At 36.5% G+C, this 144179-nt stretch overlaps 3 protein-coding genes and 2 non-coding genes across 7 annotated transcripts; 2 read left to right on the forward strand and 3 right to left on the reverse strand.

The window, feature by feature from the left end:
* Window positions 1-5953: 5953 nt before the first annotated feature.
* LOC130974306 (uncharacterized) lies at window positions 5954-18713 on the reverse strand. Of its 3 annotated transcripts, none has more exons than XM_057899118.1 (12): window positions 17723-18713; window positions 17128-17212; window positions 16957-17046; window positions 16493-16566; window positions 16174-16258; window positions 15972-16061; window positions 15552-15682; window positions 13855-13936; window positions 13713-13760; window positions 13346-13418; window positions 13140-13243; window positions 5954-6832 (listed from the first exon to the last, which is right to left on the reverse strand). In XM_057899118.1, the coding sequence occupies exons 1-12, from the start codon at window positions 18577-18579 to the stop codon at window positions 6713-6715; spliced, it is 1839 nt and encodes a 612-aa protein (XP_057755101.1). In that variant the 5' UTR covers window positions 18580-18713; the 3' UTR covers window positions 5954-6712. The 3 variants fall into 3 exon arrangements, with proteins under 3 accessions (XP_057755101.1, XP_057755102.1, XP_057755103.1); XM_057899119.1 differs by lacking the exon at window positions 5954-6832 and adding an exon at window positions 8046-8212; XM_057899120.1 differs by lacking the exon at window positions 5954-6832 and adding an exon at window positions 9702-9916.
* A 12871-nt stretch (window positions 18714-31584) lies between these two features.
* LOC130975111 (plasma membrane ATPase-like) lies at window positions 31585-87711 on the forward strand. Its single transcript, XM_057899943.1, has 6 exons — window positions 31585-31768; window positions 32294-32473; window positions 32711-32778; window positions 87081-87302; window positions 87395-87524; window positions 87602-87711. The coding sequence occupies exons 1-6, from the start codon at window positions 31585-31587 to the stop codon at window positions 87709-87711; spliced, it is 894 nt and encodes a 297-aa protein (XP_057755926.1).
* Window positions 87712-108009: 20298 nt separating this feature from the next.
* LOC130977865 (small nucleolar RNA R71) lies at window positions 108010-108117 on the forward strand. The gene has a single exon (XR_009085538.1). It is a non-coding gene; the product is annotated as a small nucleolar RNA R71 (small nucleolar RNA).
* An 8362-nt stretch (window positions 108118-116479) lies between these two features.
* Window positions 116480-116583, reverse strand: LOC130977506 (small nucleolar RNA R71). Its single transcript, XR_009085195.1, has one exon. It is a non-coding gene; the product is annotated as a small nucleolar RNA R71 (small nucleolar RNA).
* Window positions 116584-131392: 14809 nt separating this feature from the next.
* On the reverse strand, window positions 131393-134616 carry LOC130975112 (galacturonosyltransferase 8). The gene is made up of 3 exons (XM_057899944.1): window positions 134611-134616; window positions 132637-133887; window positions 131393-131668 (listed from the first exon to the last, which is right to left on the reverse strand). The coding sequence occupies exons 1-3, from the start codon at window positions 134614-134616 to the stop codon at window positions 131393-131395; spliced, it is 1533 nt and encodes a 510-aa protein (XP_057755927.1).
* Window positions 134617-144179: the final 9563 nt, after the last annotated feature.

Below are 144179 nucleotides of genomic sequence, written 5' to 3' on the forward strand. Positions count from 1 at the left end.
TTAGCGGTTATTGTTTCCTCCTTGACCAAACTCTTATTTCTTGAAAAGTAAGAAGTAAGCCACAGTCTCAAGATCGTCCACAGAGGCCAAATATCATGCCCTTGCTAATGGCACCTATGAGCTCATTTGTTTACTCAAGCTACTCAAGGAATTCGATATTCAGCCTCCTCTTTCAGTTGATATCTTTTGTGACAACAAATCAGCTATCTATATTGCTTCCAATCATGTCTTTCATGAAGGAACTAAACATGTTAAAGTGGATTGTCATATGGCAAGGAATAAGTTTAAAGAAGAGGTTTCCAACCTTAGGCACATTGCCTCCAGTAAGCAGTCGATTGATCTGTTCACCAAATCCCTTGCTCCAAGATCATTTTCTTACTTGATTTCTAAGCTAGGATTTGCACAAACTATGTGATTCCAGTCTGTGGGGGGATGTAACAAAATACAGCTACATGTATTGTGCTGCTAAATGAAATTCAAATGTAATAGACATGTTGGCCAAATTCAGAAATTAGTTAAAATTTGCTTTGTATAGTAAGCACGTTAGTTAGTTTGTTAGATCTAATCACAACATCACTAGTTAGTTACTTATCCTTTCTTATTATTTCCTCTTTTGTACAATTCATTAATTTTATTCATAATTCATTACATCACTATCATTCTTATTTATAGTAAATTCTACTACTAATGAAAAATACCTAACTGAACTATTTGGTCCACTTTTACTCGTTATAAAGTAACAAATAAATGGCGTCAGACTTTATTTTTATTGGGATCTCTCATAAGAGTGCCTACTTTTGATTTAGAATAATACTAAAGTACTTTTATTTTTATATATAGTTATATATGTATAAATATTGCCTCTGGTTTTAGAATTCCAGCATTATCCTACGAAATATGTACATTTGATCTTTTGATAAATCCAGACAGACATTAAGACCTCCATCACCTGGTGCTGCTGGTAATAGCATGACTAGACCTGGCTTAACAGTAAGTGGTGTTGAACATTTTAGTTTACCCCATGCAAAATATTGGTCCTCAAGCCCCAATCTCAACCCTGAAACCAATGAGAAGCTATCTTCCCTACGAGGCACTCCTTTGTTCAATTCTAACCAATCTATGCTTGACTTAATATACTCGTTATCCAACCTTTCAATTCCTTCTTGTACTTTTTTTATATGATAAGCATCCTCTAATTCTGTGAGCTCCTTCATAGTTGCTCTTGCAAATCCAGGAACCAAAGCATTGCCTGTAATAGAAAAGTACAACAACATTTACAAAATTACACACAGAAGTTAGATTGGGTTATTTACTCTTTATAAATATCTTATTTTTATGTGATGTTTTGAAAATAATTTACATGAAGTGGTGGCAAATTTTATTATGCTGTACTTTTTTTATCTTTTAAATGTTAGAAGTTTCAGTAAAAAATATGAGGAAAAAAAGTAAAGATGTAATTTTTTTGTTAGTTTTTAGGTAGAATAAAAAGCAAAAAGAAAAGATTAAAGGATGGAATATGAGACACTTATTTTTCTTTCAATTGATATTGTCAAGTGTGATCTTCTATGATTAAACATGTTCTCTCACATGTTTTTTTTAGTTTTACTTAAAATGTATATGGTGAGAAATCACAATTTACAACAATTGAGAGAATCTATTTTTGATGAGAGCACCTATATAAATGCTCAAATTTCAAAAATCACATTTTTGTAATAATTAAAAATACAATCATGTTGTGTGTCATTAAAAATTAGCAACCAAATTAGCTATTTAGACTACCAAATTAGCTACTTATATAAAATATGTAATAAAATATAAAATACACATTAAAAATGAGTTAAACATAAATACTTAATGGCTGATTTGGTAAATTTTATATAATGATTATCTTTTATGTACTCATAACATTTTTTTGTTAAAAATATTCTCATATGTATTTCATCCTTGCCTGCAAAGCCGTATGAAAGTTCTGGAGAAACTCTTTTCCTAATATCCACAGGAAACAACATTGTCGACACTTGATCATCTGACATATTCATCGCAATAGTTCTCGCTTTCCATATTTTACCGGCAACAACATGAAAAGTTGTCACATTCTTTAATTTACAATCCTTAATAGCTTTCATTTTAAAGCTGGCAATTTGTTGTGGAGACAAATAAAGAATCTGGATTTGGTTTTGTGCCGCATTTTGTCTTACATTAATGCCACCACTTGTTCCACGAACACTAAACAAGTTTTCAATGTTTGTAACTTTTCCATACTCAAAATGTGGATAACTAATCTTTGGTGGGTTTCTTGCTCTTAGCAATGTCCTATCTGCAAAAGGAACTACGATTAGGGAATCACCACGTGTTAATGCAGCCAAGTTTGCCCCAAAATCTCTTACTGCTAAACCGTCTAGTGTACAGTGATTATAGTGAGCAGTTAGTGCCAAACTCCCGCAAGCAAATTGCGTCAACTGTAAGAAATAATGAAATATTTGTTTATATTATAATAACTAAAACAAATGACATAAACCGAAATTAATTATAATAATATGGGACCATCATGTGTAATTATCACATATATTGACCAAACAGGTCAGTGTTGACAGCTGAAAGAAATAGGACATTCTATTTTAGGAGAAACAAATAATAGACTTCTAATTACGTACACAAATTTCATTCTCTAATTTGTGTTTAAGAAATTTTTTAAAATCACATTTCATAAAATCAGGCCAACCAATTTTGTTTTCACTAAATTTTATATACATAGAATCTAAATCACTCGTACAATTTAGTTTCAATAAAATTAAGAAAAAAAATTCATGCTAAGGAAAAATCTTTAATAAAATAATATAATTAGATTACACAAGGTAATCAATAATAAAAAAATTTTCGAAGATTTCCAAAATATGTGCACAATTCTTATAGCTTAAAATATTATACTGTAATTATGTCCCATGTAGTTGAAAACGTTTGTAATTCAGTTTTCGCGGATTGCTATCTTTCAATTTGTATTTATAGTCAAATTTGCAAGATCTGGCTTGCTAATTAAAATAAAAATTTTAATTACAAGATCTATATTAAGTTACTATGTTTTTCTAAACATTGATACAAATATTCTGTAACTAATATAAAATGAATTGAAATCAAATTTAAGTGTTAATTATGTTGCACTTAAGGAAGTGTTAATTGACCAACCTGTACCTATAAAAGGAGTTTCTCTTTCAAATCGATTTCTTCTTCCTGTTCTTCTTGGAGGAACATAGCCAATTCCTCTAAATCTTGATTAGGTGCAAAAATATCACCAAATTCACTCAACTTTCTATTAGTTCTTGCAGCAATAACCACAATACCAGCATCATTACAGTCTATTTCAAATCGATGACTGTCCTCCAAACTTTGCACAAGTCGACCAGCCATAAAGTCATAATGCATAAGCAATTTACCAAATGCATTACATAATTTATTGAAAATTTCAGAAAAATTCATTTCGCTACTTGGAGAATCAAAGAAGAAGACATTATCTTGGTAAACAACAAGACATAAGTCGATATTGGACAAAAAAATTCGCTTATTAAGAGTGGATTGCTCGGGATAAACAACTACTTTCTCTATCAATTCCATTATTCTCTTAAAAATCGGTATTCCTTCAATATATTAAGTTAATGAAATACCAAAAAATATCAGAAAATGACAAAAATATATAGTGTTTGACAAAAAGGTTAAGCAAATCACTACGTCACTTTATTGCTATTAACACTACTGAGAAGTTAGAATTATGTATGTTATTCTCCATTATTATTGTTTACATATAACGATTTAATTAATAATATGTGGTTAAACATAAATTTTTTTCTTTTCTTGCGTCATAATTTAATACTTGAGACTCTCAATGCTTTTGATTTTTTATTAACACAAGTGGAAAATATTATATCACAGTAACTCATTTTGTAACAAATTTATAGCGTCTTCGTAGACATAAATGTATAATTAATAGGAATTAGTTATACATATTTATATGACCAATAACTAATATTATCTACCTTAAAAACTTATAGTATCTAACTTAATTTGAATCTATTAGCCAATTAACCCAATCAATTATGTAACATACATTTGAAACTTTTAACTTAATCCGGTTTCAATTTAGAGTTTTTATGGCTCAACTCCCAAATTAGGCAGATTGGACTTAAAACTGTGTCATGTGCTTTCTTTTTCTTTTTGCATTTCCTCCCCCTTCTTCTTGTATTACTGTCGCTGTTGCGTTTTTTTTCCTTAAATTCCTTTTTCATCCTCTTGGTGTTCTCATAAATGTTTTATTTCTTTTTCTTTTTCTTTATTTGATTTTTTTTTATTCTTCTTGAGTAGGTGAAGTAAAAAAAAATATGAAGAGAAAAATAAAAAAGAGAAGAAAATGATGAAGTAGCATATTTTTGTTAAAAAATACATAAACTTACTAATATAACACAAAAACTTTTGCAAGTAATACCAAAAATAAAAAACAAGAAAAACTAAATTCTAGTACATCATACTAAATAGAGTGATGAAAAAAAAGATTCAATCCTCGTCTTAAAGAATTCAAAAATTAACAAGCTTAATAGCGATTCACACATAAAAGTTTACAGAAAACAAAATTCTTAAATTGATGTATAAAAGTTTCTATGCTAATCCTCTTAAATTGATGTATAAAAGTTTCTATGCTAATCCTTTTAAATTTTTGTATTGTGTATCAAAATTTTTGTGCTTAGTAATTTTATTGCATTTGATTGGATAAATCAATATTTTAGTTTTGTGATTTTTTAAAAAATTATGCGCTCACCACCACAATTTGTGTTGTATATAAAAAAATTTTGTGCTCAATAATTTAGCTATAACATATATTGGAAAGAAAAAGATGACGGAAATAATAAACGAGGAAAAGGAAAAAAAAAAGAGAAGAATCAAAATAAGAAAAGAAGAAAAAGAAGGAAGAAGAGGAGGTGATGATGAAGAAGAAGAAAGAAGAGGAGATAGAAATCAAACGACAAGAACAAAGATATGCTTGGTTAAAAATATGTTTTGTCACCTAGCATTTTTTAAATAATTCTGACCCCAAAAATAAGTTAAAACAAAATAAAAACTCTTAGTTATTGTTCCAAAAGTTATCTGAAACTGGATTGCTCTTGGGCCGGGACGTGAGGTCCAGACTCCTTCTAAGATAGCGTTCGACTTGTATCGTAGCCGATGTGCCATCGTCCGAGTTCTTCGGGTGGAGGTGGAGAGTGGTACCTATAAGAGACTCCGATGCTTAAGTTAGCAAGGGCTTTAAGCAAATTTTTAGTAGATTGAAACTTAAATATACCTGAGGGTGTCAGTGTATTCAGGCATGGACCCAGGTAGAAGCAAACCACAAAAATTTTGATGAAAAAATATAATTATATAAATGTTAATATTTATTTTTTGTTATATTATGTTTACTCTTAAAATAAATAAATAAATAAATAAAATAAAAAATAGTGATAATTAACTTCATGATACTACCTAATTAGGAGTTATTTGAAATATGTTTTAGAATATCAATAATTCATTTAAGTGTCACAAATTTAAATTTTATTTTGTATATATAATTTATTGGACAATAACAAACTCTTAAATGGAGTTCAGATTCACGACAAATTAATCTTTGATCTGTTATGTTAAAATATACTATGAAAAAAAAAAGATAAAATAAAATATCTATACATAAATTTTACTTTATATATTTTTGTCCCTATTGTTAATTTTTTTTTGGTCCGTCCTGAGTATATTTATAGTAGAATAAATAACCACCTTTAGAAATAGTTCCACCTTTATAAGTGGATAACTATTCTTTTTATCTTAGAGGTTTGTTAAGATCTACCTTCTAAAAGAGATAAATATAATAGCAGATATTTGAAAAGGTATTTACTTATTTGAATAAGCAGGACTAGACCTCCTTATCGCTTATCGTACCCAACCTCATATGAAATTGGACAAGTAGAAGAAGCCGCCCTTTTTTTGGGTGGGTCTTTATCTTCATTGGATCAAGCTTTATGTATTTGGACTAGGGTATGAAAAGGTAATATTGTAGAACTGATTCACCCGTAAATTAGTCCCAGCCAGTTTGCTGACTTATTTGACTTTCCAGGCCTCGATCTAAAAGAGAGCTGCTTGTTACACTCAAATGGGTCAACAAAATTGTTCTCTAAGATCAATGTCCCACAAAGAAAACTGGACAATTAGAAGATGCTACATTGTTCTCTGATAATTTGGCTTACAGTCTGATGAAGGGTACGAAAATGAGAATTACAATGTCTTAAGAACGTCAAAATATATATTAATCAGGTTTATTGACAAGCACAATATAACAAAATCTAGCCAATGGCATCACTTTTTGTTCACAGAATAAAGAAATTGCATGCATACTTGCCCAAATTCACTAACTCATTCTGTGATGCGTATCTTTTTCCCCTTAATTTCTTACCCATGGTACAAGCGTACAATCGCGATCCTCGGACCCTGTGTTCATGTTGCCTTGCCCCAATTACATCAAATAGCTCTCCGATGTCAAGATTATAAATCTTTAGGAAGACAAGAGAAAGGAAGCAGATTTTGGAGGCAGAGAAAGAAGAGTTTTGCTGGGTTGCACTGCTTAATCATATATTGGAGTTCTTAGTACCTTGAAAACTAGCTACATTGCACTGTCGAATGTGATCTCTTGTAATGCGAATTAAGATACAATTCTTTCTTTGGCTTTCCATGCCAAGTACTTCCTATTTTCTTGCTTGTATCTTTTCCATTCTCTCAAAGCAGCTAGGATGACATGCATTGTAACCGGAAGAAAAAATGGCTGCAGCAATAGAAAAAAATATAGACATTAAAGATAAATAAATGTCAACTTGTAGCTTAAAATTATGAATACATCTGAGTTCATTTCCCGGGCTATAGCCTATAAGCATTTCGTTCAAGCTTCCATGTATTGCACTCGAGTCTTGATGAGCACCATGGTTCTTCTAATCCCTTATTATATGTCTCGTTTTATTATAAAAATCTCATCCAGCTAAAGAGGATTCAGTTTTCAGCGTATGTGGGCTTATACATATCTGCATTCCCTCATTATTAATGTCAAAATGAAACAAGCAATGACGGAGCTTCTTTAGGACAATGGGAGCTATGGCCCCCCCAAGACTACTACTTTCATGTGTATAAAAGGTTATGAATTGGCTTTCACTCTTCTTGTAATTCTTCAATAATCTATGGTCCTTGGTTCATCTCTTATTATAAGGAGTAAAGTATGTCTTTTTGTCACAATCATTTGTGATCATTTTCAAAAAAAACACTAACCGTTTAGTTTCATTCAATTTTGTCATTAACGTTTCTGATCTGTTTCCAAATTACCCTTAGACATCAATTACACGTAAAACCTTAGGGACAAAATTAAATGAATTGAAAATGTTAGAAACAAAATTGAATGCAATTAAACGTTATGGATATTTTGAAAAACAAAATCACAAATGTTAGAGACAAAAAGTAAACTTTATCCCTTATTTTAATTTAATATCCATTGGATATATATCGTTTACTTTTTCTTTCTATATCATCAAATCTTTATTTTTCTATTTTTATTTAGAAAAAACAACTATTTATACCCCTAAATTTACAAACTAACAAAATACCCATGAAACTAACATTGTACCCATACAAGATGGGTTCCGTATAACAAAAGTATCAAAACTCTAATTTTTGTTGACTTTTTAATAAAATTTCCAAATTATCCCCACCATTTCTTTCAATCTCTCTGACCAACACCCTTTCCTCCACAACTCGGAGGTTATCGCTGCCATCTCAGCCCTTAAGAAGTTCGAAGCTATTGACCTCATTTTCAGGAGCCTCACCCACAACTTGGCTGCCAAAAACCCTGTTCTTCAATCACTGGAGGACGAAGCTTCTACAACACCAGAAGGAAGGGCTGTGGTGGCTCCCTAACAGAGAGGAAAGCATGGAGCTTCCGCCGTTTTGGAGGAGAGAGAAGGGGGACAGTTCTTCAACCTGGTTAAAGAGCACGTGCGTAGAACTAGAAGTGAGTCGAGCTGAGCCGAGCTAGACCAAGCTCAAGCTCGACTCACGAAAATTAAGCTTTGCTCACGGCTCAACTCACTAACAATCGAGCCTATTTTTTAAGCTCAAACTTGGTCCACCGAAAGCTCACGAACTGGCTCGAGCTCGCGAGCTGGCTCAAATAACAGAAACATAATATATAATTCTATATCAACAAATTATAACATATATTAAAAAATATTTAAAAAAATCAATTTTATATTATCTATCTATCAATTATAAACTTTTTATTTATTTCCTACATCAAAATCATATATAAAAATGATTATAAAATTTTAAATAAGAACATTAATATATAAATGTGTCTTTTATTCTCTTCTATCCTGAACAATTTAACTAGATTTGTCACGTTATACTTCATCATCCATTCAACCAACAATAATATATATATATATATATATATATATATATATATATATATATATATATATATATATATTGAGCCAGTTCACGAGCTAATGAACTGAACTTATCTAAGCTCAAACTCGGCTCATTTAATTTATGAGCTCAATTTCAGGCTCAAGCACAGCTCACCAACCTAACTTATCGAGCTATTAACGAGTCGAGTTCGAGCTAGCTTGACTCACTTCCAGCCCTGAATCGTGTGTAAAGGCAAAGCCTTTGAAGGGAGGGATCCTAGCCGATGAAATGGGGCTCGGAAAGGCTCTCACTCTGCTCTCTGTTATTGCTCTTGATAAAGTTAAGAGCCTTGATGTTGGTGATGGGGAGAGCAATGCAACGCTATTTGTGTGCCTTGTTTCTGTGTTTTCAACATGGATTTCGCAATGGGAGGATTACAAAGAGAGTCAAGGATGAAGATAAATGACGGGGATAATTTGAAAATTTTATTAAAAAGTCAACAAAAAAATAAGATTTTGATACTTTTGTCACACAGAACCTATATTTTATTGGTACGTTAGTTTTTCTATTTAATAGGTACTTTTGTCGGTGTTCATAAAGTTCATAAATACAAATAGTTGTTTTTTCTTTTAATAGGTACTTTTGTCAGTGTTCATATTACTATTATAAGCAATATTTCTTAAGTTTGTAATTAGAAGGATAAGTTAATTATTTCAAATTATAATGATTTTACTAAATGGAATCCAACTATCAAATAATAAATAATTTTTTTGATAAATAATAAAAACAAGTGAGTTCATACTATTTTATTAACTTTACTTTATAATACAAAATTACTTTTCAACTAAACTATAAAATGGATAACTAATGGCACATGATTTTATTAGTGGAAGTGTTTATCAGAATAAGTGTTTATTAAAATAAGTCTAATCTTTTAATTTTCTATGTCGCTGTTAAAGTATGTTATTACATAATAGAATAAGTAGTACGATAAAATCAAATAGAAAAAATCTTATGTTTTAAGTTTATCTTTTTATATTTTTTTATTGATTTAAAAAAAATGATTTGGACAAACAAAAATATCTATTTATTGTAATTTTATATGCTATTATGTTAATTATAATTTTTCAATTTTTTTAGAATTTATTACAATAGTATAATTATGAATTTATAATTATTGAAAAGTTAAAAAATTAACACATTTAATTTGAATATCAATACTTTTACATAATATATACTTAATTATATATTTAACTCCGCCTATCTTATACTTGCGGTACATAGCCAGTCCCAAGTCCGGATAAAGGATGAGAGTTGTGTTAGGTCTTCGACAACCAACATAAAAATATAGCCGAACCCCCATGACATGAATCAAAGACATTATTGCGCTAAAGCTAGGTCGTTACCCGGAAGCAACGCGTCCTATGGCTCGAGTACGGTGTCAAAGCAAGAGCCGCTGCATCAGTGCCCAGATGTAGTGTTAAATGAGCAAGGGTTCTCGCGTTTTCGTGAACAGACGAGGATAAATAAGCTAGTTTACAAAGTAAAAGGTAAAGGTCGAAGCGACAGAAGGTTGAAATTTGGGACATGGAACATAGACACTCTAACAGAAAAGTCCATGGAGGTGGTGGACACCATGACAAGGAAGAAGATTAACATTATGTGCCTACAAGAAACGAAATGGGTTGATGCAAAGGCTAGGGAGTTTGATACTTCTAGTTTCAAACTTTGATATACAGGAAAGGTGAAGAATAGGAATGGGGTTGAAATAATTGTGGATAAGCAGTGGAAGAAAGACGTAGTGGATGTCAAGAGGGTGGGAGATCGGATCATCTCTATCAAACTTGTGGTGGAGGGAGGTGCTTTCCATGTGATTAGCGCCTATGCACCGCAAGTGGGTTCGGACGAACAACACAAGATAAGGTTTTGGAAGGATCTAGAGAGTTTGGTTCAAGGCATACCTTTGGGAGATAAGATTTTCTTAGGAGGAGATTTAAATGGCCATAATGGGAGAGAAGTGACTGGATATGGGAGTATTCACGGAGGCCATGATTTCGGGGTGATCAATGCCGAGGGTAAAACTATTTTGAACTTTTCCTCAACCTTTGATCTTCTCATCGCAAATACATGTTTTAAAAAGAGACGAACATCTTATAACCTATAAGAGTGGCATGACAAGCTCTCAAATCGACTTCTTGTTGAGGAGAGTTGACCGAAAATTTTGCATTAACTGTAAAATTATCCCGAGAGAGAGTTTGACAACACAACATAGGGTGCTCGTCAGGAATTTTCGCGTGGAGCAAAAATTGAAAACATCATACGAAGAACCCAAGGACGAGGTGGTGGCGGATGAAAGGTGAGGAACAAAGAAGCTTCCTAAGACGGGTAGGAGAAGTGGCAAAGTGGGATGGGAATGGAAGCGCGGAAGAGATATGGAGGGAGATGACAGAAGTTATTAGAAGAACAGCAAAAGAAAATTTTGGTGAATCTAAAAGAATAGGACCAAGAGACAAGGAGTCCTGGTGGTGAAATGCGAGTATATAAGAAAAGATAAAGATAAAAAGAAAATGCTTTAAAGAGTGGTCTTTATGCCGCAATGCAGATAATTAGGAAAAATATAAGACGGTTAAGAAAGAGACAAAAGTGGCTGTAAGTGAAGTAAGAACAAGAGCATATGAGGGTCTCTACCAGTCTTTGGGCACGAAAGAAGGAGAAAAATGTATATATAGAATCGCAAAGAACCGGGAAAGAAAAACGAGAGATTTGGATTAGGTTAAGTGCATAAAGGATAAGGATGGAGAGGTGTTAGCTCAAGAGGAGAAGATTAATGAATGGTGAAAGAGCTACTTCTACGAGTTATTTAATGAGAGACAGAAAACTCTTCTGAGTCTTGGTCGATTATACACAAGGAAAGAAAATCAAAACTTTGACTACTATCGAAGGATTCGAGACTTCGAGGTAAAAAAGGCTCTAAAGCAGATGAAAAATGGCAATGCAGTAGGACCTGATAATATCCCGATTGAGATTTGGAAGGGTCTTGGAGAAAAAGGAATCAACTGGTTAACCAAGCTTTTTAATGAGATTTTAAAGTTAAAGAAGATGCTTGATGAGTGGAGAAAGAGCACCTTAGTACCTATCTACAAGAATAAGGGGGATATACAAAGTTGCAAAAACTATAGAGAGATTAAACTTATGAGTCATACTATGAAGTTATGGGAAAGAATGATAGAACGGAGGTTGAGAAAAGAGACACAAGTAACAGAGAACCAATTTGGATTTATGCTAGGCAGATCTACCACTGAAGCGATATACCTATTAAGAAAGATGATGGAGAGGTATCGTAGTAATAAAAGGGATCTACATATGGTGTTTATTGATTTGGAAAAAGCGTATGATAAGGTACCAAAGGAGGTCTTATGGAAGGTTATAAAAAAGAGGAGAGTAAGGATCGCATATATTCGGGCAATTAAAAGACATGTATGATGGGGGCATAACTAGTGTGAAGACTCAATGTGGTGTGACAGAGGAATTCCCTATTGATATAAGATTGCACCAGGGATCATCCTTAAGTCCATACCTTTTCACATTAGTCTTGGAAGTACTCACAGAGCACATCCAAGAGCATGTGCCATGGTGCATGTTTTTTGCCGATGATATCGTCTTTATGGGATAGTCAAGGACCTTTTCACATTAGTCTTAGAAGTACTAACAGAGCACATCCAAAAGCCTATGCCATGGTGCATGCTTTTTGCCGATGATATCATCCTTATGAAAAAGTCAAGAGAAGACCTAAATAAGAAGTTGGAGTTATGGAGAAAAACTTTAGAAGTGTATGGTCTGCACATAAGCCGTAGCAAGACGGAATATATGGAATGTAAGTTCAATATGAGAAGAAAAAACCCCAAAATAGAGGTAAAGATTGGAGAAAACATTCTACGAAAAGTTAAAAGTTTTGAGTATCTTGGGTGCATCATATAGGATAATGGAGAGATTGAACAGGATGTAAATCATAGGATCCAAGCAGGTTGGTCAAAATGGCAGAGTGCAACTGGTTTTATATGCGACAAAAAAGTGCCTCTAAAACTTAAAGGTAAATTCTATCGCACCGCTATGAGACCGGCTATGCTGTATGGTACGGAGTGTTAAGCGGCTAAAGGGAAGCACGAACATAAGCTGAGTGTAGCAAAGATGAAGATGTTGAGATGGATGAGTGGTCATACGCGATTGGATAAAATAAGGAATGAAGATATAAGGGAGTGAATTGGAGTAGCACCCATTGTGAAAAAGATAGTTGAATCGTGTCACAAGTGGTTTGGACATGTGAGAAGAAGATTAATAGAACATCCAGTCAGGAGGGTGGATGAGATGGAAGATGGACAAAGGACGAAAGGCAGAGAAAGACCCAAGAAGACCATCCATGAGGTGGTCAAACGAGATCTACATGTAAACGGTCTCTCTGTAGACATGATACATGACAGAGTACAATAGCGTCGTTTGATTCATGTAGCCGACCCCACTTAGTGGGACAAGGCTTTGTTGTTGTTGTTGTATACCTAATTATATATTTGGACCTCCTAATTTTTTTCCCAAGATCTGCCACCGGAAACAAGTGCATTCAAACGATTGAATGATGCAAACATCAAGTATTGATCTACATATACCAGGCTAAAAGAACTAACCGAATAGATGGCAAAACAATGCTCAAACGAATAGTAGCTGATAGACATAATTGAAGGATGGAAAAAGGCATTCTCCACCAGAGATCTTGCTTGCCTTGATGATACTGACAAGAAAAGAGATTGGTCATATTTTAGTAACAAACAGCAGCCTAAATATCTTCATCAACGCCACTAATAACCTTTTAAAAAGCTTATAGGAAAGATACCAGCAGATGCATTATAAATTCCAGTAGATGCATAACTTTGAGCAAACTTTGCAGCTTCCAGAGAAAACTTCACCTGCTCATCAACACATAACATTCAGGAGGTAAAGAATTTAATATCCATATTTTAAAAATTAAAAGTTAACGTAGAGAGAATATATACAAAAGAAAATATTAGACAGAGTTTCCAGCAAAAATCTGAAATTCAATATTATAAACATAAGATATTTAGATGTGAAATGGGGAAAAATGAATTATGCTATATGCACTAAACACAGGACATTTCAACCAATGGAATGTGGTTGACATCATAGTCCATGTTAAAAACACATAATCCAATCTACAACAACCAAGAAACATTTACAATCACCTGTTTTCCAATTTCATCAATGATAATCATTCTTGGCAATGATTGAACCTGCATAGAAATGGAATTTCAGATTGAAAAGCATTTAGCAAAGAATAGCCATTTTAAAATTTAAAGACACTCAGTTGATAACTGATAAATATACCAATCTGGAAAGAGATCCAAGTGTCGTTGCACATGAATGTAAATTAAAGCATACATGCTTCCCTGACAAAACATCCAACTCCCTACATAAAATCCACTGACAAAAATTATATTCACTGCAGTTTAATTATTAAGGAATATTTTTTTTAAACAAAAGAAATACTAATAATAATAGTAATAAATGCCTTTGATATAAATGAATATATAAATAAATATACAAATTCTACTTATATCATCCAAAGAAGATAAGAGTCAATTTCAGTGAGATAAGAAACAAGGATGAAAATGCATTTAGTTAACTTCAATGGGAACATTTTAAAAGTGTTAGAGAGGTACGGCAGTACCAGTAAATCAGAATGAATAGAAACTATGTATTATCACAGACTGACAACAGTATAGAATGAGTATAGCTGTATTAAAATGCAGGAAAACAAAAACAAATAACGAAAACATCGATGAGGATCGCTTCATACTCCTAAACCTCACCACCAATAACAGCCAAGTGTTTTTTCTTTAAGGTGCAGATGAACACTGATCAAATGATGACATTGCTTCCGATCAAAAGCCACATACATATAAAGACACTACTAGAATTTTTTGATATGTTGAAAATAATATGGAGTTTTAACTAAAAAAAAAATAGAAAAGGAATACAGAAAATAATCTTTAAACCCAAACAAGTTTAGTTTTCCTGGTTTCATATAATCATATATATAGTTCTTGTTGCTCTCCCTCTAAACCTACCTGCTATTCTCTATCGGATGTATTCCATTTAGTGAGGATTCTATGTCTTTTTTACATCGTATGACCAAGCTATCTATGGCAATATTCTTCCTTCCAATAGAGGTTTCTCCAACTTTCTCCCATATCATTCATTCCAAAAGTTATTACATTTAGTGTTCCACTAACGCATAGCAACATTCTCATCTCTAGAGTATATTTAAGTTCTTCTCATGTCGATTTTCACCACCCACCATCCACTGTTGTTTTCCTTGAAAGTTGAAATTGAGAGGTAAATTTACTGCAGCTATTTTATGGAACAAATCAAAGGAGAAAACTATCCTTGTTTTATTGATAATTACTTGACAACAAGTTTATATTGGCAAATGATATAGGTACAAATTTGCCTACAGAAAAATGATTTCATGTAAGCATATTTCCTAAAGTTGTTTTCAGCTGAAAGATTTTTATAGAAATTAGGAGGCAACGCATTTTCTAAATTTTTAAACACCAGCTTGTTAAGAAAAGGAGAAATCGTATTTTCCACACCCAGAGAGAACACTTTCCTTTGACTGTTATATGGCTTATATCAGGTGTAGGAAAGTACATTTCAGAAAATGCTTTTTCCATTAAAAGAAAGAAACAAATTTTAAAATATTTCCAAGAAGATACACCAGAGAATACAGACAATATAACTCGGAAATATTTCCCATAAAACAAAGGAAATGAATTTGTTATGCCTCGAAGAATTGTATTATTAGAGCAGAACCTAAAGGATACATAATGAATTATAAATTTTTTTAATTGAATGAGATTCCCCCTTTTAATATATATGTCCATTTAGGAGCTTGTGACATGCAATTTAGGACACATAGCACTATCAAGCTTCCAAAATAATTTTAACAGGTCAAAGAAATTCCTATTCAAAACATGTAATTAATGTTTTCTAAAGAATACAAAAAGGATTATTACTCTTACCATTCTGTAAAACCTCTTTCACTCCCTAGGAGGATGTATGCCCCTGATTGACCAACATATAGGTTATCAGACTTGAGACCAAGGAGTTGCCGCAACTGCCCCATTAGAACTTCAAAAAGCTTCTGGAGATTCTGTTTCATAATATGCATGTTTCCATGTTTAGAAACTGAACTTATGATATCTATGTATACCAGCATAAACAAATAGCATAATATTCTCTATCTAAACCAGAACATAAATAAAAGTGCTTTAAAATAATTGCTGAATTGTAATGGCTCAGATATATCAATTATTTGTTAATGAGAACTTATTACACTGGGTTGAAAATAAACAGAATAAAATTTTCCAAAAATTGGGTTACTTTCGATGTATATAATTTAAGATTTTGATTAATGAGTGTTAACAAACTAAAAGGAAAACCTGGGGAGAAATCACACGTCTGTCTGGATCTTTACTCTCCAAATCCTTTACACAACTTTCGGGATTCCATACAACAACACCACCCCACATCTGCAATATTCCAAAATAGGCTCTTCATAACAATCACAAATTTGGAATTTTATAAGACATGTAATATTACAAAATGATAAAGTAAGGAAATTTTGAAGGTGAGATGAATAACAGGAGATATAAAGCCATTAGTCTTAGAGAGATCTCCATTTGGAAGCTCCAATTGCAGAGGACATTCCTTTGCAGATGGTATATACCTGCCATTATATACAAGGAAACATTTAATGTAAGCTCTGTCTAAACGCAGATCAGAATCAACAAACTAATCACAATAGAGAATTGTAATAGCAGTAGAGACAATGAGACAGAAGAAATTTCAATTTTTTCCATTTAATGCTAGCACTAGGAAGGCTATCAAAAGTAAAAGAAGAAACGAATTCTTAGATTATGAAAAGAAGTAAATAAATCTAGGATTGAGCTGAAGAGTATACACCACAAGTTGCAATACTTTAGATCTCCCTCCCGCTGCAACTGAAGTATCTAGATGCCACTCATTTGAATTAAGCTGTTCAACATCAAAATATTTACATCAAATACATCACCAAATTTATTATTGTTGTATCTCAGATAGATATTAAGTAAATACTACAAGAAAAATTGCAAGGTTCTGCATATACTTTCTAATGCATTAGCAGTGATAAAGAACTCACGTAAGTTGAACCATCTCTACAAAAGACATATGCATAACTCAATAGACAAAGGAACTTCTAAATGATCAAAGCGCTGTGACTTTATCTGATAATCACTAATTATGCCAACAAATCAAATATTTTTGGGTAGAAAGGCACATCATCTATCCAATGATACAAAAGTAGAAAGGGTCTAAAAGTTAGAACTAAATAATGGTAAATTTGCTACAAACTATAAATAAGTCAAGACCAAAGAGAATGTATACAAAGAAAGGAAGATCCTTGGTACTGAATATGTGGCTTCCATGTATATCATCCCAGCACGAAAAGGAAGACTTTGGCGTGTAGTATAAAACCTGCCAATTAGGAACAATAAAATCATTCAAATCTAAACAATGCCACGACTTTTTAACCATCAAATGTATAAAAGGCTATACCTGGCTTTCAACCGTTATGTTTGCTATAGGTTGCAAAGCTTGGATCACAGGTTGCAACAGAGTCTTGTCAATTTCATGAAAACTCCTATATTAAGATCACCACAGAAACTTCAGGATGAAACTCTTTCAAAGAAAACTAAGCTAATAATATTCATGACAACACATATAAAAGCAAAAGAACAGTTCAACAACGATCTAGAATAACTGTTAAAGCCTCTATGTCACCACTTAAAACATGTGAATTCTGAGTGCCTAACTTATAAATAACATATCTAGATACAACATAACAAAATAAATACTTATCATCCATCTAAGATGAATTTCTATGCTCTGCAATGTAAAAAGTTTTACACTATCCATCAATCAAATTGCAAGTGAGAAATCATGATGGGTACTATTGTAAAGGGTATACTAATCTGACACTTAATTGTATTTTCATTTGCTGACAGTGACACTTTACACTGTCAGTAAATGGAACATTAATTCCTATTTATAAAAAACATCAATAGCTAGTTTTTGAAAGAAAAAAAAAATTGAAATAAAACAACCTCATTAAAACAACACTGAAATGGAGTCTCAATTTCACAATCCATACCAATCATATATCCAATCTTGTGGCTCTGCATTGAGCAAACTGAAGGAAAGAACAATCCTGCCATCAGCACCAACCGGCATGAACTCACTGCGAATCGAATTCCCTTCATTCCCGCCATTCATAAACACCCTGGCAAAGATCTCAGCTGTCCTTGAAACCGCCTCATCCTCCGAAACGTGGCCGAGTACCCACGCATGCCGGTACTTACCCACCACAGCCCTCACTTCCCCTTCCTCCTTGTCCCCATTAAAAACCACAACACTATAGCCCTTCCCTCCACCGCCTACATTCCCCAAACAACGCTTCAGCATCTCATCAAAATCTTCGTCACTCAACTTCCCGCCAAAAACAACTTCACCACACTTCAACGGACACCGAGCTTCCGAACCCTCCGTCTGCGCGCAACTGGAGCCTGAATCGATGACCACAGAGACGTCGTAGTCACCGCCGCCGCAATTGCCGCATCGCAAGGAGTTAGGGTTCAGTTGGGACATCTTGTGGGTAATTGCTGCTGCGACGTCGTTTGGACCAAGGCCACGAGAAGCGGAGAAGTCAAAGCCGACGAATATGGCTTGGAATCGGCAGGGGAAGTGTAAGGGATCGGACTCCAATTGCGAGGAGAAGGACTCGATTCGGTCGAAGGGGAGTGGAGCGCGGTAGATTTCGATGGATTTCCAGAGGAACGGGAAACCTATAATGAATGAGAAGAGCACTGTGAGGCTGAGGATGAGGCGCTTGATGCCGGGTTTGGTTGTTCGCATGGATTTACGGTCGGGAGTAGATTCCTGCATCTGAGACTGCGGGGTTTCTTCTTCTGCGGGCTCTGGGTTTAATGGAAAATTGGATATCTCCTCCATTGTTGCACCAATCGAGGTTGTGAATTCTATCTCTGGTCTCTGAGTTTTGCGAATTCAAACTCTGGCATGAGCTTGAATTGGCTGAGCTAAGCAGTCCATAGTATACAGTAAGAGGTGAAGTTTATGTTTTGCAATTTCATAGGTAAACCACGGCGTAAAATTTAGCAAACCGCTAATTTCAAAGACGCGAAATTAGAGTGCGTTCGATTCTAAAAATAAAAATAAAAAATACTAAAAAATAAAAAACGTAAACCGAACATATTTTTAATGACTCCCACTAGGAATTAATAGAATATTAATATAATATATATAATGGACTATTATTTATTAAATCTAATATAAATTAAAAAAATAAATATTTAAAATAAAATATTATTAATTTTTTAAACATAATACACCTATATTATTTAGAATAATCATCTAAATATTAGGAATAATAAATGTCTGATATTCTACTTAATCGAATATTTCTAAATCTTTATTATATACATTGTATAGATACTCCATTAACTTCTTATACTTCTTCATTTTTAATTTGTCTCATTTTTTAGTAATGGAAGTGATTTTTCTTTAATTGCAAAAAGTCAAACTTATAAAATTTAAAATAAAATAATCTGAGTCAAACTTATAAAATTAAAAAAATTGACCTTTCAATTTCATGTGACCACACACTAAGAATGTGACCTCCGTAAGTAGGTGAAACACGGGAATTGATCCTCTCCAATAGAAAAAAAATGGATGTTGTCCAGTGGTTTTTTCTCTTATTTAATTTTGCTCCCACTTAAAAAATTAAAGGTAAAATATCACACTTTATTATCTCTAAATATTTTTTCCACTTGAGAGAATCCATTTCCGGTGAAACACACTAACTTTAATAATAATACAACATACAACCATTTTTCTAATATTAAAATTAAAAAAGTATCACGAAAAAAAACATACACTTTGATTTAATATTTGACTGAATATAGAATATTATAATCATAATAGTTAGTATAGGTGATGATTCAGTCTGGTTACTGAGTCATTAGTTTAATCGGTAAGTCACTGATTAAATCGATTAAAACAAAAAATATAAAATAATCAAAATTTAAAATACATATTTAATATTTTCATTAAAATTTTAACAAAAATTAAGTCTCAAATTCTAAAAATAACTAATACCAAAATAAACATAAAATTTATTAATACTATTACATTAGTATCTTAATTTGACATAATAAAAATAATAATTCATGGATTATATTTAAGGAGTAATTTCAAAATCTAAGTATCTTTCTTCATTTGACAAATATAGAACTACATCTTGATTGGTTTCATTCTGATTTGCATTTTCTACAAAATTATTATTAGCTTTATCATCATTTCGATCATCTTCTAAATTCAATTGATTTAGAATTTGAATAATTTTTCACAAATCATAATCAATAATAAGATAAGATATTTTATAAACATACCAAAATCATCCTTTAAAAAATATACCTAAATCATCTAAAGCTAATTGAAGAGACGTATTTGTAGGATCATTTCGTAAAGTATTAATTTCTTCGGGAGTTAAAAATGATGATGAATCTTCCAATATCCATTTCGAATGATCCTCAAATACAAAAAAACAAATTGGATCATCACTTTCTTTTTTCATTTGATTTCTATATTATCAATTTACTTTATTATTCTTATGATGACTAAAGAGTTAAAATGCCTTAAAGAAAGAATAATAAAAGAATATTTTTGTTGTAATTTTAAGTTGTAATGAACATAAATAAGATCATTAAATTTTTTATTCTCTAACCGATTTCTATTTTTTGAGTGAATATATTAAAAAAAATACTCCAGTTACGCTCACAACCAGAAGAACTACAAATTTGACTCAAAATACGAACCGCTAAAAAGATTTACAAATTTGGTGCTCCACATCCATAATATTTTCACCATTGATCTTAGCATAAAAAGAAAATAATATATCACAATCATAAAAATCAAATCATAGATATATCACAATCATAAAATACTAATTTTAATAAGAAATTCACCAGTCATCAATGTGCTTCTTTCACGTATTGCAGACTGTCTTTCAAAGTTTTGTTTAACATTTTTAAAGATTCTCATTTCACTTGTTAACTTAGAATTCAAATCAGCATCACCGCAAGCATATCTCTCAATGACATCTAGTAGGCCAAAAGTTGTTTGCTTGTGCTTTTCAAATTCTTCAGCATAAAAAAAATGGATTTAACTAATAACCAGTAGCATGAAGATTTTTTCGAAGTTGTGAATCCCAATGTGTATCTAAAATCTTTAAATAAGGATCAACAACCCTCTTTCTTTTTGAAACCTCTTCACTGTCTCTTTCCTAGCTTTATAAATAGCTTGATAAAGAAAATTCATTACAGTTGTATCTTCACTATCCATAATAAGCAATACACGAACAAGTGGCTCAATAAGATTAACAATTATTAGTGCATTGATTTTAAAATTTAGAATCTAAGACTTGATCTGCAAACTTTTTAGCTTTGACTTCTTTAGAGTAAGCAGAGCTTGTCCATTCTCTAGATGTCACGATAAGTCTCAAAGTATCTTTTTGAGATAAAATACTTTGCAAAATAATAAAATTAGTGACAAACCGAGTTGGAGCTGGACAAAATATTTTCCGCCCGCGTGTAAATTTTCTCATCAAGTACAACGGATGACAATGAATATAGATATATCTTATAATCATTGAAGCTTGTGACACAGTTTCAATCACTTCATTCAAATTTTCAATATCCTGAAACATCAAATTCACACAATGAGCTGCACAAGAAAACCAATACAGTTTAGAAAACAAAGATTTTAACAACCTTTTAGTAGCAAAATAATTTGTAGCATTATTTGTCACTACATGCACAATATTCTCAGGACCAACAAATAATACAACATCCCTAAACAACTTAAACAAAGCATCAGTAGTTTTCGAGTAATGAGAAACATCAACTAACTTTAGAAAAATAGTTCCTTTAGGATAATAAACCAAGAAATTAATTAAAGTACACCTACAACAATTAGTCCATCTATCAGCCATAATAGCACATCCAGTTTGTTTCCAAATCTCACGATAATCTTCAATCATTTTCTTTACATCTTCAACCAAATTACTCAATAAATACCCATGAACTCTTCCATAATTTGGCTCTTTATACCCTGCATTCATGTTTACAATAGAATCAATTATTGGCTGATAATAAGCTGAATTAACCGCATTAAATGGCACAGAAGCATCTATTGTAATACCCTACCACACAGAACTTTACATCTAGGACATAAATCAAAGATGACGAGGTATTACGACCTTTAAAAAGAAACGTACATATATAGATATATTTATGAAGAACAGTTTAACTAAACCATATTGAAAATGTGTCACACTCGAAAGGCGATTGGATAGAAGGCTTATATAGAAAACCATAAAGACAAGTATATAAAAAAAGTTTCAGACGATAGGTATATAAGCAAGCTCTAAACTCTACCTGCAAAGCAAATGCCGACTAGAATATATATATATATATATATATATATATATATATATATATAACTCAAAAATAAACCAAAAGATAAACTTAATTACTGCTTCTCCAAGTCAACTCTAGGAGGGACAAAATATAAAATACAAGGTGGAGAATCTATTTACATATATAAACATAAACCAAATACAACCACCGAGTCCCAAGATAGTTCTTCGCTTTCAAGAGTCTCCGAAATGCTCAGTGCGGTGCTTTGTGTCCTGCATCTGAAAACAGCAACACATGTGTGGAATGAGAATCTAAGATTCTCAGCTTGGTAATGGTGCCCACATAAATAAGATATAAGGTCCCGAAAAAGTCAGAAGCAATCCTAGAACTCTAACATTCAGAATCAAACTTAAAGAATAAGCTAAACTAGATTTTGGGTACATAATTAAGGTTTTTAAGTTTATAACTGAGATCCTAGCTTAATGGTGGACGAAATTGTGATCACATGCTCTTTGTACTGGTATGAAATTTAATAATTGACTTTATTTGAATTCACAACTCCGTTCAACTAACCAGCAAGTGTACTGGTCGTCCAAGTAATAAACCTTACGTGAGTAAGGGTCGATCCCACAGAGATTGTTGGTATGAAGCAAGCTATGGTCACCTTGTAAATCTCAGTTAGGCAGATTAAATTGGTTTATGATGAGTTCGAAAATTAATAATAAATAGAAAATAAAAAGGGATAGAAATACTTATGTGAATCAATAGTGGGAATTTCAGATAGGTGTATGGAGATGCTGTGTTCCTCTTGAAACTCTACTTCACTACTCACTCTTCCTTCAATCCTTCTTACTCCTTTCCATGGCAAGCTGTATGTAGGGCATCACTATCATCAATGGCTACTTTTAATCCTCTCGGGAAAATGGTCCTATGCGCTGTCACTGCACGGCTAATCGTCTGGAGGCATCACCCTTGGTTGATAGCTACATCCCATCCTCTCAGTGAAAATGGTCCAAATGCTCTGTCACAGCACGGCTAATCATCTGTCGGTTCTCAATCAGGTTGGAATAGAATCCATTGATTCTTTTGCGTCTGTCACTAACGCCCAGCCTTCAGGAGTTTGAAGCTCGTCACAGTCATTCAATACCGGAATCCTACTCGGAATACCACAGACAAGGTTAGACTTTCCGGATCCCCATGAATGCCGCCATCCATCTAGCTTATACCACGAAGATTCGGTTGGAGAATCTAAGAGATATGCGCCCGGCCTAAGGTAGAACGGAAGTGGTTGTCAATCACGCGCGTTCATAGGTGAGAATGATGATGAGTGTCACAGATCGTCACATTCATCAAAGTGTTGTGCAACGTATATCTTGGAATAAGAATAAAAGAGAATTGAATAAAAAGTAATAGTAATTGTATTGAAACTTGCGGTATAGCAGAGCTCCACACCCTTAATCTATGGTGTGCAGAAACTCCACCGTTGAAAATACATAAGTAAAAGGTTCAGGCATGGCCGAATCGCCAGCCCCCTAAACGTGCTCAATGGCCTCCTAAGATGAAGAATAAAACAAAACTGAGACCAAATATGAAACGTGGTCAAAAGACGTCTAATACAATAGTTAAATGTTCTATTTATAATAAACTAGCTCCTAGGGTTTACATGAGTAAGTAATTGATGCATAAATCCACTTCTGGGGCCCACTTGGTGTATGCTTGGGCTGAGCTTGATCAATCCACGAGTTGAGGCTTTTCTTGGAGTTGAACTCCAAGTTATGACGTGTTTTGGGCGTTCAACTCCGGATCATGACGTTTTTCTGGCGTTTAACTCCAGACAGCAGCTTGTACTTGGCGTTCAACGCCAAGTTACGTCATCAATTTCCGAATGAAGTATAAACTATTATATATTGCTGAAAAGCTCTGGATGTCTACTTTCCAACGCCGTTGAGAGCGTGCCAATTGGAGTTCTGTAGCTCCAGAAAATCCATTTTGAGTGTAGGGAGGTCAGATTCCAACAGCATCAGCAGTCCTTTTGTCAGCCTTTTTCAGAGTTTTGCTCAAGTCCCTCAATTTCAGCCAGAAATTACCTGAAATCACAGAAAAACACACAAACTCATAGTAAAGTCCAGAAATGTGAATTTAACATAAAAATTAATGAAAACATCCCTAAAAGTAGCTTGAACTTATTAAAAACTACCTAAAAACAATGCCAAAAAGCGTATAAATTATCCGCTCATCACTTAACCCTTCAAATACTACTTCAAAACAAACAATACAAACAAAGAAATCACAGATAGAATACAATTACAGCAGATAGAGGATATAACAATTAAGCAGAGATAATCAAATAGGAAAACCTAAGTAAAGCACATTCAAACAAAACAAATAAATGCGTATGATGTATGTCTATGTCCTATGGCTAATGAGCTCATTTGTTGGTTATACAGCCAACCCGGCATGTCAGGTAGCTATCCCGGGCATTGTCTCTCTGTTGCACACAAATATCTCAGCACATCGGCTGTCCATTAGAGGGAGAATTTCCTGTCACCATTAGAGGGAATATGTCCCTTCTCACCATTAGAGGGAATAGGAGCCTTGTCACCCTTACAACCAGAGAGAAAACACAAATATACTCATCATCAATCATCAATCTTCACAATCATCAATAATCATTCACCAACTCTCATCAACAACATTAATTACCACATTTTTATAGCAAACACAACAACTTGACAAATAGTACTAAGCCTTAACGATCCCATCTAATTCAACTTAACCTACGGTCACCTAACGTAAGTTTTCACACGACATTACATATTATCTATGAGAAAGTAAAACCATACCTTGGCCGATTCCTCCCTAATGCCGAAGCACCTCAAATTGCTTTTCCTCCACAAGCTTCAAGCTTCAAGCCTCTTCTCCTGCTTAATCATATCCATAGCCATTCTTTAAATTTGACAAAGTTGTTTTGAATTTAGCGTGCACTCCTCTAAATGAAATTCTGAAAACTTCCTTATTCAACAAAAATTTGTCTATCTGCAACACACCATTTATATCCTTTATTGACTATGAGAATTTACCTCAGATTTTTTTTCTAAATAGAGTTTGAATTTTTTCTAACTTTACAGCACCTTTTCTACATATTCTATTTGAATATGAACTTTAAGAGTTTATGTCGTTTGAAACTTTGCCCCAGACTTTCCTCTTCCAACAAAATTTGATTTCTTTCCAACCTTACCGTGATTTTAATGTATAACTTTATTTGATTGAGTACATAAATGTCTTTTGAGATTTTTGAGAAATTATTTTGGCCTTAATGGTGCGCGAAAACTGGCTCCGCAGTGTTCAAATAGATAGACCGGCAAGTGCACCAGGTCGTCCAAGTAATACCTAAGGTGAGTGAGGGTCGATCCAACGAAGATTGTTGGTTTAAGCAAGCAATTGTTACCTTGCAGATCTTAGTCAGGCAAATAGAAAATATAGTTGTCACAAGAAAATGCATAAAACAAATAAATAAATGAAATGTTACTAGATAGGTGTGAAATCAATGGTATGAGAACGGTTGAGGTTTCAGAGATGCTTCTTCCCTTTGGATCAACTTTTCTCACCATCTACTCTAATTTCTGATTGATTCATTCCACGGCAGGATGTATATGATTAACGTCGGGTCAGCGGTTATTAATCTCCTCTGCTTCAGATTAAATGTCATGTCAGCGGTCATCCGATCTGAACAGGGGTGAAGTTCTAGCAGTCCATTCCCTTGGTGATCCTACTCAAAACGCCACAGACAAGGTCAGATCTTCTGGATCAGAGAACACTGCTTCTTTGGTTCTAACTTATACCACAAAGGCCCGAATCGCCCCGCACCTCGGCTGTACTGATGTCTCTGATGAGCGGATAATTTATACGCTTTTGGCATTGTTTTTAGGTAGTTTCTAGTAGGATCTAGCTACTTTTAGGGATGTTTTCATTAGCTTTTATGCAAAATTCACATTTCTGAACTTTACTATGAGTTTGTGTGTTTTTCTGTGATTTCAGGTATTTTCTGGATGAAATTGAGGGACCTGAGCAAAAATCTGATTCAGGCTGACAAAGGACTGCTAATGTTATTGGATTCTGACCTCCCTGCACTCGAAATAGATTTTCTGGAGCTACAGAACTCCAAATGGCGCGCTCTCAACTGCGTTGGAAAGTAGACATCCAGGGATTTCCAGCAAAATATAATGATCCATACTTTGTTCGAGCTTAGACGATGCAAACTGGCGTTCAACGCCAGTTCCACGCTGCATTCTGGAGTAAAACGCCAGAAACACATCACAAACCAGAGTTAAATGCCAAAAACACATTACAACTTAGTGTTTAACTCCAAAAGAAGACTCTGCACGTGTAAAGCTCAAGCTCAGCCCAAGCACACACCAAAGTGGGCCCCGGAAGTGGATTTCTACATTTAGACTTATTTCTGTAAATCCTAGTAACTAGTCTAGTATAAATAGGACATTTTACTATTGTATTAGACATCTCTGGATTATCTTTTGATCCTTTGATCACATTTTGGGGCTGGCCTCATGGCCATGCCTAGACCTTGTTCTTATGTATTTTCAACGGTGGAGTTTCTACACACCATAGATTAAGGTGTGGAGCTCTGCTGTACCTCGAGTTTTAATGCAAAGTACTACTGTTTTCTATTCAATTCATGCTTATTCTTATTCTAAGATATTCGCTGCACTTCAACCTGATGGATGTGATGATCCGTGACACTCATCATCATCCGTCCTTATGAACGCGTGCTTGACAACCACTTCCGTTTTACCTTAGACCGAACGTGTATCTCTTGGATTCCTTGATCAGAATCTTCGTGGTATAAGCTAGAACCCTTTGGTGGCCACTCTTGAGAATTCGGAAAGTCTAAACCTTGTCTGTGGTATTCTGAGTAGGATTCAAGGATTGAATGACTGTGACGAGCTTCAAACTCGCGATTGTTGGGCGTAGTGACAGACGCAAAAGAATCAATGGATTCTATTCCGACATGATCGAGAACCGACAGATGATTAGCCGTGCTGTGATAGAGCATTTGGACCATTTTCACTGAGAGGATGGGAAGTAGCCATTGACAACGGTGATGCCCTACATACAGCTTGCCATGGAAAGGAGTATGAAGGATTGAAGGAAGGCAGTAGGAAAGTAGAGATTCAACAGGAACAAAGCATCTCCATACGCTTATATGAAATTTCCACCAATGATTTACATAAGTATCTCTATCTTTATTTCATGCTTTATTTATTATTATTTTCGAAAACCATTATAATCATTTGAATCAGCCTAACTAAGATTTATAAGATGACCATAGCTTGCTTCAAACCAACAATCTCCGTGGGATCGACCCTTACTCACGTAAGGTTTATTACTTGGACAACCCAGTGTACTTGCTGGTTAGTTGTGCAGAGTTGTGAAGAATGTGAGTGAACCATAGTTGTATGCACCAAGTTTTTGGAGCCATTGCTAAGAATTGTTCAAGTTATGAAAATAGTAAATCACAATTTTGCCTATCAGTCTCCAAGTACCCAACGAAGCCGTGGATTAGCCATCTAAGTGATGTATAATCAAGCTTGTGGTTCAATACTATCCTGTCAAGGACTCGCAAGAACCCATGTGAATAGGGATGACGGTCAAGTTACACTCCCAACTCATTAGGATGAAGAACGAAGATACATCTTAGAATAGAATATCAAGCATAGATTGAAATAGTATAGTAATATTATTAATCCATAAGAATCAGCAAAGCTCCTAACCTTAACCTAGGAGGTTAGTGACTCATAGTGTACAATGTGATGTTCGAAAATAAAATGGGGAAAGAAGAAGATCCTAAACAAGGGTGATCTCCTCCTATATATACTAATCTGCTAACTAAGAATTACAGAAATAAGATAAACTAGTCTTGTAGTGCAAAAATATACTTTCCGGGCCCACTTGGTGATTTTTGGGATGAGCTTGAGTGAAGCCACGAGCTAATGCTCCATTTTGGGCGTCTAACGCCAGCTTTGGACTCCTGGATGGGTGTTGGACGCCAGCTGCCTCCTTTTGGGTGTTGGACGCCAGGAATTGGGTTGGTGGCTAGCATTGAACGCCAGGTTTGGGGCTTCTGTAACTCCAGAAATTCTCGTTCAAGTGCCGGGAGGTCAGATCCTGACAGTATCTGCAGTCCTTTCTCTGTCTCTGAATCAGACTTTGCCAAAACTCCTCAATTTCAGCCAGAAAATACCTGAAATCATTATAAAATACACAAACTCAAAGTAGAATAAAAAAATATGAATTTTGTACGAAAACCTATGAAAATATAATAAAACTAAAACAAAACATAATGAAAACTATATGAAAATGATGCCAAAAAGCGTATAAAATATCCGCTCATCACTTAACCCAATTGATTTTCATTTTTCAAACCTCACCTATTCTGTCTTCAACCATATTGCAGTTTTTGATACATGCTTTTGTCGTTCTTTTACAAAAAGTTTGTTGCATACCTTTCTTTTAAAACATGAGATAATTTTCCTTGAGTTTTTCATTCCTCATATTCAATGTATTAGAAGATATAAAATCACACTTTTAAACCTTGTGGGCGTCATCATTGGCTTTGGATTTTCTTTTTCTATAAACCTCATACTCTTTGACTCAACTTGAATTTGTTTCAAACCGCTGTATTGTTTTCTTCTTATTATTCCTAATCGAATTTCTTTGTTTTGGGAGTTACCCTCAAAGTTGTCAATCGATTTTTCTTCCAGCACCCTTCATTGCTTTTACATCCTCATCTGCTTGTAATTTTAATAATTCTCTCAAACTCTTTGTGGTGGCTGTCCTTGTCACTTGTCCTTCTTTTCTAAGGTCTTGTACCTATTTGAAAAAACTTGAGATTTGCTTTAATGTCATGTGCGACCTTTAGGTATAGCAAGCGATACGTTAATTCTTTAAGACGTGGTTCATTTATTTATGAACTAATTTCAAATCATTTATTTATTTACAATTCTAACTTCAGAAATTATTTTATTAAGGATGATTCAAGCAAATTTTGATTAATCGGATTTAAAATAAATTAAGAATTTTATCCAAACTCTATAATTATTGAGTTTTTACCTATGTACAACCTAAAATCTTTGAAATTCGAAAATAATGAGGTTTAAATATTTAAATTAGAATATTTATCTAATTTTACAATTATTGAATTATTTTTTATATTTAAATTATAAAGTTAGTAGTTGTAAAATAATAAGAACTTTATATTATTTGATTTAAATAATTTATATTTTATAATTAAATACTTTAAATTTTAGGAATAAAGAAAATTTAATACATTGTCTTATATTTTTATTTAGACTAATTGATCGAAAACCAATTAGTGTTTTGATACAACAAATAATATTACAAAGTAATTTTAGGGAATTAATTAGATTTCAAATTAATACTCTATGTCCCAATTTTATTAAAATTATCCTAATCTATTAACCCAAAACTCCCTAAATTGAAACCCTAACCCTATTTTTGACCTAACCTTAAACCACTCACCTCCCTCACCCACCCACACCCCACACAACAAACACAACACACACAACACAGACACACGCAAAGAAAGAAAGAAAGAAAAAAGAAAGAAGAAAGGGAAAGGGAGAAGGGGGGCGTGTGATGCGTGAGCATCTTTTCTATCTTTTCCTAGTGAATTTGCATCTAATTTGTTGAGTTTAATTAAGAATTAATTATATTTTAGCCACTATGGATGCTATTTTGAGTTTTGTGCAATTTTATTTATTTTAGGTAGCATTCGGCTGGATTTGATGGAGTTTCTGCAACACAAGAATCAAAGGAGATGGCTGCGAGGAGCGACACGCACGCGTGCCTGACGCGTGCGCGTGATCTGGAAGTATCCATGGCGACGAGTATGCGTGACTGATGTGTACGCGTGATTTGAAGATTTGCTCAGCGACGCGTCCACGTGACCGACGCGTTCGCGTGACTTGTGAAGAAGACCAGCGACGCGTACGCGTGACTGACGCGTACGCGTGACGTGCGCGATCTGCAGAAATTACAAAAATCGCTGGCATAGATTTTGGGCCGCATTTTGACTCAGTTTTCAGCCTAGAAAACACAGATTAGAAGCTGCAGAATGGACAAATCAAGTGGTCTCCACCCATCAGCGGAAGACTTGTTAATTAATTCGAATTTAAATTCAAATCTGATTTTTTGGAAAAGATATTATTTTTAGATAATTAGATTTTAAATTTATTAGGATTAGTTATAAATAGAAACTCTGTACATTTAGACAGGGGACACATTTTTTGAGAACCCTTATTTTTCTTCTCTGAACTATGAGCAACTAATCCTCCATTGTTAAGGTTAGGAGCTCTGTCTATTTTCATGGATTGATTCGTTTGATCTTTTTAATTTAATTCATGTCTTGATTTATATTTCAATAATTGTTTTCGTTCTTTATTTTATGAATATGGGTGGAACGGAAGTATGACCCATGTTCTAATTGAGTTCTTGTGAAACTTGGAAAAGCTCTTTACTTGAACAACAGCTTGAAAACATATTATACTAAATTTTAATTGTTTGTATTTAATGGGATACGTGATATATAATCCCCTTATTTGTGGATAATTAGGATTCTTTTGGCATATAAACTAGAAATTGATCATCACCCTCTAATTGAAATTAATTGATCAAGGAATTGGCAATTAATAAATTTTAGAGGAGACTAGGAAGGTCTAAGGAATTAGGGTCTAGTCACATATAGTTTGCCATGAAATTAAATCTTGCATGATTAAATTAATTAGTAATAAAAGTTAATCCAGAAATTAGATAACTCTGAAACCTTAACTGCTTTCTCAAATATTTTATTCCCAACTTATTACTGCTTGCTTTCTGAAATTTTTAAAGTACTGTTTAATGCTTTTTGAATATCTCAAAACCATTTTCTACTTGCCTAACTAATCCTATCAAATGCTATTGTTGCTTGATCTATCAATCCTCGTGGGATCGACCTTTACTCACGTAAGGTATTACTTGGTACGACCCGGTGCACTTGCCGGTTAGTAGTGTGGGTTGTAAGATACCGTACCAAGTTTTTGGCGCCGTTGCCGGGGATTGACTGTGATTAACAACTATCAGTTGTTTGATTGCTTAGATTAGGTGTTTTATTTTTATTTTATTAAATGTTATTTTTTTTAAAAAAATATTTTTATAAATAAATAGCACCAATATTTTTCTTTATTTCTGAAATTAAGTTTGGTGTTGACTATTTATTATTTTTCTTCTATGTATTTTATTCAATATTTTTTATCTCTTTACACAGGTTACCTCACTGGGAATTCTCTGCACTCTGACGTAGAGATTCCCATTCTTTCTTGTTTTCTGTTTATTTATGCGTAGGAACAGAGACAAAGAACATCTCTTAGGCTTTGATCCTGAACCTGAAAGGACTTTCAGGCGGCATTTACAACAAGCAAGACTTTATAAGGCTGCAGAATCCACTATGGATCCGACTAACACTGAGAATACCAATGCGGCAAACCAGAATGGGAATAAACAAAGGAGAGTACTTGGCTCTTTCTCTGCTCCTACTGCAGATCTATATGGAAAGAGCATTGTGGTGCCTCCTATTATTGCGAACAACTTTGAGTTGAAGTCTCAACTGGTCACTCTAGTGCAACAAAACTGTCAGTATCACGGTCTTCCCCACGAAGACCCAAATCAATTTATCTCTAGTTTTCTGCAAATTTGTGATACTGTAAAGACAAATGGAGTAAACCCTGATGTGTACAAACTCATGCTCTTCTCGTTTGCTCTGAGGGATGGAGCAAAACTATGGCTAGATTCCCAACCCAAGGAGAGTTTGGACACTTGGAACAAGGTGGTTACTGAGTTTCTTACTAAATTTTTCTCACTAAAAAAGCTGACTAAGCTTAGGATGGAGGTTCAGACCTTCAGGCAGAAGGATGGTGAGACTCTGTATGAAGCTTGGGAGAGATACAAGCTACTGATTAGGCAATGCCCTCCAGACATGTTCTCCAAATGGACTCAACTGGATATCTTTTATGAAGGCTTGGGTGAAATGCCCAAGATGTACTTAGACAATTCTGCAGGAGGTTTATTGCACAAGAAGAAGACACCGGAGGAGACTATTGAGCTTATTGAATTGGTTGCTAGCAACCAATATTTATACTCATCTAACAAAAATCCAGTGAACTCTGAAACCCCTCAGAAGAGAGGCGTGTTGGAAGTAGAAGCTATTAATGCTCTTCTCGCTCAGAACAAGCTGATGTCTCAGCAAATAAATCTACTTACTCACCAGATGGGTGGCATGCAAATATCAGCTATCAACACACAAAATCCACCACAGGAAGTCTCATATGACATGGCAGGTAACTCTATGCAAAATGATAATTATGATTATGCTCAACCTTCTTTTGAACAGGTGAATTACATGGGGAGTGGTCCCAGGAATCCCAACAATGACCCATATTCTAAGACATACAACCAGGGATGGAGAAATCACCCAAATTTTGAATGGAGAGATCAACCTCAGAGACCTCAAAACTTCAACAATAATTCTAAGGGCAGTTTCTAATAGAACAATGATTTGGAAGCAATATTGACAGGTTTTAGACAGGAAACCAGAGCATCCATCAAGAACCTGGAGATTCAAATGGGTCAAATAGCCACCAAAGTTAATGAAATTGATCAGAGGACCACTAATAGCCTTCCTAGTAACACAATTCCAAATCCAAGAGAGGAATACAAGGCTATCTCTGTGATAAGTGGACAAGTGACAAGTACGGAAGCACAAGCTATGCAGGAAACTAGAGCCTCCATTAGAAATTTAGAGGTGCTAGTGAGCCAACTGAGCAAGCAAATACTTGAAAGGTCTGTAAGTACATTTCAAGGTGATACAGTGGTAAATCCAGGAGAAGATTGCAAGGTTATTCAATTGAGAAGTGGTAAAATAGCTGGCTTTGAGACCAAGGCCAATGAAGAGTTAGTTGAAAAGGAAGCTCTAGAGGAGAAGAAGGGAGAATTGGAGCACGCCCCTCCAAAGCGTGTGAACAATCCATTCCCAGACTCTCTTGACACTTATCCTACATTGCCAAAGGCTCCTGAGTACAAGCCTAAGATGCCATATCCTCAAAGACTTCAAAAGGAGACCAAGGACAAGTAGTTCTCAAAGTTCTTGGAAATCTTCAGAAAGTTACAAATTAATATTCCTTTTGCTGAGGTTTTGGAGCAAATGCCTATCTATGTCAAGTTCATGAAGGAGCTATTGTCAAAGAAAAAGCGTTTAAAGGGAGATGAGACAGTAGTCCTGACTAAGGAATGTAGTACCGTAATTCAGAATAACTTGCCAAGGAAGATGCCAGATCCAGAGAGCTTTCAAATTCCATGCACCATTGGGAGCACAACCTTTGAGAAAGCCCTATGTGATCTGGGGGCAAGCATAAATCTAATGCCCTTATCTGTGATGAAGAAGCTACAAATCTAAGAGGCACAACCCACAAAGATAGCATTACAGATGGCAGATAAATCTATGAAGCCTGCATACAGATTAGTGGAAAATATCTTGGTCAAAGTGGGTAAATTCTTTCTCCCAGCAGACTTTGTGATTCTTGATACAGGGGAGGATGAGAATGCCTCTATAATTATAGGAAGACCATTCCTAGCCACTGGAAGAGCTCTGGTTGATGTAGAAGTAGGTGAATTAGTACTTAGAGTGCATAATGAGCAACTGGTCTTTCATGTCTTCAAGGATATACATCCAACAGGTGAAGAAGAGAGGTGCATGCAAGCTGAGTTTATTGATCCAACCCTTCAAAAACCCCCTGATGATACACAGCAGAATCTGCAGCTCAAACCTCCCTTGGTAACAATCAATAAAATTCCTCCTGACATCAAACCTAAGTTTGGTGTTGGGAATGCATCATCTACCAAGGAAGAGGTTCCCAAAAAGAAGAAAGAACCCAGAGGATGGAGAAACAAAAAGATCCCCACCGAAGGTTTCTCCCCAGGAATGAAGGTGGTATTGACCAGTAATCTAGCATGGGTTTATATAGTAATCAGAATCCTCTCTCTAGAGCATACTGAGCTACGTTATGGAGACACATGAAAGAAGTTCAAAGTAAGGGGTGAAGAGCTGAGCCCCTATGATCCTCCTCCTTAGAGGAGCTGACCGTCAAGCTAGTGACGATAAAGAAGCGCTTGTCGGGAGGCAACCCGATAATTTCGTATCTGGTGCACGAAATTGTGATCATCAATGGCGCCATCAACATGGTACACTAAATTGCAATCTCAACTCTTTATCACAACTTCACACAACTAACCAGCAAGTGCACTGGGTCGTCCAAGTAATAAACCTTACGCGAGTAAAGGTCGATCCCATGGAGATTGTTGGTATGAAGCAAGCTATGGTCATCTTGTAAATCTCAGTCAGGCGGATTCAAATGGTTGTGGAGGATTAATGATTAAAAGATAAATAAGACATAAAATAAAGATAGAGATACTTATGTAATTCATTGGTGAGAATTTCAGATAAGCGTATGGAGATGCTTTGTCCCTTCCGTCTCTCTGCTTTCCTACTGTCTTCATCCAATCCTTCTTACTCCTTTCCATGGTAAGCTGTATGTTGGGCATCACCGTTGTCAATGGCTACAGTCCCGTCCTCTCAGTGAAAATGTTCAACGCGCTCTGTCACAGAACGGCTAATCAGCTGTCGGTTCTCGATCATGTCAGAATAGAATCCAGTGATTCTTTTGCGTCTGTCACTAATGCCCCACAATCGCGAGTTTGAAGCTCGTCACAATCATTCAATCCTTGAATCCTACTCAGAATACCACAGACAAGGTTTAGACCTTCCAGATTCTCTTGAATACTGCCATCAATTCTAGCTTATACCACGAAGATTCCGATTAAGGGATCCAAGAGATATCCACTCAATCTAAGGTAGAACGGAGGTGGTTGTCAGGCACACGTTCATAGGTGAGAATGATGATGAGTGTCACGGATCATCACATTCATCAAGTTGAGGAACAAGTGATATCTTAGAACAAGAATAAGCTGAATTGAATAGAAGAACAATAGTAATTACATTAATACTCGAGGTACAGCAGAGCTCCACACCTTAATCTATGGTGTGTAGAAACTCCACCGTTGAAAATACATAAGAACAAGGTCTCGGCCATGCCTCCATGATCTAAGAACTAGACGTCCAAAGATGATCAAAAGATCTAAAGTGATCCAAAGATGAAAATACAATAGCAAAAGGTCCTATTTGTAGAGAACTAGTAGCTTAGGGTTTACAAAGATGAGTAAATGACATAAAAATCGACTTCCGGGCCCACTTGGTGTGTGCTTGGGCTGAGCATTGAAGCTTCTATGTGTAGAGACTTTTCTTGGAGTTAAACGCCAGCTTTTATGCCAGTTTAGGCATTTAACTCCCATTCTTGTGCCAGTTCCGGCGTTAAACGCCAGAATTCTTGAGCTGACTTGAAACGCCTGTTTGGGCCATCAAATCTCGGGCAAAGTATGGACACATGGCTGGAAAGCCCAGGATGTCTACTTTCCAACGCAATTGAGAGCGCACCAATTGGGCTTCTGTAGCTCCAGAAAATCCACTTCAAGTGCAGGGAGGTCAGAATCCAACAACATCTGCACCTTTTCAGCCTCTGAATCAGATTTTTGCTCAGGTCCCTCAATTTCAGCCAAAAAATACCTGAAATCACAGAAAAACACACAAACTCATAGTAAAGTCTAGAAAAGTGAATTTTAACTAAAAACTAATAAAAATATAATAAAAACTAACTAAAACATACTAAAAACATACTAAAAACAATGCCAAAAAGCGTATAAATTATCCGCACATCACAACACCAAACTTAAATTGTTGCTTGTCCTCAAGCAACTGAAAATCAAATAGAATAAAAAGAAGAGAATATACTATAGACTCCAAATCATCAATGAAACTTAGCTCTAATTAGATGAGCGGAAGTAGTAGCTTTTTGCCTCTGAACAGTTTTGGCATCTCACTTTATCCTTTGAGGTTCAGAATGATTGGCATCTTTAGGAACTCAGAATTCAGATAGTGTTATTGATTCTCCTAGTTAAGTATGTTGATTCTTGAACATAGCTACTTTATGAGTCTTGGCCGTGGCCCAAAGCACTCTGTTTTCCAGTATTACTACCGGATACATCCATGCCACAGACACATAACTGTGTGAACCCTTTCAGATTGTGACTCAGCTTTGCTAGAGTCCCCAATTGGAGGTGTCCAGGGTTCTTAAGCACACTCTTTTTGCTTTGAATCACGACCTTAACCGCTCAGTCTCAAGTATTCACTTGACACCTTCACACCACAAGCACATAGTTAGGGACAGCTTGGTTTAGCCGCTTAGGCCAGGATACTATTCCTGTGGGCCCTCCTATCCACTGATGCTCAAAACCTTGGATCCTTTTTATTTTTACCATTGCCTTTTGGTTTAAAGGGCTATTGGCTTTTTCTGCTTTCTCTTTCTTTTTCTTTTTCTCTCTTTTTTTTTTGAATTCACTGCTTTTTCTTGCTTCAAGAATCATTTTTATGATTTTTCAGATCCTCAGTAACATGTCTCCTATTTCATCATTCTTTCAAGAGCCAACAATTTTAACATTCTTGAACAACAAATTCAAAAGACATATGCACTGTTCAAGCATACATTCAGAAAATAAGAAGTATTGTCACCACATCAAAATAATTGAACTAGTTTTAAGGATGAATTTGAAATCATGTACTTCTTGTTCTTTTGTAATAAAAACATTTTTCCTTTAAGAAAGGTGATGGATTCATAGAAAATTCATAACTTTAAGGCATAGACACTAAGACACTAATGATCTTGTAATAAGACACAAACATAGATAAACATAAGCATAAAAATTCGAAAAAACAGAAAAATAAAGAACAAGGAGATTAAAGAATGGGTCCACCTTAGTGATGGCGGCTAGTTCTTCCTCTTGAAGATCTTATGGAGTGCTTGAGCTCCTCAATGTCTCTTCCTTGCCTTTGTTGCTCCTCTCTCATGACTCTTTGGTCTTCTCTAATTTCATGGAGGAGGATGGAATGTTCTTGGTGCTCCACCCTTAGTTGTCCCATGTTGGAACTTAACTCTCCTAGGAAGGTGTTGATTTGCTCCATATAATTTTGTGGAGGAAAGTGCATCCTTTGAGGTATCTCAGGGATTTCAGGATGAGGAATTTCCTTATGCTCATGTCCATAAGTGGGATCTCTTATTTGCTCCATCCTTTTCTTAGTGGTATCCATGAGGACTTGGTCCAACCTTTGATCAAAGTTGACCTTTTTTGAGTTTGAAAGGGACCTCGGGGATCACCTTCTTCTTGGCCACAACTTCATAGAAGTGGTCTTGATGCACCCTTGAGATGAATCTCTCCATCTCCCATGACTCGGAGGTGGAAGCTTTTGCTTTCCCTTTCCTCTTTCTAGAGGTTTCTCCGGCCTTAGGTGCCATAGATGGTTATGGAAAAACAAAAAGCAACGCTTTTACCACACCAAACTTAGAAGGTTTGCTCGTCCTCGAGCAAAAGAAGAAAGAAGAGAGTAGAAGAAGAAGAAATTGGAGGAGATGGAGGGGGCTTTGTGGTTCGGCCAAGGGGGAGAAGTAGTATTTAGGTTGTGTGAAAATGAAGGAGTGAAGAAGGGTTTATATAGGGGTGGAGAGAAGGGTAGGGTTCGGCCATTATGGGTGGGTTTGGGAGGAAAAGTGGTTTGAATTTGGATGGTGAGGTAGGTGGGGTTTTATGAAGGATGGATGTTAGTGGTGAAGAGAATGGGTGAAGAAGAGAGAGAGTGGTGGGGTAGGTGGGGATCCTGTGGGGTCCACAGATCCTGAGGTGTCAAGGATAATTCATCCCTGCACCAAGTGGCGAGTAAAAATGCTCCTTCTGTCAATCCTGGCGTTAAACGCCGGGCTGGTGCTCATTTCTGGCATTTAACGCCAGATTGTTGCCCATTCCTGGCGTTAAACGCCAGTCTGGTGCCCCTTTTTGGCGTTAAATGCCTAGAATGGTGCCAAACTGGGCGTTAAACGCCCATTTGCTGTCTTCACTGGCGTTTAAATGCCAGCAAGTTTTCCTCCAGGGTGTGCTATTTTTCTTTCTGTTTTTCATTCTGTTTTTGCTTTTTCAATTGATTTTGTGACTTCACATGATCATCAACCTATAGAAAACATAAAATAACAAAGAAAAATAGATAAATATAACATTGGGTTGCCTCCCAACAAGCGCTTCTTTAATGTCAATAGCTTGTAGTGGGCTCTCATGGAGCCTCACAGATACTCAGAGCAATGTTGGAACCTCCCAACACCAAACTTAGAGTTTGAATGTGGGGGTTCAACACCAAACCTAGAAGTTGGTTGTGGCCTCCCAACACCAAACTTAGAGTTTGACTGTGGGGGCTCTGTTTGACTCTATTTTGAGTGAAGCTCTTCATGCTTCCTCTCCATGGTTACAGAGGGGTATCCTTGAGCCTTAAACATAAAGGATTCTTCATTCACTTGAATGATCAATTCTCCTCTGTCAACATCAATCACAACCTTTGCTGTGGCTAGGAAGGGTCTGCCAAGGATGATGAATTCATCCATGCACTTCCCAGTCTCTAGGACTATGAAATCAGCAGGGATGTAATGGTCTTCAACCTTTACCAGAACATCCTCTACAAGTCCAAAAGCTTGTTTTCTTGAATTGTCTGCCATCTCTAGTGAGATTCTTGCAGCTTGCACCTCAAAGATCCCTAGCTTCTCCATTACAGAGAGAGGCATGAGGTTTATGCTTGACCGTAGGTCACACAGAGCCTTCTCAAAGGTCATGGTGCCAATGGTACAAGGTATTGAGAACTTTCCAGGGTCCTGTCTCTTTTGAGGTAATCTCTTCTCTGCCTAGTCAAGTCATCCAGTTCTTTGATAAGCAAAGGGGGTTCATCCTCCCAAGTCTCATTACCAAATAACTTGTCATTTAGCTTCATGATTGCTCCAAGGTACTTAGCAACTTGCTCTTCAGTGACATCTTCATCCTCTTCAGAAGAAGAATACTCATCAGAGCTCATAAATGGCAGAAGTAAATCCAATGGAATCTCTATGGTCTCAGTGTGAGCCTCAGATTCCCATGGTTCCTCATTAGGAAACTCATTGGAGGCCAGTGGATGTCCATTGAGGTCTTCCTCAGTGGCGATCACTGCCACTTCCTCCTCTCTAAATTCGGCCATGTTGATGGCCTTGCACTCTCCTTTTGGATTCTCTTCTGTATTGCTTGGAAGAGTACTAGAAGGGAGTTCAGTAACTTTCTTACTCAGCTGACCCACTTGTGCCTCCAAGTTTCTAATTGAGTACCTTGTTTCAGTCATGAAACTTTGAGTGGTTTTGATTAGATCAGAGACCATGGTTGCTAAGTCAGAGTGGCTCTGCTTAGAATTCTCTGTCTATTGCTGAGAAGATGATGGAAAAGGCTTGCCATTGCCAAACCTGTTTCTTCCACCATTATTGTTGTTGAAACCTTGTTGAGGTCTCTGTTGATCCTTTCATGAGAGATTTGGATGATTTCTCCATGAAGGATTATAGGTGTTTCCATAGGGTTCTCCCATGTAATTCACCTCTTCCATTGATGGGTTCTCAGGATCATAAGCTTCTTTTTCAAATGAAGCGTCCTTAGTACTGTCTGGTGCAGCTTGCATTCCAGACAGACTTTGAGAAATCATATTGACTTGCTGAGTCAATATTTTGTTCTGAGTCAATATGGCATTCAGAGTATCAATCTCAAGAACTCCTTTCTTCTGATTCGTCTCATTGTTCACAGGATTCCTTTCAGAAGTGTACATGAATTGGTTATTTGCAACCATTTCAATGAGTTCTTGAGCTTCTGCAGGCGTCTTCTTCAGATGAAGAGATCCTCCAGCAGAGCTGTCCAATGACATCTTGGACAGTTCAGACAGACCATCATAGAAGATACCTATGATGCTCCATTCAGAAAGCATGTCAGAAGGACACTTTCTGATCAATTGTTTGTATCTTTTCCAAGCTTCATAGAGGGATTCACCTTCCTTCTGTCTGAAGGTTTGGACTTCCACTCTAAGCTTACTCAATTTTTGAGGTGGAAAGAACTTTGCCAAGAGGGCATTGACTAGCTTTTCCCAAGAGTTCAGGCTTTCTTTAGGTTGTGAGTCTAACCATATCCTAACTCTGTCTCTTACAGCAAAAGGGAATAGCATAAGTCTGTAGACCTCAGGGTCAACCCCATTAGTTTTGACAGTGTCACAGATTTGTAAGAATTCAGCTAAAAACTGATGAGGATCTTCCAATGGAAGTCCATGGAACTTGCAATTCTGTTGCATTAGAGAAACTAATTGAGGCTTAAGCTCAAAGTTGTTTGCTCCAATGGCAGGGATAGAGATGCTTCTCCCATAGAATTCGGGAGTAGGTGCAGTAAAGTCACCCAGCACCTTCCTTGCATTGTTGGCATTATTGTTGTTTTCGGCTGCCATGGGTTCTTCTTCTTTGAAGATTTCTGTTAGGTCCTCTACAGAGAGTTGTGCTTTAGCTTCTCTTAGCTTTCGCTTCAAGGTCCTTTCAGGTTCAGGGTCAGCCTCAACAAGAATGCTTTTGTCTTTGCTCCTGCTCATATGAAAGAGAAGAGAACAAGAAAATATGGAATCCTCTATGTCACAGTATAGAGATTCCTTGAGGTGTCAGAGGAAAAGAAGAATAGAAGGAGGAGGTAGAAGAATTCGAACTTACCAAGAGAGATAGAGTTCGAATTGTGCATTGAGGAGGAGTGTTAGTCCATAAATAGAAGGATGTGAGAAGAGGGGAAGAAATTCTCGAAAATTAAAGTGAATTAATTAAAAGAAATTTTGAAAAATGGTAATTGATTTTCGAAAACTAAGATTGGGAAAGAAATTAAGTGAAATTGAAAAAGATTTTGAAATTAAAAATCAAAAAGATATGATTTAAAAATTAATTTAAAAAAATGTGATAAAAAGATATGATTGAAAAACAGTTTAAAAAGATTTGATTTTTAAAATTAATGACTTAGCTAACAAGAAATTTAAAAGATATGATTCAGACATTAAAACTTTCTCAACAGAAAAGGCAATATACTTGAAATGTTTGAATCAAATCATTAATTGTTAGCAAGTATTTTTGAAAATGGAAAGAAATTGATTTTGAAAATATATGATTGAAAAGATATGATTTGAAAAAGATTTGATTTTGAAAAATTATGAAAACTTGAAAAAAATTTGAATTAAAAACAAAATCTTCCCTCTTGTGCCATCCTGGCGTTAAATGCCCAGAATGGTATACATTCTGGCGTTTAACGCCCCAAATGCTACCCTTTTGGGCGTTAAACGCCCAGCCAGGTACCCTGGCTGGCGTTTAAACACCAGTTTTACTTTTTCATTGGGCGTTTTGAACGCCCAGCTTTTTCTGTGTAATTCTTCTGCTGTATGTTCTGAATCTTCAATTCTCTGTATTATTGACTTTAAAAGACACAAATTAAATTTTTTTTTTTGAATTTTTAATGATGAGGAATAATCAAAATGCCACTAAGATCAAGTAAATAATGCATGCAAGACACCAAACTTAGAAGTTTGTATACTACTGACACTAACAAATTGAGAATGCATATGAGAAACAACAAAACACTCAAGACAAGAGAATTTAAAGATCAGAGTAAGGAAATCATCAAGAACGACTTGAAGATTAATGAAGACACATGAATCAATTCGAAAAATGCAAGAAGAACAGAAACATGCAATTGACACCAAACTTAAAATTAGACACTAGACTCAAACAAGAAACATAAAATATTTTTTATTTTAAGATTTTATAATTTTTTGGATTTTTCAAAAATTATATGAAAAAGAAAATAAAGAGATTCAAAATTTTTAATCAGAATTCCAGGAATCATGCAATGTTAGTCTAAAGCTTTAGTCTAAAGAAATTAGACATGGCTAGCCAAGCTTCAGCAGGACATTACATTCAGGAGCTAAATTGATGAGAATCAATCAGCTTTGGTGATGATAAAAACGTCACCTTGAAACTCTAGAATTCATTCTTAAAAATTCTGAAGAAAAATACCTAATCTAAGCAACAAGATGAACCGTCAGTTGTCCAAACTCAAACAATCCCCCGCAACGGCGCCAAAACCTTGGTGCACGAAATTGTGATCATCAATGGCACCATCAACATGGTACGCCCAATTGCAATCTCAACTCTTTATCACAACTTCGCACAACTAACCAGCAAGTGCACTGGGTCGTCTAAGTAATAAACCTTACGCGAGTAAGGGTCGATCCCACGGAGATTGTTGGTATGAAGCAAGCTATGGTCATCTTGTAAATCTCAGTCATGCGGATTCAAATGGTTATGGAGGACTGATGATTAAAAAATAAATAAGACATAAAATAAAGATAGAGATACTTATGTAATTCATTGGTGAGAATTTCAGATAAGCGTATGGAGATGCTTTGTCCCTTCCGTCTCTCTGCTTTCCTACTGTCTTCATCCAATCCTTCTTACTCCTTTCCATGGTAAGCTGTATGTTGGGCATCACCGTTGTCAATGGCTACAGTCCCGTCCTCTCAGTGAAAATGTTCAACGCGCTCTGTCATAGCACGGCTAATCAGCTGTCGATTCTCGATCATGTCGGAATAGAATCCAGTGATTCTTTTGCGTCTGTCACTAATTCCCCACAATCGCGAGTTTGAAGCTCGTCACAGTCATTCAATCCTTGAATCCTACTCAGAATACCACAGACAAGGTTTAGACCTTCCGGATTCTCTTGAATGCCGCCATCAATTCTAGCTTATACCACGAAGATTCCGATTAAGGGATCCAAGAGATATCCACTCAATCTAAGGTAGAACGGAGGTGGTTGTCAGGCACATGTTCATAGGTGAGAATGATGATGAGTGTCACGGATCATCACATTCATCAAGTTGAGGAACAAGTGATATCTTAGAACAAGAATAAGCTGAATTGAATAGAAGAACAATAGTAATTGCATTAATACTCGAGGTACAGCAGAGCTCCACACCTTAATCTATGGTGTGTAGAAACTCCACCGTTGAAAATACATAAGAACAAGGTCTAGGCATGGCCGAGAAGCCAGCCCCCATGAGCTAAGAACTAGACATCCAAAGATGATCAAAAGATCTAAAGTGATCCAAAGATGAAAATACAATAGCAAAAGGTCCTATTTGTAGAGAACTAGTAGCTTAGGGTTTACAAAGATGAGTAAATGACATAAAAATCGACTTCCGGGCCCACTTGGTGTGTGCTTGGGCTGAGCATTGAAGCTTCTATGTGTAGAGACTTTTCTTGGAGTTAAACGCCAGCTTTTATGCCAGTTTGGGCGTTTAACTCCCATTCTTGTGCCAGTTCCGGTGTTAAACGCCAGAATTCTTGAGCTGACTTGAAACGCCTGTTTGGGCCATCAAATCTCGGACAAAGTATGGACTATTAAACATGGCTGGAAAGCCCAGGATGTCTACTTTCCAACGCAATTGAGAGTGCGCCAATTGGGCTTCTGTAGCTCCAGAAAATCCACTTCGAGTGCAGGGAGGTCAGAATCCAACAGCATCTGCAGTCCTTTTCAGCATCTGAATCAGATTTTTGCTCAGGTCCCTCAATTTCAGCCAGAAAATACTTGAAATCACAGAAAAACACACAAACTCATAGTAAAGTCCAAAAAAGTGAATTTTAACTAAAAACTAATAAAAATATAATAAAAACTAACTAAAACATACCAAAAACGTACTAAAAACAATGCCAAAAGCGTATAAATTATCCGCTCATCAGTATCCTTAGCTAATTTTTTCGTGGTAGTAGTTTTCTTATTGAGTTCTTACTAATTTTCTGATCATGCAGCTATGTTATTCCAGGAACAGAACACCTCAAGCTAAAAAAAAAACGCATACGACGCGCAAGCGTCACTGACGCGAACGCGTCGATCATGCGTAAGTGAAAAATAAAATTTGACAGAGAGTTGAGCGGGAATAACGTCGGAACCAAGCCTTTAGCACAAACAACCCACGCGTCCGCGTACCTCACGCGTGCGCGTCGTTTGTGAGTTTCACCATTCACGTGGGCGCGTCACTGATGCGAACGCGTGTCTTGCAAATTCGACGTAAAAGAGTGTTTGGGCAGAAAGTTGTGTTGGCTTGGGGCAGGAAGTGTGCTAAAAGCACAAGTCAGAGCACGCAGATGCGTGAGTGACGCATTCACGTCAATTGCACATATGGCCATCCACGCAAGTGTGTGCATGACGTGAACGCGTCGTATGAAAAATTGGCTCCCAAGCCATGTGAACAGAGAGTCGCGCGGGTGCGCGGCTGGCTTCACGCGAATCGCACAATATCTAGGGCACCCGGACGCGTGCCTGACACTAACGCGTCATTATGAAAAATGCGCGACCCACGCGTACGCGTCGCTTACGCCGCCCAGTTTTTTTTCTCTCTCTCCCAATCCTAACCCTCTCTTATTCTTTTATCCTTTTATTTTTCTCTCCTCATAATATTCGTCTCTTCTATTTTCAGTTCTTCTTTGCTTGAGGACAAGCAAACCTTTAAGTTTGGTGTTGTTGGACGCTGCGCTTGTTGGTTTTTTGGCACAAAAGGGAGGCGAATCATCTTCACTAAGGAACACAACCTGAAGAATAAAGCGACTGCTAGGATAACTAAGGTGGTTGAGTTCCTTTCATTCTTATTCCTCTCCTTTTTTTCTATGTTACGTTCTGGCTTTCTGCTATTTTGCTTTGTTTGTTGCATGATCTTTTATTAGTTAGAATTCTAGGACTAGTTTTTTTTAATTGCTTTAATGCTAAAAAGATGTTTCATGTACCACTCACTAAACTTGAATCTAAAAAGAAAAGAAAAAGAAGTGATGTATTACATGAAAAATTGAGTTAATTTTAAGAATAGTCTTATTTACTTAAATGTGGTGGTATTTTCTGCAATTTTTGAATGCATGATATGAACAGTACATATTTGAATTTGAATCAAGGGATGTTGATGTATAAGGAACAGGAATTTAGAGAATTATTATGACTTCTCTGAATTAAACAAAATAAAATTTAATCCTTGAAGCAAACAAAAAAATAGATAATAATTAATAAATAAAAGTAAGGTCCAATGCTCTGAGCATCAATGACTAGGGAGGTCAGACATGATTAAAAGCTCAAAGTGTTATTTTCCTAGTCATATACTTGTGGTGTGATTGTGTTAAGTAATCATTGAGACAAAACACTTAGAGTCGAGACCAAGTGTGTTTAACAGAGTATGCCAAAGGCTTTGAGCACCACTGTCTAGGAGTAACTGAAAGAAAAATCAGAACACAAAGAGAGTTTCCCAGTTAAGTGCTTGTGGTGTTTCTGTGTCAAGTAACTCTTGAGACAAAATATTTAAAGTTACGGCTAGGCCCAAGGTGCAAAGCACCAAAGAAAAATAAATTAAACTAAATTTAGCTGCGTTCAAGGATTAAACTGAAATATAAAGATCAGAGAATTCATAATATTATCCGGATTCTAATTTCAAATGACAATGACATCCTCCTTATTCAAAGGAGAGTGAGATGCCAAACCTATCCAGGATTACAGTTATAAACCTCACTATAAAAAGAGACATGAGCTTAATCGAACTCTCATTCTCATGCAAATTCACATCCTAAGCTTATATTAGTTTTGGTTGCTTGAGGACAAGCAACAGTTTAAGTTTGGTGTTGTGATGCATGAGCATATTTTCTATCTTTTCCTAGTGAATTTGCATCTAATTTGTTGAGTTTAATTAAGAATTAATTATATTTTAGCCACTATGGATTCTATTTTGAGTTTTGTGCAATTTTATTTATTTTAGGTAGCATTCGGCTGGATTTGATGGAGTTTCTGCAACATAAGAATAAAAGGAGATGGCTGCGAGGAGCGACGTGCACGCGTGCCTGACGCGTGCGCGTGATCTGGAAGTATCCATGGCGACGCGTACGTGTCAGTCATGCGTACACGTGATTTGAAGATTTGCTCAGTGATGCGTCCGCGTGACCGACACGTCCGCGTGACTTGTGAAGAAGACCAGCGACGCGTACGCGTGATGTGCGCGATCTGCAGAAATTACAGAAATCGCTGGTGTGGATTTTGGGCCGCATTTTGACTCAGTTTTTAGCCCAGAAAACACATATTAGAAGCTGCAGAATGGACAAATCAAGTGGTCCCCACCCATCAGCGAAAGACTTATTAATTAATTCGAATTTAAATTCAAATATGATTTTTTGGAAAAGATATTATTTTTAGATAATTAGATTTTAAATTTATTAGGATTAGTTATAAATAGAAACTCTGTACATTTAGACAAGGGACACATTTTTTGAGAACCCTTATTTTTCTTCTCTGAACTATGAGCAACTGGTGTGCAGAAACTCCACCGTTGAAAATACATAAGTAAAAGGTTCAGGCATGGCCGAATGGCCAGCCCCCTAAACGTGCTCAATGGCCTCCTAACATGAAGAATAAAACAAAACTGAGACCAAAGATGAAACGTGGTCAAAAGACATCTAATACAATAGTTAAATGTTCTATTTATAATAAACTAGCTCCTAGGGTTTACATGAGTAAGTAATTGATGCATAAATCCACTTCCGGGGCCCACTTGGTGTATGCTTGGGCTGAGCTTGATCTATCCACGAGCTGAGGCTTCTCTTGGAGTTGAACTCCAAGTTATGACGTGTTTTGGGCGTTCAACTCCGGATCATGACGTTTTTCTGGCGTTTAACTCCAGACAGCAGCATGTACTTGGCGTTCAACGCCAAGTTACGTCGTCAATTTCCGAATGAAGTATGAACTATTATATATTGCTGGAAAGCTCTGGATGTCTACTTTCCAACGCCGTTGAGAGCGCGCCAATTGGAGTTCTGTAGCTCCAGAAAATCCATTTCGAGTGCAGGGAGGTCAGATTCCAACAGCATCAGTAGTCCTTTTGTCAGCCTTTTTCAGAGTTTTGCTCAAGTCCCTCAATTTTAGCCAGAAATTACCTGAAATCACAGAAAAACACAAAAACTCATAGTAAAGTCCAGAAATGTGAATTTAACATAAAAATTAATGAAAACATCCCTAAAAGTAGCTTGAACTTACTAAAAACTACCTAAAAACAATGCCAAAATGCGTATAAATTATCCGCTCATCACAACACCAAACTTAAATTGTTGCTTGTCCCCAAGCAACTGAAAATCAAATAGGATAAAAAGAAGAGAATATACTATAAATTCCAGAATATCAATGAATATTAATTATAATTAGATGAGCGGGACTTGTAGCTTTTTGCTTCTGAACAGTTTTGGCATCTCACTTTTTCCTTTGAAGTTCTGAATGATTGGCTTCTTTAGGAACTTAGAATTTTGGATAGTGTTATTGACTTTCCTAGTTAAGCATTTTGATTCTTGAACACAGCTACTTATGAGTCTTGGCCGTGGCCCTAAGCATTTTGTTTTCTAGTATTACCACCGGATACATAAATGCCACAGACACATAACTGGGTGAACCTTTTGGAAACACCTATAACTCATCATGGAGAAATCATCCAAATTTCTCATGGAAGGATCAACAAAAGCCTCAACAAGGCTTTAACAATGGTGGACGCAACAGACTGAGCAATAGCAAGCCATATCCATCATCTTCTCAGCAACAGACAGAGAATTCTGAACAAAACACTTCTAATTTAGCCAATCTAGTCTCTGATCTGTCAAAGGCCACTTTCAGTTTCATGAGTGAAACAAGATCCTCCATTAGAAATCTGGAGGCACAAGTGGGCCAGCTGAGTAAGAAAATCATTGAAACTCCTCCCAGTATTCTCCCAAGCAATACAGAAGAGAATCCAAAAGGAGAGTGCAAGGCCATTGATGTGATCAATGTGGCCGAATGTACAAGGGAGGAGGAGGACGAAAATCCTAGTGAGGAAGACCTTCTGGGACGTCCCTCAAGCAAGAAGGAGTTTCCTATTAAGGATCCAAAGGAATCTGAGGCTCATACAGAGACCATAGAGATTCCATTAAATCTCCTTCTGCCATTCATGAGCTCTGAAGACTATTCATCCTCTGAAGAGGATGAAAATGTGACTGGAGAGCAAGTTGCTCGATATTTAGGAGCTATCATGAAGCTGAATGCCAAGTTGTTTGGTAATAAGACTGGGGAAAGTGAACCCCCTTTGCTCATTAGTGAACTGGATACCTGGATTCAGCAAATTCTACCTCAAAAGAAACAAGATCCTGGCAAATTCTTAATACCTTGTACCATAGGCACCATGACCTTTGAAAAAGCTCTGTGTGATCTGGGGTCAGGGATAAATCTTATGCCACTCTCTGTAATGGAGAAGCTGGGGATCCTTGAGGTACATCCTGCCTTGTTCTTATTACAATTGGCAGACAAGTCATTAAGACAAGCTTATGGAATAGTAGAGGACGTGTTAGTAAAGGTTGAAGGCCTTTACATCCCTGCTGATTTCATAATCTTAGACACTAGGAAGGAAGAGGATGATTACATCATCCTTGGAAGACCTTTCCTAGCCATAACAGGAGCTGTGATAGATGTCAACAGAGGTGAATTAGTCCTTCAATTGAATGGGGACTACCTTGTGTTTAAGGCACATGGCCATCCCTCTGTGACAAAAGAGAGTAAGCATGAAGAGCTTCTCTCAGTTCAGAGTCAAGAAGAGCCCCCACAGTCAAACTCTAAGTTTGGTGTAGGGAGGCCACAACCAAACTCTAAGTTTGGTGTTAAGACCCCATATCCAAACTCTAAGTTTGGTGTTGGGACTATACAACATTGACCTGATCACCTTGTGGCTCCATGAGAGCCACTGTCAAGCTATTGACATTAAAGAAGCGCTTGTTGGGAGGCAACCCAATTTTATTTATCTAATTTTTATTTTATTCTATATTATTGTTATTTTTATCAGGTACATGATCATGAGGAGTCACGAAAAAAATCATAAAAATTAAAAATAGAATAAAAAACAGCAGAAAAAAATTCGCACTCTGGAGGAAGCACAGGCTGGCGTTCAACGCCAGTGAGATGCATCTGGCTGGCGTTCAACGCCAGAATAGAGCATCATTCTGGCGCTGAACGCCAGAAACAAGCAACATTCTGGCGCTGAACGCCAGGAATGTGCCCAGAGAAGAAAAGCTGGCGCTGAACGCCAGTAACAAGCATGAAACTGGCGTTCAACGCTAGAAACATGCTTTACATGGGCGTTGAACGCCCAGAATGTGCACCACATGGCGTTTAAACGCCAGAATGGTGTGCAAAGGCATTTTACATGCCTATTTGGTGCAGGGATGGAATTCCTTGACACCTCAGGACCTGTGGACCCCACAGGATCACTTCAGGATCTGTGGACCCCACAGGATCCCCACCTATCCTATTCCCACCTTACCTCCTAATCCTAGTTTTTGTGATTACTCTTCCCCATGTCACACTTCCCAACACTCTTCACCAATCACCTCAATTCCTCTTCCCAATTACCCCATTCACCATTCACATCCATCCACTCTTCCCCATAAACCCCACCTACCTTCAAAAATTCAAAACCAATTTCCCACCCTTTCCCACCCAAAATGGCCGAACATACAATCCCCCTCTCCCTATAAATACCCTTCAATTCTCCTTCATTTTCACACAACACAAACCCCTCTTCTCCCACTTGGCCGAACCTACATCTCTCCCTCTCTACCATATTCTCTTCTTCTTCTTCTTCTCTTCTTTCTTCTATTGCTCGAGGGCGAGCAATATTTTAAGTTTGGTGTGGTAAAAGCATAAGCTTTTTGTTTTTCCATTACCATCAATGGCACCTAAGGCCGGAGTATCCTCTAGAAAAGGAAAAGGGAAGACAAAAGCTTCCACCTCCGAGTCATGGGAGATGGAAAGATTCATCTCCAAGAGCCATCAAGACCACTTCTATGATGTTGTGGCAAAGAAGGTGATCCCCGAGGTCCCTTCAGCTCAAGAAAAATGAGTATCCGGAGATCCGACATGAAATCCGAAGAGGTTGGGAAGTCCTAACCAACCCCATGCAACAAGTCGGAATATTAATGGTTTCAAGAGTTCTATTGTGGAAGGAGCTCAATGGAAGAGAGACTCCAAAGGCAAACCAGTCCAACTAAGAAGACTGGATCTCAAGCCTATAGCTAGAGGATGGTTGGAGTCCATTCAACGCTCCATCATTCCCACTAGCAACCGATCTGAAGTTACTTTGGATCGGGCCATCATGATTCATGGCATCATGATTGGAAAGGAAGTAGAAGTTCAGAGGTCATCTCCAATGAAATCTACAAAATAGCCGACAAGCCCTCACCCATGGCACGGCTAGCTTTCCCTCACCTTATTTGCCATCTATGTTACTCAGCTGGAGTTATCATAGAAGGAGACATTCTCATTGAAGAGGATAAGCCCATCACCAAGAAGAGGATGGAGCAAGCAAGAGAGACCCTTCACGGTTCTCAAGAGATGCATGAGGAAGCTCATCATCAAGAAATCCCTGAGATGCCTCAAGGGATGCACTTTCCTCCTAACAACTATTGGGAACAACTCAACACTTCATTAGAAGATTTGAGCCACAATGTTGAACAACTAAGGGTGGAACATCATGAGCACTCCATCATTCTCCATGAAATAAGAGAAGATCAAAGAGCAATGAGGGAGGAGCAACAAAGGCAAGGAAGGGACATAGAAGAGCTTAAGGACATTGTTGGTCCTTCAAGAAGAAGACGCCACTAAGGTGGATTCATTCCTTGTTCTTTATTTCTTTCTGTTTTCGGTTTTTAATGTTGTGTTTATCTATGTTTTGTGTCCTTATTTTCATGATCATTAGTATGTAGTAACTATGTCTTAAAGCTATGAATAAATTCCATCAATCCTTCACCTCTCTTAAAAAAAAAAGAAAAATGTTTTAATTCAAAAGAACAAGAAGTACATGAATTTCGAATTTATCCTTGAATTTAGTTTAATTATATTGATGTGGTGACAATACTTTTTTTGAATGAATGCTTGAACAGTGCATAATTTTGATCTTGTTGTTTATGAATGTTAAAACTGTTGGCTCTTGAAAGAATGATGAACAAAGAGAAATGTTATTGATGATCTAAAAATTCATGAAATTGATTCTTGAAGCAAGAAAAAGCAGTGCAAAAGAAGAAGCTTGCGAAAAAAAAAATGGCGAAAAAAAATATAGAAAGAAAAAGAAAAAGCAAGCAGAAAAAGCCAATAGCCCTTAAAACCAAAAGGCAAGGGTAAAAAGGATCCAAGGCTTTGAGCATCAATGGATAGGAGGGCCCAAGGAAATAAAATCCAGGCCTAAGCGGCTAAATCAAGCTGTCCCTAACCATGTGCTTGTGTCATGAAGGTCCAAGTGAAAAGCTTGAGACTGAGTGGTTAAAGTCGTGATCCAAAGCAAAAGAGTGTGCTTAAAAGCTGAGTCACAATCTGAAAAGGTTCACCCAGTTATGTGTCTGCGGCAACGGCGCCAAAAACTTGGTGGACGAAATTGTGATCCATGCTCTTTGTACTTGTATGAAATTTAATAATTGGCTCTATTTGAATTCACAACTCCGTTCAACTAACCAGCAAGTGTACTGGGTCGTCCAAGTAATAAACCTTACGTGAGTAAGGGTCGATCCCACAGAGATTGTTGGTATGAAGCAAGCTATAGTCACCTTGTAAATCTCAGTTAGGCAAATTAAAGGATTATGGGTTTCGAAAATTAATAATAAATAGAAAATAAAAAGAGATAGAAATACTTAAGTGAATCAATAGTGGGAATTTCAGATAGGTGTATGGAGATGCTGTGTTCCTCTTGAAACTTTACTTCACTACTCACTCTTCCTTCAATCCTTCTTACTCCTTTCCATGGCAAGCTGTATGTAGGGCATCACTATCATCAATGGCTACTTTTAATCCTCTCGGGAAAATGGTCCTATGCGCTGTCACTGCACGGCTAATCGTCTGGAGGCATCACCCTTGGTTGATAGCTACATCACATCCTCTCAGTGAAAATGGTCCAAATGCTCTGTCACAGCACGGCTAATCATCTGTCGGTTCTCAATCAGGTTGGAATAGAATCCATTGATTCCTTTGCGTTTGTCACTAACGCCCACCCTTCAGGAGTTTGAAGCTCGTCACAGTCATTCAATACCGGAATCCTACTCAGAATACCACAGACAAGGTTAAACTTTCCGGATCCCCACGAATGCCGCCATCTATCTAGCTTATACCACGAAGATTCTGTTGGGGAATCTAAGAGATATGCGCCCGGCCTAAGGTAGAACGGAAGTGGTTGTCAATCACGCGCGTTCATAGGTGAGAATGATGATGAGTGTGACGGATCATCACATTCATCAAAGTGTTGTGCAACGTATATCTTGGAATAAAAATAAAAGAGAATTGAATAGAAAGTAATAGTAATTGTATTGAAACTTGAGGTACAGCAGAGCTCCACACCCTTAATCTATGGTGTACAGAAACTCCACCGTTGAAAATACATAAGTAAAAGGTTCAGGCATGGCCGAATGGCCAGCCCCCTAAACGTGCTCAATGGCCTCCTAAGATGAAGAATAAAACAAAACTGAGACCAAAGATGAAACGTGGTCAAAAGACATCTAATACAATAGTTAAATGTTCTATTTATAATAAACTAGCTCCTAGGGTTTACATGAGTAAGTAATTGATGCATAAATCCACTTCCGGGGCCCACTTGGTGTATGCTTGGGCTGAGCTTGATCTATCCACGAGCTGAGGCTTCTCTTGGAGTTGAACTCCAAGTTATGACGTGTTTTGGGCGTTCAACTCCGGATCATGACGTTTTTCTGGCGTTTAACTCCAGACAGCAGCATGTACTTGGCGTTCAACGCCAAGCTACGTCGTCAATTTCCGAATGAAGTATGGACTATTATATATTGCTGGAAAGCTCTGGATGTCTACTTTTTAAAGCCGTTAAGAGCGCGCCAATTGGAGTTTTGTAGCTCCAGAAAATCCATTTCGAGTGCAGGGAGGTCAGATTCCAACAGCATCAGCAGTCCTTTTGTCAGCCTTTTTCAGAGTTTTGCTCAAGTCCCTCAATTTCAGCCAGAAATTACCTGAAATCACAGAAAAATACACAAACTCATAGTAAAGTCAAGAAATGTGAATTTAACATAAAAATTAATGAAAACATCCCTAAAAGTAGCTTGAACTTACTAAAAACTACCTAAAAATAATGCCAAAAAGCGTATAAATTATCCGCTCATCAGCAACTAATCCTCCATTGTTAAGGTTAGGAGCTCTGTCTATTTTCATGGATTGATTCGTTTGATCTTTTTAATTTAATTCATGTCTTGATTTATATTTCAATAATTGTTTTCGTTCTTTATTTTATGAATATGGGTGGAACGGAAGTATGACCCATGTTCTAATTGAGTTCTTGTGAAACTTGGAAAAGCTCTTTACTTGAACAACTGTTTGAAAACATATTATACTAAATTTTTAATTGTTTGTATTTAATGGGATACGTGACATATAATCCCCTTATTTGTGGATAATTAGGATTCTTTTGGCATATAAACTAGAAATTGATCATCACCCTCTAATTGAAATTAATTGATCAAGGAATTGGCAATTAATAAATTTTAGAGGAGACTAGGAAGGTCTAAGGAATTAGGGTCTAGTCACATATAGTTTGCCATGAAATTAAATCTTGCATGATTAAATTAATTAGTAATAAAAGTTAATCCGAAAATTAGATAACTCTGAAACCTTAACTGCTTTCTCAAATATTTTATTCCCAACTTATTGCTACTTGCTTTCTGAAATTTTTAAAGTACTTTTTAATGCTTTTTGAATATCTCAAAACCATTTTCTGCTTGCCTAACTAATCCTATCAAACGCTATTCTTGCTTGATCCATCAATCCTCGTGGGATCGACCCTTACTCACGTAAGGTATTACTTGGTACGACCCGGTGCACTTGCCGGTTAGTAGTGTGGGTTGTAAGATACCGCACCATCATGCAGAAGAAGCAGAGGAAGAGAGGGGAAGCCACGCCAGTGCTGTTGGGTTCGCCGACACCGTCGCGTCGCTATTCGCGCTGTCGCGAAGGAGGCCGATTGAGAGAGAGTGAGACGCGAAGGAGAAAAGGCCGCGCTGCTGCCGCTGCCAGAACCGCGAGGAGAGGGAGTCACTTCGTGCAGTCACGTCGCCGCCCATGAAGCCGTCGCCGTCCGCTGTGTCGTCGCTGTCACCGCCGGCTTCCACCACCGTCGACGTTGCTGTGGACAAGAAAGGGTGAAGCTGTCTCTGTCGTTGCCGAGCCAAATGCGGGAGAGAGAAAGCTGCTGTAGTTTGCGCTCCGCTGCTGCCCCATTTTTGTCATTTTTATTTTCATAGTAAGTTACACGTGCTCTAAAGCTCTTACTGTAATCTTTCTGGTTATTTTTGCTTAAGGATTTTGAAGTATGGATGTTGTAGGGTTAATTCATTGGGTTTGCATGTCAAAATTGAGATTGTTGCTGAACCACCAGAGCTTCTGGCCACTGTTGGAACAACTATCGGATAAGTTTAGAGTGGCTTCTACGTCGTTCTTTTATTCCAGTAAGTGTCTCTATCTCGGAATCCTCGTCATTAGCATTCCGTTATGTTTTTTTAAGGTTTTGGCGACGTTAATGTTTTAGGATTAAGTTATTCAGGACGCATGTTGTGATTTAAAATTGTTCATGTTGTTGTGGAAGTAAGCGGAGCTGTGGATACTGTCACCGCTGATTTCAGGCTGAGAGGAAAAAGGTTTCTTAATGTGTTAGATTTTTAGTTTGTGGGTTTCGACTCTTCGAGGTAGGATTTTTCTAAAAACACAATTTTATAATTTGGAATTGTTATAAATGGTTATTGATGTGAAAAATACACTTTTTAGTGATTGTATAAGTCTTATGTATTGTCTGGCTGTTTTGGATGAATATGATTGTTTGTTTGATTGGATTATTGTTTGGTTTTTTTAAACGTACGTGATAAACCACTATTTTATGATAAATCATGTGCTTAAACTGAATGATTTTATCAACTCTTCACCTACTTATTCATATGAATTTGCATAGTTTTGCAATTTCTTCCTTATAATATGACATATGAAAAAACATGTTTCTTATGCTTTAAAATAATCAAATTTAATTATCTTTTATTACCATTCAATGCCGTGATTTGTGTGTTGATTACTTTCAGGTTTTACAGGCAGGAATGACTTAAAGGATAGAAAGGAAACATACAAAAAATGGAAGGAAAACACAAATTGGAGTTTTGGAGAAACTGGCAGTGGCGCGTCCGCATGGACGACGCGAACGCGTGCTTAGCGCAAAAGAGAGTCGACGCGAGCGCATGGATGACGCGAACGCGTGACTTGCAAAACACAATTGACGCAGACGCATGACTGATGCAACCGCGTGGAAGAGCAAAACTCCAGATGACGTGACTGCGTGCCCCACGCGGACGCGTGACGTGCGCGATCTGCAGAACTTGCAGAAGTCGGCCCCAGCGACTTCTGGCCCTTTTTGGCCCAATTCCAAGCCCAGAGAACACAGATTAAAGGGTTATAAATGGGGGAATCCATCCATTCAGGTGGATATACCGGATATATCATACATCATACATTCTTAGATAGTTTTAGATGTAGCTTTTAGAGAGAGAGGTTCTGTCCTCTCTCTTAGGATTAGGATTTAGGACATAGAGTTTCTCTTAATCTTAGGATTATCTCATCTTCATATCAGGTTCAATATTCCTTTATTTTGACTTCTCTTATTTGTTAATTATATATGTTGCCAAATTGGCTTATGGACCATTCATGTTATGATTTTATTAATTAATATAATTTGAGGTATTTCAGACTCATGATTGCTTTCCTTTATTTATATAAATAATTTAGATTTTCCCCTTTTGGCTTTGGTTGATTAATTGGTGACTCTTGAGTTGTCAAACTCATCGTGATTGACAATTATTATCTTTGCTGATTAATTTAGATTCCTATAACTCTAGTCTTTCCATAAGGAGTTGACTAGGACTTTATTCATTAAATTAATTTGTCCACTTAACTGATCTTCATAGTTAGAGGTTGACTTAGTGGGAGCAAAAGTATAATTCTCATCACCATTGATAAGGATAACTAGGATAGGACTTCCAGTTTTCATACCTTGCCAAGAGTTTTATTAGTTATTAATTTATTAATTCCTGCAATTTATTTCTCTTGTTCAAAACCTTTTCAAAACCCAAAAACACTGTTTTGCATAACCAATAATAATTTATACTTTCCAGCAATTCCTTGAAAAGACGACCCGAGGTTTGAATACTTCGGTTAATAAATTTTATTGGGTTTGTTACTTGTGACAACCAAAACTTTTGTAAGAAAGGAATTCTTGTCGGTCTAGAAGCTATACTTACAATGGGAATTTATTTGTGATAATTCTAGATCGCGCGAGAGTTTCGTTCTTCAGTACGTTTGTTGAACTATTTCTTTAAAGTTTTAGAAATAAGTTTGATGCGTTGAAAATGATTTGAGTTTGAATCGGTTTCCTTGAGATATGAAAATGATATAAATTTTTGGAATCAGCTTGATTTTGAATTGATTTGGTTTTGAACCCGTTGGAAAGGGTTGCAGAATTGTTTGGTTAGGACCCAAAAAGGGTGGCAAAGTCCAAGTTTTAGGGGAGATGCTGTCGAAATTTTATTATGAAATTTAAGACTCTGTTTAAAATGTTATTTAGAAAAAGATTGGATTTGAGAGATTCTATTATTTGATTCTTGATTTATTAAGAAATAGATATGTTTTGAGTTTAATCTATTTAAGAAAAGTATATATTTTAAGGTCGATTTAAATATAAAAAGGGCTTATGATTTGGATTTTAACTTAAGAATTTTATTTGGAGGAGTTTTAGTGAATTTAAAAGAAATTGGACTTGATTTAATAACTCCGTTTGAGATGTTTTGGAAAATGTTAAAGGATTGGTTTTAAGAATGAAATTGAGATTGGTTTTGGTTTTGATTTGATTTAGGAACTTTATTTGGTGGATTCAATTTAGGAAGACAATAATTTTTAAGGATTTTTAATGAATTTAAGAAATTAAAATTTGGTAGATTCTCCCTCAAAATCTTGAGACTTTGCTGTGGTAGTTAATTAATAACTACTAATTTAAAGTGGTTAAGCAAATGGTTTAAGAATGAAATGATTTTTGAGGTTGGTTTGGAAAAATTAAATTGTGTGAAAATGAATGTTATGAAAGACAAAGGATTTTGGTTTCAAAGTAAAGTGATTTGAGAAAAAGTGATATATCGCATGAATGATGATTAACTTGATGAGGCTTGTTGAGGAAGTGCGAAAATGAATATGGGATTATGATTAATGACAGAAATTGATAATGAATGATTGTTAATGAATTATGACTTGGCTTATGCACTTCTTTTTATCTGAGATACGAGTTTTCCTGGACAGATGCAGTGGCTTGCCACCACTTGCTCTAGGTTAAGACTCGATACTTTGTTAAACCTACGTCACAAGATGTGGTCGGGAAATTTAGCTCCTCGAAAATGCCCCCAATGAGCTGGATTTGATAAATGATTGAGAAAAAGGTATGCATAGACTGTTGGGGATGCGCACACGAGGGACTGTCTAGAGTTAGCTACAAGACATATCGGGTTGGCTTTATAACCGATAGATGAAACTTATCAGCTATAGGACAAGCATTCATCATATTCATCTATGTGACATTGTTGGGTGTTTATATTGTAATTGCTTTGCCTATGTGAATTATTTTGTTTAATTGCTAATTGTTATACTTGACGTAACTGCTCTTGATTGTGTTTGAATCTCATTACTTGTGTTTGTGATTGTAATTGGTTGGATTGTGGTGAGTTGGATGTTGATTGAGTTGTTTGGGCCTGAGGTCATGTTTGATTATGTGATGGGCTGGAGGTCGTGATTGGTTTATGGTTATGATTTAGTAAAGTATGAAAAATCAAACTGGTTCAACATAGACTTAATAAACCTATGCTTGGAATAGTTTAGTCATTCATAATGTCTAGGAAAAATTTTAATATTTTATACAAAAAGAAAAGGATTTTGGATTTTGAAGAATTAACGGATTTCTATTTTAAAAAGGATTTTTGAATTTCTGAATGTAAACTTTTGGATTTTGAAAAGATACATAAGACGAGCAACAATCACTATACTTTGAAAACATTTTTATTTTACGTATCTTCTTATAGCAATTCTCTAACCTTCTAGTGAGAACCAGTGAGGATGATGTTCTCACTCCCCTACAGGTTTTTCCTTTTCAGGATACGGACAAAGAAGTCTCGAAGAGTTTATTTCATTTCTGTTTATACGATATATTGTGTTGTTCTAGTTATTTTGTTACTCGCATCTATCTTCACTAATTTTGTAAGAGGGATAGGAATTATGATATGAAATGTTTGTAAATTAATACTATGTATAATGTATATGATTTTTAAGTATTGTATCTGGTCTGTATGTACGTAGTCATGTTTTCAACCTAAAAAGTCTTTTTGAAAGATTATACAATTTAAAGTTTTAAACAGGCTCCTATCTTAGTATTAAATATGTTAAGAGTCATCGTAATACCCGAGCTATTAGAGTGGCACAGACGGAAGTGTTATATTTTGGTAGCAAGGGTGTTACTAGGGGTGGCAAGCGGGGAAGCCCGCCCCGTCCCACCTAGTGAGGCGGTCCCAGAATCCTAGCCTGCCCCGCCTAACGGCGGGCTGGCGGGCTGGTGGGTTAAGCCCGCCAAATATCCTCTTTTTTTACTTTTAACTATTAAATAATATATATAAAGGCATATAAAAATCTCTCCTATTTTTTACTTTTAACTATTATAATTTCTAAAAGTATAAACAAATTATAATTTTTATATTCATAAACATTAAAGTCTTTGTAATTATAAATATCTAATAAATATAATTATAAACCAAGTTTTCATCCAAAACATAATTATAAATATTGTTCCCAAAACAAAATAAACATAATCCAAAACATAATTATAAATATTATCTCTAAAACAAAATAAATATAATCCAAAACACTCAATTTTCATCTTCATTCTCTTGTAAGTTGGGTTGGGGGAAGTTGAGTTTTGGCAAAAAAATTGTAAAAATACCCCTTGCTAAAAAAATATTAAGCCCGGCGGGGAAGCCCGCCCCGCCCCGCCAAAGCCCGCCGTTTAAGCGGTGCGGGTTAGGCGGGCTTTTACTATTTAGTGGTCCTAATTTTCCAGCCCAGCCCGCCTTTTTTGGTGGGTTACGCGGGCCGACCCGGCGGGTTTAGGCCCGTTTGCCACCCCTAGGTGTTACATTGTGGTATCAAAGCAGTCTTTCCAGTAGAGCCTGAGGAATGGACTGACAGTGCTTCAATTTCATACTCTGAGTGTCTCCCATGTTTCAGGTCTTGTCCTGATTACGAGAGTTAGAGCTTTATGCACATGACAATCTATTGATTAATGTTGTTAGTCTATCATTGCATACTTCCTGGTATTAAGTTTGGTCGGCTTAACACTAGTGGATTATGTATATGGAAGCATTAATAGGTTATCATAGACGATATACGAGTTATAGGTAACGCTTAACACGGGTTTTGGGAACGTTAGAAACTATTTCTTGAGGTTACTCAGTTATATGTATTGAATTCTGCTGGAGTCATGTGACTTGTTCTTTCATAGTCTATCTTGAAGTTCTTGTTTGCTATTTCTTTTGGAAAGTAGATTGATTTTTCCAACCCTATTCCTCTGTTCATATGCATTCTCGTTTGATCCTAACTACATATGTCTGCTTAAAATCCTTGGTGTATTTGACTTTCGTTGTTTAAACTCTTCTTCTTGATTCATATGTTGCTTGATATAACTTGAAACTTGTTTTGATGTAGTATACCTTTTTAAAGTTCTTATTCCGAGTACTTTTGAAGAAATTGTGATTCAATTCTTCTCTTATTTGAATATATCTACTGCCATTCTTTAAATTTTAATAAAATCGTTTTTGATTTGATATACACTCTTCTATAGGAACTTTGAAACTTCATTATTAGTTTATAACTGTTTGTTTCCAACACATTGCCTATTCTTTCATTGATCTATGGAAATATACTTATTTTAAATACAACTTGATTTTCTAACAACTTTATTACAGTTCTTATGCATATCTTTACTTGATTATGTACTTAGGAATTTTTCAAAATTCTTGAAAGAAAATATTCTTACCTTTATTCCAGTTGATCTTCATTTGGCAAACTTCACCTAATTTATTTTAATTTGAATTTGGTTTAGGATAACACATTATTTATACATTTGTGGTTCTTTTGAAAATATTGGGCTCATATATTTTCTTTTAAGGATGGAGTAATTCCTTAAACTTTTGTTTCTATGGATGTCATACTTGATTCTGTTCTTAGTTATTCTTTTACATCTTGTGAACATTACCATTAATCTCAGTTTTTCTTTTGTGAATCTCAAACATATTTGAGTCAGTTTGAATTTGTTCTAATCTAGTGAACTGTTTATCCTCTTATTGTTTTTACCAAAGTTTTTTAGTCAAAGATTCTTTCTTGAGAATTTGCTATTGATTAAGTAGTTTTTCCTTATGAGTTTTGTATTTCTTTGGATCAGCTGAAAGCTTGTTCAATATTGCATGCTTTGTGAATCCTGTCTGAATTCCCTTGATTTAAGCTCCTTTCTTGAAATGAGTTAATTTCCTTTTTAGCGCATTTTGTAATATTCTTGAATATTCATGTGAGGTTGTGATTTTAAGTATACTCTTGGAGTTTGATTTGAACTTTTTTAAAGAAGTTTTGGATTCCTTTTTTAAGAAACTTCAAATCAATTCTTCTCTTGCTTAATTGTATCCATAGCCATTCTTTAAATTTGACAATATTATTTTGAATTTAGCATGCACTCCTCTAAATGAAGTTTTGAAAACATCCTTATTTAAAAAAACCTGCCTATCTACAATGCACTACTTATTTCCTTTATTGACTATGATAATTTACCTAAGATTTTAGAGTTTGAATTTCTCTTAACTTTACTGCACCTTTTCTACATGTTCTGTTTGAATCTGAACTTTGAGAGTTTATGTAGTTTAAAACTTTGTCCCAAACTTTCCTCTTCTAACAAAATTTGATTTTCTTCCAACCTTGCAGCGATTTCACTGTATAGCTTTATTTGATTGAGTACTTAAATGTCTTTTGAGATTTTTGAGAAATTGTTTTGGCCTTAACCCAATTGATTTTCATTTTTCAAACCTCACCTATCCTGTCTTTAACTTGGAAGCTGTTTTGACAAAATACATCGTAATTTTCTTTCAATCATATTGCAGTTTTTGATACATGCTTTTGTCGTTCTTTTACAAAACGTTTATTGCATATCTTTCTTTTAGAACATGAGATAAGTTTACATGAGTTTTTCTTTCCTTATATTCAATGTATTAGAAGATATTTTTAAAATCACACTTTTAAACCTTGTGGGCGTCATCATTGGCTTTGGATTTTCTTTTTCTATAAACCTCATACTCCTTCACTCAGCTTGAATTCGTTTCAAACCGCTGTTTTATTTTCTTCGTATTAATCCTAATTGAATTTCTTTGATTCGGGGGTTACCCTCAAAGTTGTCAATCGATTTTCCCTAGCACCCTTCATTGCTTTTACCTCTTCATCTGCTTGTAATTTTAACAATTCTCTTAAACTCTTGCGAACATTGTCCTTCTCACTTATCCTTCTTTTCTAAGGTATTGTACCCATATAAATAAACTCGAGATTTGCTTCAATGTCACATGCAACCTTTAGGTATAACAAGAAATATGTTAGTTCTTTAAGACGTGGTTCGTGGATGTGCAAGGTGAAGCTTGTAAATGTGCGACGTTACAGGGAGTTATGGAAGTTTGGTTTTCACGAAAGAGTTTGTAGATGTTAGGCTTGCGCCTAGTTATAGGTTTGTGAAGTGACTAATGAGGTTAAGAATGGTGAAGATACGTCATCATAGAGTAGGAAAGTTGCAATTCTGAAGTTGGTACGAGATCAGTGTGTGAATGTTATACCGTCGTTTTAATATCAGCCTGCTTTGTGAACTTTTGCCACTTTAACTAGAGAAAAGAATTAAATGTGAATTGGTGATCTCCAAATTCTGTTTGTGGTTGATTAATATAGTTGTTGCTTTTATGTTGTTTTAGTATAAGTCTATCTTTGGTGGTTTGTAATCTTTTTGTGGGATGTAAATTTTAAATTTTATTATTATTGAATTATTAAATTTAAATATTTGAACTTTTATATTGTATTTTTAATAATTTTATTTTATATTTAATTAAACAGATTCGACTACCATTAGACCATTAAACCATTAGACCAATCACTCAATTGGTTTATTGATCGGTTCAGTTCTCACAACCTTGATATTTTATCATAATTTCATTTTACCCCTGCACTTCACCAATATTACAATTTTTTTTCTAACTTCATTTGATTTTTTTTGTCCCAAATCCATTATAAAATTATATTTTTATTCCTAAGTCTTATATATTTATATTTTCATTTCGGAACTTTCTCTAATTATATTTTTGCTCGCTTTTGTGCTCATCTTTTACTGTGTTGTCTATTTAGGCTCTACACTTTTTTTTATTTCTATTTCTTAGCTCTCTTTTTATTTTAAGTGCATTCTTTGTGTTTCTATATTTTATGATGACTCTTTTGTCCTAATTTACATTTTTGAATCTTTTAGCATTCTCTTTTAATATCTTTCAATCTTTTTCTCATCCTCATCAACATATTCTTAAGAATTTCTTTTGCAATATCTAGAATTTACCCTTTTGCATCAATCTTTCCTTGCTTGTAATTTAATCCTCAATAGTATAATCATAAACATGTTACTTCCATAAGCATATGCATTTGGCCGATAGCACTTCAAGCATTCATAATCATTCTAAGCATTCAAGTATTCAAATTCAACAAGTTTTAATCAAAGCATCATTTAGATTTCTTGACATATATGAGGCCAATTGTACTAACCTAACCCTTACTTCAATTCCAAGTCTTAGACACCTATTGAAAACTCTCTAATACCACTTTTTCCTATATTATAATCAAGAACAACTTTTTAAAGCAATGAACCCTTCTTTCCCGAATTTTAATACAGAAAAAAGGGATAGATTTTCTCATCCTTGAAGCTTAAAACTTATAGCTATGAACTCCTTGAAGCACTTAAAACATGATTTATAAATAGGATGAAGTCAAACATGATTCTTTCTTATGATGCACATATGGCTGAAACTTAAACGGTGAAAGAGAAGAAAATCTTCTCACCTTTTGAGTTTGAAAATGGTGTTTTCTTACTCCATGAAGTTCTTAAATGTGATTTTCCAAACAAGAGAAACAAAAAAATGAATTATCTTCCATGGAAACATATGGTCAAACCTTTATTACACACTACAAGAATTTGACAAATTAGCGACAAATTTTGGCGAGAAATATTTTCTGTCACAAATCCGTCACTAACTTGCGAGAAATTAGTGACGCACTAACAACAAAAATAACGAGTGGTCACAAAATATCTGAACTTGAGAAAAGCGACTGATTAGCGAGAAATTCACGATTAAGTTTGTTTCTCGCAAATTGACTTTTATACCTAAGAAAAGAGCGGAAAAAATTTCCTCGCTAATTTGTCAAAAATTAATTAGCGAGTGACAATGCTCTAGCAAATCAGTCACTTAGTAATTCAATTGAATAAAAGTAAAGTAGTGAGGGATATTATTGTTACTGTTCCGTCACAAGTGTTTGATATACAATTAGCGAGAAACAATGTTTCTAACTAATCCGTCACAAAAACTTGAAATGCATTTTACGATGGACAATTTCCTAGCTAATTTGTCAGCAAAGTTTTTATTTTTTAGCAAGCAATTAGTTTCTCGTTAATTTGTTGCATGATATCGTAAAATTCAAAATTAGGGTAGCGACAGAAAATAGTCGTCACTAACTCGTCGCAACAGAAAAATCATTCAGCTAGGAAAATGTTCCTTGCTAATTAGTCGCTAAAGTGAAAATACGGATATTGAGCGTCTAGGACCTAAGTAGTGATAAATTTGCATCCGTTTAACAACTGACACACTTTGTTCCCTGACTTCAAGTCGCTGATTAGCGGGCGAAATACATTTGTCAAGTTTAATTTAGAGAGTGACTTGGCCACTACAATCTTGTTGCAAAGCAAAAGCTATATCCTAGCTATGAAATAGCAAATTATTTGCTAATCTCGTTGGAAATCCATCGCAGAGTTATAACAAATTCAAAGCTGATTGAAAAAATTTTAGAAGTAACTGGTCACAATTGAGTCACTAATCAAAAGCTTATTTAGTGAGGAGTTAGCAACTGTTTAACAACTGATAGAATTTTCTCGCTTATTTCATTTGCTACTAATTTGTTAGAAAAAAGGTCAGTCTTATTCTGCCCTTATTTCATGTTGCTACTAATCACTAACTTTTATATAACTCCATGGAAAATTCATGAAAATTTTTACGTAAATTTGCCAAGCACGCTAATATAATTTGTCACAATTTTGTCAATAATCTAAAGCAATTTCAAAAGAGAGAATAATTAAAGTCCCAAAGTCATGACTAATAATTAGGTAGCTAATTTTTAATAACTAATAATTACAATATTCTAGTAAGATGTCAATTCTAAAAAATTTTACAAACAACTTGAATAAAAAGCTTTTCTTTAAAAAATATTTTTGCCGCAATTAGATCACAATTTTGTTGTTATTTTTAATGGGAAGTTTACTGTTAATTTGAATTGAAGTTTAAAATTAATATAATTTAAAGACAAATTAAAAAATTCATCATTTTTAAAAAATGGGAGCATAATGATAATTTTCAATCACAAATATACTAGAATACATAATAAAAAAGATAATTAAAATATTATATATGAATATTTATTTATATATGATCGTACAAATTTTTTAATAATTTAAAGTTTTAAATGGATTAAATTAAAATAAAATAAGTTATATTAATTTGAAAATATTTAATTTCAAAAATTAAAAACGCGTATAAGCGCCCTTTTCAATACTTCAAATCAAAAATTAAAAATCCCAAGTAACTTCCTCATCTACACCCGCTAAACATGCCTAGCCCGCACTACCCTCTATCCCACTAAGACCTAACCCTAACACACACATCACACTCCAGCACCGCACTCTCCATAATCCACTTTCTAGGTTTCTCACACTCCTCACGCTCCCACCAGAGGCTCACCACTCTTTGTCGTCGGCGGATTCCATCACAGTAGCATTCCCATCCCGTCCAAAATGCCCTCGTGCATTTTACTCTGTGTCGCTCCTTTCCTAGTGCTGTTGTGGTCTCCATCCAAGGTCTTCATCGTTTTTTTGGTTTCAACCTCGTCGTCTCCGTCATCTCACCATTCAGCATCTCTCCATCTCTCTTTGATTTCTTCTACCATAAGCTCTGTTCAGTGGCTACTGCTGCTACTGGTTGCGTCGCTCACAGTCTTGCTTGATGTTCTTGTCGCTGTCAGTATTGTATTTCGAGTCTTCTGAATCTCTGCACCTCTCATGGTTCTGTTATTATTGTTGATTCTAAACTGATTTTAATTTTTAATTTTTTGTTATGATTTTTTGTTTTTGGTTTTGATTTTGGTTTAGGGTTTTAATTATGTTCTTATTGTTTTTATTATTCATTCTATATTTTTGGTTATGATGTTTTTTTTCTAATTATCTGGTTATGATTTTTTATTCTAATTATTTGTGCTAAAAACATAAATTTATTTACGAAGGCCACCTTTAACTATGAGTTTCTACTCACTACTTTTGGAGCATCAAATCACATATGCTTGCTTAACAAATTGAAACCTTATGAAAAATTTACTTTCACTTTTAAAATATTTCTTATTTTCTTTGTCAAAATCTAAAATGATTTTAGATCTAATTGAATGCTCAATTAGTTATTGTTACTTTGTTATTTGTTCAGTTCAAGTTATTTTTTTTCTATTGCCTGTTTTAAGAGATGGCCACCGGAGTAAACAAGATGCTACAATTTTAGTACCAGGAGACATAATCAACATTAAATTAGGAGATATTGTAACACCCTAATATTCAAATCCTTATGCTCGAGTCATAAGTCAGTGATATTACGGTGGTACGACTCTCAGGTGGATTTTTAATATATAAATATAGGTAATTTTGAAAGGAGTATTAATCGAGAAGCCTGAAAAGAGTAGAAATAAAATCGCGAAGACGTATCACTCACGTTTCGACAACGAAAAGTTAAACCGCGGAGTCGAAAGCGATATACGGGCAAGGCATAAAAGAGATTAAGATAGATAACAGATAGATATATATATAACATAAGTAAATAGCCACTAGTCGCGACCCGCGAAGTTTAGGTCGGCTAGGTACAGTATGAAAGTAGCTGACAACAATATATCCTAATCTCTCCCAAGGAAAACATAAAAGCCTCTATAGGCAAGTTCCAAAAGAGTTCAACACATATAATCTCTTCAAAACAAAGGTGGAGAGATTCTAAGCGAAACACAAAGTAGAGAAAATAAGGATCTTCGCCGGCTCTCACGAACCACAGCTCACTTCTGAGCACCTGAACCTGTATCTGAAAAACAAGAGATATACGGAATGAGAACCCCGGGCCCATGGTTCCCAGTACGGTAAAAGTGCCAAATAAATACAATGCACTGCAATAAAAACTCACTAAGCATCCTAAACTCCTTTTCTCCAAGTATCCAGCCTAGATTCTCACTAATCCATGAATAGGCATCTGTCGTAAGGGGATACTAAATCTAGTTCATATTACACATGTTTTTCCCAATCCGCTGATTCTTTCACGAATCAGACTCAGAATCATAAGCAAAATCATTACCAGTTGCTCTGCCTCAGCAGTTCTATATCAATACCTCATACCCTCGCCTGGAGCTAGGGAAATCACATCACTGCGTCTACCCAGGAGTCCAAATGGTCTCATTCAAAAATCATCATCATTATGCAATCGCATTATCAATTCGTCTCATCAAGAACAGCCCCAACATCCACCACAATCATGAGGGATCTCTCAGTGTACAAACACAAGCATACAGTCAAGTAATACACAAATAAGGTACAAGTAGAACAAGTAGCATGTAATCAGGTAACATAGCATATGATATAGAAATCCAAAACAAATAGGCAAACCCAAACAATTCAAACATATGCAAATGATGTATGCCTGCCCTATGGCTGATGATATCATCTGTCGGTTATATAGCCAACCCTGGTAGCTAACCATGGACAGAAACACCCCTTGCGGAGCAAGTAGGTTTGAGCTACAACCCCCTTGCTACTACCGCTCAGCCCAGAGCCAGTGGAACAACCACTACTGCGGCTACTACCCAGGCGGGTGTTTAACAGCTCAACCTGGAGCGAGTGGATTCACCACTACTACTGCTACTACCCAGGCATCACAATCTCTGACCTGGAGCAAGTGGGACGAACCACAACCCTTGCTACTGCCCAGGTATCTTAAGCATTAACCGGAGCAAGCGGGACGAACCACAACCTTGCTACTACCCAGGTATCTCAAGCATTGACCCGGAGCAAGCGGGACGAACACAACCCTTGCTACTGCCCAGGTATCTCAGACTATATTCATTCAAATCTCAATTCATATTCAGTCCTCATTGTATCAAATCTCGAACATTAACCTGGAGCAAGTGGGACGAACCCCAACCCTTGCTACTGCCCAGGTATTGAGTTACATTCATTCAAAACTCCATAATTAACTCATTTATCATAAACATCATTTTTCGTCTCATACCCGGAGCAAGTGGACTAGCCAGCTACTACCCAGGACTCATCTCAGATAGTGGAAAGTGCAAAACAAATTATCAATAATTCAGCATAAACATGCATGAATTCTCATCCATGGATCAACATCATATCAGCCATCGGCTCACGGTTAAATCCATAACCAGCCAATACTCATAGCATACACAGCTATCCGGCTCACGGTTCAATCCAGAACCAGCCAATTCATAAACAATTACGGGCCCTTCGGCCAATGGCATAACAAGCACTTCCACCCCCATCCTCCACATCTCACAAAATCATCAATGATCCTCATTGATTATTCATTTTCCCCTTGCTTCACTCGCAAGTTACCTCATTCTCTAGCCCTTTTCTAATAGCTAGACATATCACCAATTCATAAACAATTACGGCCCTTCGGCCAATGGCATAACAAGCACTTCCACCACCATCCTCCACATCTCACAAAATCATCAATGATCCTCATTGATTATTCATTTTCCCCTTGCTTCACTCGCAAGTTACCTCATTCTCTAGCCCTTTTCTAATAGCTAGACATATCATAATGATTTAAGATATAAGTGGTGAGATCGGAGGCCTAGAAGTATGAGATTTGGCTTTCAAAACTCAAAAATCAACTTTGGGATGAAAACAGGGCCGCGCGTACGCGCACTCCACGCGCACGCGTGGATGGCCTTAAAAACTCATCGACGCGTAAGCGTCATGCACGCTAACGCGTGGATACCAAACTTGCCCATCGGCGCGCACGCGTCAACCACGCGTACGCGCGGGTGTTCTCGTGCCCCAGGCACAACACCGGCACAGTTCTGGCATAACTCTCGGGAAAATGGCTGGGCATTGGGTGCAGCACGATCGGCGCGCCGCGCATACCACGCGTACGCGTGGTTGACACTTTTCGGAAGATCGGCGCGTACGCAGGTGCGCCCACGCGCAAGGGGTTATTCTGCTAAAAATTTTCTAAGTTAAAAGCTGCAGAATTTCACAGATTTTTACCCCAATCTTCCAACGGACATAACTTCCTCATTTTAAATCATTTTCAACCGTTCTTCGAACGGCATGGACATCCCGGATCAAATTTCATTCTAAACAGATTTGGTACAAAACAGAGATCCGTAGTCCAAGTTATGTTCCGCCAAAGTATGCCCAAAAATCATATTTTTATACAAAACCACAATATGCCATTTTCAAAACAAACCATTTTCAACTCTTTTCAAAATCAATCAAAACATGCCAATTTCATCCCTTTTCTTTGAAATCAATCAAATGTATCAAATTCAACATCAAGCCTCCTCAACTCACACGTCGACACATAACCACAATATACCAAATCACTAATCATCATTTTAGCCCACTTCACCCAAGTGGCTCAAACTCAAACATATTGACATATCATATACTACTCCTCATGCCAATTCTCAACAACATCAATTCCAATAAATCACCATTGTACATAATCAATCACCCCCAAATCAACCTTAATCATTTCTCAAGCATATATCACAACATACATATCTCTCACGCATTATCATACCATCAAGGCATCAATAATCATACTCACAATATGACCACATAATATATCTCACCAAAATCAACATACCCCATCTATATTTCACCCAAGTTTACCAATTTCCACACTTCAACTCCTCAAACCTCATTATTCAATAACCAACCCAATCATTCATATATTCATTATATGAAATTCATCCAATCACTTGTGTCATCATACATGCACATCAACTTACCTTTCTTACCTCTTTCCGGCCTCCGGCCCAAATATACGGCCTCCGGCCCAATTTCACAATTAAATGCATAAATCACATTCAGTACTCATTACCCAAAACATCAAATTTTCAATACACCAAGCATACAAGGCCACACACAATTCTCAACCCAATCATCAATACACATTACATACCAACTATGCATATTAGCATCAACCATTTACACAATCCAAACTTATCCTAGGGGCATCTAGCCTAGGAATTCTCATCACACCACACGGTATTAAATGAAACTTAAACCGTACCTCTTGTAGCCAAATCAATTGAGCCTCTTCTTTGGAAGTCTCCACCAACCTTAGCCCTAAGCCTCACCAAAGCTCCTCAAGCAACACCAATCTCCCAATTGTGCACCAAAACCATCATATGCACTAACATAACCAATATCACATACATACATCAACCTAGGGCTCATAAAAATGATAAATCACAAGGGTTTGAGCACTTCTTACCTCAGCCCATATGAAGTAGGGATAGAACCCACTTAGAATCGATGTTGGAGTATCCCTAAACACCCAAAATCACAAGATTTCAACACTAACTTCCCAAAAACGTGTAACAGTGGGGAATTTCGAAAACTGGGCAGAGATGAATGGAATACTGATGAGCGGATATTTTGTACGCTTTTTGGGGGTAATTTCATGTAGATTTTAGCATGTTTCAGTTAGTTTTTAGTAAAATAATATTAGTTTTTAGGCAAAAATCATATTTCTGGACTTTACTATGAGTGTGTGTATTTTTCTGTGATTTCAGGTATTTTCTGGCTGAAATTGAGGGAGTTGAGCAAAAATCTGACTTAGGCTGAAAAAGGACTGCTGATGCTGTTGGATCCTGACCTCCCTGCACTCGAAATGGATTTTCTGGAGCTACAGGAGTCCAATTGGCGCGCTCTCAACGGCGTTGGAAAGTAGACATCCAGGGCTTTCCAGCAATATAATAGTCCATACTTTGCAAGGATAGACGACGTAACTTGGCGTTGAACGCCAAGTACATGCTGCTGTCTGGAGTTAAACGCCAGAAAAACGTCATGATCCGAGTTGAACGCCCAAAAACACGTCAAAACCTGGAGTTTGACGCCAAGAAAGGCCTTTACACGTGGAAAGCTTTAGTCTCAGCCCCAGCACACACCAAGTGGGCCCCAGAAGTGGATTTCTGCACCAATTATCTTAGTTTATCATATTCTGTAACCTAGGTTACTAGTTTACTATTTAAACAACTTTTACAGACTTATCTTGGACCTCATGCTATTTTCAGATCTGATTAATACTTTGTGACGGCATGAGTCTCTAAACTCCATTGTTGGGGGTGAGGAGCTCTGCAGCGTCTCGATGATTTAATACAATTCCTTTGTTTTCCATTCAAACACGCTTGTTCTTATCTAAGATGTTTATTCGCGCTTAACTGTGGAGAAGGTGATGATCGTGACACTCATTACCTTCCTCAATCCATGAACGTGTGCCTGACAACCACCTCCGTTCTACATCAGATTGAATGATGTCTCTTAGCTTCCCTAATCAGAATCTTCGTGGTATAAGCTGGATTGATGGCGGCATTCATGAGAATCCGGAAAGTCTAAACCTTGTCTGTGGTATTCCGAGTAGGATTCCGGGATTGAATGACTGTGACGTGCTTCAAACTTTAACCTGCTGGGCGTTAGTGACAGACGCAAAAGAGGGATTCTATTCCAGTAGGAGCGGGAACCAACCGGTGATTGGCTGTACTGTGACAGAGTGCGTGCATAGCTTTCACTGCGAGGATGGGAAGTAGCCACTGACAACGGTGACACCCTACATAGAGCTTGCCATGGAAGGAATCTGCGTGTGAGAAGAGGATTTCAAGGAAGAGTTGAAGTCAGAGGACAAAGCATCTCCAAAACTCCAACATTCTCCATTACCACAACAAGTAACGCTAGTACTTTTTATTATTCCAATATATTCCATAATCCTTTATAAACAAATAACTCTGTGTTCAAGTAGCCCAAACAATTCTCTTGAAATCCTGACTAAGACAAATAAAATAAACATTGATTGCTTCAAACCAATAATCTCTGTGGATTCGACCCTTACTCACGTAAGGTATTACTTGGACGACCCAGTACACTTGCTGGTTAGTTGAACGGAGTTGTGAATTCAACCAGGGCCCTAAGGGTACATGCCAAAGCTCAAAAGATAGAATAATATATTAAGAATATTGAATCACAATTTCGTCCACCAAGTTTTGGCGCCGTTGCCGGGGATTATTGAGTTTGAACAATTGAAGGCTTATTTTATTTCTTAGATTAGGAATATAGTATTGATGTTACAGAGTCATTAAATTTGAGTCTTTTATTCCCTTTTCAAAAAAAAAAAAAAAAATTTTTTTCGAAAATATTACTTTTTCCTTATTAATTGTTAATTCTTCATGAGTCTAGTGTCTTGTTCTAAGTTTGGTGTCAATTGCATTTTTTATATTTTTCTTTAAATTTTCGTGTTAGTGTCTTTATTTTCCTTAATCTTTAAGTTGTTCTTGTTTATTTTCTTGTTTGATCTTGAGTTTTTCTTGTTTTGTGTCTTTTTCTTGTTTTTCTTGTGCTTTTTCAAACATTAACTTTTAAAAATTATACTTTTATCCATAAAAAAAACACATCTTTAAAATATTACATTTTTAAATCAGTTGGCTAGAGCGTTGGCTTATGTTCTTGGCAATTGGGCATCTTCTTTTTAAAATCTTTTTCAAAAATAATTTTTCTTGATTTAATTTTGTGCCAAACTTTAAGTTTGGTGTTTCTTGTTAATTTTAAAATAATTTTCGAAAATTTTATTGAAGTTGTCTAAAATTTTAAGTTTGGTGTTCTTTCTTGTGTTCTTGGTGTTCTGTGAATCTTCAAAGTGTCTTGAGTTTTTTTGTGTCTTGATCTTAAAATTTTTAAGTTTGGTGTTCCTTGGTGTTTTCCCTCCAAAAATTTTCGAAAAATAAGGAGCATTAGATCTAAAAATTTTAAGTCTTGTGTCTTTTGTGTGTTTTTCTCTTTCATCATAAAATTCAAAATTCAAAAAATCTTATTTTCTAACCAATTTTAAAACTACTTTTTCGAAATTTTTTTTATATAAAATTCAAATTTCATTTCAAATTTTTTTTCGAAAATTTTCACAAATATTTTCAAAATATTTTTTTTATATATTCCATTTTTATTTATTCCACTACTAGAAAATAAATAATATCAACATATAAATTATCTCTTGTATTCCATTATGGAAGTAAGTATGAATGGACAAGACAATATGAATGAACAGTCCAAGAGGACTTTGGGGTCATATGCTAACCCCACTACTGCTTCATATGGGAGTAGTATCTGTATACCCTCCATGGTTAGTTAGTAGCTTTGAGCTGAATCCTCAGCTCATTATCATGGTGCAGCAAAACTGCCAGTATTCTGGTCTTCCACAAGAAGAACCTACAGAGTTTCTGGCACAATTTCTGCAAATTGCTGATACAGTACATGATAAGGAAGTAGATCAGGATGTCTACAGATTATTACTGTTTCCATTTGCTGTAAAAGATCAAGCTAAGAGGTGGTTAAATAACCAGCCTAAAAACAGCATAAAAACATGGAAACAGCTGTCAGAAAAATTCCTGAATCACTATTTCCCTCCAAAAAGGATGACACAGCTAAGGCTAAGCATCCAAGGCTTCAAACAAGGAGATAATGAATCTCTTTATGATGCCTGGGAGAGATACAGAGTTGTTAAGAAATGCCCCTCTGAAATGTTTTCGGAATGGGTGCAATTAGACATCTTCTACTATGGGCTTACAGAAAAAGCTCAGATTTCTCTAGACCACTCAGCTGGTGGATCTATACATATGAAAAACAATTGAAGAGGCTCAAGAGCTTATTGATACAGTTGCCAGAAATCACATCTGTACTTAAGCAATGCTTTCATGAAGAAGAAGCTAAAACAGTAACTGCAGAACTCAGTCCAGTGGATCAGGCTAATGAATTCAATCAGCAATTGGACTTTCTAACTCAACAGCTAGCCGAATTCAAGGAAATATTACAGGAAACAAGAATGGCTAACAGGAACATGGAAGTACAATTAAAGCAGACAGAAAAAACAACTGTCAAGACAAATAACAGAAGAATGTCAAGCAGTTCAATTAAGAAGTGGGAAAATATTAAATACCTCACTTCAAAGAAGCAGGAAACCAAGAAATGAACAAGTGGATACCCAAAATCCTCCTGAAGACAGTCCGAGCCCAGAAAGGGACAAAGCTGGCGTTCAAACGCCAATACAAGCAAGGAGGTGGCGTTAACGCCACCCCAGCTTCCACCCTGGTATTCAAACGCCAGTGGGTGATCAGTCACATACAAGTGCTGATAACAATCCTTCTAAAAAGCTTCCCAACCCACTTCTGTAGGTAATAAACCTGCAGCAACTAAGGTTGAGGAATACAAAGCCAAAATGCCTTATCCTCAAAAACTCCGTCAAGCGGAACAGGATAAGCAATTTGCCCGCTTTGCAGACTATCTCAGGACTCTTGAAATAAGATTCCGTTTGCAGAAGCACTTGAGCAAATACCCTTATGCTAAGTTCATGAAAGAATCTTAAGTCATAAGAAGGATTGGAGGGAAACTGAAAGGTCTACCTCACTGAAGAATGCAGTGCAGTCATTCTGAAAAGCTTACCTGAGAAGCTTAAAGATCCTGGGAGCTTTATGATACATGCACATTAGGAGGTAATTGCAACAAGCAAGCTTTATGTGACCTTGGGGCAAGTATCACCTAATACCTGCATCTACTATCAGAAAGCTTGGTTTAACTGAAGAAATCAAACCAACCAGGATATGTCTTCAACTTGCTGATGGCTCCATTAAATACCCATCAGGCGTAATTGAAGACATGATTGTCATGGTTGGGCCTTTGCCTTTCCTACTGACTTGTGGTGCTGGAAATGGAGGAGCACAAGAGTGCAACTCTCATTCTAGGAAGACCTTTCCTAGCAACTGGCCGAACCCTCATTGATGTCCAAAAAGGGGAAGTAACCTTGAGAGTCAATGAGGAAGAGTTCAAATGTTGTTAAAGCCATGCAACATCCAGACACCCCAAATGACTGCATGAGTGTTGATATAATTGACTCTCTGGTAAGAGAGGTCAATATGGCTGAGAGTCTCGAATCAGAGCTAGAGGAAATTAGACTCAATGCTTTCAAAAATGCAAAGATTTGCAAAGAGGAAAGCGAAAAGATGGCATGATAAGAAATTGTCATCCAGAGTCTTTGATCCGGGGCAAAAAGTTCCGCTATTCAATTCTAGGCTCAAATTATTCCCTGGGAATTAAAATCCCGGTGGAGAGGTCCATATGTCATTACAAACGTATCACCATATGGATACATAGAGCTTCAGGATAATGACTCTAACAAAAAGTTCATTGTTAATGGACAAAGAGAAACATTATCTTGAAGGCAATTTTGAGCAAGAATGCTCAAAACTGAGACTTGATTAAAACTCAGTCCAGCTAAAAGACATTAAAGAAGCGCTTGCTGGGAGGCAACCCAGCCAATCACAAAATTTAATTTTATTCGTATTGATTTTCTTTACAGGTTTGAGTCCAAGTATCTTCAAAAGGTGAAATAGCAATTGGTTGAAGTCACAGAGTTACAGGGAAATTTGGAAGCTTACTGGCATGAAAAAGCCAGTAAGAAATACTTTGGGCGTTAAACACCCAAAAGAAGCACCCACTGGGCGTTCAACGCCAGTAAGGGTAGCCTTCTGGGCGTTAAACGCCAAGAAGAAGCATCTTCTGGGCGTTAAACGCCAGAAAGATGCACCTTCTGGGCGTTTAACGCCAATCTGCTAGCATTCTGGGCGTTTAGAAAAACGCCCAATAAAGAAGGACCTCCTGGCGTTCAACGCCAGGAAGAAGCATCACATGGGCGTTGAACGCCCAGGAGAAGCAACATGTGGGCGTTAAACGCCCAAACCATGCACCATGTGGGCGTTTAACGCCAGGATGGTGGGAGGAGGTACAATTTCGTTTTTTCTTTGTAATTTTTCAAAATTTTTATGTTTCAATTCATGATTTCTTGCATAAACATATTTTAAATTATCACTTTCAATTCCAAAAGTTTATCCTAATTTCTAAAATCCAATGATTGCAAATTTTTTTAGATTTATCTTAACCCAAAAGAACAAATGGCTTTCCAATTCAATCCATCATCTTTTCAAATTTGTTTCCAACATCTTTAACTCCTTTTAAAATCCTTTTCAAAATTAAAATTCAATTCTATCTTTTAAATTTTGATTCATATCTTTCTTTTTTTTTAAATTATATCTTTTTCTAATCCAATTCTTTTTCAAATATTTTTAATTTCTTCTCATATCTTTTAACTCATCTTATCTTTATGTGAAAATGCCTTTCCTTCTTCTCCTCTCCTTTCCTTTCTTTTGCTTGAGGACAAGCAACCCTCTAAGTTTGGTGTGATTTGCCATGATCACTGAGCTAAAACTCATTAAGATCATGGCACCTAAGAGAACAGGAAGAGCAAGGATGTGAACTTAAGGGAGCTAAAGCGCCAAAGGATTAATCCATGAAAAGCACCACATATTTTAAAAGGAGCACCTACTCCTCAAAACAACAGGTTGCTAAGTTCCAATTTTCTTTCCCTTTAATTTTCCTGCTTTAACTTAGTGATAGCAATTTTTTTAAATTCACCTTAGGAGATATTTAGTAGTAATTAGTTTATCTATTTTGATTTTATTTTCAATTAAGCTATAATTTATTTTTCTCATCATCATCAGGCATGAATAAAGTAGTAGATTTTTTTTAAGAATAAAGAAGTAATTTATATTTTTGAGTTCTTAGTAATAAAGACTATAATTAATTATATGTGGTGGCAATACTTGTTGTTCTCTGAATGAATGCTTAAACAGTGCATAAATTGTACTTTGAATTTGATGAATATTGGCTCCTGAAAGGATGAGGAACACGAAAAATATTATGGATGATCTGAAAAATCATGAAATTGATTCTTGAAGCAAGAAAAAGCAGTGAAAAAGCTTGCGAAAAAAAAAAATGGCGAAAAAAAAAAAAAAAAAAAGGGAGCAGTAGAAAAAGCCAATAGCCCTTAAAACCAAAAGGCAAGGGTAAAAAAGGATCCAAGGCTTTGAGCATCAATGGATAGGAGGGCCTAAGGAAATTAAAATCCAGGCCTAAGCGGCTAAATCAAGCTGTCCCTAACCATGTGCTTGTGTCATGAAGGTCCGAGTGAAAAGCTTGAGACTGAGTGGTTAAAGTCGTGATCCAAAGCAAAAGAGTGTGCTTAAGAGCTCTGGACACCACTGACTGGGGACTCTAGCAAAGCTGAGTCACAATCTGAAAAGGTTCACCCAGTTATGTGTCTGTGGCATTTATGTATCCGGTGGTAATACTGGAAGACAAAGTGCTTAGGGCCACGGCCAAGACTCATAAGTAGCTGTGTTCAAGAATCAACATACTATACTAGGAGAGTCAATAATACTATCTGAATTCTGAGTTCCTAAGGATGCCAATTATTCTGAAATTCTAAAGATACAGGGAGATGCCAAAACCGTTCAGAGACAAAAAGCTACAAGCCCCGCTCATCTAATAAGAATCTGAGCTTCATTTAAAACTCTAAAATATATATTACTTCTTAATTTCTGTTAGAACCTATTTTATTCATCTAGTTGCTTGAGGACAAGCAACAGTTTAAGTTTGGTGTTGTGATGAGCGGATATTTTGTACGCTTTTTGGGGGTAATTTCATGTAGATTTTAGCATGTTTCAGTTAGTTTTTAGTAAAATAATATTAGTTTTTAGGAAAAAATCATATTTCTGGACTTTACTATGAGTGTGTGTATTTTTCTGTGATTTCAGGTATTTTCTGGCTGAAATTGAGGGAGTTGAGCAAAAATCTGACTTAGGCTGAAAAAGGACTGCTGATGCTGTTGGATCCTGACCTCCCTGCACTCGAAATGGATTTTCTGGAGCTACAGGAGTCCAATTGGCGCGCTCTCAACGGCGTTGGAAAGTAGACATCCAGGGCTTTCCAGCAATATATAATAGTCCATACTTTGCGCAAGGATAGACGACGTAACTTGGCGTTGAACGCCAAGTACATGCTGCTGTCTGGAGTTAACGCCAGAAAAACGTCATGATCCGGAGTTGAACGCCCAAAACACGTCAAAACCTGGAGTTTGACGCCAAGAAAGGCCTTTACACGTGGAAAGCTTTAGTCTCAGCCCCAGCACACACCAAGTGGGCCCCAGAAGTGGATTTCTGCACCAATTATCTTAGTTTACTCATATTCTGTAAACCTAGGTTACTAGTTTACTATTTAAACAACTTTTACAGACTTATCTTGGACCTCATGCTATTTTCAGATCTGAATTACATACTTTGTGACGGCATGAGTCTCTAAACTCCATTGTTGGGGGTGAGGAGCTCTGCAGCGTCTCGATGATTTAATACAATTCCTTTGTTTTCCATTCAAACACGCTTGTTCTTATCTAAGATGTTTATTCGCGCTTAACTGTGGAGAAGGTGATGATCCGTGACACTCATCACCTTCCTTAATCCATGAACGTGTGCCTGACAACCACCTCCGTTCTACATCAGATTGAATGAATGTCTCTTAGCTTCCCTAATCAGAATCTTCGTGGTATAAGCTGGATTGATGGCGGCATTCATGAGAATCCGGAAAGTCTAAACCTTGTCTGTGGTATTCCGAGTAGGATTCCGGGATTGAATGACTGTGACGTGCTTCAAACTTTAACCTGCTGGGCGTTAGTGACAGACGCAAAAGAGGGATTCTATTCCAGTAGGAGCGGGAACCAACCGGTGATTGGCCGTACTGTGACAGAGTGCGTGCATAGCTTTCACTGCGAGGATGGGAAGTAGCCACTGACAACGGTGACACCCTACATAGAGCTTGCCATGGAAGGAATCTACGTGTGAGAAGAGGATTTCAAGGAAGAGTTGAAGTCAGAGGACAAAGCATCTCCAAAACTCCAACATATTCTCCATTACTGCACAACAAGTAACGCTAGTACTTTTTATTATTCCAATATATTCCATAATCCTTTATAAACAAATAACTCTGTTGTTCAAGTAGCCCAAACAATTCTCTTGAAATCCTGACTAAGACAAATAAAATAAACATTGATTGCTTCAAACCAATAATCTCTGTGGATTCGACCCTTACTCACGTAAGGTATTACTTGGACGACCCAGTACACTTGCTGGTTAGTTGAACGGAGTTGTGAATTCAACCAGGGCCCTAAGGGTACATGCCAAAGCTCAAAAGATAGAATAATATATTAAGAATATTGAATCACAATTTCGTCCACCAAATACTCACCACAAAACTTAGATAGAAATGTAGAGGATGAGAAGAGCGACGCGTGGCCGCAAACGGCTCATCAATCGGAGCTCCGTAGCTCAAGTTATGGTGGTTTGAAGATCAAAGAGAGTTAGGTTTTCCCTCTTCTCTTCCCTCTTCTCCATTTCAGCGCCCCAACCCTCTTTTAGGGTAAAAATGAGCTGAAATGCTCATAACTAATGTTTATATATGTTGGGTCTTGGGCCCACTTAGGCCCAGTTCACTTATTTTTGTCCGTTGGTCCAATTTTGGACCAAAACCTTTAAGATTAGCGCTCTAAATCGCACTTCAAATATTTCTACCTCCCCTAATCATAATTCCTCATTTCTTAATTCTATTTACTCATAATCAATTTTCTCAGCTGCAGTACCAGACAGGTCTCAGCTGATACTGCCGGTCAAAAATTCCACTGCGCACTTTTACGCAGAAAACTATGTCTTCCGACTCGGAAAAATTCACTGAATCCAAATATCATATTGAAATCATCAAATTCCAATTGCCAAATCTTCCAACCATATTCGCTCCTACTTACTCATTATTTAATTAATTTCGGTTAGACCGGGTATTACATTCTACCCCCCTAACAGAAATTTTCGCCCTCGAAAATTCCATCCATCACTACGAGTACTCGAGCGTAGTCTGCCGTTATATCCAACGCATAACAGTTCCAAGGTCCTTTCACTCTGCGCGCTTCCGTTGCCGCGCTCTGATTTCTCTATCTCTGAGGATCTCGGTCATTCGTTCCTTACTTTTATCGTCTCATCAACTCACACCCTATTAAATCTCAAATCATGACATCAATAATATTGCCATCATCGTTGATCATAGCCATCATTCCATATCACTATAATCAATCAAAGATCATTCTCGAAACTATAACCAACACATCCTCGAATTATTGAAAAAAAACTCGACAGTACCTCTCCTAAAAACTGGAGTCTACCACCCGTCACGGGTTTCCTCAAACCAATCTAAGTACCACATCAGCATTTCAATTTAGTGGTTTTCACATTCGTCTTTCGAAACCGATCATTATAAACCTCAATCTAATCCAAGGTCACCATGACCAAACATCATAGCACTCATCTCTCGAACACGACAACTTGCACTCAATCATCATCTAAATCCGACTATGCATCAATGGTAATTTCCTCATCCATTTCGGAACCATTAAGGCTCACCGTCGCAATTAACTCCAATTATCGAGAATCAGTATCTGTATAAGCTCACTAAACTTTTAAGTACTCAAAGCATGAAGCATTTTTATCATACCCCACTTTTCCTTATTATTACCATACTATGCTAACGCTTTAGCAAGCTTCCGCTATGCCACTTTGATTTCTCGTCAAGTATTAACTCCATCACTTATTTCCCTCAAGTATCCAACCACAACTTAGCATGACTGGCATTTCAAATCAATGTTTCCAAATCCATTATTAGGACCATTGCTTATCTATTTAAATCAAAGGAACTAAAAGTCATAGGTTCAATCCGTTTTACCAAAAATCTAGAAACCAACCAACTACATACATAACAAACACAACACATCATTCTCAACAGAAAATCATTTACATCACAAGCATTTATCCATTTGTATTAAGGCAAATCCTTACTCGGACCATCCGGTTTGCTTCTCAGTCTAATATTAAGCTCGACATTCCCAGTTTTACTGTACATGCGGTATTATAAAATCACACACTGCCATTTAAGCTTGATTATTGCAATTACCTCAATATTACTGTCGCAATCGGCCCGCATCCTGACTCTCTCATTGTTGGCAATTTCTTGATACATGCCCTGGTAACCCGCACTTGTAACGTACGCCTAACCCCAATCGGCAAGGCCTATTCGGGTGATGACTTCCACACCTCTGACAGCTCAGAACATTAGAAGCAGCCGCTGCTCGTTTTCCCTTACCATCCCTTTGGGACTCCTCACTCGTCGCAAGGTCATTTCGCCTTTGAGGAAAACGTTGTGGGCATCCTCTTCTCTTAAACTCATGACCCCTTGTTGGGTATTCTTGATTGTGCTCCCTGCAGTGGGACTCCCGACGGTCATTCTTCGCCTCAACAGCCTTCCTCACACATTTTTCAGCAATACGGCTCTTGTTCACAAGTTCAGAGAAGACCCTAATCTCCATCGGTCCAACGGAGCTCAGGATTTCACTTCGAATTCCTCCTTCATACTTAATACACTTCCATTCCTCAGAGTCTCCCGGAGTTCTTGACACATACGGGAAAACCTAAATAGCTCCTCAAATTTGTCTATATACTCAGATACGGACATAGCACCTTGCTTCAGCTGTAGTAACTCCAATTCCTTGGCCGTCCTGGCGGAATTTGGAAAGTACTTCTTATAGAATTCCACCTGGAAGGCACCCCAGGTGATAGGATCATTCCCCTGCTGCAGGAGACGTCGAGTCCCTTGCCACCAATGCGATGCTTCCCCCGTGAGCAGATAGGTAGCAAATTCAACACGCTGCTCTTCAGGCACCAACTGCACTTGCAGTGCCCGCTCCATGGCCTGAAACCAAGTATCAGCTTCAGTCGGATTGGTGGTTCCCTTGAACTTAGGTGGATTAACCTTTAAGAAAGTTGCCAGTGTCATCGGGCCCTGAGCTTCCCTTCTGCCATTGCCATTATTGTTTATCTGTTGCCCAAGAGCCTCCGCAGTGGCTTGCATAGCAGCAGCCATATTCTCCAACGCCGCCATAAGGTTTACCGGGTTATTCGAGTTGATTTCCGGTTCCTGTGTGCTAGTACGATCTCTCTCACGTCCCCGACCGGGTCCACGAGGCGCCATCTGCTTCCTATACACACCAAACAATCGATATCAAGTTGATCAGTCTCAATATCGGAAGTATAGTGCTTCAAAGTACCAAAGGTACACTCATGGACTTCATGCTAGATGTATCAGTTAGATACCCTAACTAGCACAGGCACAGACTCAGAGTATGCATCGAAGCATAAGCAGTTCCATCCCTCAGGCTCACGAGGACGAACTGCTCTGATACCATAATGTAACACCCTAATATTCAAATCCTTATGCTCGAGTCATAAGTCAGTGATATTACGGTGGTACGACTCTCAGGTGGATTTTTAATATATAAATATAGGTAATTTTGAAAGGAGTATTAATCGAGAAGCCTGAAAAGAGTAGAAATAAAATCGCGAAGACGTATCACTCACGTTTCGACAACGAAAAGTTAAACCGCGGAGTCGAAAGCGATATACGGGCAAGGCATAAAAGAGATTAAGAGATAGATAACAGATAGATATATATATAACATAAGTAAATAGCCACTAGTCGCGACCCGCGAAGTTTAGGTCGGCTAGGGTACAGTATGAAAGTAGCTGACAACAATATATCCTAATCTCTCCCAAGGAAAACATAAAAGCCTCTATAGGCAAGTTCCAAAAGAGTTCAACACATAATATAATCTCTTCAAAACAAAGGTGGAGAGATTCTAAGCGAAACACAAAGTAGAGAAAATAAGGATCTTCGCCGGCTCTCAGACGAACCACAGCTCACTTCTGAGCACCTGAACCTGTATCTGAAAAACAAGAGATATATACGGAATGAGAACCCCGGGCCCATGGGTTCCCAGTACGGTAAAAGTGCCAAATAAATACAATGCACTGCAATAAAAACTCACTAAGCATCCTAAACTCCTTTTCTCCAAGTATCCAGCCTAGATTCTCACTAATCCATGAATAGGCATCTGTCGTAAGGGGATACTAAATCTAGTTCATATTACACATGTTTTTCCCAATCCGCTGATTCTTTCACGAATCAGACTCAGAATCATAAGCAAAATCATTACCAGTTGCTCTGCCTCAGCAGTTCTATATCAATACCTCATACCCTCGCCTGGAGCTAGTGAAATCACATCACTGCGTCTACCCAGGGAGTCCAAATGGTCTCATTCAAAAATCATCATCATTATGCAATCGCATTATCAATTCGTCTCATCAAGAACAGCCCCAACATCCACCAACACAATCATGAGGGATCTCTCAGTTGTACAAACACAAGCAATACAGTCAAGTAATACACAAATAAGGTACAAGTAGAACAAGTAGCATGTAATCAGGTAACATAGCATATATGATATAGAAATCCAAAACAAATAGGCAAACCCAAACAATTCAAACATATGCAAATGATGTATGCCTGCCCTATGGCTGATGATATCATCTGTCGGTTATATAGCCAACCCGACACGTCCTGGTAGCTAACCATGGACAGAAACACCCCTTGCGGAGCAAGTAGGTTTGAGCTACAACCCCCTTGCTACTACCCGCTCAGCCCAGAGCCAGTGGAACAACCACTACTGCGGCTACTACCCAGGCGGGTGTTTAACAGCTCAACCTGGAGCGAGTGGATTCACCACTACTACCGCTACTACCCAGGCGTCACAATCTCTGACCTGGAGCAAGTGGGACGAACCACAACCCTTGCTACTGCCCAGGTATCTTAAGCATTAACCCGGAGCAAGCGGGACGAACCACAACCCTTGCTACTACCCAGGTATCTCAAGCATTGACCCGGAGCAAGCGGGACGAACCACAACCCTTGCTACTGCCCAGGTATCTCAGACATATATTCATTCAAATCTCAATTCATATTATCAGTCCTCATTGTTATCAAATCTCGAACATTAACCTGGAGCAAGTGGGACGAACCCCAACCCTTGCTACTGCCCAGGTATCTGAGTTACATTCATTCAAAACTCCATAATTAACTCATTTATCATAAACATCATTTTTCGTCTCATACCCGGAGCAAGTGGACTAGCCACTGCTACTACCCAGGAAGACTCATATCTCAGATAGTGGAAGTGCAAATCACAATTATCAATAATTCAGCATAAACATGCATGAATTCTCATCCATGGATCAACATCCATATCAGCCATCCGGCTCACGGTTAAATCCATAACCAGCCAATACTCATAGCATACACAGCTATTCCGGCTCACGGTTCAATCCAGAACCAGCCAATTCATAAACAATTACGGCCCTTCGGCCAATGGCATAACAAGCACTTCCACCACCATCCTCCACATCTCACAAAATCATCAATGATCCTCATTGATTATTCATTTTCCCCTTGCTTCACTCGCAAGTTACCTCATTCTCTAGCCCTTTTCTAATAGCTAGACATATCATAATGATTTAAGATATAAGTGGTGAGATCGGAGGCCTAGAAGTATGAGATTTGGCTTTCAAAACTCAAAAATCAACTTTGGGATGAAAACAGGGCCGCGCGTACGCGCACTCCACGCGCACGCGTGGATGGCCTTAAAAACTCATCGACGCGTAAGCGTCATGCACGCTAACGCGTGGATACCAAACTTGCCCATCGGCGCGCACGCGTCAACCACGCGTACGCGCGGGTGTTCTCGTGCCCCAGGCACAACACCGCCACAGTTCTGGCATAACTCTCGGGAAAATGGCTGGGCATTGGGTGCAGCACGATCGGCGCGCCCGCGCATACCACGCGTACGCGTGGTTGACACTTTTCGGAAGATCGGCGCGTACGCGCCAGGTGCGCCCACGCGCAAGGGGTTATTCTGCTAAAAATTTTCTAAGTTAAAAGCTGCAGAATTTCACAGATTTTTACCCCAATCTTCCAACGGACATAACTTCCTCATTTTAAATCATTTTTCAACCGTTCTTCGAACGGCATGGACATCCCGGATCAAATTTCATTTCTAAACAGATTTGGTACAAAACAGAGATCCGTAGTCCAAGTTATGTTCCGCCAAAGTATGCCCAAAAATCATATTTTTATACAAAACCACAATATGCCATTTTCAAAACAACCATTTTCAACTCTTTTCAAAATCAATCAAAACATGCCAATTTCATCCCTTTTCTTTGAAATCAATCAAATGTATCAAATTCAACATCAAGCCTCCTCAACTCACACGTCGACACATAACCACAATATACCAAATCACTAACTCATCATTTTAGCCCACTTCACCCAAGTGGCTCAAACTCAAACATATTGACATATCATATACTACTCCTCATGCCAATTCTCAACAACATCAATTCCAATAAATCACCATTGTACATAATCAATATCATATTCACTGTCACGTGGTTTCACCCCCAAATCAACCTTAATCATTTCTCAAGCATATATCACAACATACATATCTCTCACGCATTATCATACCATCAAGGCATCAATAATCATACTCACATATATGACCACATAATATATCTCAACCAAAATCAAACATACCCCATCTATACTATTTCACCCAAAGTTTACCAATTTCCACACTTCAACTCCTCAAACCTCATTATTCAATAACCAACCCAATCATTCATATATTCATTATATGAAATTCATCCAATCACTTGTGTCATCATACAATGCACACATCAACTTACCTTTCTTACCTCTTTCCGGCCTCCGGCCCAAAATATACGGCCTCCGGCCCAATTTCACAATTTAAATGCATAAATCACAATTCAGTACTCATTACCCAAAACATCAAATTTTCAATACACCAAGCATACAAGGCCACACACAATTCTCAACCCAATCATCAATACACATTACATACCAACTATGCATATTAGCATCAACCATTTACACAATCCAAACTTAATCCTAGGGGCATCTAGCCTAGGAATTCTCATCACACCACACGGTACTTAAATGAAACTTAAACCGTACCTCTTGTAGCCAAATCAATTGAGCCTCTTCTTTGGAAGTCTCCACCAACCTTAGCCCTAAGCCTCACCAAAGCTCCTCAAGCAACACCAATCTCCCAATTGTGCACCAAAACCATCATATGCACTAACATAACCAATATCACATACATACATCAACCTAGGGCTCATAAAAATGATAAATCACAAGGGTTTGAGCACTTCTTACCTCAGCCCATATGAAATAGGGATAGAACCCACTTAGAATCCATGTTGGAGTATCCCTAAACACCCAAAATCACAAGATTTCAACACTAACTTCCCAAAAACGTGTAACAGTGGGGAATTTCGAAAACTGGGCAGAGATGAATGGAATACTCACCACAAAACTTAGATAGAAATGTAGAGGATGAGAAGAGCGACGCGTGGCCGCAAACGGCTCGTCAATCGGAGCTCCGTAGCTCAAGTTATGGTGGTTTGAAGATCAAAGAGAGTTAGGTTTTCCCTCTTCTCTTCCCTCTTCTCAATTTCAGCGCCCCAACCCTCTTTTAGGGTAAAAATGAGCTGAAATGCTCATAACTAATGTTTATATATGTTGGGTCTTGGGCCCACTTAGGCCCAGTTCACTTATTTTTGTCCGTTGGTCCAATTTTGGACCAAAACCTTTAAGATTAGCGCTCTAAATCGCACTTCAAATATTTCTACCTCCCCTAATCATAATTCCTCATTTCTTAATTCTATTTACTCATAATCAATTTTCTCAGCTGCAGTACCAGACAGGTCTCAGCTGATACTGCCGGTCAAAAATTCCACTGTGCACTTTTACGCAGAAAACTATGTCTTCCGACTCGGAAAAATTCACTGAATCCAAATATCATATTGAAATCATCAAATTCCAATTGCCAAATCTTCCAACCATATTCGCTCCTACTTACTCATTATTTAATTAATTTCGGTTAGACCGGGTATTACAGATATCATTCCGGATGATGCTTGTCTTCTCAAGGGCAATCCTCTAAGTGTTGATTAGTCTGCTTTAATAGGAGAATCTCTTCTAATGACCAAGAACCTAACTGATGAAGTATTTTCTGGATCAATAGTCAAGAAGGGTGAGATAGAAGCAGTTGTGATTGCCACTGGCGTGCACACCATCTTTGGTAAAGCGGCTCACTTGGTGGATAGTGCTAACCAAGTTGGACACTTCTAGAAAGTGCTCACAGCAATTGTCAACTTCTGCATGTACTCAATTGCTCGTAACGTATAATGACTATTGAGGAAATGGCTGGGATGGATGTCCTCTACAGTGATAAAACTTTAACATTGACATTGAATAAGCTCATTGTTGATAGAAACTTGATTGAGCTATTTACTAAGGGTGTTGAGAAGGAGTATGTTATCCTTCTTACTGCAAGGGCCTCTAGGACCGAATATCAGTATGCTATAGATGCTGCAATTGTTGGGACGTTTGCTGATCCAAAGGAGGTAAATATAGCAAAACCACTCTCTTTAGGACAAGAAGGATACAGATAAAATGTTTTAATTTAACTTATAATTTTAATATTTTGACTGACTAGGCTCATGCCAGAATCAGGGGGGTCCATTTTCTTCCATTCAATCCTGTAGACAAGAGGACTACTCTAACTTACATTGATTTTCATGGAAATTGGCACCGTGTGAGCAAAGGCGCTCCGGAGCAGGTAAAAACCTGTTTCATTGGCACTTTCTTATGATGGTTATAAGGATGATAAATGCTTAATTTCTTTTCTCTTTATTTACATCATAACCCTTTGCAACTGCAAAAAATGATGTTAGGAAGAAGGTTCATGCAGTGATTAATAAGTTTGCCAAGCATGGACTTCGGTCTTTAGGTGTTGCAAGATACATATTGTAATTTAATTTCTAACTGTATAAAGGTTTTAATTTGTTGACCTTCCTTAGCTTTAACCTTTAAGGTGGGTAACATAGAGCACAATTCATTAGAGAATGCATCCTCAAACGTCATCAGTAATAGCATCAAAAACAACCAAATGGTACATGAAAATCAACCATATAGATCTTCGTACCATTTTCAGCCCCAACAAAATTGGATGAACGGTAATTAATACACACACACGCACACACGATGCTGATAACTATTTCTTTTTGTAATTTTGAATTAATTTTCATGTGTGAAACCAAATTGTATGACGAAGAAATTCATTCATTTTTCTTACATCATCGGTTCTGTTTTATTGTACATAGTTATGTAGATTTTGAAAGTTGCCAAACATCTCCTTAAAGACTACAATGAACACATTAAAATTTTATGTCGAACACCATGGTAGATCTAATAATAAAATAGGATAACACCTTCACCATACTATGCTTCTACTTCCTTTCCTTCATGTCATGTATATGTCTCCTTGTCAATGTTCAGTTTTATGCATTGATGTCATGCTTTTTATCTGCCGTTTCTAATTCATTTTATTTTGTCTTGTGATGACATGATTTGTTTTGTTTTGTTGATGAGAATCATTGAAAATGGCTGCTTCATTATGCATATCCAAATGGTAAGCACATGAACTTCTATATTGGTGAGTAGATCATTACATATTAGGCTAAAAAAACTCATTATGATATACTTCGTGTTGAACATGGAATATATTTACTTGCACTATTCCTTGAAAAATGATTCACCTAATGCATAGGCTTATCTTCTTTTCATTTTCTTGCTCATGCCTCCAGGTTTACTAAAATATTTCTACTTTGCCCAGTATCTCAGCAAATCAACCAACTATATTTGCAAACATAGATACTAATGTAGATACCTACAGTTTTGAAGAAGCAAGTATGCGATTTAATACATTTATCTCACTGTATCAACTGCCAAGCTTTAAGTGTTGTTTATTTGTATTTTTCAATTTTTTGGAATTTATAATATGTAATGAAGAACCTAGATGTATAATGTATAATGAATTTTATAGAAGCAGGATCACATTTGTGTAGCCAGATTAAAACATATCTAAATAAGTGAGTGAATACTTACTTTTACATGATATTGTAATTGAGCATTTTTTCTTTATTAGTTTACTAATTAAGTTATGTTTTTTAGAGCTATTGAATAGCTAGAATAGGCATTTGATCAAGCCTAAGGCTTGGTTATTATTAGGTTAAACTTCAATACCTAATTTCTTTAAACATGGTTTGAACCTTTTAAACGTGTATAATTTTGATTAACTGATATATTTGTGTGTGTTATAATCTTTTAGTTCAATGACTAAAATAAAAAAATAATGAGATTTATTTTAGTACAGTGACAAAATTGGTTTTCTAACTAATATTCTGAGAAACATTAGCGACATACTCGTTGTTGATCATGGTGACAAATTAAAGATTCTATTGCGACTGAAACATTTATGAGATACCTATCGATTTGTCACTAGTTTAAAAGGAATTTGCGATAGTATTGATAGCAAATTAGTGATTACTTCGTAATTACTTTCTCATTTAAAATAGCTTTGGTTTAGCGACAAAATTCCTACAAATTTGATTAAGGATTTTCAAAGATTAGTTATAGATTTGCTACAAAATGTGACAGATTTGCGATTATATTAGCGTAGAACTTGTGACGAATTAGGTTCAAAAAAATCCTAGCTAATTAGCGTCAACTTAGCATTCTATTTTGTATACGAAGTTAGCTTGGATTTAGCGATGATTCTGTTGCAGTAGAGTTTGTCGCTAATTTGCTACTACCTTTTAGTGTATTTCTTCTATGGAATTAGCTTTTACTTTAGTGATGGATTTGTGACTATCTATTCGGTAGCAAAAAAACTTTTTAATGAATTAGCGACTATTGTGTTTGCCTCAATGATCTGCGACTTGTAATTAGTGAGGAAAGCATTAATTGCTAGGCGGTAGCTAATCCGTCACAAATTATATTTTGTGTCAAATTAGTGATGATTTTACGACTATTTTTGTGGTAGTTAATCGGCCATATTCTTGTAGTGTTAAGGGAGAAAAGGAGTTATTCTTAATTTACCTTAGGAAAATTGGTATAAAGATAAAGAGGAGGAAGAAATTGACCAGAATAAAATTTTGATCTAAGTCTTGAAATTTGATGCACCAAGCTTCAAAGTTTCATGAACGTAGAGCTCTCCCTCTTTTTCTCTCTTTCTTTCTTTGGGAAATGATGAGAATGAAAGGTTGGTCAAAAAGTTAAATTTTAGAGATAATTATTAAAAATAGATATATTTGATCACATATTTTTATTTTATTAGATCAAATAACTCATTTATCAAGTATACATGACACTGGTATCATACTTATTTCTTGCATTAAAATATCTGTAGATTATTCTGGAGTTGTAAAACTGATAAGAGAATATCGGTAATAACTCTTACCAGTTAAATATTTTATCAGTTGATCGTATAATCTCAAAAGACTACATTGGACTTTTAAGCTGTTGATTGAATTTTAATATTAAAATATTCTTATTTTATAATTATATTATTTTATTGTAGATTTAGGTCTAACTTGTTAGTATAAAACAAACCGTGGTATGCAAATATTGTGAGTTCTAATCACAGAAAATGCGAAAAGTTATTTTATGAAAAAAATGGGTTATTACATGCAAGGTTATGAGAACTGAACCGGCCATAAAACTGATTGAGTGACTAATTTAATGATTCAACAGTATAACCGGAGTCGAACTATAGTTGAAGAATAAATTAATAAATTTTTTAAAAATAAAACTGATGAAGCACTGAAGCAAGTAAGCAATGGCTAGAGAGGGAGGAACCGAAGAGTGCTTACCACTGAGGTGAGCAACGACGAGGTGACCGAAGAGGTGAGCAACAAGATGAGTGACGTGTGACGATGAGGTGGGTGGCACGAGTGACGTGCAACAGTGAGGTGGGCAATGCGCGCGACGGCGATGATGGAGGACTGGAGGACTGATGGTGGAGGACTAGAGGTGTAACACCCTACCACGCTGAGTTTTACGCTTAAGTCGTAAAACAAAGGTGTTATGGTATTACGACATCTAAAATAAAACGTGTATATGTAATAGCAGAAAGATTATAATATACTAGGAGCCTTGAAGAATAGAGGAAATAAAAATCGTGAAATAAAAGTGCAACGCTCAAGAAACAAGTTAACTTGCGTGTTAAGAAAGCTACAGCCATCAAACATAAGGTTATAAAAGTAGGAATAAAGTGCCAAAGATACAAAATAACAAGCTCTTAACTTAGCCTGCGAAGTCAAGACTGGCCGGAGAATATTTACACACACACACACACACACACACACACACACATATATATACATATCCAAAATCCAAATGTACATAAACAAAGTTATGTCTCTCCATAAACCTCTAAAAGGATAAAAAAGAATAAGTTATGCAGAGAGAAAGCTAAGTACACATATATACATCACTATACAACAAAATAACCCAGTAACTACTTCGCTTAAGGTGTCCAGATGCCTAATGAGATGCCTCTCGACCTGCATCTGTAAAACAACAATATAGTATGGAATGAGAACTGGAGGTTCTCAGTACGGTAAAGGTGCCACACATATAATATATAAGGTCCTGGGAATGCCAGAGGCAATCCTAGAACGCCGACACTCAGATTATATAGCATAAGGTATTTAACAGAAGCCATAAAAGGTGGTTTTCTAATAGTATCTAAGATTAACTTAACTTAACCTTAAATCTAAGTCCCATACCGCCATTCCTCCATACCTCCATCTTCGTCAGCATTTCACAGACAAATAAACAGATAAAGGCAAGCACAAGAAGGTTACAAATAGTGCAGGTAACAAATATACATTTAGCATGGCAAGTACGCTTAGGCACACCCAGTTAATGCACAAACAAGTAATTCAAGTAGTATGCATGTGATGCATGCCTGTCCTATGGCTGATGAGGCTCATCTGTCGGTTATCCAGCCAACCCGACAAGTCTGAAAACCTTAGACTGTCCCTCGACGTGCATCCCTAAGAGTCTATGCATAGCTTTTTCTCAAATAATAAGTATTGCTCAATGGGGGCTAACATTCCCGGGAATTTATAAGTGCCCGGTCACCCTTACATCGTAGGGTCGACAGAGTATCGAGTTTTCAACCTGGTACACGTGGTGGCAAACTACGGTACTTTACCCAGGGAATCTCGTATCTCAGATCATTTAATCATTCAAGCCAAGTATCATACATAATCATCCATAACATTATATAATCAATTTATCATTTTTCAGCTTTACTTCACCTCCAAGTTATCCCCATTTTCTAACTTCATATGATTATCAGGTGTAATACTACCATTTATGACTAAAGGAATGAAAATAGAGGTTTAGAAGTTTGAAACAGGGTTTTAAAACTCAAAAATCATGTTTGTTGGAATAGGGGGCCACGCGTACGCGTGGCTTACGTGTGCGCGTGGGAGTGTGAAACTGCAGCTTGCGATCAAGAAACCTAAACCATACCTTGACCGATTCCCATGTAACGATCAAGGCAATTTAATTAAAATCAAGACAGCCCCTCAAAAGCTCAATAAACTCTAGGCTCAGCTTCCTCCAAGTTCCAATATTTACAATTTCAAGCTCCAACTATTTATTCACAACCTAATACACATTTATAACACATATATACCAATTTTAATACTCAAACCTCAAATTCAGTGAAATTAAAATATAATTATGGTTTTCTCACCTTACCCAAGCTTCACATAAGCAAGAGTGAACATTTTCCTCAAGCTAATTGGATTCTAAAACATCAAAAATTAAAGAAATTCAACATCTCTTTCAATTTTTCGAAAATTGGGGGAAAATAGTGGCTGAGATTAATTAATCGCTTACCTAAGAAATTATTCGATAGAAACATAGAGTTCGATGCGGTGGACGCATGGCTACAAACGGTGTGCCGATCGAAGCTCAGACGGAGAAGTTACGGGATTTTAAAATCACCGTAAGAGGGTTGGGAAATTTTTGTTTCTCTTCTCCCCTGGAAGCCTTCAGTTTTGTTTCTGTTGAAATGAGGGAGAGAAGGGCTTGGGTTCATTTAAAGGTTGGTCCGGTTGGACCGACGGGCCCGGTTTGGGCCCAGTTCAACTGGCTAGGCCCGTTCGGTCCAATTTTGGACCGTTTTCTTCGAAATTAGTGTCAAAATTCTCGTTTTGATGATCTCTATCCTAATTTATTACAATATTTGCATTTTTAATTTTCTTTATTAGAAAATAATTTATTGACTAATTATTTACTAATTTAACCCGGTTTACAAGAGGCGTGATTTTACTGATGGTCAGGTGAAAGAGCAAAACCGGCGGCTTAGAATTTCCACAAATTAGTTCCGTTGTAAGTATAGTTCCAAGCCAACAAGTAATGCTCAAATCAAAGTTTAATTTTCAAATTACAAAACATATAAATTGAGAGTAATTCAACCTCGGGTCATTCTTCCTAGGAATGCAATTGAAGTGTTACGCTTTTGGTTGTTAGGAGCCAAAAGAGTGGTTTCCAAATCAAAGAACAAAAGATTAAACGAACTAAGGAATAAAAGAAATAAGCAATAATCAAAATTGGAAATTAATGCAAGTAAAAAGGCAACGAGATCAAAACTTGTGAAAATGCTAAGATATGCATAAAAGAGCCTTGACTTGGGAAATGAGAATCCAAGGAATCCTATCATCGCCAAATTGACCTTAATCCATAAGTCCTAACAAACTTACTAAACTAGTTGATAAAAAGCTAGCATCAATGGAAACAAGAGTCAACTAACTACCCAAGAATTATCACTAAATGTCGACCATTATGACTCTAGTATCCTAGGAACTCAAACCCCAAGCCAATGTGAGAAAATATACTAAAAAACTAGAGTTGGCATTTTCACAAACTCTTGGTGGGCACAAAACTAAAACATGAGAATTTGCAAAAGAAAATGGAAACTAAAACCAACTATTCACAAAATCAACAATAAACATCCAAACAAACATAAAGAAAGCATAAAACACTAAATTCATTAATCAAAACTTCAAGAAACCCAAATTGCAAATATAAACAAAGTAACCTGAACCAAGAGAACATGAAAATAAAAGACAGTGTAATTAAAGAGAAATTGAGAGTACTTACAATTAAAGAAGCAAAATCCGAAAATCAAAGCTTGCTATAAAGTGCTACAATGGAAATGGAAATGAAATAAAACCCTAAGAGAGCATTCTACTCTACACTACTGCTACTCCTAAAATTATGTTCTAAAACTAATAATAACTCCCTATTCACTAATGCCTTCATATGGCTTCAATTTTTCTTTGATATTGCACTTCAATTCAGCCTCTAGCCTTCAAAATTTGGGCCAAAAGCCCTCAGAAATTACTCATCACGTGTTTCATTAATGAAACCACGTGCAGGATCCTGTGCATATGCACAGATGCTTGTGCGCACGCACACATGCTAATTTCTTCTTGTGCGCACGCACACATGGCTGTGTGTGCTTTTCCTTGTTTTCTTCATGTTTTCTCCCTTATACATGCTTTCTTCCACTTTTGACTAGCCAATCTTGCCTCAATGACCTGAAATCACTCACAAAACATATCACGACACCGAATGGCATGAAAGTGGAATTAAAATCACTAATTTAAGCAAAAAAACACATGTTTTCACATTTAGGATCAAATTAGGGATCAAACACAAAAGTATGCTATTATAGTGAATAAGTGTGAGTTTATGTGACGAAATCTATCCAAATCAAGCCAAAATATATCGAAAAATATGGACTCATCAATTTTTCCACACTTAAACAATAGCATATCCTCATGCTAAACCAAACAAGGATAATGATCAAAGGGGTAACCAACTTATTAAATGCAACTATCTATATGCATGCAAAGTATGTATATGCTATCTATATATATCTATCTATTTATAGTATCCTATGATTGGTGAAAACAAACAATCAAATTTCTAAGCAAGAGTATAGACAATTAGGGCTAAGCAAGGAAATAATCCAATGCAAGCAAGATCTAAGGAATTGATTCAACTCATCAAGATGAAGTAACTTGCAAGAATTCATGATAAGAGAGGTGGAAACATAGAATTGTGTAATTGAACCCTCACTAGGTGTGTATACACTCTAATCACTCGGTGTTTTGGGTTTAATCACTCAAGTCTCCTCCTAATCATGCTTTCAAGGATTTGCTTTTCATCTAACAATCAACAAACGAGTGATGTATGAATACAATTATCATGAGGACTTTATATGGTTGTAATGGGGCTAGGGTTAAGGTGGGATAGATATGGCTAAGTAGACTAAATTGAATTGAATCCTTGATTAGTTTAAGTATCCAACTTAACCTATATCAATCCAATAACAAAAATATGCAATCCTAACTTCCCATCATTTTTTTTTCACAAACATTCATGTATGCTTTTTTCATTTACATCATATATGCATTTCTTATTCATTTCTTTTCTCTTTGGGGTAACCTTTTTTTTTGAAAATGAATATGATTTAATAGTTCATACATGAATGCTCCCATTTTTCAAAATTTTCAATGAAGTACCCAAAACAAACATTTTCATCCACTACCAATGTTTTCCAAAATTTCCCCACACTTAAAAAAACACACTTCTCAACCTAAGCTAATCAAGGATAAAATTCATGGTGGATCATGGTTTTCTGCTTAAGGTTGTAATGTGCTAATATCAAAGACAATGGAATAAATCAAGCTCAAAGGGTTAACAACGGTAGATGCAAAGGGTAGGCCATATGGGTTAAGTAAGCTTTAATAAAAAAATGGCCTCAATCATGCTCAATGCAATCAAAACATCAATCATTGGAAATAAAGATTAAAGCAAAACTAAGATTACAATCATAAAAGAGATATAACACACAATGAACAAAATTAGCGGTTAAAATATGTAACCACTCATCAAAGCTCAAAAAAACTCACAAGGTATTTGTTCTTTCCTCTTCTATGTTCCATAAAAATCATTCAAGCAAGTGTAAAAACCAATTTTCCAAATCAATTCAATAGAATGCCCTTAAAACAAAATTCTTGGAAGTTTTGTTGTTTTTCACCAAAATTATTTCCTATATGTATGTATGTATATTGTGATGGATACAAAGTTTCCAAAATTTCCTAGTTCTTTTCCTAATTTTCAACAATCAAAAGTTAACATGAACAATTAGGATCAAAATTGAGCTAGGCATATACTATTCACATTATCCATTCACAACCAATATCTATAATATATACCAAGCAAAACAAAGCTCAAAACCCATACATATAAAACATAATTAAAAATGCAATGCTAAGGATAAACTAGAAGCAACTAATATATACAAATAACCAAAATAAAAGTATGTACTGCATAAGTCAAAGTACTAAAAACATCCACAATAGTATAATAAAGTTAAAAATAAACTAAATAAAGAGTGTTCGGGAGAGAATGTTTACACCCAAAATCGTAGATCCTCTCCCACACTTAAATCATGCACGGTCTTTCGTGCCAAAAATTGAACCGGGGGTGGTCAACTCTGAGAGGCTCCACCGTCTGGTGGTGGTGGGTGCAGATGTCGCTGATACACTATGATTGCACGGGAAGGCTCTGGGATGGTCTCAGCTGCCGGTTCCTGGATGGCCTGGTCAGCTGGCTCAACTACCGCTGTCTGTGCTCCCTCCTCAGCTCTCTCAGTTGCTGGCTCCTCCGCTGCTGCCTCCTCAGTCTTAACCTTTGGCTCTGGTGTATCCAGAGGAGGTGGCCCAGGGTCTCTACCCTCAAAATTTGCCACAATCCACTGAAAGCGGCGAGCATTGTGGCGCTCGTAACGGTGGAGGGTTTGAGGAATCTCCCAACCCAGCTCATATGGTGTCTGAAGTCGGGGTGTGGGCGCAGAAGGTACAGGAGGTGTTGAAGGCTCTGCTGATGATGGTGGCTCAGTGGTCTTTCTTTTCTTCTGTAGCGGCGGTCCATCATACTCGCCGTATGGCAGGAATAGTTGGTTGCTCATGAAAACAGACGTCCGATCTGTCAGGCATCTCTCCACTCCAGATAAGGCAGCTAATCTTGTGATCATCGAAGGTAAGAGAATGTTGTACTTTTGCTGCTGATTTACCTTCCACATCGAGTCTCTGATAAGGGGAAGAATAGAGATCCTCTTCCCCTCCAGAATAGCCAAGAGAAGAACTGCCATACGGACCCTAATGTGTGTGGCATGCGTGCTCGACAGGATGTAATCAGCGATGATCTGCTGCCAGATCCTCTCCTCAGGATGTAAGTCGGGGCACGTGATGCTCTGTGGGACCGCATTCTCTCCTCTGCTATATTCCCATTTGGCTTCTTGTAGACCAAACTTCCTCAGAACAATGTCCAATGAAATCTTGCCCGATGTCAAGTCCTTCACTATCTGAGGGTAAGCATCGCGGGCCGGAGGAATATGCAAAATTTGTAGGAGGGCCTCTAAAGCATGGTCGGAGGTGTCCAGTGTGACACCTCTCAGAAAAATAGTGGTGGCTTCCCTCTTCAGCAGATTTTCGTAGAATTCTTTGACCTGGTGTTCATTGATTTCCACCGGGAGGAATTCTATGAATTTCCAATGGTATAAATTGAGTCTGTTATGAATTAGTTCTGCATATTTCTTATGTACGTTGAGCTTCCTCTCATAGTGGAAGGCTTTCTTTTCCAATTTTCTGTACTATTCTTGGGCTTCCTCATTGATGAAAGTATCCGGCTGATTGCTTAGACGTGCAGGAGGAGGAGCCAAGGGGTTGGCTTTCTCCTTGCGTTTACGACACATCCTGAAAAACACAAAAACAAAATACAACTCAGGAGGAACAAGTAAAAATCACAAAAGCAAAGAAGAAATAGTTACACAATGCAAATTAGAGCTAATTAGGTAAACAGAGACTTAATTGAGGAAAACATAATCAAAAGCAGTGAAATGCGCAAAAGGAAATGTAGTTTTCCACAATCAAGCAACCTAAGCGAATAACAAAGGAATAAATGATAATCAAAGAAAGAACCACTTAGGTTTAATCAATGGAAGTGAATTGAGTAAGAAAATTGGTTATTTCCATTATGCCTTTTAATTGGAAGAATTAGCAAAAATTGGCATAAAGGCAATAATCAATTTAACATTTGAAGCACCTGCTTATTCATGGTATAAAATGGAAAAATGACCACATAACCAAACCTTTGTTCCAAAAGCAATACTCAATCAAACTCAACTTTGAATTGCTAAAAAAGAATTGTAAAGAACAAGTTATTGTACATGATCATTTATGTTCAAGAACACATGAGTAAGTACTTAGTCAATTCACTCAACAAAACATGGTATGCATTATTGCAAAATTCACCAAACAAATGACAAAAGCGGCAGAATTCAAGTCTATTTGGTGTTCAAGCAGAATTAAGATGGAGTGCATATTTAAATCTCAAGTTCAATCATCATCAAAATTAATGGAAAACTGTAGAAGTACTAATATAATGCCTAAGTAAAATGAAGTTCAAAACAGATATTGGCCAAACATAGGAATTAAACAAGAAATTGTCACTCAGGCAATCTATCAAGCATTTGGTGCGCATGAACAACATTCTCATCTCAGTTTCAGCATCAATCAACCCTGAAATATAAATAGCAACAATTTAGTCCAGAAACATAGAAAATCATCTATCCTAACACCTCATAATACTAAAAAGCAGAATTAAAAAGCATTAAAAAATAAAGGAAAAACAGAAACATGGTAGGGGAAAGGGATGGAACCTGCGCTATGGCGAAGGAAGAAGAATATAGGGCTAGGTAGACGGGTGGTGGTCGCATGGTCGCGGCGACACAGAGGTTCGCCATCGCTGGTGGTTGCTCGCCGGACTTAGGGTTTTGAACGAAGACTTAACGCGGAGACAGGGGTGTAGCATAGAAAGAAGAGAAATGGGGAAATGGAGAAGAAAGAGAATAAGAAGGAGAAAGGGGGGTTAGGCGATGGTGGTGTGGTCGCCGGTGGTGGCGTAGGGTTGAAGTGATGGTGGGTGTTCTTCAGAGAAAGAGTGAAGAGAAAAGAAGAAGAAAAGAAAAGGGATTGGGGGGAATTGACAGGGCGCGAGGGTATACCCTTTTGAATTAACGTTCGAAAAGGGTTTTGTGTGTCCACACACTAAGAAAAGAGAGTTGTATGCGTGCGCACACAGATGTGCAGGCACTGCGAACAGAATGGGTGTTATGGTCCGTGCAGGCGCACAGAAAAGGAAGAGAGGAGGGGTGTTCTCACGCACACAGTGTGCGTGTGCTGTGAGTAGAGGGGTTGCTAAATGGTGTGCGTGCGCACAGTGCTATACGCACGCACAGAGTGCTGTGCAGACACACAGAAGGAAAAGATGGTAGGGTGCACGCACACAACTGGTGCGAGTGCTCTAAACAGAAGGGGTGTTTAGGAGTGTGTGTACGCACGGGTGATGAAAAACAGGGGATGTGTGCGCACGCACGAGGCTGTGTGTACGCATAGGACTCTGTTTCTACAACAAAAATTATGCCTCTAAGGCACCAATCGTAACATCCAAAATAGGTTTTCAAGTCCCAAAATATCATAAAACTCGAAAAACATATTATTCCACTAAAATTACCTAACAAACATCAAAATGCATCTAACTAAACTAGCAACATACTCATTTATTCAAGCAATAAAAGCTAAAAGGGAGAAAGTTAGAAGGATATTACCATGGTGTGGTGTCTCCCACCTAGTACTTTGGTTTAAAGTCCTTAAGTTGGACTTTTTGAGGAGATTCTTGTTAGGGCGGCTTATGTTTCCTCTCCTCCTTGAATCTCCAACCAAGTTTGCTCTTCCAAAATCCTCCGGGATTCCAAACGAAGTACATTAAGCTCTCAAGCAACCTCAAGCAAGAAATTGGGATCCGAAATCGTTGGTTGTAGAGTCGTATGCCCAGATCCCACACTTTGGTTTTTCTATCATCCTTTTGTTGACAATTATTTGTGCCCTTGGATGAACAACCTCTTGAATCACCTTTGAAGCACCCAATTAAACCTTGGAATCCTCCTAATTGTGCCTTGCATCATTTATACCTTGAATTCCTTTAACAACCAACTTCCAATCTTTCACTACTTAAAGCTCCAAGAAGCACCCTAAGTTGATAATCCGTTTTCAAGAGTGAAAATTGATGTGGGCCTATGAAGCTCATCGAGGAAATTGTTACCCACTCAATTTGTCCTTGGGGTGGAATTATCCTATTAAGCTCTTGAACAATTACTTCCACTACTTGGGTGATCACTTCTTCCTCACCATCCTTTTCAAGTTCTTCCCTATCTCTCTCAAACTCAAGAGGGGAAGGTTCCTCAAGATCATTGAGAAAATTGACCAAGGTGGACAAAAAATCATTGATGATGCAATCCACTTCCTGATCAAACTCTGTCAACTCTCTATTTACCTCTTTCGATTCAATTGTGTTACCTTTCTCCTCTTGTTGCAGTTCTTGTCCTAGCTCTTCTTCTTTTCCTTGAGACTCTGTGTTCTCCTCCTTACTACACTCCTTTGTTGCTCCTCCACATTCCTCAAGGGTAATGCCTTGATTGCTCGAGTGTAATAAGGTTAAGCGATTTACCGCTTCGGCTATGGTGACATGAACTCCCCTTGCTTCCTTCGGAACCCTTCTTGCTCTTGGAAGAATGCTTGAAGGTCTTGTTGTTCTTGGGGCAAGGGTTGGAAAATTTCACAATTTGGTAGAAGAGAGGGTTCAAAGGTTGGGAGAAAGGTTGTGTAGGTGGAAGTTATGTCATGTGGGTGGGGATATTGAGGTGGTGTAAAAGGGGGTGATGGTTTATATGATTGGTAACAAGGTGTATATACATGTTGATTCTATGGAGGTGTATGGTGTGGTGCTTGAAGGTTTGGTGGTTTGGGGTCATCTATGGGGTATCTTTCATATCCTTGGATATGGTATGCACATAGGGGGAGTGTTTGGGGGAGGATTTGGCTCGTTGTAGTATGGGGAAGATTGCTCCTCCCTCCATCGATTCTCCCACTCCTTGATGCAATCCCAATTTGAATTCATCATACCCTACAAGACAATTCACAACCAAACTCCAACCAACAAGGGTGATAACTCATAAAGAAAGTAAGAAATAAAAGCAAAAGACATAAATAAACAAGAAAAACAAACACCTAAATATTAGCAAAAACAACCAAATAACCAAAAAGTAAGATATTTACACTATCAAAATATTTACAAACACTTGGTGGGCACAAAACCAAAACATGAGATTTTGTAAAAGAAAATGGAAAACTATAACCAACTATTCACAAAATCAACAATAAACATACAAACAAACATAAAGAAAGCATAAAACACTAAATTCATTAATAAAAACTTCAAGAAACCCAAAATTGCAAATGTAAACAAAGTAACTTGAACTAAGAGAACATGAAAATAAAAGACAATGTAATTAAAGAGAAATTGAGAGTACTTACAATTAAAGAAGTTAAATCCAAAAATCAAAGCTTGCTATAAAAAGCTACAATGAAAATGGAAATGAAATAAAACCCAAAGAGAGCATTCTACTCTACACTACTCCTACTCCTAAAATTATGTTCTAAAACTAATAATAACTCCCTATTCACTAATGCCTTCATATGGCTTCAATTCCCCTTTGATATAGCACTTCAATTCAGCCTCTAGCCTTCAAAAATTGGGCCAAAAGCCCTCAAAAATCGCTCATCACGTGTTTTATTAATGAAACTACGTGCAGGGTCCTGTGCATATGCACACATGCTAATTTCTTCTTATGCGCATGATAGGCAAAATTGTGACTCATACTTTTCACAACTCGAACAATTCCTAGCAATGGCTCCAAAAACTTGGTGCACAATACTATGGTTCACACACATTCTTCATAACTTCGCACAACTAACCAGCAAGTGCACTGGATCGTCCAAGTAATAAACCTTACGTGAGTAAGGGTCGATCCCATGGAGATTGTTGGCATGAAGCAAGCTATGGTCATCTTGTAAATCTCAGTCAGGAGGGTTCTAATGGTTATAATGGTCTTCGAATATAAAGATAAATAAAGCATAAAATAGAGATAGAGATACTTATGTAATTCATTGGTAGGAATTTCAGATAAGCGCATGAAGATACTACGTTCCTTCTGAATCTCTGCTTTCCTACTGCTTTCATCCAATCATTCTTAATCCTTTCCATGGCAAGCTGTATGTTGGGTGATCACCGTTGTCAATGGCTACCGTCCATCCTCGCAGTGAAAATGGTCCAGGTGCGCTGTCACCCCACGGTTAATTATTTGTCGGTTCTCGATCATGTAAGAATAGGATTTACTATCCTATTGCGTTGTCACCACGCCTTACAATCGCGAGTTTGAAGCTCGTCACAGTCATTCAATCCCTGAATCCTACTCGAAATACCATAGACAAGGTTTAGACTTTCTGGATTCTCAAGAATGCTGCCAATGGACTCTAGCTTATACCACGAAGATTCTTATTAAGGAATCCAAGATATATTCATTCAAGCTTATTTGCATGTAGAACGAAAGTGGTTGTTAGGCACACGTTCATAAGTGAGAATGGTGATGAGCGTCACATAATCATCACATTCATCAGGTTCTTGGGTGCGATGGATATCTTAGAATAAGAATAAGCGTGAATTGAATAGAAAACAGTAGTAATTGCATTAATACTCGAGGAACAGCAGAGCTCCACACCCTTAATCTATGGTGTGTAGAAACTCCACCATTGAAAATACATAAGTGATGAAGGTCCAGGCATGGCCGTGAGGCCAGCCTCCAAAACGTGATCAAAGGATCAAAAGGTAATCCAATGATGAAAATACAATAGTAAAAAGTCCTACTTATACTAAACTAGTTACTAGGGTTTACAGAAATAAGTCTAAGTGCAGAAATTCACTTCCGGGGCCCACTTTGGTGTGTGCTTGGGCTGAGCTTGAGCTTTACACGTGCAGAGGCTTCTCTTGGGGTTAAACGCCAAGTTGTAACGTGTTTTTGGCGTTTAACTCTGGTTTGTGACGTCTTTCTGGCATTTTACTCCAGAATGCAGCATGGAACTGGCGTTGAACGCCAGTTTGCGTCGTCTAAGCTCGAATAAAGTATAGACTATTATATATTTCTGGAAAGTCCTGGATGTCTACTTTCCAATGCAATTAAGAGCGCGCCATTTGGAGTTCTGTAGTCCCAGAAAATCTATTTTGAGTGCAGGGAGGTCAGAATCCAACAACATCTGTAGTCCTTTTTTAGCCTCTTATCAGATTTTTGCTCAGGTCCCTCAATTTCAGCCAGAAAATACCTAAAATCTCAGAAAAACACACAAACTCATAGTAGAGTATAGAAATGTGAATTTTGCATAAAAACTAATAAAAACATCCCTAAAAGTAGCTAGATCCTACTAAAAACTACCTAAAAATAATGCTAAAAAGCATATAAATTATCCGCTCATCACAACACCAAACTTAAATTGTTGCTTGTCCCCAAGCAACTGAAAGTCAAATAGGATAAAAAGAAGAAAATATACTATAAATCCCAAAGTATCAATGAATATTAGTTCTAATTAGATGAGCGGGACTTGTAACTTTTTGCTTCTAAACAGTTTTGGCATCTCACTTTATCCTTAGAAGTCTAGAATGATTGGCATCCATAGGAACTCAGAGTTCAGATAGTGTTATTGATTCTCCTAGTTAAGTATGTTGATTCTTGAACACAGCTACTTTTATGAGTCTTGGCCGAACCTTTTCAGATTGTGACTCAGCTTTGCTAAAGTCCCCAGTTAGAGGTGTCTAGAGCTCTTAAGCACACTCTTTTTGCTTTGGATCACGACTTTAACCACTCAATCTCAAGCTTTTCACTTGGACCTTCATGACACAAGCACATGGTTAGGGACAACTTGATTTAGCCGCTTAGGCCTGTATTTTATTTCCTTGGGCCCTCCTATCCATTGATGCTCAAAGCCTTGGATCCTTTTTACCATTGTCTTTTGGTTTTAAGGGCTGTTGGCTTTTTCTGCTTGCTTTTTCTTTTTCTTTCTTTAAGTTTTTTTTTTGCCCCTTCCCTCTTTTTTTCGCAAGCTTTGTTCTTCACAGCTTTTTCTTGCTTCAAGAATCAATTTTATGATTTTTCAGATCATCAATAACATTTCTCTTTTTCATCATTCTTTCAAGAGCCAACAATTTTAACATTCATAAACAACAAGATAAAAAATATGCACTGTTCAAGCATTCATTCAGAAAACAAAAAGTATTGTCACCATATCAATATAATTAAACCAATTTCAAGGATGAATTTGAAACTCATGTACTTCTTATTCTTTTGTATTAAAAACATTTTTCATTTAGGAAAGGTGAAGGATTCCTGGAATTATTCATAGCCTTAAGACATAGTTACTAAATACTAATGATCATGTAGTAAAGACTCAAAACATAGACAAACATATAGCATAAAACTGAAAAACAGAGAGATAAGAACAAGGAAGTTAAGGAATGAGTCCACCTTAGTGAGGATGGCGCCTTCTTCTTGAAGGACCAATGGTGTTTTTGAGCTCCTCTATGTCTATTCCTTGCCTTTGTTGCTCATCTCTCATAGCTCTTTGATCTTCTCTAATCTCATTGAGAATGATGGAGTGCTCTTGGTGTTCCACCCTTAATTGGTTCATGTTATGACTCAGTCCTTCTAGAGAAGTGTTGAGCTGTTCCCAATAGTTGTTTGAAGGAAAATGCATCCCTTGAGGCATCTCAGGGATTTCTTGATGATGAGCTTCCTCATGCGTCTCTTGAGATCCATGAATGGGCTCTTTTGTTTGCTCCATCCTCTTCTTAATGATGTGCTTGTCCTCTTCAATGAGGATGTCTTCTTCTATGACAACTCCAGCTAAGTTACATAGATGGCAAATGAGATGAGGAAAAGCTAGCCTTGCCAAGGTAGAGGGCTTTTCGGCTACTTTGTAGAGTTCTAGAGAGATGACTTCATGAACTTCTACTTCCTCTCTAATCATGATGCTATGGATCATGATGGCCCGATCCACAGTTACATCGGATCGGCTGCTAGTGGGGATGATGGAGCGTTGGATGATCTCCAACCATCCTCTAGCCACAGGCTTAAGGTCCAGTCTTCTCAATTGAACCGGCTTGCCTTTTGAGTCTCTTTTCCATTGAGCTCCTTCTACACATATGTCCATGAGGATTTGGTCCAACCTTTGATCAAAGTTGACCCTTCTAGTGTAGGGGCGTGTGTCTTCTTGCATCATAGGCAAGTTGAACGCCAACCTTATGTTCTCTGAACTGAAATCTAAGCATTTCTCCCGAACCATTGTAAGCCAATTCCTTGGGTTTGGGTTCATGCTTTGATCATGGTTCCTAGTGATCCATGCGTTGGCATAGAACTCTTGAACCGTTAAGATTCTGACTTGTTGAATGGGATTGGAGAGAACTTTCCATCCTCTTCTTCTAATCTCTTGTCGGATCTCCGGATATTCGCCCTTTTTGAGCTAAAAAGGGACCTCAGGGATTACCTTTTTTCTTGGCCACAACTTCATAGAAGTGGTCTTGATGGGCTTTTGAGATGAATCTCTCCATCTTCCATGACTCAAAGGTAGAAGCAATTGCCTTCCCTTTCCTCTTTCTTGAGGTTTCTCTGGCCTTAGGTGCCATCAATGGTTATGGAAAAATAAAAAAGCTATGCTTTTACCACACCAAACTTAGAATGTTGCTCTCCCTCGAGTAAAAGAAGAAAGAATAGAAGAAGAATATATGGAGGAGAGGGAGAGAGGTGTAGGTTTTGGCCAAGGGGGAGAAGAGAGGGTAGTGTTGTGTGAAAATGAAGAATGATGGAGGGGTTTATATAGGTGAGAGAGAGGGGTTGGGTTCGGCCATTTAAGGTGGGTTTGGGTGGGAAAGAGATTTTGAATTTGAAGGTAGGTGAGGTTTATGGGTAAGAGTGGATGGATGTGATTGGTGAAGGGGTAATGGGGAAGAGAGATTGAGGTAATTGGTGAAGTGTATAGTGTTATTGAATTGTGTGAAGAAGAGAGAAGTGGGGTAGGTGGGGATCCTGTGGGGTCCACAGATCCTGAGGTGATCCTGTGGGGTCCATAGATCTTGAGGTGTCAAGGATTTCTCATCCCTGCACCTTTTAGGCGTGTAAAACACCCTCTGTATGTAATCCTGGCGTTTAACACCAGATTGCAACTTATTTCTGGCGTTAAACGCCCAAATGTAGCCTGTTTCTGGCGTTTAACGCCAGCCTGATGCTTGTTTCTGGCGTTAAATGCCAGCTTGGTGCTTGTTTATGGCGTTAAACGCCAGACAGATGCTTGTTTCTGGCGTTTAAATGCCAGACAACTCTTCCTCCAGGGTGTGCTTTTTCTTCTGCTATTTTTTATTCTGTTTTTAATTTTTGCAATTGTTTTGTGACTCCACATGATCATAAACCTAATAAAACATAAAAGAACAATAGAAATATAGATAAATAAAAATTGGGTTGCCTCCCAATAAGCGCTTCTTTAATATTAATAGCTTGAGAGTGAGCTCTCATGGAGCTTCACAGATGTTCAGAGCATTGTTGGGACCTCCCAACACCAAACTTAGAGTTTGAATGTGGGGGTTCAACACTAAACTTAGAGTTTGATTGTGGGGGCTTTGTTTGACTCTGTATTGAGAGAAGCTTTTCATGCTTCCTTTCCATGGTTGCAGAGGAAGATCCTTGAGCTTTAAAAACAAGGTAGTCCCCATTCAATTGAATGACTAGATCTCCTCTGTCAACATCAATCACAACTCCTGCTGTGGCTAGGAAGGGTCTTCCAAGGATGATGCATTCATCCTCATCCTTCCCAGTGTCTAGGATTATGAAATCAGCAGGGATGTAAAGGCCTTTAACCTTCACTAACACGTCCTCTACCAATCCATAAGCGTATTTTATTGACTTGTCTGCCATCTCTAATGAGATTCTTGCAGCTTGTACCTCAAAGATCCCAGTTTCTCCATTACAGAGAGTGGCATAAGATTTATACCTGATCCCAGGTCACACAAAGCCTTCTCAAAGGTCATGGTGCCAATGGTACAGGGTATTAAGAATTTACCAGGATCTTGTTTCTTTTGAGGTAAAGTTTGCTGAACCCATGTATTTAGTTCACTAATGATCAAGGGAGGTAAAATTCCCCAAGTCTCATTACCAAATAACTTGGCATTCAGCTTCATAATGGCTCCTAGATATTGAGCAACTTGCTCTTCAGTTACATCTTCATCCTCTTCAGAGGAAGAATAGTTCTCAGAGCTCATGAATGGTAGAAGGAAGTTTAATGGAATCTCTATGGTCTCTATATGAGCCTCAGATTCCTTTAGGTCCTCAATAGGGAACTCCTTTCTGTCTAAAGGACGTCCCATGAGGTCTTCCTCATTGGGATTCACGTCCTCCCCTTCCTCTTTGGATTCGGCCATTTTGATTATATCAATGGCCTTGCACTCTCTTTTTGGATTCTCTTCTGTATTGCTTGGGAGAGTACTAGGAGGAGTTTCAGTGATTTTCTTACTCAGCTGACCCACTTGTGCCTCTAAGTTTCTAATGGAGGATCTTGCTTCATTCATGAAACTTAAAGTGGCATTAGATAGATCAGAGACTATGTTTGCTAAGCTAGATGGGCTCTGCTCATAATTCTCTGTCTGTTGCTGAGAAGATGATGGAAAAGGCTTGCTATTGCTAAGCCTGTTTCTTCCACCATTATTAAAGCCTTGTTGGGGCTTTTGTTGATCCTTCCATGAGAAATTTGGATGATTTCTCCATGAGGGATTATAGGTGTTTCCATAGGGTTCACCCATGTAATTCACCTCTGCCATTGCAAGGTTCTCAGGATCATAAGCTTCTTTTTCAGAAGATGCTTCTTTAGTACTATTGGATGCATTTTGCAATCCATTCAGACTCTGAGAAATCATGTTGACTTGCTGAGTCAACATTTTGTTCTGAGCCAATATGGCATTCAGAGCATCAATTTCAAGAACTCCCTTCCTCTGAGGCGTCTCATTACTCATAGGATTCCTCTCAGAGGTGTACATGAATCGGTTATTTGCAACCATGTCAATGAGTTCTTGAGCTTCTCCAGGCATTTTCTTTAGGTGAATGGATCCACCTGCAGAATGGTCTAGTGACATCTTGGAGAACTCAGATAGACCATCATAGAATATATCCAAAATGGTCCACTCTGAAAGCATATCAGAAGGACACTTTTTGGTCAACTGCTTGTATCTTTCCCAAGCTTCATAGAGGGATTCACCATCTTTTTTCCTGAAGGTCTGAACATCCACTCTAAGCTTGCTCAGCTTTTAAGGAGGAAAGAACTTGGCCAAGAAGGCCGTGGCCAGCTTATCCCAAGAGTCCAAGCTATCTTTAGGTTGTGAGTCCAACCATGTTCTAGCTCTGTCTCTTACAGCAAAAGGGAAAAGCATGAGCCTGTAGACTTCAGGATCTACTCTATTAGTCTTAACAGTATCATAGATCTGCAAGAACTCAGTTAAAAATTGATAGGGATCTTCTGATGGAAGTCCAAGAAACTTGCAGTTCTGTTGCATTAGAGCAACTAGTTGAGACTTTAGCTCAAAATTGTTTGCTCCAATGGCAGGGATTGAGATGCTTCTTCCATAAAAATTGGAAGTAGGTGTAGTATAATCACCAAGCATCAACCTTACATTATTGTTGTTGTCATTATTTTCGACTGCAATCTCCTCTTCTTTTTCGAAAATTTTTGTAAGATTTTCTCTGGATTGTTGTATTTTAGCCTCTCTTAGTTTCTTCTTTAGAGTCCTTTCAGGTTTAGGATCTGCTTCAACAAGAATGTTCTTGTCCTTGCTCCTGCTCATATGAAAAAGAAGGGAACAGAAAATAATAATAGGGATCCTCTTTACCATAGTAGAGAGATTCCTTTATGTGAGTAGAAGAAAATAAGAAGAAAATTTGAACACAGGTAGAGGGGAGAAGAGGGTTCGAATTTTGAGTAGAAGAAAAGTGTTGGTAGATATATAAATAAATAGAAGAAGATGAGAAAGAGAGGAGTTTTCGAAAATTAAATAAAATAAAAGAAAAATATTTTTGTTTTTATTTTAAATTAAAGTTAAAAATCGAATTTATAAAAAGAAATAAAATTAAAATTTAAAACAATTAGTTAAATAAAAAGATTTTTGAAAAAGAGGGAGGTGATTTTCGAAAATTAGAGAGAGGAAAGTAGTTAGGTGGTTTTGAAAAAGATATGAAATAGTAAAACAAACAAAAAGTCAATTAGTTAGTTGAAAAAGATTTGAAAATCAATTTTGAAAAGATAAGGAGTTAGAAAAGATTTTTGAAATTGATTTTGAAAAAAGATATGATTGAAAAGATATGATTGAGATTTGTTTTGAAAAAGATTTGAAAAGGAAATTAAAAAGATTTGATTTTTAAAATTAAAATTGATTACTTGACTAACAAGAAACTAAAAGATATGATTCTAGAATTTAAAGATTGAACCTTTCTTAACAAGAAAGTAACAAACTTCAAAATTTTAAATCAATCACATTAATTGTTAGTAAAGTTTTTGAAAATTATGAAATAAAATTACGGAAAAGATTTTGAAAATAAATTTTTAAAAAATTTTTGAAAATACAAAAGAAAAATGAAAAAGATTCGATTTTTGAAAAAGTTTTGAAAAGATAAGATTTTTAAAATTGAAATCTTGACTTGACTAACAAGAAACAACTTATTTTAAAAATTTTTGACTAAGTCAACCCAAAGATTTTGAAATTTATGAGTAAAATAAGGGAAAGATATTTTTTTATTTTTGAATTTTTAATGAGGAGAGAGAAAAACATAAATTTTGGATCAAAACCAATGATGCATGCAAGAACACTATGAATGTCAAGATGAACACCAAGAACATTATGAAGATCATAATGAACATCAAGAACTTATTTTGGAAAAATTTTCAAGAAAAGAAAAACATGCAAGACACCAAACTTAGAAATTTTTCATGTTTAGACACTATGAATTCAAAAATGCATATGAAAAATAACAAAAGACACAAAACAAGAAAATATGAAGATCAAACAAGAAGACTTACCAAGAACAACTTAAAGATCATGAAGAATGCAATGCATGAATTTTTTGAAAAAATGCATAAATTTTAAAAACATGCAATTGACACCAAACTTAAAAATTGACTCAAGACTCAAACCAGAAACACAAAAAAATTTTTTGTTTTATGATTTTATAATTTTTTTGTATTTTTTGAAAATTATTTTTGGAAAAACGAAAAAGAGAAAAAAAATTTTGAAAGATTTTTGAAAACTTTTTGAAAAGAAAATTACCTAATCTGAGCAACAAGATGAACCGTCAGTTGTCCAAACTCAAACAATCCCCGACAACGGCGCCAAAACTTGATAGGCAAAATTGTGACTCATACTTTTCACAACTCGAACAATTCCTAGCAATGGCTCCAAAAACTTGGTGCACAATACTATGGTTCACACACATTCTTCATAACTTCGCACAACTAACCAGCAAGTGCACTGGATCGTCCAAGTAATAAACCTTACGTGAGTAAGGGTCGATCCCACGGAGATTGTTGGCATGAAGCAAGCTATGGTCATCTTGTAAATCTCAGTCAGGAGGGTTCTAATGGTTATAATGGTCTTCGAATATAAAGATAAATAAAGCATAAAATAGAGATAGAGATACTTATGTAATTCATTGGTAGGAATTTCAGATAAGCGCATGAAGATACTACGTTCCTTCTAAATCTCTGCTTTCCTACTGCTTTCATCCAATCATTCTTACTCCTTTTCATGGCAAGCTGTATGTTGGGGGATCACCGTTGTCAATGGCTACCGTCCGTCCTCTCAGTGAAAATGGTCCAGGTGCGCTGTCATCGCACGGCTAATCATCTGTCGGTTCTCGATCATGTAAGAATAGGATTTACTATCCTTTTGCGTTGTCACCACGCCTTACAGTCGCGAGTTTGAAGCTCGTCACAGTCATTCAATCCCTGAATCCTACTCGGAATACCACAGACAAGGTTTAGACTTTTCGAATTCTCAAGAATGCTGCCAATGGATTCTAGCTTATACCACGAAGATTCTGATTAAGGAATCCAAGAGATATTCATTCAAGCTTATTTGCATGTAGAACGAAAGTGGTTATCAGGCACACGTTCATAAGTGAGAATGGTGATGAACGTCACATAATCATCACATTCATCAAGTTCTTGGGTGCGAATGGATATCTTAGAATAAGAATAAGCGTGAATTGAATAGAAAACAGTAGTAATTGCATTAATACTCGAGGAATAGCAGAGCTCCACAGCCTTAATCTATGGTGTGTAGAAACTCCACCGTTGAAAATACATAAGTGATGAAGGTCCAGGCATGGTCGTGAGGCCAGCCTCCAAAACGTGATCAAAGGATCAAAACGTAATCCAAAGATGAAAATATAATAGTAAAAAGTCCTACTTATACTAAACTAGTTACTAGGGTTTACAGAAATAAGTCTAAGTGCAAAAATCCACTTTCGGAGCCCACTTTGGTGTATGCTTGGGCTGAGCTTGAGCTTTACACGTGCAGAGGCTTCTCTTGGGGTTAAACGCCAAGTAGTAACGTGTTTTTGGCGTTTAACTCTGGTTTGTGACGTGTTTCTGGCATTTTACTCCAGAATGCAGCATGGAACTGGCATTGAACTCCAGTTTGCGTCATCTAAGCTCGAATAAAGTATGGACTATTATATATTTCTGGAAAGCCCTAGATGTATACTTTCCAACGCAGTTAAGAGCGCACCATTTGGAGTTCTGTAGCTCCGGAAAATCCGTTTCGAGTGCAGGGAGGTTAGAATCCAAGAGCATCTGTAGTCCTTCTTCAGCCTCCTATCAGATTTTTGCTCAGGTCCCTCAATTTCAGCAAGAAAACACCTGAAATCACAGAAAAACACATAAACTCATAGTAAAGTCCAGAAATGTAAATTTTTGTTTTCTGAATGAATGATTGAACAGTGCATATGTCTTTGGATATTGTTGTTTATGAGTGTTAAAATTGTTGGCTCTTGAAAGAATGATGAACAAAGAGAAATGTTATTGATGATCTGAAAAACATCATGAAATTGATTCTTGAAGCAAGAAAAAGCAGTGAAAAAAAAAAGGGATCTAAAAAGAGTATATAGAAAAAGAAGGAGCAGTAGAAAAAGCCAATAGCCCTTAAAACCAAAAGGCAAGGGTAAAAAGGATCCAAGGCTTTGAGCATCAATGGATAGGAGGGCCCAAGGAAATTAAATCCAGGCCTAAGCGGCTAAATCAAGCTGTCCCTAACCATGTGCTTGTGTCATGAAGGCCCAAGTAAAGAACTTGAGACTGAATGGTTAAAGTCGTGATCTAAGGCAAAAGAGTGTGCTTAAGAGCTCTGGACACCACTAACTGGGGACTCTAGCAAAGCTAAGTCACAATCTGAAAAGGTTCACCCAGTTATGTGTCTGTGGCATTTATGTATCCGGTGGTAATACTGGAAAACAAAGTGCTTAGGGCCACGGCCAAGACTCATAAGTAGCTGTGTTCAAGAATCAACATGCTTAACTAGGAAAGTCAATAACACTATCCGAAATTCTAAGTTCCTAGAGAAGCCAATCATTCATAAACTTCAAAGGAAAAAGTGAGATGCCAAAACTGTTCAGAAGCAAAAAGCTACAAGTCCCGCTCATGTAATTAAATTAATATTCAGTGATATTTGGACTTTATAGTATATTCTCTTCTTTTTATCCTGTTTGATTTTCAGTTGCTTGGGGACAAGCAACAATTTAAGTTTGGTGTTGTGATGAGCGGATAATTTGTACGCTTTTTGGCATTGTTTTTACATAGTTTTTAGTAAGATTGAGCTACTTTTAGGGATGTTTTCCTTAGTTTTTATGTTAAATTCACATTTCTGGACTTTACTATGAGTTTGTGTGTTTTTCTGTGATTTCAGGTAAATTCTGACTGAAATTGAAGGATTTGAGCAAAACTCTGAAAAAGGCTGACAAAAGGACTGCTGATGCTGTTGGATTCTGACCTCCCTGCACTCGAAATGGATTTTCTGGAGCTACAGAACTCCAATTGGCGCGCTCTCAACGGCGTTGGAAAGTAGACATCCAGGGCTTTCCAGCAATATATAATAGTCCATACTTTATTCGAAGAATGACGACGCAAATTGGCGTTGAACGCCAAGTACACGCTCCTTTCTGAAGTTAAACGCCAGAAAAACGTCATGATCCGGAGTTGAACGCCCAAAACACATCATAACTCGAAATTCAACTCCAAGAGAAGCCTCAGCTCGTGGATTGATCAAGCTCAGCCCAAGCACACACCAAGTGGGCCCCGGAAGTGGATTTATGCATCAATTACTACTCATGTAAACCCTAGTAGCTAGTCTAGTATATAGGACATCTATCTATTGTATTAGACATCCTGGATTGTATTTTGAATCCTGTGATCACGTTTTAGGGGGCTGGCCATTCGGCCATGCCTGGACCTCTTTCACTTATGTATTTTCAACGGTGGAGTTTCTGCACACCATAGATTAAGGGTGTGGAGCTCTGCTGTACCTCAAAGATTAATGAAGTTCTATTTTCTTTTATTCAAATCTCTATCTTATTCTTATTCCAAGATATTCATTCGCACCCAAGAACATGATGAATGTGATGAGTTAATAACCCTCATCATCATTCTCACTTATGAACGCGCGTGATTGACAACCACTTCCGTTCTACATGCAACCAAGGCTTGAATGTGTATCTCTTAGATTCCCCAACAGAATCTTCGTGGTATAAGCTAGATAGATGGCGGCATTTATGAGGATCCGGAAAGTCCAACCTTGTCTGTGGTGTTCCGAGTAGGATCCTGGGAATCCGGAAAGTCTACCTTGTCTGTGGTGTCCGAGTAGGATTCCGGTAATGAATGACTGTGACGTGCTTCAAACCTGTAACCTGCTGGGCGTAGTGACAACGCAAAAGAATCAATGGATTCTATTCCAGTAGGGGAGGGAACCAACCGGTGATTGGCCGTACTGTGACAGAGTGCGTGAGCATTAGCTTTCACTGCGAGGATGGGACGTAGCTATCAACCATGGGTGATGCCTCCAGACTGGTTAGCTGTGCGAGTGACAGCCGCATAGGATATTTCCCCGAGAGGATGAAAGTAGCCACAGTTGATGGTGAACCCCTATACAAAGCTTGCCATGGAAAGGAGTAAGAAGGATTGAGTAGAAGCAGTAGGAGAGCAGGCGTCCTTGAGTCATACAGCATCTTCATATACTTAACTGATACCTCTACTAATGAATCTACATAAGTATTCTATCCTTTTTATTTTACCTATTTTATTATTAATTTTCGAAAACCATAAACTATTTTAATCTGCCTAACTGAGATTTACAAGGTGACCATAGCTTGCTTCATACCAACAATCTCTGTGGATTCGACCCTTACTCACGTAAGGTTATTACTTGGACGACCCAGTACACTTGCTGGTTAGTTGAACGGAGTTGTGTCCTCACACAGGTGCTGCCCCTTAGAAGCCTTTATCTCAAAATAATTAAGAACATGGATCACAATTTCGTCCACCAAGTTTTTGGCGCCGTTGCCGGGGATTGTTCGAGTATGGACAACTGACGGTTCATCTTGTTGCTCAGATTAGGTAATTTTCTTTTCAAAAATCTTTTTCAAAATTTTTCTTTTAAATTTTCGTTTTTCTTCACATTATTTTCGAAAATAATTAATAAAAATCCAAAAAAATTAGAAAATCATAAAATCCAAAAATATTTTGTGTTTCTTGTTTGAGTCTTGTGTTAATTTTTAAGTTTGGTGTCAATTGCATGCTTTTAAAATTTTTTCTTGCATATTTTTCGAAAATTCATGCATTCATAGTGTTCTTCATGATCTTCAAGTTGTTCTTGATAAGTCCTCTTGTTTGATCTTGATGTTTTCTTGTTTTGTATTGTTTATTGTTTTTCATGTGCATTTTTGCATTCATATTTTCCATGCATTAAAGATTTCTAAGTTTGGTGTCTTGCATGTTTTCTTTGCATCAAAAATTTTTCAAAAATATGTTCTTGATGTTCATCATGATCTTCAAAGTGTTCTTGGTGTTCATCTTGACATTCATAGCATTCTTGCATGCATTAAAGTGTTTGATCCAAAATTCTCATGTTTTGGGTCATGTTTGTGTTTTTCTCTCTCATAATTAAAAATTCAAAAATCAAAAAAATATCTTTTCCTTATTTCCCTCCAAATTTTCGAAATTTTGGGTTGACTTGGTCAAAAAAAAAAAAAAATTTCAAAATTAGTTGTTTCTTACAAGTCAAGTCAAAATTTCAATTTTAAAAATCTTATCTTTTCAAAATCTTTTTCAAAAATCATATCTTTTTCATTTTTTTTTCAATTTCGAAATTTCAAAAATCTTTTTCAAAATATTTTCAAAATCTTTTTCTATCTTTTATATGTAATTTTCGAAAATTCACTAATAATTAATGTGATTGGTTCAAAAATTTGAAGTTTGTTACTTTCTTGTTAAAAAAGGTTCAATCTTTAAGTTCTAGAATCTTATCTTGTAGTTTCTTGTTAGTGAAGTAAATAATTTCAAAATTTTTGAGTTAAATCTTTTTATCTTTTATTTGATCTTTTTCAAAAATTTTATCTTTTTCAAAATTTGATTTCAAAAATATCTTATCTAACTTACTATCTTCTTATCTTTTTCAATTTTGATTTCAAATCTTTTTCAATCAACTAACTAACTTTTTGTTTGTTTCTTATTTTTTTCAAAACCACTTAACTACTTTTCCCTCTTCTATTTTCGAAAATATCTCTCTTTTTTTCAAAAATTATTTTTAATTAATTAATTGTTTCATGTTTTAATTTTAATTACAATTTATCTCAAATTTTCGAAAATCACTAACTCCTTTTCAAAATTATTTTCGAATTTTCTCTTCTCTTTTCTTCTTCTATTTAATTATTTAATTACTAACACTTCTCTTCACCTCTCTTCATCCATAAATCCGAATCCATTCTTCATTCTTCTACCCCCTTTCTTTTTCTACTAACACAAAGGAATCTCTATACTGTGACATAGAGGATTCCTCTTTCTTTTCTTGTTTTCTTCTCTTTCATATGAGCAGGAACAGGGATAAAGGCACTCTTGTTGAAATAGATCCAGAACCTGAAAGGACTCTGAAGAGAAAATTAAAAGAAGCTAAATTACAACAATCCAGAAGAAACCTTCTTGAAATTTTCGAACAAGAGAAAGAAATGGCAGAGGAAAATAATAATAATAATGCAAGGAGAATGCTTGGTGACTTCACAAAGCCAACGTCCAAGTTTGATGGAAGAAGCATCTCCATTCCTGCCATTGGAGCCAATAACTTTGAGCTTAAGCCTCAACTAGTTGCTTTAATGCAACAAAACTGCAAGTTTTATGGACTTCCATCTGAAGATCCTTATCAGTTTTTAACTGAGTTCTTGCAGATCTGTGAGACTGTAAAGACTAATGGAATTGATCCTGAAGTCTACAGACTCATGCTTTTCCCTTTTGCTGTAAGAGACAGAGCTAGAGTATGGTTGGATTCACAACCTAAGGATAGCCTGGACTCATGGGATAAGCTTTTCACTGCCTTCTTGGATAAATTCTTTCCTCCTCAAAAGCTGAGCAAGCTGAGAGTGGATATTCAAACCTTCAAACAAAAAGATGGTGAATCCCTCTATGAAGCTTGGGAAAGATACAAGCAGCTGACCAAAAGATGTCCATCTGACATGTTTTCAGAATGGACCATATTAGATATATTCTATTATGGTCTCTCTGAATTTTCGAAAATGTCATTGGACCATTCTGCAGGTGGATCTATTCACCTGAAGAAAACGCCTGGAGAGGCTCAAGAACTCATTGACATGGTTGCAAACAACCAGTTCATGTATACTTCTGAGAGGAATTCCGTGAACAATGGGGTACCTCAGAAGAAAGGAGTTCTTGAAATTGATGCTCTGAATGCCATATTGGCTCAGAACAAGATGTTGACTCAACAGGTCAACATAATCTCTCAAAATCTGAATGGGTTGCAACATGCATCCAACAGTACTAGAGAGGCAGCTTCTGAAGAAGCTTATGATCCTGAGAACCCTGCCATGGCAGAGGTTAATTACGTAGGTGAACCTTATGGAAACACCTATAACTCATCATGGAGAAATCATCCAAATTTCTGATGGAAGGATCAACAAAAACCTCAACAAGGTTTTAACAATGGTGGACGTACTAGGCTGAATAATAGTAAGCCATATCCATCATCTTCTCAGCAACAGACAGAGAATTCTGAACAAAATACTTCTAATTTAGCCAATATAGTCTCTGATCTGTCAAAGGCCACTTTCAGTTTCATGAATGAAACCAGATCCTCCATTAGAAATTTGGAGGCACAAGTGGGCCAGCTGAGTAAGAAAGTTATTGAAACTCCTCCCAGTACTCTCCCAAGCAATACAGAAGAAAATCCAAAAGGAGAGTGCAAGGCCATTGATTTAATCAAAGTGGCCGAATGCACTAGGGAGGAGGAGGACGAAAATCTTAGTGAGGAAGACATCCTGGGACGTCCCTCAAGCATGAAGGAGTTTCCTATTAAGGATCCAAAGGAATCTGAGGCTCATACAGAGATCATAGAGATTCCATTGAACCTCCTTCTGCCATTCATGAGCTCTGAAGAATATTCATCCTCTGAAGAGGATGAAGATGTGACTGGAGAGTAAGCTGCTCTATATTTAGGAGCTATCATGAAACTGAATGCCAAGCTGTTTGGTAATGAGACCTGGGAAAGTGAACCTCCCTTGCTCATTAGTGAACTAGATACTTGGATTCAGAGAACTCTACCTCAAAAGAGACAAGACCCTGGCAAGTTTCTAATACCTTGTACCATAGGCACTATGAGCTTTGAAAAAGCTCTATGTGATCTGGGGTCAGGGATAAATCTTATGCCACTCTCTGTAATGGAGAAGCTGGGGATCATTGAGGTACAACCTGCTTTGTTCTCATTACAACTGGCAGACAAGTCAGTGAGACAAGCTTATGGATTAGTAGAGGACGTGCTAGTAAAGGTTGAAGGCCTGTACATCCCTGCTGATTTCATAATCTTAGACACTAGGAAGGAAGATGATGAATGCATCATCCTAGGAAGACCTTTCCTAGCCACAGCAGGAGCTGTGATAGATGTCAACAGAGGTGAGTTAGTCCTTCAATTGAATGGGGACTACCTTGTGTTTAAGGCACATGGCCATCCCTCTGTGACAAAAGAGAGTAAGCATGAAGAGCTTCTCTCAGTTCAGAGTCAAGAAGAAGAGCCTCTACAGTCAAACTCTAAGTTTGGTGTTGTGAGGCCACAACCAAACTCTAAGTTTGGTGTTCAAACCCCATATCCAAACTCTAAGTTTGGTGTTGGGAATACCACACTTAAATTGACCTGATCACCATGTGGCTCCATGAGAGCCACTGTCAAGCTATTGACATTAAAGAAGCGCTTGTTGGGAGGCAACCCAATTTTATTTATCTAATTTTATTTTATTTTGTTTCTTTGTTATTTTTGTGTTTAATTAGGTACATGATCATGAGGAGTCATGAAAAAATCAAAAAAATTAAAAACAGAGTCAAAAACAGAAGAAAAAAATTTTTCACCCTGGAGGACGCACGGGCTGGCGTTCAATGCCCAGAAGGTGCATCTGGCCGGCGTTCAACGCCAGAACAGAGCACCATTCTGGCGCTGAACGCCCAAAACAAGCAACAACCTGGCGTTAAACGCCAGAATGTGCACAGAGAGGACAAACTGGCGCTGAACGCCAGGAACAAGCATGAAACTGGCGTTCAACGCCAGAAACATGCATTACATGGGCGTTGAACGCCCAGAATGTGCACCAATGGGCGTTTAAACGCCAGAATGGTGTGCCAAGGCATTTTACATGCCTATTTGGTGCAGGGATGGAATTCCTTGACACCTCAGGATCTGTGGACCCCACAGGATCACCTCAGGATCTGTGAAACTCACAGGATCCCCACCTACCTCGCCCTCTCTCTTTTCATTCATGGCCATTCCCTCTATTTTTCATTCACCACTCACCCTTTCCCATAAACCTCACTCACCTTCAAAATTCAACTTCTCCTTCCCACCCAATCCCACCCATATAGCCGAATCCATCTCCCCTCACTCTCCTCTATTTTCTTCTTCTTCTTCTTCTTCTCTTCTTTCTTATCTTGCTCGAGGGCGAGCAATATTTTAAGTTTGGTGTGGTAAAAGCATAAGCTTTTTTGCTTTTCCATTACCATTAATGGCACCTAAAGCCAGAGAAACCTCAAAGGGAAGACAAAAAGCTTCCACCTCTGAGTCATGGGAGATGGAAAGAAAAATATAAGCCGTCATAGCTCAGTGGTAGAACATGTGGCTGCAAATCAAGAGATCCCTGAGATACCTCAGGGGATAAGTTGTCCTCCACACAAATATTGGAAGCAACTAAGGGGAGGAACACAAAAATTACTATGAATCATTCAACAAGAAGCAAGGAAGAGACATAGAGGAGCTCAAAGAGCACCATTGGACCTTCAAAAAGGCGCCACCCTCACTCAGGTGGATTCATTCCTTGCTCTTTATTTCTTTCTGTTTTCGGTTTTTAATTATTGTGTTTATCTATGTTTTTGTGTCTCTACTTCATGATCATTAGTATGTAACCATGCCTTAAAGCTATAAATAAAATCCATTAGTCCTTTACCTCTCTTAAAAGAAAAATGTTTTAATTCAAAAGAACAAGAAGTACATAATTTTCGAAATTATTATTGAAATTTAGTTTAATTATATTGATGTGGTGACAATAATTTTTGTTTTCTGAATGAATGATTGAACAGTGCATATGTCTTTGGATATTGTTGTTTATGAGTGTTAAAATTGTTGGCTCTTGAAAGAATGATGAACAAAGAGAAATGTTATTGATGATCTGAAAAACATCATGAAATTGATTCTTGAAGCAAGAAAAAGCAGTGAAAAAAAAAAAAGGGATCTAAAAAGAGTATATAGAAAAAGAAGGAGCAGTAGAAAAAGCCAATAGCCCTTAAAACCAAAAGGCAAGGGTAAAAAGGATCCAAGGCTTTGAGCATCAATGGATAGGAGGGCCCAAGGAAATTAAATCCAGGCCTAAGCGGCTAAATCAAGCTGTCCCTAACCATGTGCTTGTGTCATGAAGGCCCAAGTAAAGAACTTGAGACTGAATGGTTAAAGTCGTGATCTAAGGCAAAAGAGTGTGCTTAAGAGCTCTGGACACCACTAACTGGGGACTCTAGCAAAGCTAAGTCACAATCTGAAAAGGTTCACCCAGTTATGTGTCTGTGGCATTTATGTATCCGGTGGTAATACTGGAAAATAAAGTGCTTAGGGCCACGGCCAAGACTCATAAGTAGCTGTGTTCAAGAATCAACATGCTTAACTAGGAAAGTCAATAACACTATCCGAAATTCTAAGTTCCTAGAGAAGCCAATCATTCATAAACTTCAAAGGAAAAAGTGAGATGCCAAAACTGTTCAGAAGCAAAAAGCTACAAGTCCCGCTCATGTAATTAAATTAATATTCAGTGATATTTTGGACTTTATAGTATATTCTCTTCTTTTTATCCTGTTTGATTTTCAGTTGCTTGGGGACAAGCAACAATTTAAGTTTGGTGTTGTGATGAGCGGATAATTTGTACGCTTTTTGGCATTGTTTTTACATAGTTTTTAGTAAGATTGAGCTACTTTTAGGGATGTTTTCCTTAGTTTTTATGTTAAATTCACATTTCTGGACTTTACTATGAGTTTGTGTGTTTTTCTGTGATTTCAGGTAAATTCTGACTGAAATTGAAGGATTTGAGCAAAACTCTGAAAAAGGCTGACAAAAGGACTGCTGATGCTGTTGGATTCTGACCTCCCTGCACTCGAAATGGATTTTCTGGAGCTACAGAACTCCAATTGGCGCGCTCTCAACGGCGTTGGAAAGTAGACATCCAGGGCTTTCCAGCAATATATAATAGTCCATACTTTATTCGAAGAATGACGACGCAAATTGGCGTTGAACGCCAAGTACACGCTCCTTTCTGAAGTTAAACGCCAGAAAAACGTCATGATCCGGAGTTGAACGCCCAAAACACATCATAACTCGAAATTCAACTCCAAGAGAAGCCTCAGCTCGTGGATTGATCAAGCTCAGCCCAAGCACACACCAAGTGGGCCCCGGAAGTGGATTTATGCATCAATTACTTACTCATGTAAACCCTAGTAGCTAGTCTAGTATATATAGGACATCTATCTATTGTATTAGACATCCTGGATTGTATTTTGAATCCTGTGATCACGTTTTAGGGGGCTGGCCATTCGGCCATGCCTGGACCTCTTTCACTTATGTATTTTCAACGGTGGAGTTTCTGCACACCATAGATTAAGGGTGTGGAGCTCTGCTGTACCTCAAAGATTAATGAAGTTCTATTTTCTTTTATTCAAATCTCTATCTTATTCTTATTCCAAGATATTCATTCGCACCCAAGAACATGATGAATGTGATGAGTTAATAACCCTCATCATCATTCTCACTTATGAACGCGCGTGATTGACAACCACTTCCGTTCTACATGCAACCAAGGCTTGAATGTGTATCTCTTAGATTCCCCAACAGAATCTTCGTGGTATAAGCTAGATAGATGGCGGCATTTATGAGGATCCGGAAAGTCCAACCTTGTCTGTGGTGTTCCGAGTAGGATCCTGGGAATCTGGAAAGTCTACCTTGTCTGTGGTGTCCGAGTAGGATTCCGGTAATGAATGACTGTGACGTGCTTCAAACCTGTAACCTGCTGGGCGTAGTGACAACGCAAAAGAATCAATGGATTCTATTCCAGTAGGGGAGGGAACCAACCGGTGATTGGCCGTACTGTGACAGAGTGCGTGAGCATTAGCTTTCACTGCGAGGATGGGACGTAGCTATCAACCATGGGTGATGCCTCCAGACTGGTTAGCTGTGCGAGTGACAGCCGCATAGGATATTTCCCCGAGAGGATGAAAGTAGCCACAGTTGATGGTGAACCCCTATACAAAGCTTGCCATGGAAAGGAGTAAGAAGGATTGAGTAGAAGCAGTAGGAGAGCAGGCGTCCTTGAGTCATACAGCATCTTCATATACTTAACTGATACCTCTACTAATGAATCTACATAAGTATTCTATCCTTTTTATTTTACCTATTTTATTATTAATTTTCGAAAACCATAAACTATTTTAATCTGCCTAACTGAGATTTACAAGGTGACCATAGCTTGCTTCATACCAACAATCTCTGTGGATTCGACCCTTACTCACGTAAGGTTATTACTTGGACGACCCAGTACACTTGCTGGTTAGTTGAACGGAGTTGTGTCCTCACACAGGTGCTGCCCCTTAGAAGCCTTTATCTCAAAATAATTAAGAACATGGATCACAATTTCGTCCACCAAGGTGCTTGTGCGCATGCACACATTGCTGTGTGTGTTTTTCCTTGTTTTCTTCATATTTTCTCCCTTGTACATGCTTTCTTCCACTTTTGCCTAGCCAATCTTGCCTCGATGACCTGAAATCACGCACAAAACATATCACGGTACCAAATGGCATGAAAGTGGAATTAAAATCACTAATTTAAGCACAAAAATACATGTTTTCACATTTAAGATCAAATTAGGGGTCAAACATAAAAGTATGCTATTTTAGTGAATAAGTGTGAGTTTATGTGATGAAATCTTTCCAAAAAATAACCAAATTATATAGAAAAATATAGACTCATCATCAGGGTTAGTAAGTTACACAAATAAGGGTTGAGATTTGGGGATAAAGTCGGGAGAAGGAGGTTCTGCATGCCTTTTGCCTGTTTTATTTTTCTTTATTTTGTTCGGAATCAAAACGACGCCATTTTTATTATGGATAGCAAACCGAGACTTTGAAAAACTAAACTGGTATAGTCAATTTATTGGTTTAACTGCCAGTTTGGCCGATTTTTTGCAGAACGATTGTGAGAGTTAATTGAATTGTTCAGATGACTAACTTTCGGTTAACTCGATTAAACTGATTAATCTGATCTGATTTTTAGAACCTTGATTACAAGATTGGTGGTATTGTTAAAGATAAGTTTTTCTTAAGAGTCTTTGTTTTTTTCTAAGTTGTTGGTGAGGAAAAAAAATAAATTGGGGATACAAAATAGTGGAATTATTGTCAAAAGTTTTTCTCTAAATTTTTAGATTCTAAATGATTTAGAGAATCTTTTATACATTTTCTTTGTTAAACTTTTAAAGTAACTCTTAAAAATTCTAGTATTTTTAATCATAAAAAGATTGTCCAAAATATTTGATATTACAACGTTTGATAAATAAGTATATTTTTAAATATTAAAGACAAGTATTTTTATGGGTTAAAAAATATAATTGTCTTTGTCTTATTTAAATACAACTTGCTAAAAATGTAGTTGCCTTTTTTTAAGATAAATTTTTTAAAAAGTTATCTTAGACCAAAAATATTATAGTAGATGAAAAAAAGTCATTCGACTCCTACAAGCAAATATGGGTGCATGAAAAGAGTTATGTGTTATGATGAGAATAGTTTTTCATTTTATATTTTTATATTTTTCGAAACATTTCATACTATTTATTGATAGAAATATGCATATAAGTAGACATGGTGTATAATAATTGCATAAAGATAAGAATTTTTTGATTTTTTAAAATTAAATCAAATCTTTCATTATATAATTACTAACAACTTGAGCTTATCGTACTTTGATGAAGATAGAGGTGGAAAAATCAAGAAAATAATTTTGCAAGTATGGAAAAGTTCTAAAAGAAAACAAGGGATACGTTGTATGACAGTTAGTACAAACCAACAAGGACGCTTGAGCAAAATCTTGAGGACCACCTAGCAGAAATTGATAAAGAGCATTGGAAATGGTTCCTTGATTATCGCAATGACCCTTACACAAAGGTAACCTATTTTGAATTCCTTAAGAAATTTTACTATTTATGGTACACTACAATGGACAAGTTTCTTCACTAATCAATCTTACTTTTGATGGCAAAATAGGAGAAGTACAGGAAAATGCTTTGAATCGATTGAAGCAACATTACACTCACACTGACGGTTCTAAAAACTTGGCGAGGCGAAGGGAAGAAAAGGTAATTTAAGTTTGAATTTATTTTGACCTATATTTTGTACTGCATCTTCTTCTACAGAATATCTTAATACGGTTATGGTATAAACTGTATTGTTACAATCAGAACTACAATGGAGGAATATTGGTCGAGGAATATTATGGACCAAAGTACACAAAAAAACGTAATGGCTCCTATACATCCCAAAGTTAAGAGGATCGGTGTAAGTACTATGTTTTAATCCTTTATGTTCTTTCTCGTTGGATTTAATTATATTTTACATTATGTATTCTTATTTACGTCTATAAAAAAAGATTGGAGAGATTAAGCAGCGTGATGAGTCCACTAAAATATTGTTTGAAAATGATTCCCTTACCCAAGCTCTCGGAAAAGAGCACTCGGGTAGAATACGTGGAATAGGTTTTGGACCGACTCCAAGTCAACTATTTTGTCTGAGTTTGCAGCCACCGGTGGATGGAGGTCAAACAGAGGAGGCCCAAAGGATGCTAGTTGAACTACAAGCAGAGGTGCCGGCCGAGAAATTAAGAAGGAAGGCAGTGAAGGATGAAATAGCAGCAGAGAAATTGAAAAGGAAGGTAGTGGAGGATGAAGTAGCAATAGAGAAATTGAAAAGGAAGGCAGTGGAGAATAATGTAGCAGCAGAGAAGATAAAAAGAGGAGGCAATAGAGAGTATTCTAAGTTAACTGATTCAACGGCAAGGTGGGGAGTTGCCACCAGACATCGCTGCATGTGCATGAATTCTTTGGATGAACATAGCGGAAAATAGAAATTAGGATTATATGTTATTTTATTTGAAGTATATGTTTTATTTAAGTTGACTTTGCAGCACACGTAATTAGTGAAATACTTTATTGATATTAATATAAATATATTAGTTTGTTTGGCAATTAAATTTTTAGGAGTTCTTGTCTCAATTTAGATTTTTATAGAAAATTAATAAGAATTTTAAAATTAAAAAATAATCCTAAAAAAATTCCTAGAATATCTAAAGAAAAACTGATTAAAACATTTTTATATTAAAAAATAGCAGCAATAAATAGCCGCGGTTCGGAGCCATCGCTAATAATTTTAAAAAGTTGGTGAGTTTAACATGCCGGCGGTTCGAAACCGCCGCTAATTAAAATTTCAAAAATATCCACGGCACCAAATAGCAGCGGTTTATGACCGTTGCAAAATTAGGAGGAAATCAGAAATCATATCAACCCAAAATATGTAATTTGTGACGGTTAAACCAGCGATTGCTGAGAACCGCTGCAAAACCCAATCCTACATCCTTAAGAAAAGTGGTTCTTCAACTGTTGGTAGTCTACGATAGTTTCAAACTGCCGTAAATCCTTAAAAAGCTGCCGCTAATATCCGTTCGGCTTGTTTGCGCAGACTATACCTTGGTTAAGACGATTGCCATAGTCAACATCTAATGCTTTACTTATACAAATAATACCATGTGTCTTCCCAAAAAAAGTAGAAATAGTGTCGTCCTATAAGTAAGTGTGTTATACAAATAAAATATAAAATACTGACAAATTCATTTTACAAAGAATAAAATTAACTTTGTACATATAAAAGATAAATAAATTACTAATTTTATTTATAAAATTTTAATAGATTAACAAATTTATTTATGAATGAAATTTACGCATTTGAATATTTTTTACACAAATTATTTTTTATAAGTGCAATTTTAGTTTGATAATTTAAGAATAGATCGTCATCATTTTAAACTTTTATAAGTAAAAATATTATTTACTCATATTAAAAATAAGATATTATAAATAAATAAAGTCATCTCTAATGCACCGAATAGATAAAATAAGCTAAAAAATCTTAACAAATATTAACAACTAAGGCAACTTGAAAAGTAAAATGTTTCATTCAAAATTTTGCTCAGGCTCAAGATATATCTAATACCATTATTGCAATGTGAATAAATATGAGGGAAAAGTATGAGGAAACAATAGAGGTATTGTACAATGCATACAATGGGGTTAATTTAAAATTTAAAATATTTGATGGGAAATTAATTAATTTTAAATTATTTCTAATTTGAAATTTAAAACAGATTAGGATTACTGTTAGTTACAGAAAAAAACAACGAACCTCCTCTCTCAATATGGCGTGACCTCCATTCTCTCCATTTCTCCAAGAATCTTGCCGGAGCAGCGCTGCCACGATCACCGCCTGCCGTCCGAGTCTGTTCTGACCGGTTTCACCCTGCGCATAGTCCACAGCCCAAGACGACGTTCCTCTCGTCTAGTCAATCTTCGCGGCAAGGCAGCAACAAGGACGTCCATCGAGGATAGTGCGCAGCCGGTGTGTGCCTTTTCCCGATGTGGACGTCGCAAGTTGAAGGTGTTTCAAGCGTGCTTCCTCCTTCACGTATATCACCCAGCCGAAGTTTGTTAAAGGAGTGCGATATGGGTGATCTGCTGTGTTGTGTTCCATATACCGGCGGCAATGAGAAGTCATCAAATCCACATGAAAATGCGGCCGACCATTATGTCGTTGACGATGATGAATTGAATAAGGTGAGCAAATTATGTGCAAAAAATTGATAGTGGATGGTTGTTTTTCAACTGAATTAGATTTTAAATCTCAATGCTCATGGCTTGTGTATTTTTATGTTTAATGTTTACCTAGATGTGATGGAAAATTTGTGATTCTAATGAATCTGTGATTGTTTTATATTGAATGGTATGCTTATATGTATGGAGAATTTGCATAACTTAATTAAGCATGGCATGCTTATAGAATGGTTTTATAATGGTATGGTATGCTTGTATGCTTCCTGCATATTATATGCTTCTATGCTTCTATGCAAGCCCTCAGTGTGTTAGAGATGATAGAAGCTACCACACTTTCTCAGACACGAAGCTTGAGGTCTAATTATCATTACATCGGTAGCTTGTGTTAAAATGGCGGACGAGCCGGAACAAGTAGTGGAGGTAGGGGTACATTGCCTAACTACATGGCAACAATCGAGTCGCGAGGATTCGGTCACAGAGTGCACAAGACACAGGCCATCCACACTAGAGAGGGATAGAGTTGGTGGTGCAAATAAAAGGCTCTCTTTTCCTATTCCTCCCGATCTATATAATGTAGGAATAGGGTATGGAAATTATGGCCGATAGTTTGAGGAGTCCAAGTTTCAAGAGTGTGAGTGCTTCACATTTTGGGTTAGAGCAATAATCCAATTACTCTTCTTGCTGCACTGAGAGTCTTGGTGGTGAAGTTTCTCCTTCTCCAACTAGTGATCTTAGAAGGTGGTTGAGGTAAATTTGTTACAAAGTCTTGAAATGTGACCAAATGGTTTGGGATTCAATCCTTCTATCCAATTTTATTGTGTCCTAGAGAAATGTTTTGTGTGAGAAAGGAAAATGTTTTGTGTATTCATTCTGTCTTGTACACAGAATCGACATGTATTTCTCTGTTCTTGGATGCTCACATAATATCCAATAGGCAGAGATATATTTTTGCTTCTACTATAAGAAAAAATGAGTACAAATAACATAGTATTATTATTCATTTGTTTTCTTAATTTATAATTTTGTAATGTTAAGAGGAATTTGAGTTAACCCTTCCACCTCAACTCACCCCGTCACTTAAAAAAATTATATTGTATTATTTTTTTGCTAGGAAAGTCAAGAACAATTGATGTTAAATGTTCTTGTATCATTCAAATTTTAATAGCTGTGTTTAAGGTGCCACAATATTAAAATGAAAAAGATATTTTAAAAATGTTGTGAAATATGTGGTGGTCCATCTCACTTAGGATGTTGTATTGATGTTGAAAGAACTAGCTACAGACCATTTGAATGCTCATTAATGACATTCATGTAACAATAAGCATGTACTCATTTTTTTTCATAGTTTAGTTGTTAGATTTTAGTAAGTAAATGTGCACTACCGTTTAGTTCCTTTATTCTTTTGTTCTAACTTTTAATTAATTAGTAAGTATATCAGTATATAAGTATATTATATGCTGATTTTTCATGGTTATATGCTTATATGTATGGAGAAGTCCCTTAAGAAATCTGCTCGGAGAAAAAATAAGAATGCCTCCCCTGTACATGATAATATCAATCTTCACCTTGCATGTTTATTTAGAATAGTACTATACAAAAAGTTAATTGCAGTCATTTTTGGTTGTATTTAGCAGGTGGTTCGTCCGGAGGCATCTCAAGATGTAAACTTCGGTGTTGTTGTTGGCCAGAATGATCCCCAACAAGCTGGTGGTTTCATGAATTTGTTAAGCTCCTTTAACAAAATTTAGAATAAGTTGGACATGGTTGTGCTTGTGTTTATTTTTAATCTCCATGTGTATAGGATTTATATTGGTATCCATTTATAATCAATATTAGATGAAGAAGGTGGTCTTATGTCATTAATAAATAGTTTTAAGATTTGTAGGCAGCTGTTGCAAGAGTATATACTTGCGTAATTTACATGAACCAATTTTCTTTGGCCAGCATGAACCACTTTACGTTATGAATTTAAATGAACTGAATGCATAATGATTATAGATGATGTTTATTCTTTAACTTATGAGTTAGGTTATTACATTTGTACTAATTCACTTCATCCTATACTATATAGTCATTCGGTACGTAGCTTTGCATTTTAGATAGTGACTACATGTTTTTTATTTTTATAATACTTGGGATGTTCATTTATATACGTATTCAGATGTTCGATTTTACTGTGAACATGGATGGTTATTCTTGGGTAACTACTTGTGTACAATGATTGCTGGTTAAGTTCTATCTGACTATCACGGTTTTTGAATGTTATTTTTCCTATTTTACACGGTCACTTGTGAAGTAGCTGGTCGTTTTACAAGGTAATGACGTTGTTAATTTTACCGCGTTACGTTGGATGTTCGTTATTGTATGATTTTGGATGTTCAGTTTCTCAGTAGTTGTGGATGGTTATTCTTCGGGTATTTCAACAAATATATGCATCATGCATGCATCCCAAAGGAATAGCTGGATCTTGTGTTAACACCAGTGATAATGATATCATAACTTAACGTATTAAAGTCAAATTTGAAATAAAAAAGAGACACACCTATGATAAGACATAACAAAATGGATGTTCTGTTCAATATGCAATTAGATGGTTAATTTCCTAATCAAAAGGGATGCTCAGTTTGCCACAATAGTAGGTGTGTCATGACTGAACAACTTTAAACGAACAGATTCATAGAAGTTTATTTTAAAAACCAAAAAACTACTGGAAACAAGTCATTGAAATGTATCATAAATAAATCACGATTAATCTAAGCATAAAGTAAGCTAAGTTTCATATGGTAAATAAATTCATAGTAGTTAAACCCAAGAAAGCTACTTCTTCCTCCCTTTGATTATCCTCCCCTTTGGTAATCCTTCCGCTCGTTCTATCAATGTATTCGTGCTAGGTGCAGTGAATGGTGATCTAACTTCCTTTCTCTTGTATGCATTGTCATACTAACTAAAACAAGAGTCCGATCAAACAACAAATCATGCAAAGAAGCTGCTAGTGTACTTGGATCAAAATAGCATTTACCATCTTCGAACTCGACCATCCAAATGTTCGGTAAAGTAACCAACAGATTCAAGCCTTAACTTATCATGTGCTCATGAAAAAAGAAGCAAAATAAAAACAAATCATAGTTAATAACTCACGAAAACAAGGTTATACTAAACAATGATCAAATATTAAATTAAGACATGTTATCCAATAGGAATAAATATTAAATATTTTCGCTTCGACTATAATAAAAAATGAGTACGAATAACATAGTATTATTATTCATTTGTTTTCTTAATTTATAATTTTGTGATGTTAAGAGGAATTTGAGTTAACCCTTCCACTTCAACTCACCCCGCCACTTAAAAAAATTATATTGTATTATTTTCTTGATAGGAAAGTCAAGAACAATTGATGTTAAATGTTCTTGTATCATTCAAATTTTAATAGCTGTGTTTAGGGTGCCACAATATTAAAAAGAAAAAGATATTTTAAAAATTTTGTGAAATATGTGGTGGTCCACCCCACTTGGGATGTTGTATTGATGTTGAAAGAACTAGCTACAGACCATTTGAATGCTCTTTAATGACATTCATGTCACAATAAGCATGTACTCATTTTTTTTGTGTCTCACGCAAATAAGTACACTTTCTCAGAAAATATACAATAGTTCTCAGATACTAAGATTAATTGCTAAACAGCATTAGAAAGTAAAGAACAAAATGCCTGCATAAAACTAATAACTCATTAACCAGATAGGTCCTTCTTGATGGAAAACGACCATCCAAAAACCAGATGAAGTAACCATCCATACAGAGTCAACTAAATATCAACAACGGTCGACACAGCGCGAAAAAGTAAAAATCGCATATTTAAACCAAGATTTTGCAATTTTTTTCGCGAAAAAATACATCGAAAGCAACCATCCGCAGCACAATGGTAATCAATAAGTTTAGACACAACAATCATGCAGCAAAGTGAGGTTTTCACTTTCAGAAATTCAACAAATCATCAATATACACAGTATTCAGCATGAGAAGAAGCAGAAGTATGAATCATCAGAAAAAGACATGAAGCCACCAGCTGCTAATCGTTGATGATGATGTGTTTCAACCATGTATTGGTGACGTAAGAGGAGGTCTGAGGTCTCCGACTAACGCAGAATGGCGAGCGCGAACGACGATTGGTGGTGGAGGGCGCGTCGACGGAGATTAGGGCTCCAGATTGAGCAGAGATGTAGCTCCAGGGAGTTCAGCCGCGAATGCTAGGACGGGTTGCTGAATGCTAGGACGGCGGCGTGTGGCGGAGGGTCGGTGTCCTGCGGCACGTCGGAGAGAATGCTTCGCCGTCACAGGTCCAGGAATTGCTGGCAGCAACGGAGGGCGTGTGCGAGCGAGGTTGGCCCCAGAGCTCGTCTGCGGCAGCGACGCAGGTCGACGGTCACGCGGCGGCTGCTTGGGAGGGGATGTTCAGCTTCAACAATGGGGGTTTTGGGAGAACCATAGCCTACCTTTCTGAATACAGCAATTGAGGGAATATTGAAAAAAGAAGGGTTAAAAAAACTGAACAGCCATTTAGTTTAATTAGGATAAAAAGGTGTTAATAATCACTTTTTATTCATATTGGGCCTTAAAAACAACCTATTGTAGCCATTGTATAGATATTCCATTGGCTCCCTAGCGGACTCAAATTCGAGTAATACATATGAGAACTAAGTCAACTAACAAAGTATTTTACAATTGGAAAGATGCAAGAATTTTTATTGATAAGCTAAGAAATCCTGTTAAAAAGTATATACGCATTGAAAGTGAGAATCTAGTCACCATTAAGACAAACCAACAAATAACTACTGTTGCACCTCTCACAACTTAAACAGTAAACATGGCCACTTAGATACCAAAATTACATGCCTGAACAAAATCTAACTCATAGTCAACATACTTTGTCCAAAGTGGCTTGAATTGTGTCATGGCAATGTCAAGCCATGGCTTCATGTTACCATTGAAGTGAACCACTGCTGCGTTGTTAATCTCTTCCATGCTAATACTTGGGTTATACCCAAGTCCTAAAACATGCCATGACTTATCCAGCGGCTTTGTCGTTGAGTAATACGTGATTAGACCAGGAGGCAATGTCCCTAGTTTCCAGAGTGTCCGGTTCTCATTCTGCAGTAGTAAGAGAACTGGATATGTTGAACTCATAATGATGTGAAATGAAATAAATTGATGTATTATGAGACCGTATCATATATGCGCAGTGGTATACACACATGCTACACTTTGAAAATGCATCCTCTTTCTAGAATCATTGATAGTATGGCATGATGATGTGTGATGTGCGAATTAATATCACTTATAACTTAACAACATCGTCAAGTATGACGAAAACTTTTATGACTGAATATCCATCCCAAGCCTATGATAATTTTTTTTGAAGAACTACGAGCCTTCAATAAAAAAAAAACTATTTTTGTTTCTTGATATTTAACTTTGTGAAACTGAATAACTCTTTTATCAATGATATTTTTTCACAATATAATTATATAACACATTAATCACTAATATATCATCCATTTAATTTTTATAAGTAAAAACAATTTAAAATTTACTAATATTTTTTAGTTTTACATAGTAAAATTAGCTAATGTATTTAAAAAAGGTAATAAAAAATAAAATAAAATAAAATAACTAGACGATTTTGACAATTATTCTTAAAAGACAACGAGACTCCTAAAAAAAAGATTTTGCCAATCCTAGTTGGTTTTTAATGGATAAATCAACAATTTTTTTTTGTTACTAGGATAAATCAACAGTTTAATATGGCATGTAAGGTTATTCCGTTAATATAGAGGAAAAATATTGACAAATGAACTAATCAATCTCAAAAAAAAAAAAAAAAAAAACAAAGTTCAAAGGCAAAAAAGATATTTTCTTTTGTTGAGGACCTCATTGTTTTTTGAGGTTATTATCAGCGGCCATTTAAGATTTGTCTTCTCAAATATTATATTAATTTAACAAAAATCCTATGGGGTCATATGTTCTAGTGCTTTTAAGTTGTTCGTAAATGTTAAACAAGAGCATCAAGGTTGCAAAATAATTGTAGGTAAGTTAATAGATTAGCTTCAAAGTCTTACCAGATTCTGCCAATAATGATATTCTTCTGTGCATTTTTCCCTTCTCCATGCGTCTAAATCAAAGAAATTCATTCCATAAGCCCAAGCACAAGCTTTTGGATTAAATTTTGCTTTGATCAAGGGATGCGAGAAATTCATGTACTGAGCATATCTATGGAATGATCCAAAGCATGTTTCTACAGCTCCATTCACCTTGCCATCCATATCAATTTTCCATAACCCAGTGAGGTCCTTTTGAACAACTATATCATCATCCAAAAATAAAATTCTGTGAAGCTTTGGATACATTTCTGGTAAGTAGAATCTCAAATGATTCAAGATTGATAAATATTTGGGATTCCTAAACTTCATATTTGTGGTGTCCTTTGTAGCATTCTCAAGCTTGTTCTCAAAGTAAAATCTTTGAAGGTTAGCAGACTCCAATTGCCGAAGGACTGGAACATACGAAGAATTCAGGAATTTGTAATCCTCAACTGCCTTTACCTCAATATGTGCACCATTATAATCCTTCAGCTTAAACATCACTTGCATCGCTCCAAGATTCATCTTATCAGTTACAACATGAAACACATGCTTCCAGGGTTCCTTTGCATTTTTGGTTGCTGAATTTACCACAACAGATGCCGCAACAACATTATCAGAGAATATGGCATAGTGGTACAGATTAGGATCTTCAACTTCTGGTGGTGTTAGCTTCCCTTCATCGGAGTACTTTTCAGGATGAGCGATCTGCTCTTCCATCAACCTCATTGTGAGACAATGCAAGTTCTTTGGAATTGACTTTGCAGCGATCAAGCTCGAGAAGGCACCTTGCTTCTTTGCCTTTGTTAATTGCTCATTCACAGCGAAAATTGTATCCTTCAACTTCTGAATCTTGAGCTGGATAACAAATGACTCCTTCGCTTCGCCAATCACCTGACGTGTGGTTTTAATACGTTCCTTCACTTCTTTCTCAAACTGCCGAACAACTGATTCGTCCACAAGGACTGCGTCATTGCTTAGAAGAGCCCTATACTGAGGTTCGCTTATTAAATCTGTCAAGTTTCGTGACAATTCTGCAAAAATCCTGACAAGTTTTGAGTTCTCGAGCTTGAGCTTCCTTGCATAAGATGCATAAACCAGAGCCAGAGACCGATGATCATCTGCTTGCTTACGGATCTGATCCAAGCGAGGCTTGAGTGGATCATTTTTAAGAGCCAAAATGGACCTTCTAATTGAATCAAATTCGTCTGTGACGACACCATCAAAATTCTAGTTCACAATCACAACGCAAACTCATCAATCTAACTTCATCGACTCTCCATAGTTGCCTATAAAACTTAGAAATAAAACTTTAAAAAATTAAAAAACTTCTTTCACAAATACAATATTTCTAAGTGGGTTTGGATTAGTTTATTTATAAAAAATAAAATATTTTTGTTAATTTTAGACATAGATATTGGTTTGGATTAATTTTTTGAATAAAAAAAATGTTAGAGTTATATTAAAATTTATTATTTTTTGTCATCGGTTAATTATTAATGTTTAAAAGAATAAGATAAAGTATATTATTAGATTACTAGATTAAAGATATTATGTTAAAGAAATTGAGTTAATAGTTAAATAATAATAAAAAATAATAAATTTTGATGAATTTTTAATATTTTTTATTTTTAAAAGTAACATATTTTTATTTAATTTTAAACTTATCGAAATATATCTTTTAAAAAATTATTATTATTAAAAAAATATTTATTTTTCTAAAATTTAACTACTTTATTTAAAAAAAAAGTAAAAATAAAATATTCTTAATAATTATTTTTTAAAATTTATTCAAATATAAAATAGTTTTTATCTATTAAAAAAATTTTTTTTAAAGTTAATATAAATTAACTTTGAATGGATAGCACAAAAAGAAAAGGTACATTTATTTGTTGAGAATGTTAACATTCATCAAACTTATCACCATAATACAAGAACATATTAGCATAGTACCGTCATCGAAACAGTTGCCTATCTCATTAGTAAATTAATAATAACAAAAATGCCAAAATACTCCTCAAATTCAAAACGAACAAAAACACTCCGAAAGAATATAAAGGAGGCAAAATAACGAAAAATTTTCTTTTATAAATAACATATTGTTTTTATATTCGGAAAATAATTTGTCTGTTTTGGTCAGAATTTTGGTGAGAATAGATAACTATTTAGTAAATGAATACCAAAAACCAAAAAGAAATTAATATTTAATCGTTTCTTCGTTTCCCATAAAAAATTGATTATGTAAACAAATTTGATTATTATTCTATTACAAGTTTGATTATTCTACTATATTAAGTTTGATTATATTGATAGTTGATCATTTAGTTAAAAGAATATATATAAATATGCAAAATAAAAATGTCACGCCATCAAATTAGTTATTATATATCTATGTAATTATTAAAATAGTTAAATTTGTCATAATAAGATACTCAAACCAATAACAGATAAATAATCAAACTTATATATAGAAATATAATATAAATTTTTATGAGATATCAAATATATATTTTAATACGTGATAATTAATTTTGGTGTATATATAATTCCATGTATAAATATATTTAAATATATAATAATTAATTTAAAGACCTATTTTTAATGTATAAGTAATATTTTTCCTTCAAACTATATACAATATTTTATTATTTTCATCACATTTTAAAATATTTTTTTATTTGATATTTTAAGATATTTTTATCTTTCAGAATATTTTTAGCAGATATTTTTTATGATTTAATAATAATAATAATAATAATAATAATAACAATAATAATAATTCTATTAATCTTTATAATTTAGTTAAATTTGTAATTAAATTTTTATATTTTTAATTAAATTTTTATATTATTTTTTATTTTATAATTAGGTCATTGTCAATATAAAAAATATTAGAATTTATAGAATATTTTTTTACAAATTGAAAGTATTTACAATAAAAAATCTAGTTAGATTTTTAACTACATATTTTTTAAAAAGAATATTGTATTAATTTTAATATTTTTGATATGAAAAAAATTTATTGTAAAAATTTAATTAAAAAAATATAAAAATTTAATTATAAATTTAATAAAATTATAAAGACTAATAAAATAAATCGACATAATAATAATAATACATGAAAAAAAAGTAGCCGCCAATCAGCTAAAATATGTCGTTGCTTATTTGGTTTTTAGCATTTTTGTGAAAATCATAATAACATTGAACAAAAATTACAAAATCATAAATTAAACTCAACTCATCCCACCAAATCATCTTTTAGAATTAAACTAATGCAGAAGCCAGAAGCCAACTCAAATAAAAAAAAAAAAAAATAGTGTCTGTTTCTTTTGGAAAAAAATATAATCATAGAGAAATAAAACAAAAGGGAAAAAAGAAAATTTGGAGAAGGAAGTGAAATTGAAGATGTTACCGAGTGTTGGCGCTGATTGGAGGAATAAACAATGGCTGTGAAGAGAAAACAGAAAGTGAACAAAGTGCAGAAGGTGATGGTAATGGCAGAGAGCAATAGAGTGAATTTGAAGCTAAAGATTCGGATCAGTGGGAGTTGAAATCTAGGTTTCACCATTTTGGGATCCAAATATTGGTTAGATTGACAATTCACACAATCATGCACTTGAATTTTGTTCCTCTAGCCTACACATTGGCCTCTTTACTGGGAGGAGAGAAAAGGTAAGTGTTGGATTATTTTACAAACTAACACAAATGCTACGTGTTCAACAATTGATAACTATCTTACCTAAAATTTCGCTTATTTCTTAAAATACTTATTTGAATAAGTAAACCGATTTTAAAAATTTTAGATAAAATAATTTTATAATGTAAATCCTATTATAATTTTATATAAAATTTCAATTATTTTGTACTCTATTATTTTATCATTTATGTGATCAATTCGGTTGTCAGAGTCTTATTATATGCAAGGTAGTGAACTCGTAATTTTTACCTTGATTCGTTAAGCTAATTCACAATCGTAATTCGTTGAATCGTAAGACAGAACGTAAATATAACTCGTAAAATATAAAAATTTAGAAAAATTTAATAGTAAAAACTAATTTTACAGATAATAAAATAAATCTCAAATAAACTAAATTACCCATAGAATTATGACTAATATATATATACCATAATAAGTCAAAAGTCACAATTCAAGACAAATTCATAAATCAAAACACAAATTCACAACTCACAAGTTCATACGACACTAAAATAAATTCAAGTAGCAACTAAACCAACCAAACTACTAGAATGAACAACTAATTAACTAAAATCTAAACAAGTTATTTAATAATCATTCTATTCTTCATCAGTCATAAAATCTTCACGAGTTTCACAAACTTCTGCATTACCATCTGTAAGAACTGGGGTTTTTTACGAAAAATTATTTTAATAAAATAATAATTTTAAGTGCCCGAGATAGATTCAAAATTTAGAAGTTTTAATTTGAAAATATAAAGGTGAAATTTGGTTTCAATGAATTTTTCTGAGTCAGAAAATGTATTTTTTGCAAAAACCGAAAAAAATTGTGAACCGACGGTCGAACCGGTTTAAGCCTAACCGGTACTGTGTTTTGTGAAAAATAAGATTTATAAAATTGATTTATTATTTTTAAAAGGACAAAAAATAATTTAGAATTAAAAATCGGGAACTAATCTGAAAGTTTTGGCCCAAACTAGGCCAAACGGGCTAAAAATACTAACGGATTGGATCGGGTTCAAACCAGTCCCAAGGCCCAACATATAAGCTCATTAATGAGCATTTCAACTCATTTGAGGCAAAAAGAGAGAGAAAGGGGCACGGTTTAGAAGAAGAGAGGAGAAGAAGCTATTGTTACTATTCACCTCCTCCTTCAAAGCTCCATAACTTTTGATCCGGAGCTTCGATTGACGAGCCGTTTGTGGTCACGCGAAACTCTCGATGAGCTCTTCCTTTCTATCTAAAGAAATCTGGTAAAATCTGAATCTCAAGCTCTAGTTTCCCAGCCCTAGTTCTGTGCATTTTTATATTTGGTTTTTGAGTAGATTTTGTGGTTTTGGTTGTTTAGGTGATCTCTAGTAGTAGGTAATTATTGGATTTTATCCTTAATCTCGTTGGGCAAGGTAAGGTTTTACTAAACCCTTGTGTTTAGTTGTTTTGTTTATCTTAGGTTTTGATTTTGGTGATATATGTGTTGTTAGTTTGAGCTTTGGTGTTTGTTGGAGTTGGTTGAGGCTTTGGATCAAGTTTGGTGGCTTCGTTTTGGTGTTTTGGTGCGTTTGGGGGCCAAGGTATGATTTTAGTTTTCTTTATGTAATATGTAATGTTTCTGGACACTTAGGCTAGTTGACCTTAAGACAGGATTGAATGCTTTGGGTTTATGTTTGATTGTATGTGATTTTGATATTTGGAAATAACTTGTATGATAGTGATGATGATATGGAATTTTGGTATGAGGAGTATATAAGTTTGATGATGATTGTTAGTATTTAATGATGATGAAGATTGATGATGCATGTGTGATTTAATTGTAATTGAGGAAGAATTGATGATTATTGAAATTGATGAGGTTTTGTAGTGATTGTTCATATTGTTGATGGTTGATATTGATTATGAGTGTTATGATGGTTGTTGATGTTGAGGAAATTGAGGATAAATATTGATAATTGTTATGGTTGTTGAGAGTTTTTGGTATTGTTGATGATTATTAATGAGTTGTGTTGATTATGGTAAATGATGGTGTTGGTGTATGATGTGGGAATTGGGTAATGATGATTTTTGAGGATTGTTAATGGTTGATGCGGGTTGTTGATGTTAATAAGGTTAATGGAAAGTGGAAAATGTGAATTTGGTTGGATTTGGAAATGTTGAATGGTTTAGAAGGTTGTGTGATTGAGAAAGTGGTTGAAGTAGTGTTTGGTATGAATTTTGGGTTGTTTTGGTATGGTTGAAATATTTTGAAAGTTGTGGTTTGGCAAAATTCTGCATAATCTATTTTCTGGCAGCAGTTTCGGACACTTTTTGGGAACGATCTAACCATCACAATTGTATGAGATTAATTTTTCTCGAATCTTTGTGATGTGTAGAAAAATCCTGGAAAATTTGGTTAAAGTTTAACGGTTGGATTAGGAGATATAAATTTTTGAAGTTTGTTACTTTAAAATTGATTTTTTTGCTGCTACATAATCAAACCAGCAACTTTCCAAGTTGTACAAGATGGTATGTCGTAGTTGTAAAAGATGGTATTTCGCAAGGATTTGAAGGAATACGTGATATCGTCAACAAACAAGGATATATATAAGCAATGAAATGGAGCATAAAGGGAGTTAATTCAAAGCTTAGGAAGAAATTTTGAATCGAATAGTTTTAATATGAACATCATTAAGGAAAATAGTACAACAACTTAGAACAACTTCAAATTGAAATGGAGGGAATTAGTTTGTCTTTTTCAAAAGAAAATATACAAATCCAACGTTTTTCGAAACTATTAAACTAAGTATAAATAATATGTTATACTGATTTAATTTCAAATCAAAACAAATCATGCATGGTTTGTGGTGGACGAAATTGTGATTCCTTTGTTATTCCATTTTTTCAAAATTCATTGCTTTTCATTCCCTGGCAATGGCGCCAAAAACAGGATGCCAATACCATGGTTTCTATATAATTTTTCACAACTTCGCACAGCTAACCAGCAAGTGCAATAGGTCATCCAAGTAATACCTTACGTGAGTAAGGGTCGATCCCACGGAGATTGTTGGTATGAAGCAAGCTATGGTCACCTTGTAAATCTCAGTTAGGCGGATTAAACCAATTGATTATGGATTTTCTAAAATAAATAATAAACAGAAAATAAAAAGGGATAGAAATACTTATGTAAATCAATAGTGGAAATTTCAGATAGGCGTATGGAGATGCTGTGCTCCTCTTGAATCTCTACTTTCTTATTACATTCATCCAATCCTTCTTACTCCTTTCCATGGCAAGCTGTATGTAGGGCATCACCATCATCAATGACTACTTTCAATCCTCTCGGGAAAATGGTCCTATGCGCTGTCACTGCACGGCTAATCGTCTGGAGGCATCACCCTAGGTTGATAGCTACATCCCATCCTCTCAGTGAAAATGGTCCAAATGCTCTGTCACAGCACGGCTAATCATCTGTCGATTCTCAATCAGGTTGGAATAGAATCTATTGATTCTTTTGCGTTTGTCATCACGCCCAGCCTTCAGGAGTTTGAAGCTCGTCACAGTCATTCAATACCGGAATCCTACTCGGAATACCACAGACAAGGTTAGACTTTTCGGATTCCCAGGATCCTACTCGGAATACCACAGACAAGGTTAGACCTTCCGGATCCCCATGAATGCCGCCATCTATCTAGCTTATACCACGAAGATTCTGTTGGGGAATCTAAGAGATATGCGCCCGGCCTTGAGTAGAACGGAAGTGGTTGTCAGTCACGCGCGTTCATAGGTGAGAATGATGATGAGTGTCACGGATCATCACATTCATCAAAGTTAAGTGTAACGTATATCTTGGAATAAGAATAAAAGAGAATTGAATAGAAAGTAATAATAATTGTATTGAAACTTGAGGTACAGCAGAGCTCCACACCCTTAATCTATGGTGTGCAGAAACTCCACCGTTGAAAATACATAAGTGAAAGGTTCAGGCATGGCCGAATGGCCAGCCCCCATGATCTGCGAACTATGCGCCCCCAGATGTTCTTTAGATCTAAAGTGATAAAAAAGATGTCTAATACATTAGTTAAATGTCCTATATATACTAGACTAGCTACTAGGGTTTACATGAGTAAGTAATTGATGCATAAATCCACTTCCGGGGCCCACTTGGTGTATGCTTGGGCTGAGCTTGATCTATCCACAAGCTGAGGCTTCTCTTGGAGTTGAACTCCAAGTTATGACGTGTTTTGGGCGTTCAACTCCGGATCATGACGTGTTTCTGGCGTTTAACTCCAGACAACAGCATGTACTTGGCGTTCAACGCCAAGTTACGTCATCAATTTCCGAATAAAGTATAAACTATTATATATTGCTGGAAATCCCTGGATGTCTACTTTCCAACGCCGTTGAGAGCGCGCCATTTGGAGTTTTGTAGCTCCAGAAAATCGATTTCGAGTACAGGGAGGTCAGATTCCAACAGCATCAGCAGTCCTTTTGTCAGCCTTTTTCAGAGTTTTGCTCAAGTCCCTCAATTTCAGCCAGAAACTACCTGAAATCACAGAAAAACACACAAACTCATAGTAAAGTCCAGAAATGTGAATTTAACATAAAAACTAATGAAAACATCCCTAAAAGTAGCTTGAACTTACTAAAAACTACCTAAAAACAATGCCAAAAAGCGTATAAATTATCCGCTCATCACAACACCAAACTTAAATTGTTGCTTGTCCCCAAGCAACTGAAAATCAAATAGGATAAAAAGAAGAGAATATACTATGAATTCCAGAATATCAATGAATATTAATTATAATTAGATGAGCGGGACTTGTAGCTTTTTGCTTCTGAACAGTTTTGGCATCTCACTTTTTCCTTTGAAGTTTAGAATGATTGGCTTCTTTAGGAGCTTAGAATTTCGGATAGTGTTATTGGCTTTCCTAGTTAAGCATGTTGATTCTTGAACACAGCTACTTTTATGAGTCTTGGCCGTGGCCTTAAGCATTTTGTTTTCCAGTATTACCACCGGATACATAAATGCCACAGACACATAACTGGGTGAACCTTTTCAGATTGTGACTCAGCTTTGCTAGAGTCCCCAGTTAGTGGTGTCCAGAGCTCTTAAGCACACTCTTTTTGCTTTGGATCACGACTTTAACCACTCAGTCTCAAGCTTTTCACTTGGACCTTCATGACACAAGCACATGGTTAGGGACAGCTTGATTTAGCCGCTTAGGCCTGGATTTTATTTCCTTGGGCCCTCCTATCCATTGATGCTCAAAGCCTTGGATCCTTTTTTTTCGCAAGCTTTTGCTATTCACTGCTTTTTCTTGCTTCAAGAATCAATTTCATGATTTTTCAGATCATCAATAACATTTCTCTTTGTTCATCATTCTTTCAAGAGCCAACAATTTTAACATTCATAGACAACAAGATCAAAAGACATATGCACTGTTCAAGCATTCATTCAGAAAACAAAAGTATTGTTACCACATAAATATAATTAAACTAAATTCAAGGATAATTTTCGAAATTCATGTACTTCTTGTTCTTTTGAATTAAAGCATTTTTCATTTTGGAGAGGTGAAGGATTTAATGGATTTTATTCATAGCTTTAAGATATGGTTACATACTAATGATCATGAAGTAAAGACACAAAACATAGATAAACACAACATTAAAAACCGAAAACAGAAAGAAATAAAGAACAAGGAATGAATCCACCTTTAGTGGCGTCTTCTTCTTGAAGGACCAACAATGTCCTTAAGCTCTTCTATGTCCCTTCCTTGCCTTTGTTGCTCCTCCCTCATTGCTCTTTGGTCTTCTCTTATTTCTTGGAGAATGATGGAGTGCTCATGATGTTCCACCCTTAATTGTTCCATATTGTGGCTCAAATCTTCTAAGGAAGTGTTGAGTTGTTCCCAATAGTTGTTGGGAGGAAAGTGCATCCCTTGAGGCATCTCAGGGATTTCTTGATGATGAGCTTCCTCATGCATCTCTTGAGAACCGTGAAGGGTCTCTCTTGCTTGCTCCATCCTTTTCTTGGTGATGGGCTTGTCCTCTTCAATGGAGATGTCTCCTTCTATGATAACTCCAGCTGAGTAACATAGATGGCAAATAAGGTGAGGAAAAGCTAGCCGTGCCATGGGTGAGGGCTTGTCGGCTATTTTGTAGATTTCATTGGAGATAACCTCATGAACTTCTACTTCCTCTCCAATCATGATGCTATGAATCATGATGGCCCGATCCACAGTAACTTCAGATCGGTTGCTAGTGGGAATGATGGAGCGTTGTATGAACTCCAACCATCCTCTAGCCACAGGCTTGAGGTCCAGTCTTCTTAGTTGGACTGGCTTGTCTTTGGAGTCTCTCTTTCATTGAGCTCCTTCCACACATATGTCCATAAGGACTTGGTCTAACCTTTGATTAAAGTTGACCCTTCTAGTGTAGGGGCGTTCATCTCCTTGCATCATGGGCAAGTGGAATGCCAACCTCACATTTTCCGGACTAAAATCTAAGTATTTCCCCCGAACCATTGTGAGATAATTCTTTGGACTCGGGTTCATACTTTGATCATGGTTTCTAGTGATCCATGCATTGGCATAGAACTCTTGAACCATTAAAATTCCGACTTGTTGCATGGGGTTGGTTAGGACTTCCCAACCTCTTCTTCGGATTTCATGTCGGATCTCCGGATACTCATTTTTCTTGAGCTTGAAAGGGACCTCAGGGATCACCTTCTTCTTTGCCACAACATCATAGAAGTGGTCTTGATGGCTTTTGGAGATGAATTTTTCCATCTCCCATGACTCGGAGGTGGAAGCTTTTGTCTTCCCTTTTCCTTTTCTAGAGGATACTCCGGCCTTAGGTGCCATTGATGGTAATGGAAAAGCAAAAAGCTTATGCTTTTACCACACCAAACTTAAAATATTGCTCATCCTCGAGCAATAGAAGAAAGAAGAGAAGAAGAAGAAGAAGAAGAAGATGGTAGAGAGGGAGAGATGTTGGTTCGGCCAAGTGGGAGAAGAGGGGGTTGTGTTGTGTGAAAATGAAGTAGAATGGAAGGGTATTTATAGGGAGAGGAGGGAGTGTATGTTCGGCCATTTAGGGTGGGAATGGGTGGGAAAATGTTTTTGAATTTTGAAGGTGGGTGGGGTTTATGGGGAAGAGTGGATGGATGTGAGTGGTGAAGGGGGTGATTGGGAAGAGGAATTGAGGTGATTGGTGAAGAGTGTTGGGAAGTGTGACATGGGGATACAAATCACAAAAATAGGATTAGGAGGTAAGGTGGGAATATAGTAGGTGGGGATCCTGTGGGGTCCACAGATCCTGAGGTGATCCTGTGGGGTCCACAGATCCTGAGGTGTCAAGGAATTCCATCCCTGCACCAAATAGGCATGTAAATTGCCTTTGCACACCATTCTGGCGTTTAAACGCCGTGTGGTGCACATTCTGGGCGTTCAACGCCCATGTAAAGCATGTTTCTGGCGTTGAACGCCAGTTTCATGCTTGTTACTGGCGTTCAGCGCCAATTTTTCTTCTTTAGGCACATTCCTGGCGTTCAGCGCCAGAATGTTGCTTGTTTCTGGCGTTCAGCGCCAGGTTCATGCTCTGTTCTGGCGTTGAACGCCAGCCAGATGCATCTCCCTGGCGTTGAACGCCAGCCTGTGCTTCCTCTAGGGTGTGATTTTTTTCTTCTGCTATTTTTGATTCTGCTTTTAATTTTTATGATTTTTTTCGTGACTCCTCATGATCATGTACCTAATAAAACACAAAATAACAATAAAATAAAATAAAATAAAAATTAGATAAATAAAATTGGGTTGCCTCCCAACAAGCGCTTTTTTTATGTCAATAGCTTGACA

This window comes from Arachis stenosperma, chromosome 4 (genome assembly GCF_014773155.1).
Source record: "Arachis stenosperma cultivar V10309 chromosome 4, arast.V10309.gnm1.PFL2, whole genome shotgun sequence".
Classification (NCBI taxonomy): Eukaryota; Viridiplantae; Streptophyta; class Magnoliopsida; order Fabales; family Fabaceae; genus Arachis; species Arachis stenosperma.

Bases quoted from the DNA above. Each gene is read 5' to 3' on its own strand.
- LOC130974306 (XM_057899118.1), bottom strand. From the start codon at position 18,579: ATGGAGGAGATATCCAATTTTCCATTAAACCCAGAGCCCGCAGAAGAA. The intron at 16,567-16,956 runs GTATACATTCTC...GATGTTGAACAG, and splicing joins CCAAGGATCTTCCTTTCTTT to CTTAATTCAAATGAGTGGCA. The intron at 13,419-13,712 runs GTGATTGTAAAT...GTTGATGAGCAG, and splicing joins TTGATGAAATTGGAAAACAG to GTGAAGTTTTCTCTGGAAGC.
- LOC130975111 (XM_057899943.1), top strand. From the start codon at position 31,585: ATGGATCCGACTAACACTGAGAATACCAATGCGGCAAACCAGAATGGG. The intron at 31,769-32,293 runs GTCAGTATCACG...ACAAAAATCCAG, and splicing joins CACTCTAGTGCAACAAAACT to TGAACTCTGAAACCCCTCAG. The intron at 32,474-32,710 runs GTAACTCTATGC...CAATATTGACAG, and splicing joins AGTCTCATATGACATGGCAG to GTTTTAGACAGGAAACCAGA.
- LOC130975112 (XM_057899944.1), bottom strand. The intron at 131,669-132,636 runs GTAAGACTTTGA...TTACTACTGCAG, and splicing joins ATCATTATTGGCAGAATCTG to AATGAGAACCGGACACTCTG.